Source organism: Sciurus vulgaris (assembly GCF_902686455.1).
Source record: "Sciurus vulgaris genome assembly, chromosome: 11".
Lineage (NCBI taxonomy): Eukaryota > Metazoa > Chordata > Mammalia > Rodentia > Sciuridae > Sciurus > Sciurus vulgaris.
Window position 1 is genome coordinate 12,040 of NC_136472.1, and position 135,235 is coordinate 147,274.

General features: G+C 46.9%; 7 protein-coding genes and 1 pseudogene across 21 annotated transcripts; 5 read left to right on the forward strand and 3 right to left on the reverse strand.

Moving 5' to 3' along the window:
- Nucleotides 1–1,720: 1,720 nt before the first annotated feature.
- On the reverse strand, nt 1,721–50,043 carry BET1L (Bet1 golgi vesicular membrane trafficking protein like). 9 transcript variants are annotated; one of them, XM_079102887.1, is made up of 8 exons: nt 49,518–50,043; nt 48,238–48,329; nt 47,879–47,935; nt 47,640–47,739; nt 35,825–35,916; nt 32,687–32,797; nt 28,057–28,221; nt 26,164–27,787 (listed from the first exon to the last, which is right to left on the reverse strand). In XM_079102887.1, the coding sequence occupies exons 1-8, from the start codon at nt 49,534–49,536 to the stop codon at nt 27,743–27,745; spliced, it is 681 nt and encodes a 226-aa protein (XP_078959013.1). In that variant the 5' UTR covers nt 49,537–50,043; the 3' UTR covers nt 26,164–27,742. The 9 variants fall into 9 exon arrangements, 7 of the variants coding, with proteins under 7 accessions (XP_078959016.1, XP_078959017.1, XP_078959013.1 ...); XR_013757638.1 differs by lacking the exons at nt 26,164–27,787; nt 28,057–28,221 and adding exons at nt 30,986–32,058; nt 32,236–32,360 and having other exon boundaries at nt 49,518–49,658; XM_079102889.1 differs by lacking the exons at nt 26,164–27,787; nt 28,057–28,221 and adding an exon at nt 30,985–32,360 and having other exon boundaries at nt 49,518–49,658.
- SCGB1C1 (secretoglobin family 1C member 1) lies at nt 38,116–39,906 on the forward strand. Its single transcript, XM_079102894.1, has 3 exons — nt 38,116–38,453; nt 38,905–39,104; nt 39,576–39,906. The coding sequence occupies exons 1-3, from the start codon at nt 38,399–38,401 to the stop codon at nt 39,606–39,608; spliced, it is 288 nt and encodes a 95-aa protein (XP_078959020.1). The 5' UTR covers nt 38,116–38,398; the 3' UTR covers nt 39,609–39,906.
- On the forward strand, nt 41,396–45,525 carry CIMAP1A (ciliary microtubule associated protein 1A). The gene is made up of 6 exons (XM_079102895.1): nt 41,396–41,620; nt 41,797–41,997; nt 42,409–42,510; nt 42,663–42,784; nt 43,409–43,549; nt 43,887–45,525. Exons 1-6 carry the CDS (start codon nt 41,455–41,457, stop codon nt 43,974–43,976), a joined length of 822 nt encoding a protein of 273 aa, XP_078959021.1. The 5' UTR covers nt 41,396–41,454; the 3' UTR covers nt 43,977–45,525.
- An 873-nt stretch (nt 50,044–50,916) lies between the features above and the next one.
- On the forward strand, nt 50,917–56,644 carry RIC8A (RIC8 guanine nucleotide exchange factor A). The gene is made up of 11 exons (XM_079102879.1): nt 50,917–51,051; nt 51,343–51,390; nt 51,476–52,066; nt 52,496–52,587; nt 53,108–53,258; nt 54,243–54,338; nt 54,444–54,588; nt 54,667–54,811; nt 55,182–55,301; nt 55,626–56,408; nt 56,517–56,644. Exons 1-10 carry the CDS (start codon nt 50,968–50,970, stop codon nt 55,744–55,746), a joined length of 1,593 nt encoding a protein of 530 aa, XP_078959005.1. The 5' UTR covers nt 50,917–50,967; the 3' UTR covers nt 55,747–56,408; nt 56,517–56,644.
- Nucleotides 56,645–57,307: 663 nt separating this feature from the next.
- Nucleotides 57,308–70,790, reverse strand: SIRT3 (sirtuin 3). Of its 6 annotated transcripts, none has more exons than XM_079102882.1 (7): nt 70,683–70,790; nt 68,197–68,388; nt 67,888–68,120; nt 64,939–65,039; nt 62,060–62,221; nt 58,681–58,890; nt 57,308–57,464 (listed from the first exon to the last, which is right to left on the reverse strand). In XM_079102882.1, exons 1-7 carry the CDS (start codon nt 70,784–70,786, stop codon nt 57,444–57,446), a joined length of 1,023 nt encoding a protein of 340 aa, XP_078959008.1. In that variant the 5' UTR covers nt 70,787–70,790; the 3' UTR covers nt 57,308–57,443. The 6 variants fall into 6 exon arrangements, with proteins under 6 accessions (XP_078959008.1, XP_078959012.1, XP_078959011.1 ...); XM_079102886.1 differs by lacking the exon at nt 70,683–70,790 and adding an exon at nt 70,375–70,393; XM_079102885.1 differs by lacking the exon at nt 70,683–70,790 and adding an exon at nt 70,127–70,232.
- Nucleotides 70,449–82,545, forward strand: PSMD13 (proteasome 26S subunit, non-ATPase 13). Its single transcript, XM_079102880.1, has 13 exons — nt 70,449–70,918; nt 72,293–72,371; nt 75,379–75,413; nt 75,732–75,787; nt 75,984–76,027; nt 76,193–76,279; nt 78,134–78,305; nt 79,261–79,340; nt 79,438–79,563; nt 80,634–80,696; nt 81,254–81,334; nt 81,425–81,541; nt 82,088–82,545. Exons 1-13 carry the CDS (start codon nt 70,824–70,826, stop codon nt 82,181–82,183), a joined length of 1,131 nt encoding a protein of 376 aa, XP_078959006.1. The 5' UTR covers nt 70,449–70,823; the 3' UTR covers nt 82,184–82,545.
- Nucleotides 82,546–82,940: 395 nt separating this feature from the next.
- Nucleotides 82,941–84,301, reverse strand: LOC306639286 (cytochrome c oxidase subunit 8B, mitochondrial-like). Its single transcript, XM_079102729.1, has 2 exons — nt 84,098–84,301; nt 82,941–83,097 (listed from the first exon to the last, which is right to left on the reverse strand). Exons 1-2 carry the CDS (start codon nt 84,206–84,208, stop codon nt 82,996–82,998), a joined length of 213 nt encoding a protein of 70 aa, XP_078958855.1. The 5' UTR covers nt 84,209–84,301; the 3' UTR covers nt 82,941–82,995.
- Nucleotides 84,302–115,044: 30,743 nt separating this feature from the next.
- Nucleotides 115,045–116,463, forward strand: LOC306639585 (max-interacting protein 1-like; annotated as a pseudogene). The gene is made up of 2 exons: nt 115,045–115,293; nt 115,329–116,463. The product of its transcript is annotated as a max-interacting protein 1-like (transcript).
- Nucleotides 116,464–135,235: the final 18,772 nt, after the last annotated feature.

The following is a 135,235-nucleotide window of genomic DNA, read 5'->3' on the forward strand; positions in this document are numbered from 1 at the left end:
AAATCTAAGGACTACATTACCCACAATTCTGAGGGTTAAGATCCTTCGTGTGGCCATCAGTGAGCAGTCAAATTTTACTACAGTTCCAATAATCCTTTATGAACAAGTTTCCCAGCAATCCCTACAGTCAGCTGGCAAATCGTGAGAAAACATTCACCACAATACTTAGTGAGGTAGTTCACAGGATCCTTGACACTGAAAGGGTAATTTCAAGGACTACATTGCCCACAATACTATAGTGCTGGAAGTTCTCAAGTTTTTCTGCAACGCAGGGACAAATTGCAAATATTCATTACCCAAATCCTACATGGAAAAATTTCCCTGCAGTAAGCAGGCAAAATTTGGGATTACATCACCAATTTTTAGGGAGGAAGTCCCCAGGATCCTCAACAGGAAGAGGGCAATTCTAAGGACTACATTGGCCACAATCCTAAGGGGTATTAAGCACTAAAGTTGTCCAATGAGTAGTCAAATTGTACTACACTGCCAACAATAATTTTTGAACAAGTTTCTCAGGAATCCCTGAAGTGTGTAAGTAACTTTTGGAACTGCATTACCCCAAATTCTAAGGAAGTATGAAGGTCCCAGAATCCCCCACAATGAGTTGTTAAGCACAGGACTACATTATCCATAATTCTAAAGAAAGGAAGCTCCCAAAATTTCTTATGGCAAGACCAGTTTACCCACAACCCTAATAAGTGCAGGAACTCCCAACATTCCCTGAAGCGATCAAGTAAAACTTGGGGCCACATTACCCACAACCTTAAGGAGAGCTAGATCCCAAGATACCCAGTGCCAAGAAAATTGTGGGACCACATTATCCAAGGATGTAAGGGGAGGAAGTTCCCAAATTCCTCTGCCATGAGTGGTGAGCCCAGGAATACATCACCTACAGACTAAGGGGGAGGAACTCCTAATTCCCTGCAGTGAGCAGGCAAAACCAGGACTACATTACCCACAATTCCAAGAGAGAAGATAGCTCCCAGGATAGTCAATGGTGATCAAGAGAATGAGGGGTGTATGTTACACTTAACCCTAAGGTGAGGATGTCCTAGGAACCCCTGTTACCCGTGGTAAACCTGAGACTACACTTTTAAAACCTCTGTGGGTGAGGAATCTCCCAGAATCCCATAATGGGTAATAAGCCCAAGACTACATTTCCACAATCCTGATGACAGTAACTCCCATGAGTCCCTGAAGCTATCAGGAAAAACATGGGATAACATTGCCCTTGATCCTAAAAGGAAGGAACTTCCAAGGATCCTCCACCATAAGTGGTTATATCTAGAACTACATTACCCAAAATTAGGCAAGTTAAAAGTTCCCAGGATTCCCCAAAGTGAGTTGTAAACCTTAGATTACATTACCCACAATCCTGAGGAGAGTAACTCTCATGAGTCCCTGCAGCTATCCAAGAAATCCTGGGATATTACCCATGATCCTAAGAGGGGGGGAAGTTCTCAGTATCACCCCCACCAGAAGTGGTTACATCTAGAACTACATTACCCACAATTTTATAGACTGGATATTCTCAGGATTCCCTAAAATGAGTTGTAAACCTTAGACCACTTTACCCATAATCCTTGGGGGAAGAGTCTCCCACGACAGCCAGCAGTGAGCAAGCAAATCATGGAAATTTATTTCTCACAATTCTAACATGGGTCATTTCCCAGGATCTCTTGCAATAAGAGGCAAAACCTGGGATTACATAGCCCACAATGCCAAGGGATAAGGGGGCTCCCAGAATACCCAGAGGTGAGTGAGCAAATGTTGGAACTACAGTTAGGATTCCATAATCCTAAGGAAAGGAAGTTCCCAGGATCCTTTGGAGAAGACAAATCATGAGACTATATCACCCACAATTCCAACATTGAGGAATCTCCCACAATTCCCCACAGATAGTGTAAAATGTAGGACTAAATGACCCACAATTCTATGGGGGAGGAAGTCCCCAGAATTCCCCAAAGTGAGCAGTAAGCCTGACTAGTTCACACTCAATACTTAAGGGAGGAGGATCCAAAAATACCAAGCAGTGAGCGGGCAAATATTGGGACTATGTTACCCATAATCCTAAGGGGACAAGTTCCCAGGATCCTTTGGAGAGGACAAATCATGGGACTACATTATCCACAATTCTATGGGGAGGGATGTTTCCAGAAGTCCCCAAAGTGAATGGTATGCACGTGACTACTTCACCCACCATCCTTAGGGGAGGAGGCCTAAATAATACCCAGTGCTGAGCAGACAAATGTTGGAACTATGTGAGTCATAACCTGAAGGAGAGGAAGTTACCAGGATTCTTTGCACAGAGGAGATAAAACATGGAACTACATGACCACAAGTCTACCGGGGAGGAAGTTCCCAGAACCCTTCGCATAGAGAGGACAAATCATGAAACTACATTACCCACAATTCTAACAAGGGAGGAAGCTCCCATAAGTCCTCCCAGTGGAAAAAACATGGGACTACATGGCCCACAATTCTATGGGGAGGAGGAAGTTCCCAGAGTTCACCAAGGCGAGCTGTAAGCCCATGAGTATTTCACCCACAATCCTTAAGGAAGAGGCTCCCAGAATACCAAGTAGTGAGCGGGTGAATGTTTGGACTACATTGCCCATAATCCTAGTGGGGAGGAGGTTCCCAGGATCCTTTGAATGGAAAGGACACTTCATTTACATAATCCACAATTCTAACAGGGTAAGATGCTCCCACAATTCCCCAGTTGGGACTGCATTACCCACAGTTCCATGTGGGGAGGAAGTTTCCAGAACTCCCCATTGTAAGTCCATGACTATTTCACCCACAATTCTCAGAGGAGGGGCTCCCAGAATACCAAGCGGTCAGCGGTAAATGTTGGGACTATATTACTCATAATCCTAAGAAGAGGAAGTTTCCAGGATGTTCGGGGTGTGTGGTAAACCTGGGACTACACTACCCATGCTCCTTAGTGGCAGAAATGAAGGGAAATTCCTTGGTTTCATCAATGACACTAACCCTAACCCTGCAGCTAATCTTTGCCTGACCCTACCCCTAGCCCTAACCTTAGATTCCTCAGGGTATGAGGGCAAGCATGTAGCATTTAGCTTCTGTATGTCTCCTGGCAGAGGTGTGTGGATAAAATCCACCCATAATCCTCAGGAAGCTCCCAGAATCCCCCATGGAGAGTGAGCCAAACATGAACCCTAACTCTAATCCTGACAGTTTTAATGTAATTCAGCATTTTGTTGGCTCTTCGTGGGGGATCCTGGGAGTTTCAGTCCCCTTGGGATTGTAAATTATTTAGTCCAGGGGTTTGCCCACTCATCGGAAGTGGTGGAAGGAATTCTCCCATAAGCTTCTGCCCCTGAGGACTCTGGGTAATGTAGTTCAACGTTTTGCCAGTTTTTGGTGGTGGAAGGCTCCTGTGAGTTGCCCCCCCCCACTCCAACCCCTGTGGATTGTGGGTAATGTGCAGTATTTTGCTGGTTCTCTGTGCAGAACCCAGGGAACTTCTATCCCATTAGGACTGTGGATAATTAAGTCCCATGTATTTTATGGCTCAGCAGCATTTTGCCTGCTCATAGGGTGAGCGTGTGGGGAGCAAGGGGGCTCCTGACAGCTTCTGCCCCAAGGACTGAGGGTAATGTAGTCCACCATTTTTCTGGCTCCCTTTAGGGGAACCTGGGCGCTTCTACCACCTCAGAATTGTGAATAATTTAGTCCCACATTTTAACAGCTCACAGGTGTGGGGAACTCCTATGATTTCCACTCCCCAAGGATTGTGGGTAATGTAGTTCTGATATCGAAAAGAACCAAAATAACACCAGTTTGTTCTGACCTGACTCTATTGTATTCTTGCTTGTAGTGTTTTCCTTTCAGCCTCCTGAAGCTGTAGCTATGTTGGAAGTACAATAGGACTTTCCCGTGTCCCTATGGCCCTGATGTATAACAAAAATGCCTCTGAAATGTGCAATCAAAACTATTCTCTCATGTAATCAAAATATCTGTCTCAACAAGGTCTTTTGTGACCTACATGTGCCTCAATTATTCTTGTGGTTTTGCCTTTATAAACTCCTGCACTCCCGTGCTTGGTGCTGCTCTCCCAATAGCCATTTTGGGCTTTTTGTGAGACAGTCAGCTGGCTGGCTAATACTCAAATTTGGACTTCTCAGTGCTGATTGGTCTGTTCTTAAATTGTGCCCCGCAACAGTCCCACATTAATACAGCTATGGTTGGGAAACATTCCTATGAGCCTCCCATCCCCACCCCCCTGAGGATTGTGGATAATGTAGTCCAATGTTTTGCTAGTTCTCTGTGGGAAAACCTGGGAGCCTCTACCCCCCCCCCTCGCTTAGGATTATGGGTGATGTAGTTCCACATTTTGCCAGCTCAGAGTTTGGATCACTCATATGAGCTTCTGCTGCCCATAAGTATTGTGGGTAATGTAGTCCAGTGTTTTGCTCATATACATCTCTGCCAGATGTCCCTGTAAGCTGCAGGCTGAATGTTTGCCCAGGCATCCTGAAGATTCTTAGTACTATGATCCAGTGACCTACCAAGAAAGCTCTCACCACAGAGGTACAATCTGTACATTTTCCCCCAGGATCCCCAGGTATTCTGAGAAATTTATTGCAGTATTCTGCCTGTACAGCCTTCACCATGGAGGGCCATGGGAGTTCCAGGCTACACATTCACATGGGTAAGCTCAGGCACTTTAGGCAGTGAAGTCCAGTCCTCATTGCAGAGACCTTTTGGACCTGTGAGCACCAAAGGTTCATGGTTAGTGTAGTATATTGTTTTGCCCATGCATTCCCTCACCCCAGAGGCTGGCAGTTGCATGCCACATGGTTACCCAGAGAACCCTGAGGATTGTACCAGTGAAGTCTGGTGTTGTACCAGGGAAGTCTGGTCTTCTGCTACTCAGCCCTTACCACATGGAGGCCATGGAGGTTCAGGTCATGTCATTTTCCTGGAATCCTAAGGATTGTAGGTAGTGTAGCTCAGTGACTGCCTGCCAACCCTCTCCACAAGGACTGTGAGAGCTATAGCAGTATGTTTTTCCAGGCACTCCAGGGATTCTGGGCAGTGTGGTCTGGCACAGTGATCACGACAGTGGCTTCTAGGAATTTGCAGACTTACCCATAAATCCCTGGTATTGTCTATAAAACTCAGTCATTTAGTAGAAAGATCTCTTCAATGCAGCCACGATATTATTATCACATTGATACATCAACTTCTCCATATTTTTCAAGTCACTTTAACACTGAAAAAAGTGTACCATAAAAATAAATAAAAACAATGAGGTAACATTAGCCCATCCCCTCAGGCACTAGTGAAGTTCCAGGTGCTGGGAGCCCCATGCCTCCCTACACTATCTTTTTAAAATCTTTTTTGAAAAAATTTTTTAGATGTTGATGGATATTTAATTTATTCATTTATTTATACGTGGTGCCGATCATTGAACCCAGTGCCTCACATATGCTAGACAATTTCCCCTCCACTATCTTGAGTTTCTGTCTTAGTGTTTCTCCTTTCAGTCTCCTGGGATTTCTCCCCATAAAATATACTTTAGGATACTCTGGCAATGAACAGCCAAAGTCTCAATGAGGCTTAGTTTTATAAAATTAAGTTCAACTAAAATATTACCTACAAAAGTAAAAACAAACAAAACAAACAAAAAAACACAGCAGAGCTTCTTCCTCAGTGCGTGGGATAGTAGATGATAGAATTCTCCTCGTTCTTCACCACCTTTTCCTCAGATTGACTAGTTATCCAACTGCGAGCCATCCCACGTGTAGATGCCAAGAAGAAATCTCACAGTGCACATGGTCCCCAGCCAAGGCATCTCCCTGTGAGGGTTCCAAGGGGTCTCTGCCACAACGGTCATGCTCCAGGGTGTCTGCAGTCATCCTAGGTGGGTCCCAAGGTTAGGGTTAGGATTACTTCACTGTGGACATGGCCCCCAGGTGTCCCCAATCACAGCTTCTCCCCGTGTGGTTCCCAAGGTGAAGGAAACTTTTCTCACCACAGACATAGCCCAAGATGTCCACAGCCATGGTCTCTCCTCTGGTGGATCACAAAGGTGAGGGTTAGGACAGGTCTTGAAGGTTTGGGGTTACCTCACTGTGCACGTAGACCCCATGTGACCCAGCCATGGCATTTCCCTAGGTGAGTCCTGAGAAGGAAGCTTGCTGTGGGCACAGGACACCCATTTCTGGCAAGCAGATGATTCCAGGGTATCAGAAAAAGTTACTCTGAGCACCCCCTGCTGCCCCCTGTGGGCAGCTGAAGATGCTCAGTGCTCACTGTTCAGCAGGGCCCCTGCGCCCCCTTGTGGCAGTCCTAGTGAAGTTCTGAAATACAAGGTTCTGATTTTTCTAAGCCATAATTTTGGAAATCAAACAGCAATATAATCCACCATTTCATGTTTGAGCATAATGAAGATAGCAAAAAATAAAATACATGGTTGATAGGCAAAAGTCAGTTGATTTCTTACTATCAGCAATGATGTATAGGAAAAATTGGACTTTAAAAACAAGAATAAGAAAAAAATGTAAACAATTTCATTTATAATAGCATCCCCAAATTGAACACTTAACATGTACGTTTTAAATTGCTATTGCAATTTCAGAAAACCTTGAAACACAATTGAAATAAATCAAACAAAATATAAGTAAATGCTGAGATATTACTTTTTCAAGTCTCTACCTAGTTAAGATAAAATTTTCTCAAACTTGATCTGTAGATTCAAGGCAATAATATTCAATTTTTCAGCAAACTCTTTCTGAACCTAGAATAGGTGACACAGACTACAGGACAAACGAAGAACTCATATCTGTATCCCAACACTTGTCAGAAAGCTAAAGTAGTGAAGAAAATGTGATTCTGTGGAGGAATAATAGATAAGGGGAGATGAGTGGGGAGTCCAAAACACACCCACTACATACAGACAGATGATTTTGTCAAAGGGACAAAGGGACAAAGACCTTCAATAAATAAAGGAGTGTCTGCTACACAGATGGTGATGGAGCATTTGGAAAACATAAGGGAGAAATGGACATGGAAAACCTTTATAAGATTCTCAAAACCATCCATAGACCTACACTGAAAATGTGAAACTGTGAAATTGTAGAACAAAGTACTCATGACTATGTTTCATAATGTGTTTTTAATACTGCTCTAAAATAAATCGATGAAAGAAAAAAAAATGATAATGTAGAAATTGAAGTTAAAGTTGAAATTGTCAGTGGGCATGGTAGTTCATGCCTGTAGTTCTAGCTACTGGGGAAACTCAGTAAGACCCTTAGCAAGTCTCTGTTGCCAGGAAGTTTCCCGGAGTGGTGCCAGTTCACCACTTGGGCCTGGACCTTCCTCCAGGCACACTTGGTGATTGCTGATGCATGATAAGTTCTGCAAGCAGACACTCCACAACCCACTGGAGGGAGGAGAGAGAACAGTCCACATGTGGTGCAACACAGCCTCAAGAAGGGAGGCAGGCACAGCATCCAGACAGCCAACACAGGCCACCTGAGCCATGTGCATCACCCCATACCTCAGCCTCCCTCTCTACACCTTGGTCTCTAACTGAGGAAGGAGGGGAAATGAGCAGGAGAGATGGCCCCACTGCCTGAGGGGTTGACAGCACCTGGCCTTGAGCTTGTGTCTTCTGCAGGAAATCTGTGTTATAAATGCTATAGGTCTATGGATTGTGGCTTTGTAGAGCATGATTTGGGGGTCATCTAGCATTAGTAATTGTGATTGAGTGGGACTAACAGGTCAGCAATGGGTGGGTTTGGGATAATGACCAAACCTGAGGGTAACAGAAGACATCCTTGTGCCTGATCCTGCAGGGAAGAGGCTTCATCTCATTCACCCAAATCCCCTTTAGTGCTAAAGGGAGTCCTTGGCCAATAGTTCCCTGTACAGAGCTTAGCTGAAGTGCAGCTGGCCCCATCGCCCCTCACTCACTACATGGTAAGAGCCTCCTGGACCCTGCTTCTCTTCACTTTAGTGGCCTTCCTTCCCTAGCCATACCTCAGCTCCTCTGTTTTCTCCACCAGTGAACTTAACTTGCCCCAAAGCAACACGTCCTGTGATCCAACCTGACCCTGATTATCACCCCTTCACTCTCCACGCACCTCAATCTCTCCCAGCAGCACAGTGAGCACCTGTCCCAGCTTCCCTCAGTCCCTCTTCATCCCTCACTCTCCTTGCACTCCAATGCTAGGGAGCACCCAAAACTCCTAGGATCCCCCACAATAAGCAGGCACAACACAGACTACATTATCCACAATCTGAAGTAGCAGAGGCTGCTAGGATCCCATGTAGACAGTCAGCAAAGGGAAAGTATTAGCCCAAACCCTAGCCCTTGCACTAATCCTAGCTCTAACCCTAACACTGGTCAAAATCTTCAGTGTACCAGGACAAGCATGTGGCTTTCAGCTTCATGTGACTAATAGCAGAGATGTATGGGCAAAGCTCAGAACCATGATGTGAAGGTATACAAGTTACCTGGGTCCTCCCCTCACAGTGAGTGGGCAAAATGCAGGACTACATTACCCACATTCCCAATGGGGAAGAATCTCCTAGGATTACCTGCAGAGAGTGGACTTATCATAGGACTACATTACCCACAATTCTAAGTGGCAGAAACCACCAGAATCCCCAGCAGACAATCGGCAAAACACTAAACCTTGTTGCACACCTGAGGCTGGAGGATCACAAGTTCAAAGCTGGCCTCAGCAACTTAGTGAGTTCCTAAGCAACTTAACAAGACCCTGACTCAAAATTAAAAGAAAGGGTGTTGGGGATGTGGCTCAGCGGTTAAGTGCCCTTGGGTTCAATCCCTAGTACTGAAACAAACAAACCAACAAACATTAAATCTACTATAGACTTAATCCTCAAGGCACCAGGGTGTGTGACTTTCAGCTTCCATGGGACCCTTGGCAGAGGTAAGGGGGCAAAACTCAGAACTACATTACCCATGATGCCAACTGATAGAAATCACCAGAGTTTCCTCCTCCTAGAGCAGTGAGCAGACAAAACACAGACAACATTACCCACATTCCCAAGGAATCTCCCGGGATCACTCACAGTGAGTGGGTTAATCACAATACATTACCCACAATCCTAAGTGATGGAGGCAGCTAGGATCCCAGCAGACAACCTGCCAAATGCTAAACCTACCATAACTTTGACCTGATCCTAAAACTACTCAGAATCCTCAGGATATCAGGGTAAGCATGTGGCCTTCAGCTTCCATGGGACTCCTAGGAGAGGTCAGTGAGCAAAACTCAGAATTAAATTACTCAGAACCCTAATGGGCAGACACTCCAAGGATCCCCAACAGAGAGCTGGCAAAATGTGAACCCTACCTGAGCCTCTGTCCTAATATTAACCCTAATATTACGCCACCTGCAATTCCCCTCAGTGCTTGACAAAGATTCTCCTGAGTAATAAAGGTGTTTGCAAAGTCTCATTTCATTGGGAATTCGGGTTGCAGGCTTTCCTTCCTTCCTTGCTTGCTTAATATGTGTAGGTTTACTATTAATATTTTATGTGTTTTCCCTGAAAACAGGGTCTTAACAGAACCAGGGTTAAAACATAAAAACCAGACTTCTAATGGAACAGTGATTTCAGATTTAGCCATTTGCAATGAAACTCTGAGTAACCAAGAATGCAATGAGAAAATACAAAAACAGATTCTAGCTGCCAATCCCCTGTTGGCTACTCTCAGATGACCTGAAGTACGTAGGCAAATAACTACAACCTTATCAGGAATGATTAACAGGAACAAAAGATATAAAGAAAATAGAGTTCCTACAGTTAAAACACCTTATGGCAATGCTTATTTAATTAGTGGAAAGCCATGACATCCTCCCAGAGGGATGCCTCTTAAGCCCCTGGATTTAGACCCTCCTTTATCTCCCACAGGATATTTAGATATAAAATCAGGACATATTATAATCTGGTTTGAAGGTAAACATACAAGAGTGCAAGATATTCCATTTCTTAAAGATTAGGATTTACTAAATGCTATAAATATTAGCCACCTATTCCCCAGAGAGAAGTTCCTCAACATTAAGTTCACACAGTATAAGATATCATATTATTGTTAGCTTAACCTGTCTAGTACTTATTAACCACAGCAGTAGCCATGCAACTGAAGTTTACTCAACCCTGCTGAGCTTGCTTTAACCTTTATGATTAGTTAAACAATATTAATATGTCTTATTGTTTAGTTATAGGTTAATCATAGGTACAATTTGTATTCTTCCTATGTCTACTTAGAATTTTAGTCTGTCATTGAGTACATAAAATAGAATAACTATTAACTGTAAGCTGATTCCTCTATTCTCTGTTAGCAATAACAAAAAACATTCCACTCTTAATAACTAACATTAGAAGGGGTAATTTGTACAGAAACTTAATGACATATTCTTTCAGGGAAATCAAAACTAAACAGAGCCTGGAGCCTTCTACCTTGCTGGGAACTGTTTTTCTTTTTACTTAAGCTATCATACAGTAAAAACATGTTTCTTGAATAAGATCATTAATTATACTCTTGAAGATTTTTTACTTAACATTTCCTTGTATTAACCATGAAATGATGTAATCAATACCAAAGAAAAAACATATAAAAAGACTCTGTGAACAATAAAGATTCAAACTCAGCCTCAGAACATGTGGTGTCTCTGTGTGCTGTTTCTCCACTGCACCGATGCCTCCCATCCACCTTGGACCCCGGCTGCTGCTAGGGCTGGACCCCAGCACCCTAACCCTAACACTGCTGAGAATCCTCACATTACCAGAGTAATCTGCCCTTCAGCTTCCGTGGGACTCTCAGAAAATGTTAGCAGGCAAAACTCAGAACTGTTGCCCACAATGCCAAGGAGTGGAAGTCCCCAGGGTCTCCACTTGGTAGGCAGAAAAAACACAGGACTATATCACCTGTTAGTGTGGTTTGGGGTGGCTGGATGGGGCAGGGCATCAAGCAACTTGCGCATGCACAGAGAAACAATGTAGCCTATGCAGGCCCAAAGGAGCAGTCAATCAGGCACTGACAAACGACCCCAGCAAATCCCAGGAGGACATGGAGTCCTCAATCTTTCCCTCTTCCACCTCAGGTTGTAAAACACCACTCCATCAGGGCCACATGCACCCTAGTGGACCAGCAAACTTTGCCCAAGAGCCATCCCAATAAAGTTTTTCTCTTTGATTCTCTTCTAGCCTGTCTGTTCTCTGGTTACCACTGTCTGACCAGGTTACCCCAGTCTGATCTTACATTTGGTGCCAAAACCCGTAAGGGTCCTCAAGCCTCCCCCATCAGGGTTGAAGTCCACCCTCTCCCTCAGATGGACCAGGAGATTCCTCACCACTCTGTTTCTCTTCTGGGCCTACAGAAGTGGGGCAAGTTCCCTTGCATTTCCCTTGGCCTTCTGGTTGCACTCTCCATTACCAGGGTCTGTCCATAAGTCGCGCATGCACCACAGACCCACACCCATTCCATTTGGGACCTAGTAGACTGTGGAGACGTCCCAGCCTCTGGCTATCCCCCTTTTTTCCATTCTGGGCCCCTATAGGCTAAGGAGACATCCTGGCCTCTGGCTCACCCACTTTGCGTTCCTCGGGTGAACACCATCAGAATTTGGGACGCCTCTTTCTGCCCCTGTTCATCCCCTGGGTAATACTGAAAGGCCATGGGAAACACCGGGTCCTCCCTAGACCCCAAGATTCTTTTGGGCTGTCTGTACCTTAATTTCACTAAATTAGGACTCGCCCAAGACATATGCCATAAGTGGCTGGTCCTTTACTTGACTGTGGCCTGGCCCCAGTACGTGTGAGACAATGACTCAAAATGGCCTCCAGAGGGGACCTTTGATTTTCAAATCTTTGCTGATTTGGACAATAACTGCCACTGGACAGAGAAATGATCACGTGTGCCCTATGTTCAGAATTTTGGGATCTGCACTCTTGCCCCTCCCTTTGGTCTACCTGCTCCACTGCCCAAATTCTCCTAGTTTTGAGAACAGGGTGACATCTGTAAAACCCTCCACAGGAAAGGGTGCACAAACACTAAGGAATGAGAAACTATCTTAATCACCAGGATGCAAAGAGTTGCTACAGTGCCCTCAAGAGCCAATACAGGACAAATAGGATGTGCTGAGCCCCCAGGCTTATCAAGGCTGTTAAGAGATATCTGTCCAAGGAATGTGCAACTGCCAGGGAACCTTATCTATCAAGGACAGGGGGCCTAGCCCTGACTCATCTCCTACATAGTTCACCCCTTCCCTCCTCCCTTCTTCCTCCAAGACTGTTCAGTTCTGGTGGGACCCAATGAGAATCAAGTAGTTTGGTGGGACCCAACCAAAAGAGGACAAATGTTTAGCTGATCAAATGTTAACCAATAATGTACAGGTCTTTGTGTGTGAATGCTTGAAAATCTCTTAAATAGAGTGCTTTCTCACCCCTTGGGGCCACTCCCCACTCAGCCATTGTAGTGGTCTGAGGGACTAGTTGCAGTCCAGGCTCAAGCTTGCTTTAAATAAAACCTCGTCGTTTGACTTGCATTACCGTGTGTGCACTTTGACTCTCTGGGGATCGGTGGATATCATATCCTAACACTAGCCAGAGATGGTCCCCAACCCCTCCCCCACTGTTCTTCTGTGTCCTCTTCCTCATTCACAGATTCACTGGAGCTGCTCTCAGTTCCACCCACCCATCCTCCCCCTCCTTACTCAGGGCAAACTTCCTCCTCTGTTCCTCCTACAGCTACAGCTCCTCCCGCTTCTCCTCCTCCGGCTCCTCCTCCACCACCCATGCTGCTCCTGGGCCCACCCACTTCTGCTCCTCCCCCTCTTCTCCCTGGACGATCCCTCCCCCTCCCTTTCTCTCTCCTCTCCTGTTAGTGCTCACCCGATCTCATCGCCCCCCCCCCCAACTCAGAACTCCTTGGTGCGGAAGGCATTGTGAGAGTCCCTGTTGGGTTCTCACTTCAGGATCTTTCCCAGATCAAAAAGCGCCTAGGTGCTTTCTGTGCTGACTCCTCTACTTTTATTAAGGAATTTAGATATCTTTCTCAGATTTCACCTGGCCTGATGTTTATATCATTCTTTCCTCCACTCTCACCCCAGACGAATGGGCCCTCATTCAGCAGGCAGCACAAGATCATGCCGACCAAGTCTGCCTAATGGACATAGCCCTACCCGCAGGGGCAGCAGCAGTCCCAACAACCAAACCAGGTTGGGGATACCGAGATGGTCAGCAGGGTCACTGCCATTGTGCCCGTATGATCCAATACCTCATAGCAGGCATGCAGGCAGTGTCCAACAAAGTGATCATCTTTCATAAGTTGAGGGAAATTACCCAGGATCCAGGTGAAAATCCAATCTTATTCCTTAGTCGTCTCACAGAGGCCCTTACCAAGTATACTAAACGGAACCTTAAGCCTCTCTCTGGGGCAACAGTTCTAGCAACCCACTTTATTTCTCAATTGGCTCCTGACATCAGGAAAAAGTTCAAAGGAGCTGAGGAGGACCCTCAAACTCCTATCTGATTCCTGGTAAAAATGGCCTTTAAGGTCTATAATGCCCAAGAAGAATTGGCCAAATTGGCCAGGCAGTCTCATTTACAGAAAAAGATGACACTCCAATCCCAAGCCTTGGTAGCTGCCCTGCAGCCTGCGGCTCCAGCGAGAATTTCAAATGGGGACAGGCAATCCTTTCCACCAGGGACTTGCTTCAAGTGTGATCACGAAGGTCACTGGGCCCATCAGTGCCCAAACCCACGGCCCTCCTCCAGACCATGTCCCATCTGCAAACAAGTAGGACACTGGAAGAGTGACTGCCTGATGGTTGGCCCCTCCCCAGTGCCTCCACGTGGGGGTGTGGCCAGTCATCTGTTGGGATCCACAAGAAGACTGAAGGTGCCCGGACTCAAGGACCCCCATCTGCGGGGGCATCCGGAATGCCATCCAGTGCTTGACAAAGATCCTCTGAAGGATGTTTGCAAAGGCTCATCCTAAAGGGAATTGCCGGATGTTTTGCTCCAGAGCATGGTGTTTTTTCTGCTGTGTTTTTCTGATAATGTATTACTCATTTCAGTCTGAACAGATTGCTTAAGGGGATGAGGGGAATACAACAAAAATTCCAGAAAATATTACCTACAATCTGAAAGACAATAGGTCTTTACCACTAACAAAGTTAAAAACAATTTTGCAACCATGCAATGAGTCCCTGAAAGCCTCTGGAGAAAATAGATATAAATCTGCCTTTGTCTCCAACAGGCTGGTTAAATTCTAACGATGGTTTCGTTTACGTGTGGTGGTGAGGTAAAAGAATGAGGTTTCACAACATTCCTTCCTTCCTACAAAGAATAGGTCACCCTTATAATAAAGGTTGGTACACAATAACCATTGCGACCACTGCCCTCCTGTAGCCCTTAACTCAGAAATTTAGATATTAACCAGATGGACCTAGTAGAGATGGTCACATGAGATTACTTGTCTATCGCTTTAACTGCGAGAGTAATAAGAATAGTCTTAGGTCACATAGAGTTTAGATATTAAGGAAATAAACATTGTATTAGCTCATTGACGTAGTTACATATTCTTATTAGGTAAGGATAATCTGTAAGGTTACTGTTTTCTCATAATCTTTTGGTTCCTTGTTAAGAACAATTCCTGCCTATGCTTTGAAAAACTTCTTTAATTTCATTAAGCACAAGACTGCCATTATAGCCTGAAGAAAAATGTATATAAACCCAGTCTTCCCCAGAATAAAGTGGGAGTGATTGCACCAGAACTACAGTCTGTTTCTTTCATTCTCCATCCATCGCCAACGCTGTCTCCCCATGCCCCATTTACCCGTGTGGAACCCATGGACTCCTGCTAGGGCTGGACCCCGGCACCCATCACCCTCACTGAGTCCAGAGTAATGCTCCAGGTGGCAGGTAAGTCTGTAACTTTTCTTGTGGACATGGGGGCTACCTATTCTGCCTTCCCTGCCCACTCAGGACAAATGACCCCAGCCAATCCCAGGAGGACACAGAATCCTCAAGCTTCTCCTCCCCACCCCAGGTTGTAAAAACACCACCCCATCAGGGCCACGTGTGACTTCTCCAGCCCAGCACCTTGGTGGACCGGTGAACCTCGCCTGAGAGCCATTCCAATAAATTTTTTTCTTTTTGATTCACATATGGCCTGTCTGTTCTCTGGTTACCATCATCTGATCAGGTTACTCCAGTCTGATCTTACATTACCCACAATCCTATGTGACAGAAGCCATAAGGATTCCCAGCGGACAGCAAGCACATTGCTAACCTGAACCCTAGCCTTTGTACTAACCCTGTCCCTAACACTGCTCAGAATCCTCAGGGTACTGGGACAAGCAGCTTCCATGTGACTCCAGGCAAAAGTGTGTGGGCAGATCCTAAGGGGGTGGACGCTCCTGAGTCCCCTACAATGAGCAGGCAAACCAAGGTGCTGGTGCCCACAATCCTAATCCTGGGACTACATCATCCATAATCCAGGCAAGAGGGAGCTTCAAGGGGGTCAGGAAAAGTGACTCCAGTTGCTGCCTGCTGACCTGTGGGAACTGCAGGACCCTCCCCACTCACTGTTCAGTGGTGACCCTGCGCCCCCTTGTGGCAGTCCCAGTGAAGCTCTGGAATCATTATTCTGATTATTCTATGTCTCGTCCAGCGAGTACAATGAAGACTCGGCTCTCAAATGAAGTTTTAAGGTCTTTATTTTTATGGGAGAGCTTCTGAGCCGAGTGCCTGGTTCTTCCTCCTCCTCCGCCTTCTTCTTCTTCTTCTTCTTCCTTCTTCTTCTTCTTCTTCTTCTTCTTCTTCTTCTTCTCTCTTGTCGCGCAGCTCTCTCTCTCTCCTTCTCTCGTGCAGTGGCTGCTACTCTTCTTCCTCTCTCGTCACGCTGCGGCCGCCTCTCCTCTTCTCTCGTCCCGCAGCTGCTGCCTGCCCTCCTTGCCTTGCCTTTCCGTCACGCAAAATACGCAGCTTTATGGGATATAACAGCCAATCACCTTAACAGGTCAGGCGTTTGGCTTGTGGAGACTTAATGGTGGGTAATGAGGACATGTACTGATCACGAGCTAAGCACAGATGTGGAGGAGATCAGTCAGCCAATAGAAAGCACTTCCTTAAAGTTGTTTTTCTTTGCAGTTGGGCTTCTCAGCGCCATCTTAGGGCGAGGCCAGCCACCACTGCGGGTCCTACAGGGCAGTGGCCCCCAACATCTTCCCCTTTCTGTTTTATTAATAGGCTTAGGATCAGGTCATCATGATAGCTCATGTGGTGAGCACCATCCTTACCCGTCATTGGAATTTGACCTCCAGGCGTCAGAACCCTGTCTTAGGTTGGTATGAGCTCCCCATGAATCTTTCCCGTCTTTGACTACCGATCCAGCACACCAAGCCATATACTGGGAGATTGTTCTGCTTCAAGGGCAGCCATGGCCTGTTTTATGATGACATAAGCCTGTTGACTGGCTTTGAGATGTAAGATAGAATTAACACAAGCACACCCAAGCCCACCAGTGCAAAACCCAAAATTCCCAAAATCTGGTGCCAAACTGTGCTGAAAAAACAATTGTTTCACCCTCTCTACATTTTTCAATATTAACTCCATTAACCTTCTAGTCAGTGCACTTCCCTTTACTTATAAACCCTTCTTAAAGGTGAGGTATCAACATGAGGAATTAGAAGTGAGTTACACAGGATGAAAATAAGCAGCTTGCTTTACTGAGAAAAAGATGAAAATCATCTGTGTGGCTAAATCAGCTTATGAGGGGCTATGGGTCCAACCAATTCCAATTTAGGAATTGCCCGAGTGATGCAATCACTATCAGCAAAAAGATCTGTTACTCCCCAAACTCTACAAGGGCTATGACAACTGCTTCCATTTTGTGAGCCTTGAGTTGAAGAGTTCTGCGCCTTGTTTCTTAAATGATTTGGTAACATCTTGCCCTCAACATCAGTAACTAATTTGCACTCATTAACCCAATGTTTTCCCTTTCTGCACTTTGGGCAGAGGCCTGGGGCACAAGGTGTAACAGATTTTACTATAGTTATCTCTTGGCTTTTCTTTTGTTTGGGCATTGTCTCTCTGCTGCTGTATATATGTGCATACACTCCAGGATCAAATTTTGAGTATCTATTGAAGCATGTTAGCCTTCTCCTACTACTAGCATTCCAACATTTCCACCAGGAAACCTTGCTACTACATTTCTGCAAGCAGTTTCAACAGCTATTTCTTGCCACTGAGCTCTCCAACCAGACATGGTCCTCCAGATAACACTGCTCTGCATAGCTTTTTCCCATCAGTTGTAACTGCCTCTTTAAGTTCTTTGTATTAGATTCAGCTCTCTCCTTTTTCCCTTGTTCTTAAGTTTTCACTACCACTTAGTTATTCCTTTTTGGGGTTCTTTGTATTAGGTTTAGCTTTCTCCTACATTTTTCCCTTGTTCTTAAACTTTGAGTAATTGTCTTCTAAGTCATTACCACACAATTATCCCTCACTTTGTTTTCTTTAACAGTTCTTTTCTGTTGCTATTAGATCCTGTTTATGAAGATCCCCTTGTGGCACATTGAGCAACTTTTCCTCTATAAACCCTGGGCTTATTTCTGCTAGAGTTTGAACATATGATCATACACTGGTTTCCTTATTTTCTAATTCTTCCCCAGTGTTTCCTTTCTCCCCAGAACTTTCCTGTTTTTGGTTACCCCAGCTAACTTCCTTTTTAATCTCTCCCAACACTTCTCCTTCTTGTAATATATTTTTCACGCCTCCTTTTGAATTATCCCTTCAGACTGACTTCATGATATTTCTAAATTTATCCTTCACTGTACAAAGGCCACACTAACAGTAGTACAAACACAAACAATACAAAATACACACATTCCGGAGCTCCTTCATCCATTCTGATCAAAGACATGAACTCTTGACAAACAACAAACACACAAAATCTTATTTTAATAATACCTGGCCAGTCCACTGCGGATTACTTTACCCAGCTCCCTGTATTTGGGCCCTCTCCACTGGGGGTTGCTTTACCCAGTTCCCTGTACCTGGGCCCTCTTCGACCCAGCTCCCTGTACCTGAGCCCTCTTCGACCCAGCTTTCTGTATACTACTTTAACTTTTCTTGACTTATTTTACTTGACTTATTTTATTTTTAAACACAAACAACACAAATACATGCATTTTTGCACTTCACTGTTGTGTCCTTTGTGACCTTTAGTTTTTGACCAACACTATTTCTTTTTACTATCCCTCGCCCTTAAACTGCTCTGGCCAGAGACTTCTGCGAGGTTCCTACTTTCCCTGCTGTATCTATTCCCGGAGGCGGATCTTGAATTTTCCCTTACCCTTTTCCTGTGAGGTTCCTCAGTTTCCCCACCGTGCAGATTTCCCTTTTTTCCTGTAAGGTTGTTGCTAATTTTCCTTCCCTGCATGCTCCCCATTCCCTGGATGGGCCACCATTCCCCGGACTGGCCACCATTTGTTGCTGGCTCTTTGCAGTTCCAAAATCCGTGGATATTTGTCACCGCCTGCAGCAACAACTTGCACGGGTCTTATGGGTGGTGGTGGAGTGGAAACTGAGGCACTTCTTTCTCTTTAGTGCACTGCTTTCTTGCTTGTTTGTTTATAGAGGATAGAGGAAATGAGGTTTACCTGCTTTGAGAGGAGAGAGAGAGAGAGAGAGCCCGCTTATCAGAGAGAAAGAGACTTTGCTTAAGAGAGAAACTTTGAGAGAAAGACAGGCTTTGCTTAGAGCTTAGAGGAAGAGGCTTGCTACACCTTAAAGTCCTGCATCCTGTGAACTAAGGGTACGTCCACCCAAGGTGCCCTAGTGATGCGTCTCAGTTCTCCGTTCCATGATCTGCCTTCCGCCGCTGCCCCTACTCACTGCTGCCGCGTGTTTCCTAGCTGCTTTCGTGTTTGAGTCTTCTTCTACTGCTTTTCTGCTAATGGATGCTGTGGTGTGTTTTTCCCTCTGGCTGCTGCCCCGCGTGTGTCTTCTTCTACTGCTTTTCTGCTAATGGCTGCTGTGTCTCTGTCTCGCTCCACCTACGCTTATATCACTTCCAGGAGGCCGAGAGCAGGGCCACGCCTCTTACGCAAAGATTAGGAGAGACACTCCGAGCAGGCAATTAGTGCTCGAGAACACATGCACATACATTGTGTGCATGGACGAGAAAATCACCTGAGTGTGCTTATGTCAATTAACCTCTTCGCTGCCGATGTGATCAGGTGCCATCCCGGCGCCGCCAACATGGCACAGCCCCCAACAATTCTAGGTCATGATTTTAGAAATGAAGCAGAAATAGAGCCCACCATCTCATGCCTTGATCAGAATGGATGGAAATAGCAAGAAGCAAAGTACAATGCCAATAGACAAAGGTCCTTTGGTTTCCTGTGTATCAGCAATAATGCATAGGAAAAATTGGACTTCAAAAACTAGAATAAGAAAATTTTAAAGCATTTTCATTTATAATAGCATCCTCCCAAACTGAAGTCCTTAAATATGTCTTAAAGTACAATTGTACTTTCAGAAAAACTTGAAACAAAGTAGAAAGAAAGAAAATTAAACATTAATACATGCACAGATACTCCTTGATCAGGATGGTTAGACTCAATGTAGTTAAGATGGAATTCTCTCAAGCTTGATCTGCACATTCAGCACAACACTCACTTCTCTAAGCCCAGAATAGACGACACTGACGGCAAGAGGACAAGCCTGAGACTCAACACCTGGATCCCAGAACCAGTCAGACAGCTGAAGCACTGGAGAAAATGTTCTGCTGTGAAGAGACAGACAGAGATGAGTGAGCACAAACACACCAGTGTACACACACTTCAATACACTCATTTTCCTCACAGAGTTAAAGTACTTGAAAAAGGTTGAAAGTTGATGTATCAAAATTCAAATGTCAGGTGTAAATATATTTGTTGTATTTTGTTAAAGGGACAAAGGCTTTTGATGCAGAAAGAAATTTCTGCTCCACAGATAGCAACTGGAAACAATATGAGGAAATGGACAAGGGTGAGCTACAAATTACACAAAATGTCAACCAAACATCCATAGACCTATATTTAGATTGTGAGATGGTAAAAATTTTAGAAGAAAACATGCTTGATTACATGTTTCATGATGATTTTTAAATGCAATTTCAAAACAAATCCAGAAAGAAAATTGATAATGTGAAACTTACAAAAACGTTTACTCTGTGAAAGTCATACTTAGCAAAGAAAAAGACAAGCCACAGGTTGGGAGAGATATTTGAAAGTTACATATCTAAAAAAGACTTGTATCTGAAATAGAATAAGAAACTTAATAATAAGAAAACAGACACCCATTTAAAAAATAGATGAAGATCTGAAGGGACATCTCACCAGAGGATAAATGCAGATGGCAAAGCAGCACAGGAAATGATGTGAGCACCACTTGTCCTGAGGATGAGGTGACTAAGACACTTTAGGACATTTCATGTTCCTAAAGACCTGGAGTCCAGAAATCCCATGGCACCAAGCACCTGTCAATGGATAAGACCTTCATGATGCAATATCAATTTTGTGAAAAATAGGAGTTCACATGTATTGCTGCTGGAGGGCACAGTAGTTCATCACTTTAAGAAAGAGCTTGGCAGTTTTCCAGAGTTAAATGTGGTCTCACCATAGGACTCAACATTCTTGATCCTAACAATTGACACGACTGCCTCAAAAACAGATCTGAAAATATGGGTCTACATTCAGCATGCAATTACACACAGCAGTTCTGCTCACAATGGCCAACTACTTAATAAACCAGGAATTACTTCAGTAAGTGAGTGAATAATAGAATTGCAGAACATTTTTGCCATGGAGGTCCTGGGGTCTCTGATCTCCCCCAGGCCTCTGCTCTAGTCCACACTCAGACCACCTGGCTTACACTTACTCTGTGCCCCACTGTGGGGCAAATTGGGTCCTGTATCAAAAAGCCTATAGAAACAGGTGATAAACTCAGGAGAACACAGGGAGAAAGACCCAGGCAGGCATCTTGGCCCATAGGAAACTCCTGGGCAAGGACAGCCAGATGGGAGGCAACTGCAGGAGCCCCACAGGGCAACACTTGCCAGAGAGAACCTGGAGGGGAGAGAGGAAGGGAAGGGCTGGTTGTCAGGATGCTGAGTGTGGATCTCTCTCCCACAGGGGTTGAGTTCAGGAGCTGAGGAGGGACCTCCTGCTTTCATGCAGGGCCTCTGATAATTGCATAGGCACTTCTTCTTAGGAGGCCCAGCCCCAGTCAAAGGTCAGCTCCAGTGACTTCAGTCCATTTCCCCAAAATGGGCATGATGCAGCTGGCTGAGTCAGGATTCTGACTTTCAGCACTAGCACACTGCCTGTTCAGAATAGGAGGAAGCAAAATGCCCTCCCCTAGCCCATGCCTCCAACTGTGCCTCCCTTATAGGCATCTCCTTGCTAGGACTCCAGGTCCCCTGGCTACAGAAAAGGCCACAGGCCAAGACAGGGATGGTCCAGGACTATGCATGTTTCCTGGGAGGGTTGAGAACTGGCATTCCCCATAGCATTCCAAGACTCAGCAGTCACTGCCGCTGTCCCCTTGAGTCTGGGGGACCTTCCTGGTGGAGAATGTTCGTGCCCAGTCTTCCTGAGGCATGGAGGCAGATGGTTGTTCCCCCAAGTCCACACACCCTGCTGGAAGAAAATCCCCGGAGCTCAGGGACTCAGCATAGTCTGTGCCTATGTGCAACACCCTCACCTCCACCACCTCCATTAAAACAACTGCCTGAGGAAAGCTCAAGGCTGCCAGGAAGACTTATGGTCTCCTAACCAACTCCCTTTGTCCAATTATTTGATAGAAAGGGCTTTCAATTGGAAACATGCCTCTCTTGCAACTCAGAAGGGCCTCTCTCAGAGCCTGAGAGCCATTCTCTTGAAATATAATCATCAAGCAGGAGAGGGTCTCTCTCTCAGTCTCTGTGGGAAGACAGAATTCTTAGACAACTGCCACAAACAGCTGGCCTAATTGCATTTACAGTGACCAACTCTATTTTTTACTTCACTGACTTCCAAGATCATACTCTTCCCTAACCCTCTTTTCCCCTTTATAATACCCAAATTAGCTCTGCACAGATCATAATGGAGCTCAGGTATTTCCTCTATCATGACTAGTTACCTAATAAATTCTGTTCCCACTGCTTTACCTGATGTCTTGTATTTGTCTGTTACATCACTGCAAGTGTACATTCAAGGAGACCACATCCCTAAGCTCCATCCTCTGCACCCAGTGCCTCCAAGGACAGCTAAAGCCAGGGAGGAAGTAGGTAGAGGAATAACATTCAGCAGGTGCACATGGGTAAGCACCTGCCCACAGGGTGCAACGGACTCATGTTCTGTGCACCCAAGTGTTGGACCACAGGCTGGAAACAGAAGCCTCTGGGAAGCGTAGTCTTTGAGACAGTTACTTTGCCAAGGATTTTCTCCATTTTAGGATCATGACCAGTCAACAGTATCAAGGTGAGGAGAATCTGCACTCAGGCTTCTGGGAGCTGCAGGCTGAACATCTGCCTTCCCTGTACTCCATGTTCCTGCCTGTGACCTCCTCCCACCTCTCTGCAAAAACTCCTGTGTGCTGTGGGCCCCTTAAGTTTCTAGGTATGCAGTTCTCCTGTCACCACCCACCTCACTGCAGAGGCTCCAGGGAGCTGTGTATCCCTGGGGATTCTGGGTAGTGTAGTCTGGTGCTCTACCAATGCAGCCCTCATATTCACCTGGGCCCTGCCCCCCACCCAGGGAATCTGGGGAGTATAGTCTGTTTTGCCCACCAGTACCTCTTCCCACCCTTCCCCAAAAGCTCCTAGGAGCCGCGCACTCCTAAGGATGCTGGGTAGTATGTTTCAGTGCTCTGCCCATGTACCCCTGACCACAGAGGTCTCTAGGAGCCACAGGGGCACATTCATCCAGGCATGCCCATAGATTCTGGACAGTAGTAGTGGTAGTCCAGTGTTCTGCCCATGCAGTCCTCACTGATGGCCTCTGGAAGTTACTGGCCTCTGGGTAGTGTCATCTGTTATTCTACCAATGCAGCCCTCACATTCACCTGGACCCTGCCCCCACAGGGATTCTGGGGATTGTATTCTGTCATTCTGCCCAAAAGCCTCCTGGGTAGTACATTTCAGTGTTCTGCCAACGTAAACCTCACCACAGAGGTCCCTAGGAACCACAGGAAGCACATTCACCTGGGCATCCCCAGGGATTCTGGAAACTGTACTCCCTTGTTCCACCCAGGTAGCCCTCACCATGATGGCTTCTGGAAGATTCAGGCCCCTAGAACACTCAGGCCCCCAAAGATTCTGTGTAGTATAGTCTAATATTCTGCTTATTCAGTCCTCAGAGCAGAGGATCTGCAGCCGTGGAAGCTCTGTGTGCCTTGGGGAGGGTGAGGGGTTTGGTCAGATATTGGGGTAATTAGACATTACCTGGGGAGGGTGGAGGGTGAGGAACCTGATCGGATATTATGATGGGTCATCGAGGGTGGGCCCTTGCTACATTTCAGTTCACAGGGACCTGTTCAGATAGCTCCAGAGCTTGCTGGGTCTGAGTGAAGCTGTCAAGCAGAGTGCACTCCTCAGAGATGCACAGCCACAGAAATGACAGCTGCATGGTCAGTGGAGACTCCTCCAGAAGGTAGGATTCAGCCAAGGCCTGGAATAAAATGAGCAGTGAGAAGTAGTGGATCCTAGGGTTTGAAATGTATACCAGGTTCACAGAGGATGGACAGAAAGAACAAAAATCAAGAATAGCGTTCAAAAACAGGACAGGAAGGACCTAGGAGGTCTTGGAAGACTTGAGTATGTAGGAAGAGGGCTGAGAATACACAGGAATAGCCCAGGGCAGCTGAGCCTGAATGCTGGTGCATAGAGAGCTGAGTAGCCTCACCAGTGTCTAAGGAGAGGGTTGAAGATAGGCAAAAGGGGCAGAAAGAGCTGATGTTGAGCAGGAAGGTTGATGGAAAGAACCAGGGGCCAAAGAAAGGGTAGAAGGCAGGGAGCAACCAGAGGCCCCAGCTGATTGGAGGACCACAGGTGGGAGGTGGGAGGTGGGAGGTGGGGCTGGGGCAACGGGCAGGCTGCGGGAGCAGGGTGGGACTGGAGAGCCTGTGGGTAGGGAGGGCCAGGAACAGGGCAGGGCAGGGGATGGAGTGGAGTAGGGGGTGGCCAGGAGAGCCTGGGACAGAGGAGGGGTGACAAGAAGAGCCTGGAGTGGGTGGGGAGCTGGGGGCCATGGGGAAAGACCAGGGAGGAACTGGAGGGCATGGGCCAGGGGAGGGGCCCTGGAGCAGAATGGCACAGTCCAAGGTCCTCAGGGGCTGACACACAGAGAGACCAGGTGCACTGACTGCCAAGGTCTCTGTTGACAGTGCCTAACCCCATGCTGGCAGAATCCCTGAGGAGCCCAGGTGTGATCAGAGCCCTCAGGACTCCAGAGGCTTGGCGGGCGCACGAGGAATTTCCACCTGGGCAGGGAGAGGAGCAAGTGGAGACTCTGGGACATTACTGAAGAGACCCTCCAAGACCCAGGCTGCACCAGTCACTGGTCACCTGTATGCAGGTCAAGAGGTCAAGACTCTGGTCTCCTCCCCAAGAGGTAAGTGTGGACAAGAGCTAGCAGAGAGATCTACAAGACTTGACTGACTTGCTTCTTTACTCAAGTATCTGTGAGGATCATCAGAGAAATGATGTTTGCTCTGGGACTTTTTAAATAGTTTTTCCTGAGTTTTCTGCTAGCCATTTAAACACTTCAGCAAATTTCAAAGTGCTTTCCCATAGAGAGAGTCTCCAGCTGCCTGTGTGAAAGCGGCAAAGGTATTTGCAGCTCCTTTATGCATGAGGAGACCCAGAGTTCTGTACTTAATGATGTTGAGTAGTTCTTAAGAGTGCCTCATTAGGGTCATTCCAGTTCAGATGTAGTATAGAAACCATCACAGGAAAGTGCTGTTCACTGCTGTGGTCACTATGTAGAGCAGGAAGAGGACAGATCTGAGAGCTCTGTGATTCCACAGGAAGCCTCCCTGCAGAAGTACCCAGCCCAACACCCCTCACAGGAGGTCTGATGGAGCTCAGGGGCACAGAGCATAAAGAGTTCTGGCAGGGCCAGAGTGCTGTGTGTACCCAGGACTGTGTCCCATGCCTGTCTTCACCCAGAAGACTGAGGACAGTTTCCTTCTAACTACTCTAAGTTGAATCAGCACATGGCCTGCTCCTGTCTACAGTCAGTAGACTCAGGACACAGTGCCCTCCTGCCTATACTCAGAACATTCTGGGCACAGAGCCCTCCTCCTGACTACACTCAGCAGACTCAGGATATACTGTCCTACTGTCTATACTCACAAGACAGGCCTTTCTCCTCCTATCTATACTCAGCTAAGCATGCAGTTTCCTCCTTTCTACACTCAGCAGACTGAAAACATGATTCCCTCCTGTCTACACTCAGAACATTCTGGACATAGAGCCCTCCTCCTGACTAGACTCAGCAGACTCAGGATATACTGTCCTACTGTCTACACTCACATACTGCATGACAGACCTTTTTCCTTCTATCTATACTCAGCTAAGCATGCAGTTTCCTCCTTTCTACACTCAGTAGACTCAAAACATGGTTCCTTCCTGTCTACACTTGGTTGACTCTAAACAGTTTCTACCATCTGCACTCACCACAATCAGGACAGTTTCCTACTGTCTACACTGAGCTGACCCAGGACATGGATTCCTCTTGTCTATACTCATCTGACACAGGACACTCATAGTAGTCAAGTTTAGGGTTAGGTAAGGGTTGGGGCTAGGGTCAGGACAGTGTCCAACTCCAGTACACACTCAGCTGACTCAGAACACATTTTCCTCCTCTCTACTCTTAACCTGGCAGGATTTGTTTCCCTACTATCTATACTCATTGGACTATGTTTTATATCTACACTCAGCTGACTCAGGACACAGCTTCCTACTCTACCTTCTGCTGACTGAGAACACGGTTTTCTATTTATCACTTGACCCAGGACTCACTGTGCTCCCTCATGTCTACACTGGAAGCAGCAGGACTCTGGTGCCGAATAGGAGGTGTGGATTCAGGCTGGATTGCAGCCATTTTGTCAAAGAGGGAAAGTGGAGGCCTCATTCTTGCTGGGTAAGCTCTAAACACTAACTTTATCCTAAACCAAGTCTCCATCCAAACTCAACCCTAACCCAATGTGACTCTCTTCTCTCCTGGCTTCCCTGCTGCCCTGCCTGTGTCTGTCTGCTGCCCTGCCACCTCCCTGATTCCAGGCAGTTGAGCTGCCATGAAGGAGAATGTGGACAATGCCCTCACTTCCAGCCCTGGATTCTAGGCAGCCACATCTGTCCCCATATTAGGCCACTCAACAGTTCTCCCAGAGGAAAAGGGCTTTGCTGTCCACCCCCATGGGGACATCCTGTGGGTATGATGAGGGAAAAACAGTGCCAGGAGAATACATCTGGAACTGCAGGGCCAGAAGGACACTGTCACTATGACTGAGAGTACTGGAAACACAGGACCATGTCCACTGTGAGAATCCTGGACTTAGGATCAAATGCACACTGTCCACTGAGAACCCTGGACACAAGACTGGGAGAATGTTGTCTATTACAGTTCAGTCTTGGATACAGGTGTGGGTGCACACAGTCCAATGTGAGTAAGATTTCTTAACACAGGACCAGGAGCACACTGTCCAGTGTGACAGAATCCTGGACACACAGGGCTGGGTATACCTACTGCAACTGAGAGTCCTCGCCATATAGGAATGGATGCACACTGACTACTGCAGAGAGAGTCCTGGACACAAAACCAGGTAGAGTCTGTCCACTTTGAGAATCCTGAACATATTTAGCTGAGTACACACTGTCTACTGTGACTGAGAGTCCTGGACACAGGATTGGGATAATGTTGTCCACTGCAGCAGAATCCTGGACACAGGGCTAGGTGGAGACTTCCTGTGACTAAGAGTCCAGGATGCACGGGACTGGGTACATACTGTCCACTATGACTGAAAAGCCTGGACACAAAGGACAGAGTGCACACAGTCCATTGTGTCTAAGATTCCTGGACACAGGGCAGGGTGCACACTGTTTGACTGAGAGTCCTGGACTCACAGGTCTGGATGCACACTATCCTGTGACTTATAGTCCTGAACACATAAGACTAGGCACACACTGTTCACTGTGACTGAGAATCCTGGACATACAGGGCAGAGTGCACACTGTCCACTATGAGTGAGAATCCTGAACACCTGATCAGGAACACACAGTCCACTATGAGTGAGAGTCCTGGATACACAGGGCTGGGTGTACACAGTCCACTCTGACTGAGAAACCTGGACACACAGGGCTGGGTACACATGTCCAACATGACTGAGATTTCTGAACACAAAGAGACTGTGACTGAGAGTCCTGGACAGGGCTGGGTGCATACAGTGCACTGTGACTAAGAATTCTGAGCATGGGACCAGGTACACACAGTCCACTATGACTGAGAATTCTGTACACATAGGGCTGGGTGTACAACGTTCACTGTGATTGAGTCCTGGCTACAGAATCAAGAGGACACTGTTCGTTGTCACAGACTCGGGACTCAGGACTGGGTGGAGATCATCCATTCTGACAGTCCTAGACACAGGAACCTCACTGGATCCACAGGCCTGAAGTGGTCGCTGTTTGATGTAAGTTGATCCATTCTCACAGCAGCACTGCCCTCCAATTCAGTGAGCTGAAGGAGGCTTCCTGAAGGTAAACAGAGTGAAGGGGTGCCTCAGAGATCTCTGGAAGCAGCATCCTGTGTAGTCTGTGCAGTGACAGTCATCGCCCGCACCCCACCATGGTCTCTTATTCTTCTGAACCTGAATTTCAGACCTCAGGCCACTGTCTCCATATGCCTGCAGTTTCCATGCTGTTGGCCAGGCTTAGGACTCGGCAGTGGTTCTGTGGAGCCCCAGCCTGGACAGCACAATTGTCCTGTGTAGGGACACACCCTCTGCAAGGACAGGCAGTACTTGCTTTCTGCAGGTGTGATGTGCACCTCCTCGTGCTCCAGCAGCTGACTGATAGATCTGGGGGAAGCTGCAGGTGACCAGATTGAGGTGAGAGAGGCAAAGGAGGAGGACTGGAGGCCAGGTTCTCATTTTTCTCTTGAATTCACAAAAGTTTGCAGGAAGGACCTTTGAGAGAGAGAGAGAGAGAGAGAGAGAGAGAGAGAGAGAGAGAGAGAGAGAGAGAGAGAGAGAGAGAGAGAAGGAGAAGTCAGAGACTCTCGGGACATTTGGAGATTTACCTGAGCAGCTTGAAGTCAGTTTCCACTCCTTTCTTTCTTTATCTCATAGTACTGCTTCTAATCATGGCATCAAGGAAGAAAGAAACAGCTTTTCCTTCTTCGTTTCTTCCGGGACTTTCCATTCCTTTCAGTCTTCTTTTTCTCTTCAGGATCTCAACTGTATTCAATCATACTCAGCCAGAACGTGCTCACATGACCCAACAGTCTCAGCATCTGGAATCACTGCTTCCATAGGCCTCCACACCCGCCCACTTCTAATTTTGGAAGGTCTGAATTATCTTCTAATTTGTTCCCCCTGATCCCACATGGAATCCCTCTTCACAGGTCTGACTTATAGCCTCTTGAGCACAATTCGATGTGTCTTCTGCCAACAACAGTGGTTAACTTCTCAGCCTGAAGACACATTTTATGTTATTCACATCCCATAAATGTCTGCTTTCTCTAATGTTGTTTCTTTGGTTATCATCACTCACTTCTCCTGTCTTCTCTCTTTCACTCTTTCCTTATCTCTCATGATGAAGCAAGGCAGAGTGAGAGAAACTTGACTTTTTCTTTTTGCTTCTTCCATGATTTCCATTTCCCACAAACCCTCTTTGTCTCCCTGGTGTCCCAGCTGTGCTCCCAGAGGCTGGGCTCAAACACCTGCACTAAGGTCAAACCCCAGCCTCAGCCTCTGAAACCATGGGTACCTCGGGCTTCCTAACCTACTGTTCCTGACTTGAAAGGTCTGAATTATCTTCTACCTTGTTCTGCCTGATCCCTCATGAAAATTCTCTTTGAAGATTTGACTTCTGACCCTTGAACACATTTCTGAGGTTTCTTCTGACAATAACTGTAGTTAACTTCTCAGCTAGAAAAACAATTGTGTAGGCTACTAGCATCACATAACCATTTAATTTAGCCTGATTTTGTTTCTCGCTTGTCATCCACTCATGTATATCACAGAACTGGGAATCCAACCCCACGCATCACACTTGCAGGGAAAGGCTCCACCACTGAGCTCCATTCACAATCTGGGAGGTGAGCAGTTCAAGGATCAAAAGATTCCCTTTTCCCTGATACCACTAAGACCAGGAAAGACAGCATGAGGCATACAGAGTTTATTTAGATAGCCTTAAGAGGAAGCCAAGACCTCCTGGGGTGGCTGTGCATATTTTCTTTTTGTGGTTAACTTAAAGGATACCCTGGCCAGTGACCAGGGAAGCTGAGAATGGAGGATTGGAGGACGGCAGGTTGCAAGTTATTCTGGGAAGACACATGAGACTATCTTGTAAAGGACTCACTATGGCTGGGACAGCTAGCGTCCAAGGGGCAGTGTGGTGACCCTCAGTCATCTTGTGGACACAGTGCTGTGAGTGGCACAGAGCATGGGGGCCTCGGCCCTGATGGCTGTGCACAAATTCACAGAGAAACATGAGTGGATAACAACAGAAAAAATGACATTAGAAGAGTGGGAATCAGCAATTGTGCACAAGAAACTCTGGGAGATGTTTACTATAGTCCACCTGAAGTTGGGACAAAATCGAAAAAACAGCATGAGTTTGGAAAGTGTGAAAACTGCCAGTGAACTCTGTTCTCTTCTATCAAGAGAAGTAACTGAAATTAGTTAAGTTAGAAAGAGGCATTTGCTAAAACCAGGGTTGTGTACAAATCTTTTTATGAAGATGGTTAATGAATATGACACTAAGTGACTCTTCACAACTAGATGACTTAATGAGTGAAGAAGCATTTGAGAAATATGCAAAATTTATTGAGGAGTGAAAGTGGCACCCTAAGTAAACTCATGTGGAATAGCTTCAGCATAGTTGCCTTAAGTCAGTGGGCAGAGAAGACATAAAGAAAAAAAACTCAACACTGCTACTAGAGGAAGGTAACCCTTAACTTCCCAACAATTGCAGATTAAAAAAAATGCACCTTTTACAATTCCTTATGATTTTTAGAGCAGACTTTAGGCTCTGGTATTCAGAGTTCATTACATCATCTTTGGTAAAAACGACATATAAAATTATGTAATTCAAGGACAATCTTGTTATGATCCTTATATTGTATTATAACTTGCTTACACCTATCCCCAGGTTTGGGCCTATATACTTAATGATGTTCCCATTGGGAAAAAAAAAAAAAACTGGGAATGGAGGAAAGTGTTTTTTGTACAGTGTCAGAACAACAATACCATTTTAGTTTTATAATATACTGTATCTGCTGGTGTTATTTTTATACACTAAAGTGACACGTTTGCAGCAAAATTAGAAACAAAACATTCAATTAAAAAAAATCAAAAAGATGCTGGGGCTGAGAGGTACCATGCCCCATCCTCATGTCAACAAAAAAATTATCTTATGCTCTTTGTCCCTCTCTCTTCCACTCTTTCCTTATTTAGCTTTCTTGAAAGACAGCATGAAAGAAGGTTGACTCTCTCCCCTTTCTTTTTATCCCCAGTGTCTCCATGGGTTTGGCTGATCATAGGCCTGTACTCCTGCCTCACAAGACCCCGCCTCAGCTGCTGGCAAAGCGGGACCACAGGCCACCCCTTCTTCTGCTGGTGCCTCAGGCCACCACTCCTGCTGCTGGTGCCACAGACTGCCACGTCTGTTGGTGGACATTTCTTCCAGTACCAACTCCAGCTCAATTCTCCACTAGCAAAAGAATCTGTGGATTACTAGCATCCCATACTGGGTTTTATTTTTTTCAGGTCATCATTCATCCATTCACTAGTTTATACTGCAGTCCTGAGAATCATTCCCAGCATTACACATCCCAGGGAATGGCTCTACCACTGAGCTCCATCCCCAGCCAGGGGAGTTTACCACCTCCAGGTAGAGGAGACTCCATATTCCTCAACAACATGACGCTTCCGGGAAGAAAAGTAGCATTAGCATGAAAGAGAGACACTCAACTTTTCCTTCATGGTTTCTTCTATGACTTTCCATTCTTCTCATCCTTTCTTTTTCTCCTCAGACTCCTTGGGCTGTGTTGCCCAAGCTAGGCTTCTATACCTGCACTAATGCACTCCCTAGTCCCACCTTCTGGAATTGCTAGTACCACAGGCTACCACCCATACCTGATTCTGATTATGGAAGGTCAAAGTTATCTTGTCATTTATTCACCCTGATGATGTACAAAAATTCTCTACACATATTTGACTTGTGTCCTCTTGAACACACCTTGATACTTCTGACACCAATCATAGTTAACCTCTCTGCTAGAAAAACAATTCCACAGGTTATGAGCATCACATGAACATTTTTTGTGCCTTTTTTTGTTTTGTTTTCCTGCATTCACTCATTTCTATATTGTATCCTGGGAATATAATCCCAGGCATCACACATTCCAAAGACAGGCTCTAGCCCTGAGTCCTCACCAATCCCCAGGAGGTTAGCATGTCAATGTACACAGGACCCAGTGTTACCCAACAATGCTAAGCTCATGATAGACAACCAGAGACATGCTGAATGTATTTATTTCACTTAAGGATAAAGCCCAGATTTCTTTGATATCCATGTTTGCATTTAAAGAAATAGCCCAGTGGGGCTGGGGAGATAGCTCAGTCAGTAGAGTGCTTGCCTTGTAAGCACAAGGCCCTGGGTTCGATCCCCAGCACCCCCCCCCCAAAAAAAAAAAGAAAGAAAGAAAAGAAAAGAAATAGTCCAGTGACTAGGGAGGCTAAGGCTGGAGAATATGAAGTTGACAGATTCAAAGTGATCCTGGGCACCAACACCAGAATCTGTTTAAAATAAAACATAAAAGAGGCTGGTGCTACAAAGTATCATGCACTTATGTTCAATTCTCAGATATGTAAAAATCATTTTGTTCTCTCTAATTCCTCTTCCACCCTCTCTTTCCTTATTTCTCTATTTTGTGCTGCTTTTATTTAAGGCGGCAACAAAGAGAGAAACTCAACTTTTCTTCTGTGTCTTCAGTGGCTTTCCATTCCTCTTGGCCCTTCTTTTTTCCTCATGGTCCTGACTTTGTTCACTCAGGGCTGGCTGGTACACTTTCAATCATGTGTTTCCACAGCTTCTGCTTCTAGAATTCATGCTTCAATTTTGTAAGGTCATTTTCAATTTTGTAAGGTCAGAATTATCTTCTAATTAGTTCATCCTGCAAAAAAAATATCTTCAAAGATTTAACTTGTGTCTGTGATATTTTTTTCTAAATCTCTAAACCTAATGCTAACTCATTCCATAAATCCTAACCAAGCACTATTGCTAACCACTAAGCCTAACCCTAAACCCAACTGTAAACTCTGACCCTAACCCTCTAACCCTTCCCCTAACCCAGCCCCAGCCCCTTTCCCAACTGCAACCCCTAACCCCAATTCTAATATCAATTCTAACTCTAAAACTACCTACCTGCTGATGCCAAAAGCTCCCACAGTCTAAGGATTCAGGCCCACAGACAGATTCCTCTTCAGATGCCAGTTGAAACAGCAGGTTCCTAGGTGACCTACAACTCCTGTTCAACTTGGACATAAATGAGAGGTTCCATGACCCCCTTTTCTGTTTGAGTCATTTGCCGAAGTGCCTCACAGAAGCCAGAAAAGCAGGGTATTTAATATTTCCAATTCACCATAAAGCATATCTTAAATAATATACTTGAATAGGCAGATAACAACACAGGGAAAGGTAAGTGGTAAAGAACACAAAATATGCAACTTGTGTGTGGAATGGTTTGCTATTTCCTCAAAGAGTTAAAAATAGAATTATCTTACTACTCAACAATTCAGTTCCTAGGTATTTGCCCCCGAATAACTGAAAGGAGGTGTTAAAAAAAGTATGCATGTGCTCTTTCCATTTGTTGAAGTCATGAAAGTGAGGGACAGGCTTAGAGAGTTCCAGGGAAGGAATCCTGGACCTCAGTGGAAAGGGTGTGTTTCTCTCAGTTGGGGCCTGTGGTGAGAAGGAGGACTGATTTCCGTGGAGAAATTCGCTGGTGTCCTGTTCTGCAGGTTATGTGACAGTCACCTGGGAGTGGCCCTGCATTGAGTAAAATACACTGTGCTGTTTCAGGTAGAGGTGCAAATCTGGTCAAGAAGTGACCACCAGGGAAGGTGAGTGAAAGGACACAGAGCACTTTGCACCACCATGGCAGGGTTCCTGTAAGCCTAGCACTGTCGGGAAGTCAATTGCTTTTAAAACAGCCCTGTCTGGGCCTGATCAGGAAACAGATACATCTGATGTCATAGAGAGGCTGACCCTCACAAACTCAGTTCAGGCAAAGCTGTGAAGCCATTACACTCGTAAGAAAATCTGTCGGGAGAAGCCATTGTGTGAACACCACCGTAGTAGCAGAGGTCACTTTTTAGATGGTATATTAGAAGTAGGAGGACACTGAGTGAATATTAATATGAGAGAACAGTACACGGACACAGAAAAGCTCCCTGTGGTACTTCTCAGGCTGAAGTACCACAGATAGGAAGCCTCAAGCCCCGGCCCCACATCTGCCTCTGAGGCAAGCCCAGCGTCAGCAGCAGAGACAGGCACCCCTACACTGGAAGGATCTTCCCCTGGATCAGCTGGCCTCCCAGCTTTTCCTATCTCAGGAGCAGTGGTCATGTCTGGGAGGCAGACAAGGGCCCCAGGGCAGCCACACCTGGGGTGCTGGGGGCTAGCCATGGGCCTAGGAGTCACCAGTCACCTTGGCTGGACAGGATTCCAGTGTCAGTCAAACACCCCTTGTCCTGCATCAGCTGTTCCTTCCATGATCCTCCCAGCCAGGTGGAGGGAGCAGAGGGACCTGTCCAGTTCCAGAAGCCTGACAGGCAGGTGACAGAGGAGCTAGGAGGTTCTGTTGGAGGCTCCAGCCTCCTGATTCTTCAGCTGACTCAGGGTCTTCTGCCTCCCCAGCTAGGACATGGGCACTGAGGTCTCATCTACTTTATTTACTGCTGTCCTCACCCATGCTGGGGACTGTCCCAGCAGAGCAGTGCCATGAGAATGATTGGAAGTTTCAAGCTCTGTTCAGATCTCACTCTTCTGACACCCACAAAGGCCAGGTATGTCCCTGGCACCCACGGTCCTACATATTCCCCACTGTTGACTGTCCAGCCCTAAGCCACGAATTCCAGGGGACCTCTGAGTGTGCAGCATCCCCAGGCCTGGGTCTGGGTCTATCATCAAGTGACAGAGACAGGTCTACAGGTGCCAAGGGCAGCTTTTCCACTCCCTATCAAGCCTGCTCCCAATGAAGCCCTGGGCCTCCTAGACAAAGCACCACAGGTTTCTCCTCAAAATCTACATGGGCTGAGGAACAGGAGGACCTCAGATTCCAAACCCAGAGGCCAGCCAGGGCCTCATGCCTCACTCACCTTGATGAACCACTGTCCCAGCACCTCACACTCCCACTGCAGGCCTCGCAGCACTCTCTGGTGACCTTCAAACGTGCTGTTGGGCACTGGAGACAGCACAGGGAGTGGGGGACAGAACACACTCAGGAGTCACAGGCATCTATGTACCACAGGCTCCCTGGCCAGGAACAACTGGTTTGAAGACTCCAGCAGCTGGGTCCCACCCAGTTGATGGGACACATGAAAGACAAGGGCCTCATCTCCCTCAACACCCACCCACTGTACAGCATCAGAATAATCAGAGGAAGGAGACTCCAGCCTCCACACACCTCCCTGCCTGCCCTAAGGGCTGAGCCCTACTTGGGAGGCTGTGTAACAGAAAACTCACAACAGGACCCGCTTGTCCCTTTTGCAGTTCCCAAACTTCCTCTGCATCTTATTCATCTCCCACACCTTCAGTAAAGGGTCTGCCAGGGGCCTGTTCTATACAGACACTGCTGCCCTCTCCAGGCCAGTGCTCTTCCTTCTTCCTCATGTCCTCAACTGCTCCTGTGGGCACAGGCTCAGAGTGCAGCAGAGCTCTAGGCCTGTGTTGCACAGGCTGGGTGTTCTCCTGACCACAAACAGGTCTTGCAGGCCTCACACATGCTGAGGACTTAGGCTCATTTTATGTATTAACAACAAATCTTCAGTCTTAACTTATTCTGGACTCTCTAGGAATGCAGCTTCTGTGCAAAGTGAGAGGTGGTACTTTGTTCAGGATTCCACCAGGGCTGCTCTCCACCATGGAAACCCTGCCAGTGCCAGCATCTGAGAGACAATGACAACTGCCCACTGTGGCCACATGTGGCCATGCTGCAGGGCCAACTGCAGCTCTGCCTGGGTATTTGCATGTCAGAACACTCTGTGTTTTTACTTCCCAGTTTGGGAAGTGTCCTATTGGTTTCAATTATGGATTCAGATAGATTATATTACTTGTAGATTTCAGCTGAAAGTAGCAAAGCGACATTGTTAAATATTTTCATAGAAAGAGGTGTTGGGTCCAGGGGGATGATGAGAGCTGGGGTCTGCAGCCCCACACTGAGGACAGGCAGTGTCTCTCCGACCTCCAGGTCAGCACCTTGAGGGAGCCAGTGAGGGCCAGTTGCAGCATGATGTTGCTGTAGTCACTCCTGATGACAGTGATGCTGCACCACGTACCAACCTGGTTGCTCTTCCTGTCCTCCACCTCGTGGATCTGAGTTTCTCTGCGGGTTAAGTCTGTCTTCAGCTGCTTGTCATTCTTGGCCTCAATTTCTGAAAGGCAGCAGCACACACAACATCTGAGCAGAGGAAGAACATGTGCCCTGTGGCTATGAGAATCCATGAACATGTAAACGGGCCATGAACTCCCATCCTGGAGAACAAGGCTGTGCACACTAGCTCCAAAAACCAGAATAGGCTTAGATGGAGCTTTCCCTGATGATGCTCATGGGTGATTCATTCACCCTTTTTTAAATTTTTGGAATGAAGATTGAACCCAGGGGTGCCTACCAGTGAGCTACATCCCCAGTCCTTTTTTTTTATTTTGAGAGAATCTTGCTAGGTTGCTGAGAGTCTCACTAAGTTGCTGAGGCTGGCCTTGAATTTGTGGTCCTCCTGCTTCAGCCTCCCTAGTCACTGGAATTACAGGTGTGCACCACCGTACCCAGCTATGGATGACATATTCACTCCATGGGCCACTGCTGGCCTTCCTTTGCCAATGACAGGTATGGCTAATTGATTCCAAGGCTTACTGTCAGCAGATTCAGTGGGTGCTAAACACGGCCTCCATCCTTAGACTACAGGGCTTGATTAGAAAATCCACACAAACTCCTGCAGCTGAAGCTTTCTCAGGCCAGGAGACTGAACAACTCCTGCCTGCTATTAACTACCAATTTTATACAGGAGTGGGAAAGTGTATGGTAATCACAGCCCGCAAACTCACACAAGAATATGTTGTACTGGGATTCTGAGTGGGTCCATTTGGTTTATCAATGTCCCATTCTTTCTCTCTTTCTCTCTGCATGTGGGTTGTTTGTTTAAATCTGGTTTATCTGCTGAGAATTAAGAGTTCCAGAGGCAAATTACTTTGTGATGTAGAGGGGTCTGATACATCCTACAACACATGCAAGTCTTCAAAATTGTGCTACATCTTGGTGATCTCCTCATGTGTTTCTACACATTTTAGAGTAGAAGTTCCAGAATCAGTCAGATGTAGTGGTGCATACCTGTAATCCCAGTGGCTTGGGAGGCTGAGACAGGAGGATCAAGATTTTAAAGCCAGCCTCAGCAACAGCAAGGCACTAAGCAACTCAGTGAGACCCTATCTCTAAATAAATTACAAAAAATGGCTCGGGATGTGGCTCAGTGGTTGAGTACCCCTGAGTTCAATCCCTGGTACCCCCCACAAATGTTCCAGAATCAGGCAGAAAAACATCGACTCCCTTGAGGCCAATCCCATTCCACATCTCTGGGAAATGTCCAGCTCAATAAACCCTGTGCTGCTACTGCTGATTCCCTTCCCCTTCAAATTCTGAAGTACACTCAGAATAACACAGTTCTGGGAACCTTCACATGTCATAACTCACTGCCTTTGTGAAGTTGCCTCTGGGCCTGGGAGGTGGTGACAGACTTGAGCACAGCTCAGCTTCCTCATGCCACCTTCCCACAGGCTGGAGGGCAGCAGCCACGTCCACAGAGCTGCAGGCTCTCCAGGAGCCACAGGTAGTGATTGCCTCTACTTGGCTCGGAGTATCTCCTGCCAGATGAAGACTCCAGAATCCTGCTTATTGTCCCTGGAGCACCATCTTGATGCCAAGGTTCTCACTCACTTTGAATGTTTATAATGAAGGGCAGGGTGACCAGGGATAACATGGTGATGGACCTAAACAAGGACATGGGCATGATGGGCTTTGCTGACAATACAGTGTCGGGGTGGAATTAGGTCCTGAAAGAGGGGTCTGCAGGGGCTGGGCAGGCTCTGGAACCAGCACTTCTGCAGGGGAGTGTGCGGGGTTCCAGAAGGAACCACCAGGTGGCAGCAGGGGACAGGAGGAGAGGAGCCAGGCCGCAGTGGGAGTGTCTGGACTCCCATTTGGAGAATGACCGCCCTGGGACAGTTCCGCTGGTGGCCCAGGTAGCCTGGCCCATTTCCACAGTGGAGGTGCTGGGACTATCTGCCCTGGCTGGCCTGGCCATGGAGGGAAGATATGTCACCAGACTACAGCTCTTCATTTCCTGCTCTGACCTGGACTCTGCGGCCAGGTCTCCTCACTGCAGGAAGTGCCCACCCCTGTGTCCACACATGTCAGGCCTTTCTCCTGCCTTCCACTTTATCTGAATAGTGGAGAGGTCCCGGCCCCTGCCCCTCCCCAAGTATGGAAGGGCCACACAGCGCATTGAATGGAGGGGTGAAGGGAATTCTCACTCCCACAGAATAGTCTGGGACCCACCACCAGAAGCCTCAGGGCCAAGGGTAGCTGGAGGCCCTGGGCACCTGGCTCCACTGCCCCTCCTCACTGACTCACACACAGGGTCTCCCTCCCCTAGGCTCACTCCCTCACCACAACTGTTTGCCAACAGCCCCTCACCAGCCACCCCAGCCTGGTGCTGCTTGGCACCTGGTGGATGAGAACATGCCTGGCCCAAGCTTGCCTGCCAGGTCCTGATGGACAGGTCTGGCCCGCCTGTGGGCAAGGTGCCAACCACTAAGGCATAAAAGCCTGGATCTACCAGGGCAGTTCCAGAGACTGTCGCCATGAAGGGGAGCAGCACCATTCTGCTGGTGGTCCTCTCCTTGTCCTTCATCTGCGGTGAGTGTGGCCACACTTCTAGCACATTTGGGAGGTGGGGGGGACTAGGAAACTCAAATCCCAACATCAGGTCCCTCACTGTGGATACTGCCTGCCTCCAGCACACACCACCCACTGATCCCAGTCCCCACTCAACCCCACCCCAACCACAGACCACCCCAGCTTCAGTGTCACCATCATGCCCAATGTCTCCCACTTCGGTCCAATCCAACCTGACCCTGACCCTCTAAACACCGTTTCAGACCAGCTAAACATCAGGCAAGGAAATGATCCCTGTGTCAGGTCTTCACTTTCCTTTTGGGGAGTGGAAATTGGAGAAACTGAGATCGGGGGGAGGGGGAGGCGTCTGGGGCAGGTGGGGCTGGGGGCGTCATGGAGGAAGATCTAGGGAAGGGCAGACAACATAGAACTAGTAGGCCCTGTCCTGGCATCATCTCCCTTCACAATGCAGGGCTGACTACAGGGGAGGATGACAGTGAGTTTTTCATGGACTTCCTGCAAACACTGCTGGTGGGAACCCCAGAGGAACTCTACGAGGGGCCCCTGGGCAAGTACAACATCAACGAGGATGCCAAGGAAGCACTGGCAGAGCTCAAGTCCTGCATCGACGGCCTGCAGCCCATGCACAAGGCAGAATTGGTCAAGCTGCTGGTACTGGAGCCGGGGGGATCCCATTCCCTAAACACCTGCAGTTCTGCAGCACATACCTGTGATTGCCAGCCCCACAAATACTCTGCAGCCCACCCCTCACAGATACCCCAGACTGCCTCAGTTAACTGAGGTGGATATCCCATACCTTCCAGCCCACAGAGAAACCCCCAGGCCCCTTAGACCTGCTCCCCCATAGCCTGTGGGATAAGTCCCACACTGGCTTGTGTACTGTGGGATAAGCCCCACAGCCTGTGGGATAAGCCCCACACTGGCTTGTGTACATAGACATGCACAGACACAGGTGCACTCATACAACCTGCATGCACACAACACCTCCTAGGTTCAGGGAGGGGTGGGCTACAATGTGCCAGAGCCTGTTTCCCCAAGAGGTGGGTCTGTCTGCTGCAGAGAGCTCTGGCTCTGCAGTCACTGGTCAACGGCTCTCCTGGTCCATATTCGTCTGCCTTTCAGGTGCAAGTGCTGGGCAGCCAGGATGACGCCTAGGTGGACCTCAGACAGGGCTCCTGACAGCCACAGGACCAGCCACACAAGCAGTCAAGAGCATACTGCCTCAATGCTGCTTTACTATGATTAAATTTACCCTTGAACCACTAAATCAATAAAGCCTCCTGCAGCCCAGGTACTGGCTCCTCGTCTCTCCCCCCACACAGGAACACACAAAAGGGCACATCAAGAGTATACTCAGGCTGGGCACAGAGGCACATGCCTATAATCCCTGAGACTTGGGAGGCTGAGGTAGGAGAATCCCAAGTTCTAGGCCCTAAGCAACTTAGCAAGATCCTATCTCAAAACAAAATAAAATATAAAAAAGGGCTGGGGATGTAGCCCAGTGGTAAAGTGCCCCTGTGTTCAATCTCCAGTAACAAAATAAAAGAGTACACTTGGGGACCTGACCACACATAGACACAAGGGGTCACCCACAGGAGCATACACATGAAAGAAATCCTACCCAGAGGGAAGCACAAGAATATGCACACAGGACTGACTGAGACAGGACCCAGACAGACACCACCTAGCAGGGAACAGAGCACAGAACACAGGCAGGCAGCCATGCGGACATGAATGGCCTCCAGAAAGGAGAAGCTCTGCAGTGGAGGGACCAGGGCAGGAGCAAAGGAAGCACCCAGGGCTACTCTAAGTTTGAGACACAGGACAGCAGCCACATGCACACCAGTGGAATGCAACCAGGGCTGCAGGACAGCAGTGTCTGAAGGTCAGCCAGGAACAGCACTGCGCTAGTTCTTGCTCACCACGATAAACACAAACCCTAAGCCTGGACCCAGGACCTCTGATGGCCAGAAGTTTCCTCCACCTCAGTTTCCACAGCTCAGTAGATTCTAGTGGGGGCAGGGCTGAGTGGGATCATCAAGCTGGCTCCTTGGTCACCCAGGCTCTGGGCCTTGTGACCTCACTTGCTCTGTTCCTCCCCTGTGTACCTGTCCCAGACACCAGAGGTCAGGCCTGGCCAGGGTGCAGTCCCTAGCAAGGGTGGAGCCTGGCAAAGGTGGGATCTTGTGAGGGTGCTGGGATCCCTAGGGAGAGAAAGGTGGGTCCTGGCAAGGGTGGGACCATGGGGTTCCAGGTGAGGGTAGGGCCTGGTTGGGGGACCCAGGGTGGGGATGGGGCCTTTTAAAGGTTGAGAGTCCCTGGCAAGGATGGAATCCCTGGTAAGGGTGGGGCCTGGGGAGGGTGGAGTTCTTGGGGAAGGTAGGGGCCTAGCAAGGGTCCTGAGCAAAGGCCATTGTCTCCATCACATACATTGTGATCTAGAACACCCCATCCCACAGAGTCACATTCCAGAGCTCAGGAGCTCGGACCCTTCCCCAATTCTTGAAGCCCTGTGGGAGAGAAGGAGGTCTTTCTCTCCATGCTCCTTTTTTGGGAACTGCCTGGCACTGAGGCCAGGGGGACAGGACCACCTGTGAGGAGATTGGGTCACAGGTTGCTCTGAGCCTGCTCCTGCAGAGAAAAGGTGAGGTATCCCAAGGGGGCCCCTCTCTACCCACTGCACAGTATCAGTCAGGAAGCTGCCCATCCATGTCCACAGCTCACTGCTGCATCCCACCCAGGCTCCTTCAAGCAGGAGGAACTGTCCAGGCCCCCTTAAGAGTCCATCATGGGACAGAACAGAGAGTTCCTCTGGGCCTGCACCTGTCCCTGGGTCTAAAACCCCTCACCTTGGAGGGGTGAGCTCACTACACTACATGAAGCAGAAAGCTCCCACTGCCCATAACTGATAAAGACCCCACAGAGGAGGCTGCAGCCTGTGGTTCTGTCCCATCAGTGACAATGAGACCAGGGGTGGGGACATGGGGGGGGCTACGATGAGATGGGCCAGGACCTCCTCAGCACCTGGTCACCCTCTTATCCAAGGACAGAGTCAGCCATGGCAGAGGAGGTATGGGTAGGCACCTGGAGGCCCCATCGCCCCAGGGGGCCCATCATGGCCCTCTACAGCAGCCCTGGACCCAAGTACCTGATCCCACCTACCACGGGTAAGAACCTGAGAGCTTGGGGGGTATGGCAGGGGGAGGGGGAAGAGCCAGGAACCAGGCCTGGGATGGCCTGGAGTGGGTCTAGGTGACCTCAGTGGTCCAGGGCTTAGCCCCTGACTCCAAGTGGGGAGAAGGGATCTGTGGCTCCAGGCTGCTCATAGCCACTGTGCCCACAGGCTTCATGAAGCACACGCCCACCAAGCAGCGTGCTCCGGCCTATAGCTTCCGTGGGGCCCCCATGCTCCTGGCAGAGAACTGTTCCCCAGGGCCCCGCTACAGTGTGAACCCTAAGATACTGAGGACTGGCAAGGACCTTGGCCCTGCCTACTCCATCCTGGGGCGCTACCACACCAAAACCATGCTGACACCCGGCCCGGGTGAGTGACCCCATCTTAGACTCCTAACCTGGGCAGAGGGGCTGTCCCTGCCTTAGCCCTGCCCTTCCCTGCTGGTGGCCAATGTTGGTGGCCTAGTGTTGAAGACAAGGTGTGCACTAGCTCAGGGGCCTCACCCTTCCTGTCCCCTTTCTGCTGTGCAGAAACAAAAACCTGCTTTGCTCTGACCTGCAGTGTTGGGGCCAGGTGCACACCAGACTCTATTCCCCCTACCCAAACACAGTCCAGAAGTCAGTACTCCATCCTGGACACCCCTGACCAAGCTCATCCACCACCCACACTGGGGCCCAAAGACCTCAGGCCTGGCATGTTGGAACACCCTCCTTGAGAGCTACAGCTGGTGGGGGTACCCACATCCTTTTTGTTCGTGTACCTCCTTCCACTGCCCCCCAGGTGACTACTTTCCAGAGAAATCTACCAAGCATGTGTTCGACTCAGCACCCAGCCACTCCATCTCTGCCCGAACCAAGACCTTCCGAGTGGACAGCACCCCAGGTCTGTAGCAGCCCCCATAATCACCTGACTGGAGTCAGGGTCCCATCAGGGGGCAGATGAGCAGTCTAAGGGCTGCTCACCCAGGGTGGAGAAGGCCTGAGAAGGAACTAGTGGGCCACATTCTGGTCTCAGGCTCCTTGTCCACCCCACAGGCCCTGCCGCATACATGCTTCCTGTGGTGATGGGGCCACACACTGTCGGCAAGGTCTCCCAGCCCTCCTTCTCCATCAAGGGCCGAAGCAAACTGGGCAGCTTCAGTGATGATCTGCACAAGGCAAGGGTCACCCCAGACAAGGACAGAACACAGACCCCATGAACGGCCTGGCCCTTCCCCTCCACACCCAGGGTCCACCAGCCCAGCTCTGCTGAGGTCCCATGCCCCTTCTGCCCTTGTCACATGCTGGGGCTACATTTAGTGGTGAGAAGGGACAGGGACCCAACATGGGAGACAGTGGCAGCACTGAGCACAGAAGGGGTTTATGGAATGTTACCTGGAGGAAGAAAGGGGAAAAACAAGCCTGAGCTATTTCGGGGGAAGAGGTTCAGCTGTGGAAACAGGTGGCAGGGCGGGCAGGTGAAGCAGCATCGACAGCACCCACCGGCCCAAGGCCACTGCCCTCAAGCCCAAGAGGACAGCGTCCCACATGAGAAGGTGCCTCACACACACTCATGGAAGAGGTATGCCCAGGGTTGGCACACACTGGAACATTACCGTAGTGAGGTTAAAGCTGAGGGGGGTGACATCCCACAGTCGTGTCCCATGAGCAGTGGGGTGTTGTAATATTGACAGACAACTAGGAGCTGTCACTGGTTATTCAGGGTCTGAAACCTGTCCCTGCCCTCTGGGGCCAGGGGCCCAGGGCAGGCCAAGCCTGTCTAAGCCCCCTTCATCTTCCAGACCCCAGGTCCTGCAGCATACCGCCAGACTGACGTGCAGGTGACCAAGTTCAAGGCTCCACAGTACACCATGGCTGCCCGGGTGGAACCTCCAGGGGACAAGACCCTCAAGCCAGGACCTGGAGCCCACAGCCCTGAGAAGGTCCAGGACAAGCAGACCAGAGGGGTTGGGTGAGGGTCAGGGGACACAGCCCAGAGTGGTGGGGAGGGGAAGGGCCTGTACCCTCAGGACCCTGTAAATTTCTAGCACTCACCCAAAGACAACCCTCCAGGTACACGGACCCAGTGCCCCAGTCCTTTCCCCCAGCTGGCTGGCTCTGCATCCTGATACTATGCCAGTTGATGCTGAGTGTTGTGTTCAGACTAGACAGTGTGGCCTTCATTCCTGGCCATCTTGTCCCCATGTTCCCACATTCAGGAAGAACAGCAGCCCAGCCCATGAGGGTTGAGGATTCTCCTCACAATCTTTCCTCTCCTAGGTGATCCTGACCAAGCCTTGTGCCCCCATTGTCACCTTTGGCATCAAACACTCTGACTACATGACACCCTTGGTCATTGATGTGGAATAGCCCCAGCCATTCCTATCAGCCTGTGCATATCAGGTCCCACGAGAGATGTGCAGGGCCAACAGTGAGCTGAAAGTCCCATCCACTGGGCCATGGCTGCCCTGCACCTGTAGGGCAGAGCACGCTTGTTTGGACAGTTGTGACAAGTGATATTTTTCTATGCTACCTTCCCATTTGCTAATCTTGTTTCCTGCTGTGCCTGAATTATTTAATAAATCACGGATTCCACTTGAAAGGGGCTGCTTGGGGGAAGAATCAAGCTCATCCAGAAAGGAGTGTCCACGGGCTGTCATTGCGGGCCCACACAGGTCCCATCCTGGCTTCCTGAGCAACAGTCTTCCCAGGAAGACAGGAAGGCTCAGGAGCCTGAGCCCTGCACCTTACCTGTGCTACCCTCCCATGAATTTTTCTCCCTCAGTACAGCCCTCCCTCTGAGAAACGGGTCTACTCCCATCCCCTTGAATCTGGACCACCCTGATTAATGGGGTACAGCAGAAGTGGTATTACCTGACCACCCCCATGGGTCCTGAGAGGAAGCTTAATGCATATGAGGCCACACGCAGCATCTAGGGCAAGCACACTAACCGGGTCCTCAGCTCACATCAGCACTGACTTCCTAGCATGTGAGAGAGCCTTCAGGGGATGTAGCCCCAGCCACGTATCTACCAGCTGAGGCCTCGACGTGGCAGAGTGGAGGGAGCCATGCCACGATGCCTCAAATTCTGACCATAGTGGCAAGGAGAAATGAAGACTATTAGTGCAATTTTAACGTGCTAAGTCTCAGGGCATCTGTTACGCATTAACGTCTAACATGAGGAAAATGTGGACAGTGTCACTGGCATCTCAGCTGGGTTCCAGGAGGGGAATCTGCAGAGGCTTCCAGCAGCCTGAGGCCAGGCCTTGGGAAGCAAGATCTGGATCTCACTTCAGTTTTGGGGGAGGTCATTGCAGGGCAAGTGGCCCTATCCAATGCATTTGTGATACCATCACCTGCCCCAACACAAAGCACAGTACAGCTGCTGATCCTCACTTAGCTCCATGCCAGGCTGCACGGTTCAGGCACTTCATGCTTACCCCCTTATCCCTTAGGAGGTAACACTATCGTCTTCCCTACTGGAAAGGCAGGAACTTGGGCAGAGAAGGGACACACTGTCGAAGTGGTGGTCTATGTTTGTATTGCCTCAGGGGGTCCTGAAGGGGCAAGTGAGGAGGACAATGGGTTCCCAGAAGAAGCCAGGGAAGGGAGAACCTGTGGACCAGGGTAAACCTGAAGACATCCTTGGATCCGCAGGAAATAAGAACAACAATATGTGCTTCCTTCTTCACAAAGCTATTTATTCCATATTTTTATTGTTGAGATGTGCCTAAATGGTGGCATAGCCTGGCCCCTCATACTGGGCCCCCAAGGTTGTTTCTGGTTTACTGGTGTTGGACACCAAGTCTACAAAACTCACTTACCCATAGGGTCAAGTGCCAGGTACACAGGACTGAGCTGGAGAACCAGGGTTAGAGCCCCTCAGGAAACTGGTCGGACCCAGAGGCAGTTGGGCTACCATTCCATTTCACAAAATGCATAGAATGCAAGGAGGAGAATGAGGAGCAAACACTTCAACTGGAAAGGTAATATAAACCAGACCTGAAAACAAGTGGGAGAACTGGAAGAGCTGTAGAGTCAGAGAGGTGGGGACCAGGATGGAGAACTGAGCCTCCCAACTTGGGGGGGGGGGGGTCTCAGAGACAGCAAAAGTACTTCTCCAGGGGAAGGTCACCATGAAATGCAGGTCTAAATTCTTAGTATAACCAGTAAGATGAGTGGGCCCTGGTCATGGCAAGTGTATTCTGGAGTCTGGTGGTTCCCACAGCTCAGCTATGTTCTCAAAGTAGAAGTCAGCAGTGCATGACCCAGGATGATGGGGACACAGAGTTGGAACATGGATGTGCCCTCTACAGAAGTGCCTGAAGTGATCAGGTGGGGAAACAACACAGGTAGCTGCTACCATGTTTGGTGATGAACCAAGGGTTAAGTCAAAGTTGTGGAGGCTGACAATAGTGAAAGGGTCTGTGAAGGGATGTCCAAGAAGGAAGCAGAAGCCAGACCAGCCCAGCTGGGAAGGCATCAGGGAATTAACAAAGCCACAGAGAAGGGAAGACAGTGAGAAGTGACTTTTTACTGGAGAAAAAAAAAAGAAGGCGGCAGACCCTCCTCCTCCAGAGGCTTAGGAATTCAGAAGGTGCAATGGAAGGGCCAGGAGATGAGAAAAGGGGATTGTGGTGAGGATGTATAGAGAAAAGAGGACTTGCTAAATAGAGAAGGAAGTGGATGATGCCCGGGGCTGTGGTCAGAGTACAGCAGGGCCGGGAGACTCAGAGGACAGGCTATGGCTATTCTGTATCAACCTGGGACTGGGAAACTGGGAATGACTGATCCTTAATTCTAGGGAGACTAGAATTAAGACAAAAAAGGGCACTGAGCTGCAGGGCTCAGTCCTTTAAGATACTTTTTATGTGAAGAAAAAGGTGCTGGACCCTCAGTAGCTACTGGCCTGGTCAGTCCCAAAGTTCAGTTTATATGAGCCTGGGGCTGGCCAAGTGGGCAATGAGGGTCAGGGAAAGACAGGTGGCAAGGGCAATCTGCAGAGGCAGAGACAAGGAAGGTAGCTCAGAGCACACCCATAGTGAGAGGGAGGCAGACTCGCTGTGGGAAGCAAGGCAGGGCAGAGCACAGTGGAGGGGTAAAGGTCCCACCACAAACAGCACAGAGTCTCTCAACAGGTGGACTGCACTCCTACAAGGAGGGTGCTTGCAGGGAAGACCTCCCCAAGGAACAGCCTGACTGAAAATCCACACTGGCCTGTTTCCGGGCTATTCTCCAGGGTATACATCTTTTGCACTGGGGAGCTCCTGAATCCTGAAGACATGCATTTCTGCTCCTGGACATATAACTGTGTGACCCAGAAGGCTCCCAGCCCAGTGCCTTCAGTCAAGGTTATAGTACACTCCTGCATCCATAGCCCCTGATCTTCCTGGGGAACTGACGTAATTCAGGAACTAGAGGCACAGTCCTTAGAACAGGGCTCTTGGCCCATACTGCTCCTCTCAAATAACTGCCATATCCAGGTTGAGGACACTTCATTGGAGTAGACAGCTCAAATGGCGTTCTCAGTCACAGCCCCTTCCTGTCTCAGCCTCAGACTCCTCAGATCATAGGAACAGCCTCACCCAGGCACAGACAAAACAGGACAGAAGAGCCTTAAGATATCATATCCCTGAGGACTGGGAGGCTCAGAGAAGAGCTTCTGGCATGGGGAGGTTCATTCAGGACTCAGAGTTGCTCTGCTCAGAACGGGTGTCTCTGGCATCCAGGAGTGGGGATGGGGGCTGGGCCTTGGTTTCCCCTAGGCAAAAAAAGAGTCCCCTTCACATTTGGGACCAGGCAACACAAGTTCATCAGGTCAGAGGCAGTCACAGTTCCCACCACACAGGAAAAAGGTTCCTGATTCATGATGATAATTTCAAAGGAATATTTTGTAGATTTAAGTCCTGAAGAGTCCAGGGTACCAGTTGAAGAGAACCCTGGCTGCCCTTGACTCCTACTGGCTCACGTCCTTGCCCTCGACAAGAAGTAGGAGAGGATGAAGAAGGCCACGATCAGGCCCAGAGCCATACCACACAGAAGCTTCCGGTTGTCTCGCCCAGACCGTGCCATCGTGGAAAAGCGCTTCATGCTTCCAGTGAGCAGGCCAGTCATGCTTGTGAAATCCGAGTCCTGAGGAAGGGACCCAGCAGGATCACACAGATGTGATACCTTGACCACCCACCCACACCAGCACTGGAGGAGAGAGATTGTGGAGATCACGATGTAGAGACAGAGCTGGCTGTGACTCGTGCATACTGTAGACCCTTACCATGCCATCCAGGTACCGGTTCTGATCTTCTGCATCCCTATCGATGTCTAGGGCCAGCTAGTCAAAGAACACAAAGGGAAGGATCAGGCCAAAGCAAACACAGAATGTAGCACTCACCCTCTCCTCGAGACCAGCCAGAACCCTGCCCACACTCTGCTAGATAAGGTGTCACCAACAGAGGTTGTAAAAGCCCAGGTATCACGTTGAGCCTCAGTCAGGTGAGCAAAGCCAGGGACAGAAGGAACTAAGAGGATGGATGACTACCTGAAACCCCTCTGGGCCCCTCTATCCACCCTCTGAGGCCTGCTCTTCAAGGGCACCAGGTAGAAGGAAAAGGAGGGAAAAGGGCCACCACTGACCGATTTGAGTCTGGTAACCTTGGAGGCCAGGCTGTCGGCCATCCGCTTGTTCTCCCGGTCTAGAATCTCCTCCACAGCACCAGGGTTCTGAGCTAGAAGAAGAGAGAGGCTGGGGAGTTTGAGTGCAGCCCCTGATCCCTCTACTCTAATTGATGCTGGCCTAATCAGACATCTGTCGGACTGAAACAACTTAGTGTGCTGAGAAAGTCCAACCCTAACCCAGGTGCAGAAGTTGAACCATGTATGTGCGAGACTATCTGTGTAGCACATGCCACAAGAGCACACATCCTGCATACATACCCAGGTGAGGGTGGGCAGGCACCCCCAACATACTCAGTCCAACCAGCCTTTTCTGATATTGAGTAGGAACCTGAGCTAATCCCAGAAATGCTAGGAAGTCACAACACTTGCCTCGGTGGATATCACCATCTTTGGATGCCAAACCCATTCTCAAAAGAAAACAATAAACTTAATAAACTCTGGTAGGATCACAGGAAAGATGGAAAGAGCACCCAGGAAGGTGGCAGGAAGGCCCTGCAGGGATGAGCTCCAAACTGCACTCAGAGGAAATGACAAGTAGCCACACCAGGACTTCAGAAAGTCCTGTCACCCCAGAGGAAATGACCGAAGCCCCCTCCCCCAAAATGGGAGCTGATATGAGCCCATCTTGCATCCCACAGAGGGCCTCCTGAACACCCAAGGCACAGTGGGTGCAGGAACCTGTCTGTGACGGTTGAACCAGATGATGCAGAATTCCCATCAGATTAAGTGGGTGAGCACCGCTTTCCTCCAAAAAGAGTACAAATTCCCGCTGGTCCCACGGACAGGCAGAACCGACATGGATCGCTGCCCCAGAAATCACTGGGGTGTACAAGCTCCAAATAAAGGGGTGCCAGCAAGCACTTCACGTTCATTATTCCCTTTAGTTGACACAACAGCCCAGGCACCACCATCCCCTTTTGGAGATGAGAACACGAGCTCTGAAAGGGACCGGAGGTGCCCAAGGCCCCAAGTCCATGGAAGCCTTCTTGGATCTCCTCTGCCACAGCTTCGACTCTAGGGACGGGCCCGGTCAGGCCCCTCCAGACTCCAGCTCACCCACCTCACACAAAGCACCTTCTGCACCTCTGATTGCCGCAGGAGGGGCCGCAATCTGGCCGCGCGCCTCCCGAAAGGCCCCGGCCGCCAAGTCCTCGCGCAAAGTCCTTCCGCCGAGGGAGGCGGGCGGCGACTCGGCCCTGGGCCTGCCTTGAGCCCCCGGCCCGCTCTATTGTGCTCACCTCGAGTCCAGTCCGCCATCGCGCCCCGCTCCAGCCTCACAGTTTGTGCCCAGCTCGGCCAACGGCGCCGAAGACGTGGCTCCTACACCTCAAGAGGCATCCGGCTCCGCCTCCCACAGGCCACGCCCCTTTTACCTCAAGCTCTTCCGACTTCCGGCCTATGGGCAGTGTCGCGTGGGAACGGAAATGACGAAAGGGGAGGGCCGTCTGCTCTCACGACCTTCTGTTGGTTGGTGCTCTTATTGCCCGGATGTGATCTGTCAGCTGCGCTCTTCCGGCCAGAAGCTCACAGGTAGGAGCTGGACCCAGGAGTGATCCGGGCTGGGCGTTCTAGCAGGTTGGGGAGGTTAGAGTGGAATTGGGTGCGAGCCTGGCACTACCAGAGCAAGGTAACCGTCTCTGTAAAGTGGAGATGGGTGCCGAAGACACTGCATAATACGCAGGTGTGAAGAACTACCGAAAGAAATGAAGTAAGGATGGATGCGGGGCCGAAGGAGCCTTGGACCGGCACTCGCGGGAGCCTGGCACAGAGCAGGTGCTCGCTGACCGCTCGTTAAGAGTGAGCGCGCTGGGCCACCAAATGGAGCATTGCCCGTGTGTCCTTTAATCCTCAGGACAGCCCATCGACGTGGCACTTTTATTTTTTTAAATATCTGTTTTCAGAAGGGAACTAAGTCCAGGCCAGTGCGTCTGGGTGTCGCCCACGGTCAGGCTTGGCTTTCACCTTGCTCTCTTTTCCCGCTCCCCACCTTCTCTCGGCCTGCCCAGTCCGCCCCACCGTTGCACCTGCTGCTCCTTCTGCTTGGCCGTGCCTTCCTCCAGATCTTTCCTTGCCTACTTCCTACTGTCCTGTCTCCTCAAAAATGGCACTTCCTCAGGCCCGCTGCAGGCCACCGGACACCTTTTAAAAAATAATCTTGGTACTATGAGCGCCTCAAGCCGCCTTGTTTGTTTTCCCCTCTCTTCCCCTCTGGAACGCGAGCTCCACGAAGACAGAGACCGCCAAGTCTCGTCCACCCGCATCCCCCGCGTCTCGTACGCGGGAGGCGCTCCAGAGACTGCAGTCTGAGCGAGCAAGCGGCTCCGGACGGCCAAGTCCCCGCCGCGGCCTCGCAGGTCAGCCTGTTGCGTTCGCTCCTGTCGGACACTCGCACCCAAGACGCCGGGGCACAGAGGAGGGGTCGCTGTTCGATCCCTGGACCACGCGGACCGAGGTCGGCAGGTCGCCGAGTCGGGCTGCTTTGGAGGCCAAGCCTTGCGGTCGCCGTGCCTCGGGCCACACCTGCTCGGCCCAGCCACCTTAAGCCGCGCAGCCTGAGGCCCCGCCCCACGCAGCGGGTCCCGGCGTCCGTCGCGCGCCGACGCTGAGCTCCCTGGCCAGGGTGGGGCCGGCGGGCTCCGCGGCTGGCGTCTTCCGGGCCCGGGTTTTGCCGGGCAGGTTCCGGAGACCATGGAGCCCCGGGCGGTTGCGGATGCCCTGGAGACTGGCGAGGAAGACATGATTACGGAAGCTCTACGAACGTACAACCGGGAGGTGAGCGGCAGCGGGTGGCCGAGGGACGTCCGGGGAGGGGACCTCGTTGGGTTTGCGCGGTGGGCAGGGAGTGTGTTGATGCTGCAGGGAATCTTTGGAAGTGCGGCGGCGGGGTGGGAGCCAGGTCTGGGTTGCTCTGGTTGGGCGGCCTGTGTGTGAACACCGAGTGTAGACCCTGCCATCTGTTCAGAGCGGTGCTTGCTGCCTTAGAATTAGAAGCAGGCAGACCGCCCCACCAGGAGCACAGGGCCTACCTGCATGTGGCCCTAACCTCACTGGGTCTCTTTATAGCACTGCCAGAGCTTCACCTTTGATGATGCCCAGCAGGAGGACAGGAAGGTGGGTACCATCCCAAGGGGAAACGGTGCAGGGATGGGCTGCCCAGGAAGAGGCCTGGTGGAATCACTTTTCTTCCTGCCCACAGAGACTTGCAGAGCTGTTGGTCACTGTGCTGGAGCGGGGATTGCCACCCTCACATCGTGTCACCTGGCTACAGACTGTCCGTATACTGTCCCGGGACCGTTGCTGCCTGGACCCATTCACCAGTCGCCAGAGCCTACATGCACTAGCTTGCTATGCTGGCATCTGTGCCTCCGAGGCATCTGTTCCAGAGCCCCCAGATATGGATGTCATACTAGAGTCCCTGAAGTGCCTCTGCAACCTCGTGCTCAGCAGCCCTGTGGCACAGACACTGGCAGCAGAGGCCCACCTGGTGGTGAGACTGGCCGAGCGTGTGGGGCTGTACAGCAAGAGGAGCTTCCCACATGATGTCCAGTTCTTTGATTTAAGGCTCCTCTTCCTGCTAACAGCACTCCGCACTGATGTGCGCCAGCAGCTGTTTCAGGAGCTGCATGGCGTGCACCTGCTGACCCACACATTAGAGCTGACGCTGGGGGTGACCCCAGAAGAGAGCCCTCCTGATCTCCTTCCCCCACAAGAGACCGAGCGGGCTATGGAGATCCTTAAGGTGCTATTCAACATCACCTTTGACTCCGTCAAGAGGGAAGTGGAGGAGGTGAGTGATGGCCTGAACCATGGGCAGTTGCTATCTTGGCTGGGACATCTGGTGGAGCTCCCTCCCACAGTTCCTGGGTATCAGGAGAAGTCAGGAAGACATCTCAGGAGATGTTTGTTCCAGGCAGGGACCTCAAGGAAGGATTCTGAGAGAGGTAGGGTCCTGACAGGAGGATTGTGCAGTGTACAAAGAGGCTACAGTTCATTCTCCACCATGAAGGTTTGGTGTGACATCCCTAGTGGATGAAGTCAGTTTGGGAAGTGCACTAAAAGTGCATTTATGGGTTGATTGAGAAAATAGTAGCAGTTGACAAACACTGGTCAAGGTGTGCAGTTGAGAAGGTGCAATGGTCAGTGCCACAGCCCTGGAGTGCAGGAGTTGGGACAAGTAAGGCTCCCTCCCACAGAAACTCCTTTCTGTCTTTGTCAGGAAGACGCTGCCCTTTACCGGTACCTGGGGACCCTTCTGCGGCACTGTGTGATGATTACTGCTGCTGGAGACTGCACGGAGGAGTTCCATGGGTGAGGGCAGGGCCTGTCCTGGTAGGAGACCCATGCTCTGATACCTGGATGGCAGTCCCCAACCGTGGCTGTAGACGAGAACCCTCTGGGAGCCCAGGCTCTACCGTAGAGTCTGACATTAGGGTGGGACTGGACATCTGTGTGTTTGCAGAGAACCTCAGGTGCTTCTGGTGACTAGGATAAGAGCTATGAAGTTAGGGCCAGGGCCTTGGGCAGTGGCAGTGGTTGGCATGGTATTAGGGCAGCATAGTCCCTTGCTCCTGTTCTTGGTGAACTGTGCCTGAATTGGCCTGTTTTGAGAGATTATTTGGTACTTCAGCACACAAAGGTTGGGACGTGGGGTGTCTGCAGAGGGTATGCACATTTGGGCATACCCTGAGATCAGTCCCTACCCTTGGCTTTGATCGCTAGAACTGTTCTTCAGGCCCCCCAGACTGTGGCTCACATCTGTGGCCCCTCTAGGGATTGCACCTTCCCTGGGGGATTAGCCCTGTCAAGGCCTCTCTCCATCTGTCCCTAGCCACACAGTGAATCTCCTGGGGAACTTGCCTCTCAAGTGTTTGGACGTCCTCCTCGCCCTAGAGCTGCATGAAGGCTCCTTGGAGTTCATGGGAGTGAATATGGATGTGATTGGTGTCCTCCTCACCTTCCTAGAAAAGCGTTTGCACCAGGTAGGCAGGGGACCTGCTAGGCAATCCTCTGCAGTGGCTCTGGCTGTCCTGCACAGCTGTGGTCATTGCTTCTGCATATGGCCAACCTTCCTCATTCAAGGATTCATTTCCTCTGATTGCTACAAGGAGACAAAGTTTTTCAGAGTCTAGCAAGGTGCTTGTTATCTTTCAGGTCCCTTTGTGCTTCCCTCTTCAGTGACCTTGAAAAGCCCCTGATCCCTGCTTGTGACCCTTAGCCTCCTAGTATGCCTATGCATGGGCAGCGCCCCCTTGGTTGTAAGCACAGCTGTCCCTCAGCATCCTAAGGAGACTCGAGGAGCCTCTAAACAGAGGTTCCCTGTTTTCCTGGTGAACCCACCGGACATCCAGACAGCTGGAGCTCTAGTCCCACCAGAGTTTACAGATATTAAACTAACAAAAGAGCCACAGACCAAGATTGCCAGATCTCTGGAAGCTGTGATGCTGAGGCAGTGCTCACTTGCATGTGAACTGAGTGAGGAGGGGGGCTGACCTTGGGCACCCTGTATGTGCCCACTTGTCCTTACTGCTGCAGCTGCTGGTGGTGGGCTCTGGGGAGATAACAAGGGAGGCCAGGCAGGGACAGGAGCTCCCTGCTGTCTGTCCAGGAGGCACAGAGTAAGGGTTTTGTTGTTTCTTTTTGCTGCTGTTTCCTGAGAGCAGGATGCCAGTGATGTGCAGACAAATTTGAGTACTTTGTGTTTTGCTTACAACCCTGGTTTATAGCTGATAAAGTTAGACCTAAAGCACTTGTTTGCTTCAGCTCACAAGACTTTCAGGTAACTTCCTGAGTTAGAGCCTGTTCCATTCCTTTCGAAGCTGACAGATGCCCACCACCCTTAGGGACTCACTGCAATGGGACCTCTTCGCAAGCCTCTGTTGCCAGGTGTAACCAGGGCATGCACAGCTGCCACCCTCCCACCCCAGGTCAGATGGGGTGCTGCCCAGTGACAGGCTTTTCTACAGACCCACAGGCTAAAGGAGAGTGTGGCTCCTGTGCTGAGTGTGCTGACAGAGTGTGCCCGCATGCACCGTCCGGTCAGGAAATTCCTGAAGGCCCAGGTACTTGGCAGAGGAGCCAGAGCTCAGGGTGGGGGGTGTGGCTGGACCCTGGTCACAGACCTCAAGTTGCTCCAAGCCTAGGCTGAAGGCCAGCTGCTTCCCCAGGTGTTGCCGCCTCTGCGGGATGTGAAGACTCGGCCTGAAGTGGGAGAGCTACTACGTAACAAGCTTGTCCGCCTCATGACACACCTGGACACGGATGTGAAGAGGGTAGCTGCTGAATTCCTCTTTGTGCTGTGTTCTGAGAGTGGTGAGTGGGGGGAGCCCGAGCCCCAGGCCTGCCCTACCCCAGCCATAATTGCACACTGACCTGTACCCTGGCCCCCAGTACCCCGATTTATCAAGTACACAGGCTACGGGAACGCCGCAGGCCTCTTGGCTGCCAGGGGCCTCATGGCAGGTGGGCGACCTGAGGGCCAGTATTCAGAGGATGAGGACACGGACACTGACGAGTACAAGGAAGCCAAGGCCAGGTGTGTACCCCAACACACTCAAGGTTTCCCCACCCATCCAGAGGCCTGTGGTGGGTGGGGCAGGATGAGGAGTGGGAAAGGCCCTCTGAAACTGGTACCTGTGCCCAAGGGACATGCATCCTGCATCAGGATACGTCATCCTGAGCAAGCTGAGACAGGAACCAGGCTTGTGGGGTACCAGGAGTGGGCCAGGCAGGAGCTTCTCCTGGAGGGAGGTTTCCTCTGCAGTTGCATGCTCCTCTCCCTCCACTGGGTAAACGGGTATCTTGCCAGTCTAGCCCTGAGCAGGAAGGTGGGGCATCTACCCACCCCTGTAGTCCTCTTGTCCTAGAGTCACTAACATATTGTCCATTCCCCCTCGGGGACGCAGCATCAACCCAGTGACTGGGAGGGTGGAGGAGAAGCCGCCCAACCCTATGGAGGGCATGACAGAGGAGCAGAAGGAGCATGAGGCCATGAAGCTGGTGAACATGTTTGACAAGCTCTCCAGGTATGTTGTGAGGAAGGGCCTACAGCTGGGAGGAGGGAGAATGGACCCACATCCTAACATGAGATTGGAGGAGGGCTTAGGGTCCTGAATGGCTACATGACTGATGCTGGAAATCCTTGAGCAAAGTTAAGGTCAGGTCGATATTGTGCCTGCCTAAGGGTGATGAAAATGATGCCAAGGAAGTAAGAGACTGCCCAGTGTCTGGAAGTCAGTGGGCAGCAGTTAGGATTTGAACCCATTAACACAGGGTCCTACCCAGGTGTCCCCAGTACCAGTCCAGCACACCAGGCTTCTTCCCCAGCCCTACTTACCTTTCCCCCACAGGCACAGAGTCATACAACCCATGGGGATGAGTCCCCGGGGTCACCTCACATCCCTGCAAGATGCCATGTGTGAGACCATGGAGGGGCAGCTCTCCTCAGACCCTGACTCAGATCCTGACTGAGGACGACAGCTCTTCTGCTCCCCTCCAGAACTGGTGCTGCTTCCAGAGGCATCCTTGGGGCCTCAGCCTGGGGAAGCCACACCCACCTCTCCAGCATGGAGTCACTTTCTCTACCCAAGTTCTGTTAGTGCTTTGCCTGTGGTCTGATTTCTTGTACTTAGGACCTCAGTGGTCTTATCCTGCTGTAACCCTGGGAACTCAGCCTTGACTTCCACAGATGAAACCATGTCTTTGATAAGTGCTGAGGGTGCAGGGGTGGTGGCTGAGGGTAGGCCCATCCTGGCACACAGGCCAGCATGCCTTGGGAGGCTGGGCTCAGCAGGGAGCACACAAGGCAACTGTCTGGGCTTGGCATTCTGACCAAGCTAACATGTGGGGCACACAATGCCTTTCACAAGGGAAGGAGTCTGCTAGAATATGTGAATATGTCAGGAACACTGAGCACCCAGGTAAGCTCTGTTGTCTGTCCCACTGAGCACAGGGCTGGCAGCCTCTTCTTTTTTCTTGGCCCTGGCTCAGTCATGCTCTATAGTATCCACACATCTGAGCTCTCACTGGTTAACAACCGACTCAGTCCTACCCACTGGCTTAGACTATAAATACTTATATCAAGGTAGATGCCCCTCATGAGACTGTAAGTTGAAATCTCAAGATTTCTAGGGGTCTGGGGAGATAGCTCAGTCGGTAGAGTGCTTGCCTTGCAAGCACAAGGCCCTGGGTTCGATCCCCAGCACCCCAAAAAAAAAAAAAAAAAAAAAGATTTCTAAAAGTCACAAAAACATCACAGAATAAAGAGGAGTTTCAGGTGACACTGTGTGTGTGAGAAAGAGAGAGACAGACAGACAGAGACAAAATATGTGTAAAATATCAAAGAGCCATCAAATAGAAACAAACTGCCTTTGTCCTTTTCAGAAATAGTTTTCCTAGATCACCATGCATGTTTTGTCACCACTGAGGAGCAAAGTCATGGGTCCCCTTACATGGAATCTGTCAGTTAAATCTGTCCCTGTCAGCTCCAGGCCAGGACAGATACAGCTCAGGGACAGGAAGTACTGCCTCCAGAAGAGATGGGGGCTGAGCTGCCCTCAGGGTGAGTCTGGGAATAGGTGGGAACAGTTCTGTCCCGTCAAGGGGAGATGCCCATACCCTGAGGTTTACTTTCCATGGTCCTCTCAAAGTTTGCTGTTCCTTGGAGGGAAACAAAAACAAAAGGCTGCCTTCTTAAAATTTCTGAAAACAGACATGCTTTAATTTAAAATAACCCTACTGCAGATACCGACATGCTACAAGACCCTAGTGCACCCCCAGGGCCCCAGGAGGGCTGCTAAGCTCTGGGCACAGTAAAAGCAAACCAGGTCTGGGATTCCAGTTGTCTTTCAGTTTAAGAGAGTCCTCATCAGAAGAAAGCTTCTTGTATTAAGAACTTCTTTTTTCTTGGCCCTGGTGAAGAACTGGACACAGGAAACAGGCCAGGCAGTTCTTTGCCATCTGTGACTGGATATTCCCGAGTATATAAGCACCACCCTACCTGTTATCCAGTGGCAGCCTCAGATGTCCACTGTTTCTGCAGGTCACATGTCCTGATTTGGCCAAATTCTATAAACCTACCAAGCTGTCTGCAAATATGCGGTCTCACTAGAAATGAGGTGTGGATCTCTCCTGTTGCCATTTCTTGTGCATGAGGCAATCATACCCTCCTATCTGTCCTGTCTATCCAGCTAGAAGAGAAGAGAGGAGATCGGTTAAGTGTATACACCGAGGCAGACCAGCACATCTCGGGCCTGGGTCAAACATCTTGTAAAATATTTCATGAAATGAGCTTTTTCTCTTTGCAAAAAGCAACAGGTTCTAGCAAGCTTGGCAGAACAAGGCAGCTAAAAGGAAACTCATTCCAAGGGATATTTAAGTCCCCAGTTGAGATGTACTGATGTTCATGTGCTCAAAATATTATTATCACTCCTTGGATAGCAATTAATAAAAAACAAATCCCTGAAATCAACCCATTTTACAGAAATTTCTGTGAAAACAGGAACTCACAGGTTAAATCCTGTAGGACCATTTCTGAAAATTACTAAGCGCTATTCTTTTGAATGCGAAGGGAACAACCAGGAAGAGGCTCCAGGCAAGTCTGTCAGGCTGACCAGACCAGCTCTCTACTGCCCTGCAAGCTGGCCAGGAGGCACCTGCCTCAATGTGCCACATCATATTGGCTGAGTTCTCTGCTGCTTTAATGCAGTGCCCAATGTGATTATAACATTGGGTTGTCGTCATTCCTCTACAATGAGATGAGAAGTAGCACCAGCTTACATCAGCCCTAAAAGCCAAACTGGAACAAAAGGCCATAAGTAATAGTGGTAAATGACGTCCAGTGTATGGAAACAGCTAAGTCTCATCCTCCACTAGTCTCTCCAGTTCAGTCTTAGTAAGAAATCAGACTGCAACCAGAGGCTGGGGCTTTTGCCAGTGGAGGCAAGAGGAGGGTGCCTGCCCTTGGGCAATGTCAGACCTGTCTGTACCCTTACAGCTGAACCTTAAATGCTAACAACTCCTCTAGAAGTTACATGGTTCTCCTAGGAACATTTAGAAAGCATCAAGACTGGCTATCCTTGGTGGATTGTACAGATAACAATTCACACTGACCACTTCCTAAAGGCATCCCAGGTTTGAGCACCAACCCATAGAAGAGGCAGAGAACTTCAATTTCTCTTACACAAGGGTCATCTTGGTCACCCCAAGCCTCAGAGGGGAATGTGGCTGCTTTGTTACAGGAAGAAAAGACAACAGACTAGAATGACAGGAACTGCCATCCCTCCTCAGCCACCATTAGCTGTGAGGCCTCAGGAGCACATAGCTGGCATCCTGTTCCTCTCAGTGGAGGTGGTGGACCCAGGTTAGTGTCCAGTATAGGGCCAACAGCAGCATCATGGTCCGTACCTTCCCAGTTTCCCGCTGGACAAGGTCCTGCATTTCTTCTGTCCAGCCCAGAAGTTCCACCAGTCTTTCTATGCTGTGAATCACATCCCCCAGCTGGGTCACATCCCTACTGCGAGGACGCCAAGTAAAGGGCCCCACCAAGTCCCGGTTGATGAGCAGTCGGGGCACTGTGCTCCGTACGGCCTCAGACAAGCTGGCAAAAGGCTCCACCTGAAAAATAGCCCAAATGTAAGGAGCAGTGTCCACTCCACAAGCCCATCAAGACACCACACCAGGGCCACAAGGCCTCAAGGGCCAGGAGAGACCACCACACATTTCATGCTCAAGCAGCTTCCTGCACTTGATCTGGATGACCCTGTCTTCCTCCCAGGTCTCCCTCTTCAGTTCCTCCCCACCTTCCTCTTTCCTGTGGACTCTGTGGTGGACAAATTCTTCCATCTGTGCACCACTCCACTTGCCCTGCTTCAACCCTGTCCTGCAAGTCTTCTGCTTTGGCAGGTCTTCACCGTCTGACTACAGAGAAGTGTAAAAATGATATCCAGCTCAAGTGGAATTCTCTCTCGAGTAACAATGTAGGACTGGGGTTGGGATTCAGTGGCAAGAGTGCTTGTCTAAAATGTGACACACTGGGTTCGATCCTCAACACCACATAAAAATAAATACAGGCTTTTTTTTTTTTTTTTTTGTGGTGCTGGGAATCGAACCCAGCGCCCTGTGTTTGCAAGGCAAGCACTTTACCAACTGAGCTATCTCCCCAGCCCAAATACAGGCATTCTATCTACAACTACATACACTTTTTTTTTTTTAAAAAGTAACAACATAAAAAATAGATATAAATAAATGGTACAAAGACTGGTTTCGTATCTAGGAGGAAAATGCTCAAGTCCTGACTTTCACTGGGAAAGTTTCAAATGAATTGAAGACTTCAATGTAAACAAAAGCAGTTCTTGAAGAAAATTTAGGGTGTATAGGTAAGGCTGGGGAAGGATGTTTTAGACACGATAACTGAAGTAAAAGAAGACAAAGGAAAACGACAGATTGGACTGTGTAAACACTATCACATTGGATCTACATAAAACCACTATGTAGAAAAAAAAATTTAAATTCATCATCATAAACCAACTGCAATATTTACCACGTGACAATTTACATTATTGCTAATTTACAAACATGTAATTTATGAATTAATTTATTTTGCTAATTTATAACCCAATGAAGGATGGGCAAGAGATACAAATATGCAAGTGGTCAACAAACATGAGAAGAGGAACTGCACTATTACAAAAGTGCAAACCTCTTAACTGATCAGAGTGGCAAAAAATTAAAGACAGGCACTTTTAGTATTGGTGAGGCTATGCGAACATGGCCCCTTGCGCCCTGTCAAGGTACTGTATTGGTACTTCCTGGATACTAAGTCTTAATGTGTATCAACATTTACCCTGTTTGTATAAGTGTAAAAGTGTATATGTGTGGATATTCACTGCAGGCACTTTCACTATAAAATTTCATACTATCTGCCTTTATTGTCCATAAATAAGAATTGCTTAAATAAACTTTGCTGCAGATCTACAATTCATTATCTTGAAACTCTTATGACTGGGTGTGTTTCAGAATTCAGAATATGTAGGATTTTGGAAAAGATATGGTTCACGTACCATATGTTGTGTCACCTCTCAAGATCCAAAGTAGTGCTCTGTAAGCCAACACATGGATATTTCTTCACAAAGCAGACAGGGCGAAGCCTGTGCCTGGTGCCAGAGGATCCAGCTCACAGTGGCACACACTGACAGGCTGCCCTCCACTGGAACCACGCCCTCCCAGGGAAACTGCCAGCACCTACCACACAGCTCCACATGCTCACACCAACATGGACACAGCTAGGCGAAGAGTAGGATACATGGCGTTGTACAGAAGAGCAACATAAGAAGACAGACCCGAAGGCTAACAGTTGTTGATGGGATTAAAGCTGACTCTGACTTTGCATTTTATACCTTTATATAACATATGAATGGTGCTTTTATAACCAGAAAAAAAGAAAACCCAACTATTTTCATTTTTCTTCAAATAGAAATATATCTAGTGGCTCCAGTGTCTGCATCTTGTGCCTGGCTCAGCCCATACACCCCGACTGCCATGGCTCCCTTAGCCCAGCCTTTGGCATCTCTGAATGTCCCTCCTATGTCCATCCTCCATCCCAGCCCACATCTGTCTGCACTTTGGGCTCTCCTGTCCACTGACCCTAAACCCCAGCTCCTACCTCAGTCTCTGCTGGACTCCACCCCCACGCATCCATCTCCAACTCACCAGCTCAACAGCCTTAAACCCATGGCAGAGGCTGAATTCCTGAGGATCCCAGAACCTGCCCACCAGGAAATACAGACCACAACCCTGAAGTCCCATGGGAGTCCAGGCCCTTCCACAACCCCACCCTGGTCTGCCCTCTGCCTTCACATCCAGAGTCCAAGGGCCCCTGCTGGCTTTAACTGGCCACCTGCCAATGCCAGCCAATCACCACCTGCAAGAGCCTCTGCTGGGTCTGTTCCCTGTGCCAATTCACAGCACAGCAGCCATGTGACACCGCTGCGAGCTCTCTCTCAATTGACACCATCACAAGCAACCAGCCCCACCCCTCCAACCTTCTTGTCTCACCTGGTATTTTTCCCATTGCACACATCATCTTGTAACAAGCTATAGAATTTTCTCAATTTATGCTGTGACTGTCCACAGCGCTGGGACAGGGCCTGGGTCAGCAGGCAGCAACAGTGACACCCGCAAAACACACATGGGGTCTCTAGCCGCTGGGGAGTCCCTAGTGACCCAGGCAGGCACCAGCTTGGTTCATAGCCTCATTTCTTGCTCCACATCTTTTAGAAATTTCCTAGCATTCAAACTGAGAGACAGGACAGCTTCTTGAATGTGTCCAGAAGGCATCTCCTAGGCACCTCAACACAGGTATACAGAACCCAACACCGGATCCTCACTCCCAACCACCCTAACCAGCAGAACCCTGCCTGCAGACTAAGCCAAGGGCCTTCCCTCCCCAGCCACTGTCCTCCCACGCTGCAGTTGCCCACCTCTCTGCCTTCTTCAGGACCAGCATCCTCCCCCACTGTACCCTGCTCCCAGAGCCACACTCCAGGCCAGTCCCTTCAGGGTCACAGCTGCCTGAAGTACAGCATTGGTCTTCCTGATCTGGCCTGGGGCCTGCCACACTGCACCTGCCCTGCCCCTCCCTCCCTTGGAGCCCCCACACCACATGCCCTCCCATCCCCCATGCCTACCACACCAGCTGGATCCCACTGTCTTTAGCACCCGGGCTGACTGCTCTACACCCACCTCCTCTGTCCTCCAGCCCATGCCCCAAAAGCCCTCCACAAACCTCTAGGGAGGTCCCTAGGATGAGCAGCAGATCTGCCATGGGAAAATCAACCACGTGTAGCAAGAACCTCTGAGGTAGCGGCTCCCCAAAGAACACAATGTCGGGCTTCACAATGCCAGTGCAGACTGGGCAGCAAGGCACCCTGTCTGCCATCACGTCAGCCTGGGGACACAGAAAGAAGGTAGGACCAAGGAAGATGCCCTTTAGGAGGAAAATACAACTCCTCAAGGAAATTTCAAACAAGCACAAAAGTTGAGAATAGTGCAACAGACGCCACAGGCCCAGTTTCAGCAATTACCAACAATTTTTATAGAATCCTCCAAAATGTTGGAGGGGTCGGGTATTTAAAAACAAATCCTGGACCTCACATGGTTTCACCCACAAATCCCTTCACAGGCTGAATGTCTAATCCTGCTCTACACCTGGGCTGGTGCCAAGAAAACACCTGGTGGACCCCAGGCCTTGGACGGTGCAGCAGGAAGCCTATCCCTGGTCAGAGCTGTGCAAGAGCCACTTCCAGTGCCTGGCACTCAATTTGTTTTAATATCCATTGCACCCACCCAGGGGTCTGGCACTTAGTAGTCTAAACTGATAAAGGCACTGGTCATTCAACAGATGAGCTGATGAAAAGACTAAACATGCACCTACAGAGTGTGATTTTAAAACTTACCACAAAGTTACAGTAACTAAAACAGTGTGGTACTGGTGTAAGGATGTACATATACACCAATGGAATAGAACTGGGAATTCAAAAATAACCCACCCAACTATAGGCAACTTGTTTTCAACAAGAGTGAAAACCATTCAATGGGGAAAAAGTCTCTTTAACAAATGGTACCAAACAACCTCACACTATCTACAAAAATTAACTCAAAATGGATCAAAGACCTAAACATAAGAGCTAAAAACTATAAAACTCTTAAAAGAAAACAGGTAAAACTTCATGAACTTGGAACTGGCAATGTTTGTATAGACACGACATCAAAAGCATGAACAAAAAAAAAAGAGAGAGATAAACTGAAATTCACTAAAATTAAAAACATTTGTATAGCTGGGTATGGTGGCACATGCTTGTAATCCTAGCAGCTTGGGAGGCTGAGGCAGGAGGATGACAAGCTCAAAACCAGCCTCATCAATTTAGTGAGGCCCTTAGCAATTGAGCAAGACCCTGTCTCAAAATAAAAAATAAAAAGGCTGGGGGATGTGGCTCAGTAAGCGCCCCTGGATTCAATCCCAAGAACCAAGAAAAAGAAAAAAAAAAAAAAACATTAGCATATCATAAGATATTACCAAGAAAGGGAAAAAAGGAACCCACCCACATACTTGCAAATCACGTGTCTAATAAGGATCTAGTTTCCAGACATAAAGAACTCTTACAGCCCCAAATAAAACAACAGACAATGCCACAAGGGCACAGGTGCCGTGGAGAAGAGTATGACAGTTCCTCCAACAGCTACCGAGTTCCCATGGGACTCAGCAGGTGCACTCCTGGATGTGCACCACAGAGGTGAGAACCAGGACCCTGAGCACAACACACACAGAAGTGTCCACATGGCATGGGGCTTGTCTTCTACTTGCTTCCTGCTGCTGAAGTGAGATCCAGTAACGGGCAGCTGCCTCTTCAAGAGCACAGGTCACATGCCCTTGGTGCTTTCACAGAGCTGCCATGTTCACAGTTCAGGGTGCTCTCTGTGCTCAGATTCCTTACTCTACCTTATTCTTTATGAAACCCATCCTAAGTATCATGGATCTCACAGAGATACCTCTTCTGCTCTATGCTTAACAGTGAAAATTACAAACAAAAAATATCCTATAATAGTTGAGTGTCTAAACCTACCACTCTACAGTTAATAAAAAGATCAGAAAGAGTAGGCAGAACTGCAGATGCTGACACAAGACATGTATGCACATCTCTCTAAAGGCCTAGAACAGTTAGGAGCAGTGGTGGCACATGCCTGTAGTCCCAGCAGCTCAGGAGGCTGACGCAGGAGGGCAAGTTCAAGACTGACCTCAGCAACTTAGTGAGATCCTAATAAGCAACTTAGTGAGACCCTGTCTCCAAATTTAAAAATAAAATAAAGGTCTAGAACATTATACACTGTTATGATTTGGACCTGAGGTATCCCCCAAAAGCTCAAGTGTGAGACAATGCAAGAATGTTTCAGGGGTGAAATGATTAGTTTATGAGAGGTGTGACCTAATCTGCAATTGAATCACTAATATGGATTAACCAGGAGGTAAACTAGGCAGGTAGGGTGTGGCTAGACAAGGTAGGTCACTTCAGGCATACCTTTGGGGTTTATATTTTGTCCTTGATGAGCAGAGCTCTTTCTGCTTCCTGGCTGTCATGTCCTCCACCATACCCTTCTGCCTCACCTCGGCCCAGAGCTATGGAGTGGGCTAACCACGGACTGACCCTCTAAAATCATGAGCCAAAATAAACTTTTCCTCCTGGGTTCTTCCTGTCAAGTCTTTTGGTTACAGCAATGAGAAAGTTGACTAAAACATACACCAAATTGTTAAACACGGGCAGTAGGAACTGGTTGAAAGGAGACTCATTCCATACTGTCTTAATTTTTTTTATAAGCATGTATTACTTTTCTAAATTAAAAATAAAGGAAAAGGTCAGGTGAGGTGGTGCACACCTGTAATCCGTGATTCGGGAGGCTAAGGCAGGAAAATCACAAGTACAAAGCCAGCCTGAGCAAATTAGCAAGGCCCTAAGCATCTTAGGGAGACATCTCAGCACCCTTGGGTTAAATCCCTGATACAAAAAAAAAAAAAGGAAAAATATTTTCACGCTATTATACCACTTTACCAGATCACCTCCACCCCGCTGAATTGCAGAAGAGTGAGACTACCCTAGTAGGACCACTCACCCAGAAGTCCTCCCCGGGGCAGGATCTTCGGCAGACTGTGCAGGTGGCTGAAGCAAAGGTTCCATGAGCTTCAACCAGCTTTGAGGTGGGGATGCCAGACACTGAAATCCAAGCAAAGCAAACGCTGCAGCCTTGGGGGTGACATGAGTCCCAAGTCAGACGCATGACTTTTGGATATGGTGGCCTCCTGGAAGGGATCTCAGCCCTCTAGAAGGCCCAGTGTCCTTGCCTATATTGCCAATAGATGATTCTCCACCAACCAGAATAAGGCACAGGGGATCCCAGCTGGAGCCAAACCACATTAAAACAAAGCCTTCAAAACTCAGCACAAGCCAGGCACAGTGGCACATGCCTGTGATCCCAGTGGCTAGAGAGGCTGAGACAGGAGGATTGCAAATTCAAAGCCAGCCTCAGCAATTTAGAGAGTTCCTAAGCAACTCAGTGAGATCCTGTCTCTAAATAAATAAATAAGTAAAAAAAAAAAAGGATTGGGGATGTGGTTCAGTGGTTAAATACCCCTGAATTCAATCCCTGGTACAAAAAAAAAAAAAAAAAAAAAAAACAGTACAAAGATCTGGAGTGTGGCTCGGTGGAAGAGCACCAGGCTAGTATGTACAAGGTCCTGGGTTCCAACCCCAGTAACTAAACAAACTCAATACAAAAAATCCATTTGATATAAATTCAGATAAAATTATGTCTGATATTGCTAGGCATGGTGTCATGTACATTCCTATGAACCCAGTTACTTGCGACAGTGAGGCAGGAGGATCACAAGTTCAAGACCAGCTTCAGCAACTAAGCAAGACCCTCAGCAATTTAGCAAGACCTTGTCTCAAGATAGAAAATAAGGGCTGGGGTTATGACTCAATGGTGGAGTGCTCACCTAGCATGCGTGAGGCCCAGGTTAAATCCTCAGCACCATATACAAATAAAAATAAAAAAATAAAGGTATTGTGTCCACCTACAACTAAAATACATATTATATATATATATGTATAATAAAAAATAATAAAATACATATTATATATATATATATAATAAAAAGTAAAAGGACTGAGGATGTAGCTCAGTGGTAGAGCAGTCTTGAATTCTACAAAACAAACTAATACATATGTATGTGTGTGTTCATTTCTAATATCTACCAATACATGTCCTATTCTACAGATACCAAGTAAAAATGAGGATATAAATACTTTTCCAAAAATTTGCTTGGTGGAAAAATAGACAAAAAGTAATACCCCAGGAAAGCTCTCTGTTCATGCTATTGAGGCCTGGGGCAAAAGAACAGTCAGTGTAGATAATGAATGACTGGGTCAGGAAAATGGGGGCTGATTCAAAAGGAAATAAAATGCTATTACCTCCAGAGCATTTTCCCTCCTCCAACCTGTTGCCAAGGTTACCTGCCTCCAGGGAATGGTTCCTCCCAGCAAGAATGTTAATGTTAATGAATGTCCCCTGGGTGGCTCCTCTCCTGCCCAGGGAGCAGGGGGTTTGTGTCCCTGCCCTAAGATCACCCTACCTTTTGGTCAGGTAGGCAAGATGAGAGGAAGGGGCATGAGAACAAAGGAAATCTAAAATCTATAAAAGGGGCAGACAGCCCCACAAGCTCCAGCACCAGTTTTGGACCCCTTCCTCTATGCAGTCTCTCTCTCTTTCTCCCACACCACCCCTGCTTTCTCCTAGCCTTTAAATAAAACTTTTTTTTCCTGCCTGTGCTTCTCTGGTGTTCAATCTTCAACCCTGGGGAACGGGACTCAGAGCACCAATATCATCCCTGGTCTTACTACCTGGTTCTAAAAGGCCATAGGGGCTGACAGCCCCACCTGCAGGGGCTGCCCACATCCCCATCACTGTTCTAACTGCAGTGCTAAAACCCATGGCCAGGCAGCTCCCACTTCCCCCAAGGCCTGCTCTGCTGCCCCTCAGAAGCAGACAGCTCCACAGAATAGCCACTGCTGCCTCTGTGAGTTCAAGCCAGAGACTCCATCTCACAGGAAACAGTTCCTGAGCAAGGTGAGGCCTCTTTTTGGCATCAGGCACCTTGCGGCTGGCTTACTGACTGCCCTGCAGCTGCCCCCACCCAGATGCCTCCCTGAGAAGCACTGCCTGACCTATCCCCTGTGAATTGCTACTGTCCTGAACCAGACAACACTGAGGAGCCATTAGTGGTTCTTTAGTGCAAGAGAGTACCAGTTGTTTTTAAAAGCCTGTATTTTCCAGAGATACCCATTGATTCATTCATAAATTATTTCTGAATTAAATTTACAATGTGAAGGATTTACTTGAAAACAACCTGGAGGTGAGAAGGTGGGCAAACAGACAAATAAGGACTCCATGTGTCAGATATAGAAAGTGAATGGGAGGACAGAGGGTTTCTTAGATGTTTTATTTCTCTATGGGTCATATCCTTTTTTTTTTTTTTTTTTTTTTTTTTGGTACTGGGGATTGAACCAAGGTGTACTTAACCACTGAACCATATCCCCAGCCCTTTTCATTTTTATTTTAAGACAGGGTCTCACTGAGTTGCTTAGAGCCTCACTAAGTTGCTGAGGCTGGTTTTGAATTTTCAATCCTCCTGTCTCAGCTTCCTGAACTGCTGGGATTATAGGCCTAACCACTGTGCCCAGCTCCATTTCTTTCTTTCTTTCTGGGGATTGAACCCAGAGCCTTGTGTTTGCAAGGCAAGCACTCTATAGCTCTACTGAGCTATATCCCCAGCCCTCCATTTATTTCTTAAAATAAAAGAAAGAAATCATCATATCAGATTAGCAAAATAACATGGACTTTAGCTCTGTCCAACACTCACAGCTCAGCAGGAAGACATGCCCATAGGGAGGTCCCAATAGAGGTCTAGCTGGCTCAAAACAGCACCAAAAATGAGGTATAAGCACCAGCCAAGCACCACCTGGAAACAGGCAGAGACGTGACCCGGAGAGGAAACAGGCTCACCTCTCTCAAGCCCATCGATGTTCTGAGTGTAGAGCCGCAGAAGCAGTCCCTTGTCGTGGAGCAATCGGAGAAAGTAGTGAGTGGCATTGGGCCTGTAGTTTCCAGGGTACAGCTCCTTGGCCAAAGTGAAAAAGGGCTTGGGGTTGTGGGAAAAAAAATCCAGTTCAAAAATAGCCTCGGGGTAAGGGATGTTGTACTGCTGGAGGTTGCTGTAGAGGCCACTCCCTGGAGATCTGCAGAGTGAGAAGGAAGAGGTCCTGAGCCCACCAGGAGAGAGTGGGGAAGCCTCGGCAGGGGCCACAGTGGTACCTGAAGTCTGGAATGCCGCTGGGTGTGCTGATACCGGCCCCCACCATGACCACCACCTTCTGGCAGGCTCGCACCCGGATCAGCTCAGCAATGTCCTGCAGGGACAGCTTCTCCTTCTCGCTGTTACCTCCACTTCCAAAGATGCCTGAAGCACCCACAGAGAGAGAGATGGCCCTTCGTCCACCTATAACACTGACAACAAAAGCAGAACAGAAAGGCAGCAGGTGACAAACAGTTTCATGCTAGCAAGAACAAGTCTCTACCCTTCCCACCATCAAAAAGGTCATGCATTTCACCCCAATCTCCCCAAAATAACCAACTTTCTCACCGTGGATGACCACTGGCTAAAACAGAAAGCAGTCACAAATCAGAAATCAAGCCAATTTGGGAGTAAAACTTTCAGTTAATGGGTGCTGTGTAATCAGGAAAGCATCACTTGTCAGTCCGGTCATCAAAGCAGTGCTAAGAACAGGGGTCCTCAAAGAAACCCAAGCCAGGGCCAAGAACATCCCTTTGTGAAGGCTTTGGGCACATGTTCAGCAGATCTACACACCTTAACATACCTGGGATGTAACGAATATAGTGATGTTCAAAGAAAATTAATATTCTCAGGCTTTGCATCAAAATATTATTGAGATAAAAGCGGGTCTCTAAAGACCATTCCAGAAAGAAACATTCATGCCCTGACAAGGTTTCAAATTGCTGCACAGAGTTCATCTTTAATGTCTGCAGCAGACAGGGGAAGCTCATATTAACAGCCAAAAGCACACAATCAGGCAAGGCAGAAGGTATACTGCAGTTCTGGGGTCTCCCTGCAAAGTTCTGGAAGGTTCTTAGGTCACCTCCAGAAGCCAAGCGCCAAGATGGGGAGTCACAAAACAAGTCACAGGCTTCAATGAGGCCTCAAGAGTTTGTAAACGACTCCACATCTGGGCGGACAAGAAGAAAACAAAGCAATGCAAATGACACACAGCTGATAGCAACACCTGAAGGTCAGGGCAGGAGGCATGGCAGCTGCAGAAGCCCTGGGAGGCGCAACAGTCTTGGCTCCTAGAGTCCTCTGGACATCTAACAAAGAATCTTAAAATCTAGGGGCAAAAGAAATTCCCAGCTGCAAGTCTGGGCAAATGAACTGCTTCTCACAGACTGACCTACAGTTTCTGTGTTAAAACCAATGGTGGCAACGGGTTGGTTTAATGACAGTCAATTTTGCAGAACTGGCTGTGTAGACGCAAGTGTCTGTCCTGCTTGCTCTATCCCCAGCACCGAGAACACAGCCTCTACGGAATAAGAGCTCGATAACGGTATCTTTGATGAAAATCTCTTTATTAAACTTTCAATAGGTATCACGTCAATTTACCATTATTTACTTGAATATTCCCCCATTACAGGGCATCTACGTTCTTGTCCTAACGAATAAGGACCTTAAGATTTTTCCGTTTGTGTGTTCAGTTGCTAGGCAAGGATCTGCGTGCCTACCTAGCACGCGTAAGGCCCCGGGATGGATTGTGGTGGGATTCCGAAAGGCGCAGTTATTGGGTGTAGTCACCTACCCACGGCGGTTTTAACTGCACGACCTTTATAAAAGGCCATTAAAACGTTAAATGGAACAGCGTTACGTGTAACAGCTACAGACAGGACACTATTTCAATGCAAGAACGGTGGAACAAGTTACGAAACATCCACATAATGGACATCCATAGACCAGTACAAGGGCCGTACTGCCTACGACGCAGGCCCTGGGCACCGGGTCAAGAACAGAGGCGAGCCCTGCGCGCTACCCCGGGGCCTCTGGAGGCGCACCTGCCGGGCTCCCGCCAGCGCGGCTCCGTAGCCGCGCGCGCACGGACGCCGTCCGCCCCTGCACACACCGGCCGCCAGACGCGGGACTGCGGGGACTGCGGGGCCCGCACCGGGCCGGGCCGCTCACCTCCCGGGCCCCACAACCTGAGCGCGCCTAGCGATCGCCGGCCCCACAGCGCCATGATGTTCCTTCCCGAGCGTCCGCAGGTCACGTGCCCGCGCCTCGGCCTGTCCGCTCGTGCCCCGCCCCCTACACCGCCCGCGCAGCTCCCGCCCCCCCCCGCCGCGCCCCGCGCGCCATCCCTGAGCTTCCGCCCAGCTCCCCCCGAGCGACATCCTTGCGAGCTCCAGCTCCACCCCAGGGTCCCTGCGCACTCGGGTGGAGGTTGACGGCGGGTGGGGGCGGTTCCTCGGTTTGCTGGGCTCTGGCCTCTTGCCCCGGGAGCGCTTGCTACGGCCAGGCTTTACATTACACCCCGTCCTCGCCAGACACTCCCAGGCAGGAGCTAGTGCGTCCCCGTGGAGAGGATCTGCGGTCTCAAGGCCGAGGCCGCACGGCCAGTCGGGACCGCTCGTCCGCCGGCGCCCGTTCTCCTTAATGTCTCAAGAGCACCGCCAGGTGCGGGAAGCTGCGTACAAACCCAGGAGAGAATTTTGCCTAAAAGGCAGCGGAGCGCGGTTACCCTGACAACTGCGCGCAGCTGCTGCGGCGCTCCCGGCGTGCCCCGCGCCACGCGGGCCGGAAGTGCTCACTCACTTCCGGCCGCCATCCCCGCGGCGCTGACATCTCTGCTCAGTCCCTGTCCCGGGTTCTTCCTGCCGTCATGAAGGATGTACCGGGCTTCTTACAGCAGAGCCAGAGCTCCGGCCCCGGGCAGGCAGCCGTGTGGCACCGTCTGGAGGAGCTCTACACGAAGAAGTGAGCCCCGATCCGAGGGGCGGGCCCGGGCGGGACCTCGACCTCGCCCGGCTGCGGGCGCTCGCAGTGCGAGCGGGGAGGCCCGCGGGAGGGAGGGTCTGAGCAGTCCTGAGGGCAGAGCTGTAGCCGGGCCTGGGGATGGAGGGCCCACTGCTTTCCCACCTGGGCGCTGTGACTGAGGCTTCCGAACGCCCTTTATTCTGGTCTTACTACAGAGCTCAGTGTTGGCCTGTGCTTTACCTCTTGATTCGGTCAAACAAGCACACCGCGAGTGTCAGAGTGCCACCCCTTTGGGGAAACAGGTCTCGGGGGCTTATACTTAGCCATGCCGTAGTGTGACTGCATCCACGGTTGTTTTTCTCACGGTTTGGATCCAATAAGCCGAGGTCAGTGCAGTATTCCTGTTGATTCTGCAACTGGTTACGGCAGGGTGCAGCCACACCGCTCTCCCATTGCTTTTGCTTTCTGTAGTACTACATGTTGGGCTTTGTGCCCCTAGAGATCTTAATTTTAATTCCTTCAGAAACGTTGAACTTCAGAACAATTTTCTTTTGCTAAGCACCAACCTCTATTTAAATGAACAGAGTAGATCGTTAGTGTCCTACTAGAGCTCTCTCATGGGGAAACACACCTGCTGTAGTAACCTTCCTGATGGGATAGTTAGCATAGAATCTTTCACAGCGTGTTTTGTTTGCTTGTTATTTGTGGTGCTGGCGATGGAACCCAGGGTTTCACACATGCCAGGCAGGGCTCTGCCACTGAGCCACATCCCCAGCCCAGGTACAGCATGTTTCATGCTGTACACTAGTCTGCTAGTAGAAGTTTTTTTAGAGAAAATTCTTAGTATTTGGCAAGTAGTTGCTTTGTTGGGCAGTACTTTGTATTTTTTTAAAGCATTTTATTTGCACTGTTAAATATAGGTTTTTTGTTGTTTGGAAGAAGTGTGCTTTGTCACTGTCCTGGAATAATATTATTAGCTTACTTCTTCCTTCATCCCATTCATGAATGAGGAAATTGAGACTTGGTTTCTCACCTTCCTTAAGATACTCAGCTAATAAATAGGAGAGACTGGATTTCAACTTAGCTGTTTGATTCCAAAACTCTTGTTTCCATTTTAACTTCATGATAACCCTTTGAAGTGGTCTAGACAAAAGTTCTCCATTTCATACATGGGGAACTGAGACTTAAGAAACGCCAACTCAGTGTGACAGAAACATTGTGTGACAGCCATGCAAAGAATTCAGGTCTATTAGTATCTGTACTAGCCTTCAGTACAGTCAAGACTGGTCAGCTTGGTTGTCTGCTGGAACACCGATGCTTAAGGGATCTCAACTACCTCTTGATTGATAATCTGAAGGGCCTTGTGTTTTCCAGGTTATGGCATCAGCTGACACTTCAGGTGCTTGATTTTGTGCAGGATCCATGCTTTGCTCAAGGAGATGGTCTCATTAAAGTAAGTGACTTTTAAGAATATGCTCAAGGACTTTTCATAATAATAGATGATAATGATAATGACCTACACCTATTCAGAAATCACTTTGTCTCCAAGAATATTTTGAGCACTTTGTATGTTTAGTCCTACTATTCACATCAATGTCAAAAGATAAGTACTACTCTTCTCTTACTCTTTTTCCTTTTAATGTAGAAACAGGCATAAGGGGTTCCCATAGGTCACAGTTAATAAGTGACAGAGAATATTCAGTTTCTAAAATCCTAGACCAGGGTTAGGGGCATAGCCCAGCATGTGGAGTATGTGCTTTTCATCACCAGCACCACAAAAAAAAAAAAAAAAAAAAAAAAGGCACAGTGCCCAGCCTGGGCAACCTAGTAAAACCCTGTCTCAAAAAGTAAATAAATTTCAAAAAAATTAAAAGAATTATAGCCTAAAATACTGTCTTTATAGCATGACCTGGCATGTTATTGTTTATAGAAATTTTTTTTGTATTCCATTTTTGGAAAACTTACTCAAAAATGGAAAATTCAAAACCAGTTAGGGGACAGAGTAGGATATAGAGGAGGGATCTTCTAGGTAATTCCCCTCACTCTGTTCCTGACCTTTGGTGACTCTGCTTACACAGACATCTCTGTCCAGAGTAATGTAGAAGGCAGAGTACGGTCGAGGATGGGTGGTTGGAGGGGAACTGCACAATATCATGCTGCCTCTCTAATAGAGCTTTTAGGATTTTCTCAACAGGAGTGAAAAAGAGGATGCACACTCTTTCCAGCCTTCCCCAGATCCCTAACAAGCCCCCATGAGTGTGCTCACACATGAAGCCTCCTGTTTGAGGTCTTTCCTGACATCTTACTCTTTGGTGCTTTTCTCTGATTTTGAATTAAAGATTGATAGCTAGCTTATAATTTTAGCTCATTTCTCCTGAATATGTTACTTTATAGTGCACATAGTAAGGCTTACCACCTACCATAACACCTAACTTTCCTTGTGCTTTATACCCATCCATTCAACATTTTTCTACCCAAGGAATTTGCAGTCATCTGTAAGCCTGAAGATTTTGCTGAGCATTTCATCTTCTGAATCATGGAAAGTGATAAATGAGCTGGGTGTACTTGTATACTCCTGTAATCCCAGCAACTTAGGAGGATCATAAGTTTGAGGCCTGCCTTAGCAATTTAACTAAGACCCTGTCTCAAAAATAAAAAGGACTAGGGATATAGCTGAGTGGTGAAGTGTACCTGCATTAAATCAGTCCCCAAAAAAAAAAAAAAAAAAAAAAAAAATGATGAATAAGACAGGTCTCAATACTTGCTCACCATGATTTCACACTATAAAGATATATAATTCCTAAATATTGCTATGCTTATCTTTTTTTGTTGTTCTTTTTTAGTTATATATAATAGAATATATTTCGCCATATGCATACATGGAGTGTAACTTCCCATTTTTGTGGTTATACATGATGTGGAGTTACACTGGTCATGTGTATTCATATATGAACATAGGAAAGTTATGTCCAGTTCATTCTACTGTCTTTCCCATTCCCATCCCCCTTTACCTTCTTTTCTTTAAATCTCTTCTACACAGATGACAAAGAATGTCTTCAGCCTCAAAAATTCAGGTCAACAGATTTGTTTACTTTTTTCATGGATAAAATAAGAACTTAAAAATTGTTGAGACCCAGCCCACATAAGTGTAAGCTGAGTAGTATTCATAAAGTTATAGTTACCAGAAGTAATTTTTGAGTTTCTGAACTTGATAGACTTATTTTTTTAGATAATTCCATAAATTACAAGAGGTGTCAGAAAAGTTAAAACAGTCCCTCTAAATGAGGACGATGTCTTTGAAATAGTTTCTTGTCATGTACAGATCATTTTATTTAGCTGGATGTATGCCAGATTTAAATATCTTAACTGCCACAGGGACATTTCCATCCTTCTCCGTGCATATCCTACAGGAAGTTCAGGCTCTTCTTATCCAAACTTATCCCTACTTGGCCCACACTGGGCACTCCCTTTTCCTACTTACCTGGTCATTAGCCCAGGGGACACTCAGCTCCCCTTCTCTGTGACTAGCCGACATTGATCAAGTCTGACTCAACTTAGTGACACGTCTCTCAGACCTGCTGTCCATCATTACCACCCCCTCTACTGTCTTGGCTCCTCCTAACCCCTGGCTGGTGCTACTTGTTGTCTTGCTTACAGTCCTCTCTGCCCTCAGTCCTGCTTCCCTCCTTGGTTCAGCCTTGCCTTTAGAACAGAGACCAATTCTCAGTGCCTCCCACTCTGTCCTTCAAAAGTATTCCTGAAACGTGTAATTTATTCCTATCTGGAATGTTCTCTCCCACACCAAATATACACCTCTCTAACTGCTCTTCATTACTTGAAACCCAGTTGTCACCAGAGCCTTTGAACAGCCTTTGAAGCCTCTCACTTGGCTGACCTTCTTACATGTCTTTTTCCATTGCTCCTAAACTGAGAGTATTGACATTCATCATTTGCAGACTCTTCTCCACTATCCCAGGAGACCCCTGAAAGCTCAGGATTTGCCTCATTCTGTGTCTGCTGGCCTACCCAGGGTCTAAGGAAGTACCCCAGTGTGTGTTAGTGGCTAAGAAATTTAGTAACAAGACATAACTAGCCTGTAGCCTTTTAAAATCCGAAGGAACTCTGTTCTGTTTGGTTAGTGGACTTTCCAGATGTTGTACTTGGAGTATCTTATACAAAGAATATAGGAATTAGTCTTTAGAAGAGTCACACAGGTCAGTGTTCTCATTTCCAAGCTAGAAGGAAACCCTGGTGGTTTTTTTTTTTAATACTCCATTGGTGATCATGTACATGAACTTAAACCCTAAGATGGTGTCCTGTCATTCAGCAGACATATGTAGCACTTTCTGTGGTAAGCATTGTGGTTCGCAAACTCAGAACTTGGTAAGAATGGTGTTTAGAGTCTAATTTTGAAGAATGAAAGACATTCTCTACTTACTGTCCATGTTTTGGTTCCACAGCTTTATGAAAACTTCATCAGTGAATTCGAACACAGGTAAACCCTTTTTTTTTTTTTTTTTTTTAATTTGTTATAATTGGTTATACATGACAGTAGAATATATACATTGTACACAAATGGAGCATAACTTCTCATTCCTCTGGCTGTACATGGTGCTGAGTCACACCAGAAGTGTGATCACATACATGTATAGGGTAATGTCTGTCTCATTCTACCTCCTCCCCATCCCTCCCCACCCTCCCCTCTTCAAAATCCAAAGTTCTTCATTCTTCCTTACACACCCCAGTTTTTTATTTTGCAAATGAGTCCATCAATACTCCTCGACACTCAGAAATGGGGTGCTTTTTATTTCAGGGTGAACCCTTTGTCTCTGGTAGAAATAATTCTTCATGTGGTGAGACAAATGACTGGTAAGCCTCACTTTATTTCATAATGGAATAGATCCAAATGGTAAAGCGCTCTTCATATATAATTGAATGAACTGAAGAATAATTGGATAGACATTATCAACCCCGCCACCCTAAAGAGACTTTTGTGCCTAAAGGTGTCTCAGCTGTTAGAAACATGCTGTTCGTGGTTTCTCTGACTTCGTTCTTTCTCTTTTAGATCCTAACGTGGCTCTTACATTTCTGGAAAAGACTCGTGAGAAGGTGAATGTGGGATCTGAACAATACTTTCTGGACTGTGTATGACTCTCCACACTCTTAGAAACTGTGTGTCTCCCACCTTGGGGATTGGGTCACTGACAGGTAGAGGCCCACTTTGCAGTTGACTGTCCAGATTTCTGAGACTCAACTGTGCTTCAATGTCTTCAGGTGAAGAGCAGCGACGAGGCCGTGATCCTCTGTAAAACAGCGATCGGAGCTCTGAAGTTAAACATCGGGGACCTTCAGGTCACCAAGGTGAGATCACATTAGACAGATTTATCTCTGGCTTAAAATAATAACCCAGTCTTCCTTTTTACCTGTCTGTTTAAAAATATTTTGAGGTTACAGAAAAGTCAGGAAAGTAGCACAGACAGTTCTCATGCCTCTGGCCCAATTCCTCATTGCTTTACTGCCTTGCCTCATCTTTCTGTGCAGGCGTACATAGTTTTTCCTAGATCGTTTACAAGTAAGTTGCTGACATGATGCCCCTCCTATTAGCAGCAGACCTGCGCCCCCACTTGTCCCTCCTCTGAGGACTTCCCAGGGCCTCAGCCAGGTTCACAATGACCAAGGGCAGCCTCCTGGGCACCAGCAGGTCATGTCCTGCTTCCCCATTTTCTCTCTACCCCTTAGATTGTCGTTGAAGTCTCCTGTCTGAATTTATTTCTTATTTTCACTTTTATGCAACTTGGTCAGTAAGTGACAGCAGAAACAGCACATGTGGTTGGTCTACCTTGTTTAACCAGAGCCTGTGTGTGTTTTTTGTTTGTTTTATTAACCATAACATTGAAGAAAATGTAGCAACAAGAATTAAAGTGTTCCTGTTCATTGGGCTAAGAAGTAATTCTTCCATATTGCTTCCCATTCCTAGCACATATGCATATTTGTTACATTTTGTTTTAAAGTACTGAAGACACTGAGAGCTGTAGGGAATATTGTGATGAGCACTCTCCTGCCCCAGCCTGCTCAGGGCTGAAGCAGCACACACAGGCAGACCACTGCCCCTCAGCTCATGCTCCTCCCCAGCAAGACACTCAGCCCTGCTTCCTCATCCTTTCTTAGTGGGTACATGAGTGTAACTGGAGTCATTCTCCACTTGCCAGAGTTGAGAGTCACTGTGTTGATACGTGTAACTGGTTCATTTTCATTCCTATATGGTGTTTCATTGTCTTAAGAGTTTTAAAACCTACATATCTGGTCTCCTGTGAAGGGATTGGATAATTTTTTTAAATGCTTGTAATAGCGTCCCTGTGCCTGGTCCCCTGTGCACATGGACATAGTCTCACCGGGAGTATGTGGTGGCAACAGGTGTGAGGCCTGTGCATCTTCACATACCACACAAGCACTCCCGAAGCCCCGGGTCTTCAACACTTGATACTTTGACACTCTTTAACTCTTGGCTGACCTAATGGAGGTGAAATGGTAGCCTGTTGGTTTGATTCGTGTTTCTCAATTCCTGGTGGCTTATTGGCCATTCCATTCCTGTCTTCACTTCTGTAAAATTGTCTCGTACTGTTCTTTGCCCATTGTTCTCTCCTATTCTGCCAACCAATTTGTAAAAGTTCTTTACGTTTCCCTGGTTATGATCCTTTGTGGGATTGCACATGCTATAAATGTCTTTCCCTAGTAATATAACTTGTCCTGTGGGTGTGGTGGTGACTGAGGCAGGAGAGAAGGCAAATTCGAGGCCAGCCTGGGCAATTTAGTGAGACCCTACCTCAAAACATATAGTGCTAGGGCTATAACTCAGTGGCAGAGCACTTACCTAGGCCCAGGTTCAATCCCTAGTGCTACCAAAAAAAAAAAAAAGATACACACACACACACACACACACACACACACACACACTATAAATATGTTTGTTTATATATTATCTATGTACTTTTTGCTGGGTTTTGGATGAACTGAAGTTTTACATTTATCTGTCTTTGCCTTTGTGGCTTGTACTTTTCATTTTTATATGACATCGAAAATCTTTTGGGGCCAGGGCGATAGCTCAGTCAGTAGAGTGCTTACCTTGCAAGCACAGGGTCCTGGGTTCAATCCCCAGCACCACCAAAAAAAAAAAAGACTTTTAAGTTGGAAGACAACTTTACTACTTGTGTATAGGAAACAATTGAAGATGTTGAAGAAATGCTCAACAACCTGCCTGGTGTGACATCAGTTCACAGTCGTTTCTACGATCTCTCCAGTAAATACTATCAAACAATTGGAAACCATGCATCCTACTACAAAGATGCCCTGCGTTTTCTTGGCTGTGTCGACATCAAGGATCTGCCAGGTAATGTGACCTTACAGTTCATGTCACTCAGGAGCATGTTCTCAAGTGTGGCAGCTGTAGGGTGCCAGGGGAGGTGAGTCTCAGAGCTTGCCCACATGGGTTCATCCCTTCATGAAGAATAGGTAGAAAGATTTGTTTATGCTTTAGATTCTACATCATACTTTCTTGCAGCATTTAATTCAGATGACAAAATTGATTCCTCCCAGCCCCTGTGCTCCTCCTCCTCCAAGTCTATTGTCTAAGTCAGAGATCTTGTAGAAAGTACAGCAATGTAAGTACTTCCTCATCCCCTGCAGGATGAATCCCTGTAGCTGAGACTCTTGTTCTGAAATGACATTCCAAATCCATGGGAATTAATTATAGTCATTGAAGGGCCTGAGTGTGGAACAAAGTAATTTTGGGGAAAGTGCAAAGAGTATGCATTTAGAAAGACATCTTCAACCTAATTTAGATGTTTCTCAAAATATGCCACAGACCCTAAGGAGACCACAAAGTCTTAAATATGTTGAAGTTTTGATTGTTGTATCTCAAAGTGTACTGAAGAAGCAACTAATGCAATCAAGAGGTACAGGACTGGGCTGCATGGGAATAGCAAGCAAATGAATCTTCGTTTGCAGAGGGGCTGACTGAGGTGTGAGACAGCTGAGTGGCAGTGTGGCTTTCCACAGCAGGCAAAGCGTTGGAAGAACTCATTGCTTCAGGAAGTCGTACACACTGAACAGCAAAGAGATTCATATGTTTAGGGAAAAAGTAATAAATGAATGTTCTTTCCACAGAACTTGTATGTGTGGTCCCTGGTGTAATCCAAGTCAATCCAGCACTTTAGAAAAATTAAAATCGTGCTAAGGCGTTTGAGGGTTACCATTACTAAGAATGGCTTCTTTACTTGTGTTATGTGAGCTTTTTAAAGCCAGACTGGACTAGTTTTGGTTACTTGGGTGTGTCATTGCCATAGTGTCTGAGCAGCAGGAGAGAGCCTTCACACTGGGACTCGCAGGACTTCTTGGAGAGGGAGTTTTTAACTTTGGAGAACTCGTAAGTTGGCTCAGGCACCAATTCCTTCACCAGGGTTGGTGGAGGGGCACAGGGGGGAGCTGGCTTTTCTGCCAGCTGACCCACTCCATCCCCACAGCTCATGCACCCTGTGTTGGAGTCCCTGAGGAGCACTGACCGGCAGTGGCTGATCGACACACTCTATGCCTTCAACAGTGGTGATGTAGACAGGTTCCAGACTCTGAAGACTGCCTGGGGCCAGCAGGTAGGTCCCACATGCTTCTGGCCCTTGCTTGTCCTCTCACATGCCCACTGTCCAGGGGTGTTGGGTGAGCATCTTTCCCACACACTGCAGGTACCTAGGAGACCTTGGGCATGGAGGGACAGTGGTAGTCCAGGCCTCTTGTTCACAGAACAAGGCATCTCACAGGCAGAAACTGCACTAAAGGAAGGTAGAGGGTGTGTGGGAACAGAACACAGCATGTACCCTTCATCTCTGCTGGGTAGAGTGGGTGTCAGAACCCTTCCAGCAGAAGCCCTGTGCTCTGTGTTACTGTGGGGTGGGTAGAAAGACACAGGAAGAACTCAGCACATTTGCTGAACAGAATGAGCTTGAGCAGACAGGTAATGAGAAGGAGGGCATATGGTAGGGAGAAGAGCTTCCAGGAGAGGGGGCAGCAGAGGGGGGTAGGCGCTGGGTGGGAGGGGTTGTAATGGAATTGTTAGAAGCAGATATTACTAAAATGTTGACTATTGTGGGAATCATGGTTGTCTTGTGTTTGTACTTCTCTGAAACTAAAGTTTCCCAAAGTTCACAACAACTCATAGGAGTCATGTAGTGCAATAGGGCAGGTGTGTGTGAGGGCAAGCAAAGAGGCAGAATGTGTCAGGCCTGATGCACCTGGTGAAGCATCCCTTCTTTGCAAAAAATGTACCACTCAGAAAGGGAGCTGGAGCCAGACACAGTGATGCGTGTTTGGGGACTGAGGCAGGGGGGTCGCTTGAGCCCAGGTCTTTGAGAACAGCCTGACAGCACCTTGTGCCAGTCTTGAAAGGCCTTCTGGTGTTTGACATCAGTACATATCCTTGTAGATCCCTTTTCTGGAGAAACAGCCTGTCAATCAGTCATTTCTATAGATTTCATAAGAAAAGGAAACTTCAGATGGCTTAGCTGTTAATGAGCCTCAGCAGTCTGAAGCACATGTTTGCATCTGCCCTATTGCATTTTGTTCTATTCACCATGTGGGGAAAATAAAACAAACAAACTTGAGAACCCAGGTAAGGTCACTGATGAGCACAGACATGAGAGTCAGTTCCTTTTTCTGTGCTTCACAGCCTGACTTAGCAGCCAACGAGGCACAGCTTCTGAGGAAGATCCAGCTCTTGTGCCTGATGGAGGTAAGTGACCCCAGAGCCACTGCTGTGCTTCAGGACCTCGGTTGGTGAGCAGTGAGCTCACCCTTTCTTGCCTGGTGTTTCTTCCTCGTTGTCCCACTCCTCACCTTCACTTAACTTAGACAGCCCCCTCAGACAGGTTCATTGCTGCACAGTCTGAGCTGAGATGGCAGCTCCTTCCTGTCACTGATGTGGCACATCCTCTGGTCTCGTGTTTGTCCTTCCCCACCAGAACATGAACTTCCTCAGGAGCTGGAGGTTCTATTTTTGGTTCCCCACGGTGTTCCCTGGTCTCAGGAAACTTGGTGGCTGCAAGTACCTGTTCAAGAAATGAGTAGTGGCTACCGTTGAAAATTCCAGCAAAGCTTATTTTCACCTTTAACCTTATCTAAGCCTTGCAGGCTTGTTCCTAGTAAGATATGTGACACATTAAGAAAATTTTATTGTATGGGTACTAAGAAGATGAACTGTGTTTTTAAAATATCTGCACCAATCAGTTCTTGGCCCATTTTTATTTGAAAAACAATTTTAAATAGTTAATCGGTATTTTTTTTCTCCAGATGACTTTCACACGGCCAGCCAACCACAGACAGCTCACTTTTGAAGAAATTGCCAAAAATGCTAAAATCACAGTGAACGAGGTACAGTTCTTGGGCTTGGGGTGTCAAGCTGCAGAGCTGCCACCTGGTAATGTGGGGTACTGGGTGTCTGACAGGAGCCCTCCCACACAGGTGGAGCTGCTGGTGATGAAGGCGCTTTCAGTGGGGCTGGTGAGGGGCAGCATAGACGAGGTGGACAAGCGAGTGCACATGACCTGGGTGCAGCCCCGTGTGCTGGATTTGCAGCAGGTGAAGCCACCAAGCCCCTGGTTTGCCTTTGCTGTGTTGGGTTATGTCTATACTGTCTCAATTTCCTGTGGGCGGAAGCCACTTGGGAAGAAGGGTCATTGGACATGTGGTTTGGCGAGTGGATTATTACTGTGGAGACTGAAGCCTTTTCTTAGAACCCAGCTTAATGCAAGCCTGGGGTCTGAGCCCTGCACTTAGAAGCTTATTGCAACAACAGTGCTGGTTGTCTTGATAAAACCTTTTAATCTTAAAATTGGTGTTCTGATCAAACATGTTCCTGGTTTCATGATCTGAGCTCAAATCCATCTCATTCATATTTGCTAGAAATTTAATCCTGTGGATTTCCTCTATTCTTGCCTGTTTTCTTTAATGCAAATTTTTAAAATATTCTTGTGATAAGAGTTGACCAGGGTGATCCCATTGCACACCCCACCCTAGCTCTAATAGTTCAGTGCTGCCCCAAGAATGAGCTGGAGTTTAGACCTGCCCCACTTGGCCTGTGGCTCCTGCATGCCTGATGCCCATGTGACCCTGCTTTGCCCTCAGATCAAGGGAATGAAGGACCGCCTGGAGTTCTGGTGCACCGATGTGAAGAGCATGGAGATGCTGGTGGAGCACCAGGCCCATGACATCCTCACCTAGCACCCTGCCTCACCTGGGAGGCACTTCTGTGGCCCTGAAGCTGACAACAAAGAAGATCTGCATTGGATTGGGGTGTGGATTTGGATCATGATGGGAGTAGGGACTACTCACTATAAAAATGGAGGACTGTCACTTATGGGGGCCCAGCCAGAGGTGAAGGCTCTTAGGTGGGGGTGTCTTATAACCTGCAGTGGGATAGGGGGTCTCCAGGCCTCAGGTCATAAGAGAGGGCAAGAGTGAGTGGGAAAGCCCTCAAGTCTGCCCACGCCCCAAGGTGTGTCTCTGTCCCCATCCACCCTGTGCACAGATCCTCCAGTGTGTTCAGAATGTTTCTCTAATAAACGCCTTCACTTTGTACTGCTTATGCTTCTCTTCTGGGGTTTAGCTTCCAGGACTAGCCTGTGCCTAAAGAGATGAGAGGGCCTGAGCAGAACCTAGGCAGGGCTTGGTGGGGATGTGGTCTTGTCTCCCCTTCCTACCACATCCTGGGTACTAGGGCAGAGGCTGCTGCCCTTGGTCATCAGGGAGACACAAGGGTGGCCATTCCCTCCTCCAGCCCACTCAGGATCCCTCTCAGACATCAGTGTCCCCACCAGTGCCACCTTGCCTAACTGGTGGCCCACTGCTTCTGTACCCCAGGATCCCCAGTGTTGACATGAGCCAGGCCCCAGACAACCCAGTTCTGGGTGTCCACAGGAGACTCCCTGCAGTGCTGAGCTGGGAGTGGGAACATAGAAGAGTCAGTGTGAACAGCAGGTAGAAGAAGGGGTTTAATTTGCTTTTCCAGGACTGCCGGGGTGGCCACAGGGCCTTCATGCTACGGAGCTCTTCTTGTAGCTCTCCAGGTGGACTAAAACCCAGCCTGCTGGGACCAGGAAGCTGACGAACATGGTGAAGATCCCCACAGCCTGCTCCTGGTGGAGGAAAGCACATGGGGCCATTAGAGGCATCAGGCCTGATCACTAAAGGACACTGCCTGCCTGCCCCCCTCCCCACTCCCTCTGACTTGGGCCAGCCGAGTTCTCTCCCACATGCCTTCAGACTGTTCATGCAGCCTTCGATGACATCCACTGTTGTCCCTGAGGGCAGCCTTGAAGACCCGGAGGAAAAGCTTGGGCTCTGAGCCCAAGACCCTGGCTGCCTGGCTGTGCCTCACAGCAGGATGACAGTACACACTCCCCTCCAGCATGGAATGGCAGAGACAACTGCCATCTAAACTACTTGTAAATAAGTACAGAGCCTTTCTCTGAACAGTGGTCCCGTTCAGAAGCCTGGGTGGGGAGGTCAGCTTCTACTGGCTACACATGTGTGCAGTTCCTGCAGAGGGGCCCCACCTGGAGCTGCACATTCTCACTGTCCAAATTCCACTCTCAGTTCCCTCCCAAAAAGGCCAGGGTCAGGCCTCCCACCCTCCAAGTTTCTAAAGCTGGATTCGGTGGCGGGTTGGAGACCCAGAGGCTTAAGAGCAAATGCAGCCTGGACTCAAGTCTTAGCTGCATGACCTTGAGTAAGTGACCTACTAGACCTCGGTTGTTTATGCTTGAAACAGCACTATCCAGAGTCAACAGCATTAACTTCCACCTGTGCCCTTGACCCTCAGCAGCCCTGCTCTTCCTCTTTCACAGACAGCAAGGCTGTCCCAGCCTAAAGTGTCCTCTGACCACTGAGGTGAGAAGCCTGAGAAGCGAGAGCCTGGCCCACCACTGAACTCAGCAACTACTTTGGTAGCCTGGTCTGCAGGCAATAGCAGAAGGATCCCTTTTCTGACATTTAGATATTGTCTTAACTGTAAGGCTGATACCCAACACCATGGTCTCCTCCCCATTACCAACCTGGACTTGTGTTTCTGCCCCCAAACTCAGGAAATGGGCCAAGTCCAAAGAATGGCCCACTGCTGCCTTAGAGGTCACTTACCATAGGGGAGGTGGGTGTTCTGGCCGGCTTGGCAGAGACATGGGCCTTGGGAACTGCCCAGCATCTGAGGGGGGCTTGGAGCAGCTGTGTGACGGGGGTCAACCTCTGCATGGTTCTGGGGCCAAGTTCCTTCCCAAGTCAGCTAGGTGCCCTAACTGCTGCACGTCCTCTGCTTGCTTGGGTGTCAGGTCTTTTTATAGCTGGAGGGGAACTGCAGCTGTCCTCTGCTGTCACAGGGCTTGGCAGAGAATAGATCTGGGAGAGGCCTGGCCTGACGTGCTGTCCCTGCTGTGACATGGAAGTGGGCCTTTCTGGAGAGGGCTTTCACTTATGGAAAAGGACCCCAGTGACAGAGCAGGTTCAGAGGAGTCAGGCTTGAGAATGCAAGGAGTAAGTGACAGTTAAAGGTGAATCTTAGATCTTGGGGGGCCAGCTGCTCAGTACTGTACAGAGTTACTGTAAAATCCTCTAACCTGAGGATCCCCCATGCGACCCAGCCTCCCCATCTCAAGTGACACATGGCCACTTGCATAGCCTGGGACAGCAGGCACCTGTGTTTCTGAATGGTGGGTGCCTTGTAACTGCACAGGAGAATGAGGGTGAGGAGTAGATGCTCTCTGAGTACCAACTATGGGCCAGGACCACCTGACCCCAGACACCTGGCCCCAGTTAAGTCACCCAGGGTTGAACATGCTGGGCCATCCAGTCCCAGTGCACAGGCCACTAAGCAGGCTCCACAGCTCCCCAGGCTTGCTTCTTGCTTCTGCAGACAGTGGGTTGTCTGTTCCTTTGCACCACAAACACTATCAGCATACTGTCTTCCTGCTCTCTGGGCAGCTATCTCCTCTCTCTCAATGCTAACCCCACTGCTGCCCTGGGGGCCTACCTATATCACCTCCCCACAATCACCACCAAATGTGAGGTCACTTCCCCAGCCTGGTTCTCTCTGGCTGCTGGCTTCCCTCCCTCCTCCAGCCCCTGCCTGACCTCTGGTAGCACCAGGCTTCTCTCAGTCTCTCCATCCACCTCTCCAGACCTCATTTGGCCCTATATCTGACAGACTCAACACCCCCAGCTGCTCCTCGTCAATCATTATGTCTGGAGTCTGTTAGCCATAGACCTTGAACCCCACTTAATGGTCCCATTCCTGAGGCCCTGCAGGGCACCCTCTCCTCCCTCGCCCACTTCAACTGTGCAGACAAAATGTCTGAGCAGCAACCTCAGTTCCCCCTGGAGCTTACACTCCAGATCTCACCCACCAACAGCACCACACCCCAGAGTATTGGCTCCTCACCCTCCCCAAGTCCCGCTTCAAACATTTCTTCCACCACAGCCCTCTACTGAGCACCAGGTCTTGTCACTGCCTGTGTTCCACATCCCGGAACAGGCTCCACACATCTTGTCCACACCACCCTGAGTCTTCTGGCCACTGCCATTTCCCACATAGCACACTTCCACCTCCTCGCTGGTGCCTTTGTGTTCTCATGCATCTCAATAGATTCTGAGACTTTATTCAGATGACATCTCCTCAGATACACCTTGCCCCACTTGCTGGAATAGAAGCCCCGTGAGGCTGTTTGTCCACCACTGACTCTTTGGGGCTCAGAGCAGCAAAATATGCCTAAGTTTTCAGTGTGGGACAGTTGGGAGATAGGAATAAATGGATAAGTGGATTAATGGATGAGTGAATAGGTGGATGGATGGAGGTGGGTAAGTGGGTAGATGGGTTGATGAGCAGACAGGACGGACGGATGGATGGATGGATGGATGGATGGATGGATGGATGGATGGATGAGTTGGTGTGTGGATAGATAGATAAGTCAATGTGTGGATAGATGGATGGGTGAGTGAAATGTGTGAACTGTGGATGGATGAGTGGATTTGTAGATGGATGGATGAGTGGATGTGCAGATGGATGGATGGATGGATGAGTGGATGTGCGGATGGATAGATGGAAGGATGGTCGGTTGGACAATTGGAAAGGTTGATGTAAGGATGTGTAATGTTTCCATCATGTGCCAGGCACTCTGCTATATTTGGGGGATATGAAGCTGAGTCAGGCATGAGAGAACCTGAAGGGAAGATACTCCACCATCAAATGACCCAGGATATTGTCATGATGATGATAAAGGCCACAACCCAGAGGATACTCTGGTTGTTTCTAGATCAGATTAGGGAACATTTTACCATACCAAGCATATGGCTCTGGACCTCATCACCTGCTCCCCCAGACTTGGGCATGGTAACCACCCTTCCTGGAGACAATCATGCCCTTGTCAGTTTATTTAGAATGATGGTGATGGGGAACGTTATTTTTGCTCTTCTCCAGAGTACATCTGCTCTAAATGTGGGCTCCTTCCTAGGTTCTCTTCCTGCCTCCCAGGGTCCAAGCCAGACAGTCTTCCTGGGACTTGGTTTCTCTGGAAGGGCCAGATCTCTGGAGGCACAGAAAGGAGAGTGTCCTGAATGTTATCTCCAGCAGCACTGGGCTCCTGATGCCAGCCTCAGGTCATGGGGGCTCTGCCCCTCCTCTGTGGTAATCCCTTCCTCCTGAACCTTTAATTACAGCCTTGGGGTCCAATTAGGGATAAGGCTGGGTACCTGAGCGTTTGCTCAGAGGATCACTCTCCCAGCAGAGGTGTTTCTTCTTTCACAGATAAGGCCAGCCTCTGGGGGAAGGGAGTTCATTTCTGCCCTCCAGGACCTCAGCAGGGTGGGGTGTGGGCAGTGGAGAGGCTCACGACACCCAGGGGCTTCGGGCTTCCAGACAAGACCCCGTCAGCCCAGCCTTGTGTGAGTGAGATCCCAGTGAAGGCCAGGCCAAGGGGCAGTGCGAGGAGAAGACGCTGCCGAGAGGGCTTCACCAGCTCCAACCCCTCATCAGGGACCTCCTGATTGAGCTTCCAGAACTTTCCAGGCACTACCTGGCAGGCCTTCCTCATTCCCCTAGCCACTCAGCTCCTGGACCTTGGACCTGCAGCCATGAGTGCTGGGCCTCAACCTAACCTGGCTTTTAGTCCCCAGGTTGAACCACTTGTTCTTACCAAACCTGCACAGACCCCTGTTGCCTTCTGCCCAGGGCTGCCCCAGGTGGGGAGCGTGTCGCAGCTTCACCCTCCTTCACCCCAAGGCCTGGACCTCCTCCTTTCCCAGGCCTACCTTTTACTGGAAGGAAAACAATGTGCCCAAGAGAAGGGGAAGGCAGCCAAGTAGGCTACAGGGTGAGGATGAAGGGCCCATGTAGCAGACAGAGAAAACGAGGTGGGGAGAAGGCTCATAGCTGACCAGGCCCATCCGGGTAGGCTCATCCTGGGGTTCTCAAGGTGTCTGCTGGGCAGAGTGCCCCTGATGCTGGGATCTCCCTCCCCTCCTTCATCCAAGCGCACTTGGCATGTACCTGTGGAGCCTGCCTGGATATGCCCCTGGTGCCCCTGGTGCACAGGGGACAGCCACCTTGCACATGCTCCCTGGCAAAGCTGCCAGGCCACCTTAACCTGCAGAAAACCTTGGGAGAGCTAAGTGGACACCATGGGCACAGGGCACCACCCAGTGTCCAGACTTGGAACCACAGAGCTGCTGGAGAAAGGGCCGCAGAGGATAGGGGTGGGCCCTCAGTGGGGGCAGGGCCCCTAGGTGGTGCTGGCAGCCACAGGGCCCAGAAAGGGTGCACATGTTCTGAGCACTTGCAGGGTCTCCTTCATGGCGCTGGATGTCCTCTTCAACAGAAGGCCGGTTCTCAGTGTGGTCCCTGGAACAGTGCATGGGAACTGGCTAGAGACAGAGAGCTGGGGTGGCCTGCTGTGATTCTGAGACTGTCAACTTTGAGATCACTTTGTCATATAAAAACCGAATGCAGGGGCTGGGCTGGGGCTCAGCGGTGGAGCACTTGCCTGGCATGTGTGAGACTCTGGGTTTGATCCTCATAACCATGTATAAATTAATTAATTAAGTAAGTAAGTAAAGGCATTGTGTCCATCTACAACTAAAAAATATATTTAAAAAACAGAATGGATCACATTTTCATTCAAAACTAGACAGCCGCTTCCAGAAAATTAAAGGCTCACCAAGCTGCAAGGCCCAGCCCCTTCCCTTTATTTACAAAACCACACTCCCACCCAGTATTTCTTATTTAGTAGAATTGACTGGAATTTGGGGCTATGGGTAAAGGATGTGGCCTTCCAGCTTGTCCTTGCCCTGTCCTGCTGCATTGCCCTGTGGAAACTGAAAGGCGACCCAATCCCTTGGCATAAGAGACTGACTGCATTTCACAGTGCTGTGGTGCACTGTGATTTTGTTTGTTGACATGGCTGGATGTTTCAGCAAAGATGTTTTTGGATGAGATTAACAAGTAAATCAGTGGACTTTGGTCAAGTAGATGAACCCCTGTAATGTGAGTGGGCCTCGTTCAGTCCCACTGAATTGAAGGACTAAGTAGAACAAAGACTGATCCCTCTGAGCAAGAAGGAATTCTGCCTCACCAGCCTCCCATCTGAGCATCTGTTCTGCCTGGTGTCCAGCCTGCCTGTCTCCCTGTCAGGCTCCACAGTCTTGGGGTTCTTACACACACACACTGACACATTCCCATACACACACAGTCACACTCACAGACATACCCACAGTCACACACATGCACACATAATCACACACATTTAATCTCACACCCACACAAACATGCATACACACATTCACTTCACACACAATGAACACACGTGTGCTCAAATCACACACATTTTCACACATATTCACTCATTCTCATGCACACACATGCTCTCATACTCAAATGCATGCACAACTCTCTCTCTCTCTCTCTCTCTCTCTCTCTCTCTCTCTCGCTCTCTCTCTTCTGCTTTCCTTCTCTGCAGACTCCTGACACACAGTTGGCAAAACCCAGCCATAAAAGAAGACAAGCTCTCCTGACCTTTCACCTTTGCAGTGGAAATAACACTTATCAAACTTCCTTTCCTCTGATGTTTGCTATGTCAGATGATGTGACCCTGGCACATCGTTGACTGTGATTAAGGCATGTTCCCTGGTGTTCCTACAGCTCCCCATGTGCTGTTTCCAGTGCTGTATGGCAAGGCACCACAGACTCAGCCACTGGGAGCAGCACATTCATTATCTCGGTGTTTCTGCTGGTCAGAGTCTTGAGTGCCCATCAGCAGGGTCCTCTGCTCAGATCCCACCAGCTGATTTCAAGGCACTGGGTGGGCCATACTTCCTTCAAGCTCAGGTCCTCTTCCAAGCTCTGCCTGTTGGCAGAATCTCTAGGGTGGAAGGTCTGAAGTGCCTGTTTTCTGACTGCTATTGGTGGGCTAGACCTGCTCCTGGGGGCCACCCAGAAATTTGCACCATTGTCCCTGTCAGAGTGACTCCCACATGCTATTGTCTACCTCAAGACAAGCGAGAGAGCCCATCCTGCCTCAAACTCTCTGAGCTTGTCACGAAGATATTCTTTTCCTTTAGAAAAGCTGTGCAGACAGGACAGCCCACACTGGGCCCTTGGGGACAGTGCTCTTGGGAGGGATCCGCTGCACAGCCCCACTGAGGGGCAGAGCTGTGTGGTGCCTCCTTGCAGGGGTGTCTGTGTGATTCCTATGGGTTCCTGTGCAGGGAGACTATGTCTCCCTCATTATTGTTATTTTTTCACTCGTTTAGGTCAGCATGGAGTCCTGGTACTTATTTCATACTTTGGGTTATAATCAACTCGGCTCTTTTTTGTTGCTCAAATTGTCCTGGCTCTGTGTATTGGAAGTTCTTCCTTTCAGACCTGCACCCATTGGTGTATCCTTATAACTGCAGTGTTTTTTAACATGTTTATTTTGAGCACTTCCTTACTTTCTGGCATATAAAATGCTCCAGACTTGCCTTATTTGTTTCCTGCCCCAGACCTAGAGAAGCCAAAGGGCCCTGATTCCTCTTCTTGGCGAAGGTGCAAGAAACCTAGATCTGGGCACTAGGTGGGTCCAAGACACCATGCACCTGTCAGATTCACAAAGTGAGCACTAAGGATGCAGTTTTTAAACTGCTGTTGAGGATCAGGGAATCCCAGGATGGAAGGCAACACACAACGAAAGGACCTCACAGAGTCATAAATGTATGAAACAATCTCACAGAAGGGGCAGCAGTAACCTAGGACAGCTCAGCCTCTGCAGCTATCTGACTGTGGACGTGGTGGAGACGAGAAGACCACAGGCAAAGGAACTGCACAGACTCCCTTGGTAAGTGTTTTTCTGGAGCAGTGTGTATGTCTATGTACCCACCTACTTACCTGCCTATCAGACAATCATTTGTCTTCTATCTATGGCATCTTTCTGTGGTCTCTCTATCCATTTATCTGTCATCTGTTCATCACCTATTCTCATCTGTTTTATGTATTTTTCCACATCTATCTACCTTCAATCTGCCATCTATCTTCCTATCATCTGTTCTGTCACATTTACCTGTCTTATCCATAATCTATCATCTATCTACCATGCAAATTAGTAACAGAAAGATAACTCAGTGGGAAATGTAAATGAGTGGCAGACTGTAGCTGTCTTCCTGGGCATATAGGGTGGGTGCTCTGCCTCTGAGCTATGTCCCCAGCCCAGCTGAGAGGAACCATGCCCAGATCCAGCCAGTGCCCAGTCCCACTTGAACCATGGCAGACACCAGGGGGACAACCAGCCATCAACCTGGGCCCTAGGTGGGCACAGTTGGGGGCAGAGGCTGAGGTCCCATGGTAGCAGCAAAGAGGAATAAGACGACTTTTGCTAACATCACACCTAAACGAGTATGCCGCATTGGTCAGCCACGCCTGTCAGATCATTCATTTCTGACAAGACTGGATATGAGGGTCACAGAGGAGGCTGTGATCCCAGCCCCCACTTCTTCCCAGAAATCCGCATCAGTATCTAATCAAAGCACAAGAACTTACGGCCCTTTGCCACAACTAGACAATCAGCATCAGAATTGCTTTCAAGTAACAGACCCTATGGCGACATGGCCCCTGGGACCCCCATTACCTGGTAAAGAACACCACTCACATTGTAGGAGCAACCCAGAGGGTGAACCCTTCACTTTATGCCATCTACCTTACACCTGCCTGAATTAAAAGTGACCTCGCTCATGACACCTGTAGACACAGTGGGTCTCTCAAAATCCAGTAGGGTATACAGGCATCCAAATCCAAAATCATGGTCAAAGAAGCCACCAGAAGATACACTGCAGTGTCTAACTGGAAATAAGTCCAACGTTACACCACAAACATATAACCCAGGACACATAGTCAGGAGAAAGTCACTTATTAAGAAGTCGGGGTCATATAAAGGCAGAAAAGACAATCCATCCCAACAGATGCACAAACACCAACAAAGGAACCCAAGAAACACAAAAAACAAGGTCATACCACACCATCTAATGATCATGACTTGCCAGCAACAGATTCTAAAAGCATCAGAGTGGATGGAAAACCTGATAAAGAACTCAAAACAATGATTTTTTTTTTTAAAGTTCAATGAAATCCAAGAGAATACAGATAAAGAGTTGAATGAAATAAGAAAGACAATGCAAGATGTGAATAAGATATTCAGCAGACAGAGGTATTGAAAAAATAATCAAACAGAAATCTTGGAAGTGAAGAGTTTAATGTCAGATTTAAAAATTCAGTTGAAATCCTCAACAACATTCTAGAACAAGTGGAAGAAAGAACAAGTGAGACTCAGATAAGTCTTTTGAGAGAATACATTAAGAAAGAAATAAAGGGGAAAATCAGAAAGAATGAAAGAAACTTTCAAACTGTGCCAGCATTAAAATATCAAATGTCTGGGGCTGGGCTGTGGCTCAGTGGCAGAGTGCATGCCTGGCACATGTGAGGCACTGGGTTCAGTCCTCAGCACCACATAAAAATAAATAAATAAAAATAAAGGCATTATACCCATCTACAACTAAAAACAATTTTTAAAAAAGAGATTAAATGTCTGTAAAACCAGCATATCTGAAGAAGGATAATTAAAAGTCAAAGCATAGAATTCAATTATAACATAATTATTATAAATTGTTATAATTTATTCAATTATATATTATAACAGAAAATTTCCCAAAATTTGGGGAAATACATGGATAGTCAGATGTAGGAGGCCTTTAAAACCCCAAATAGACATGACCAGAAAAGAACATTTCTATAACATAGTCAATGTGTCAAACATATTGGACAAGGAAAGAATATTAAAATCTGCAAGAGAGAAGTGCCACGTTACATTTAAAGCAAACCCATTGTTTTAAACTAAGATTTCTCTGAAGAAACCCTAAAGGCCAGGGGCACATGGAATGATATTTTTCATATCCTGAAAGAAAACAACTGCCAACTAAGAGTGCTAAACTCAGCAAGCCTACTCTGCAGAATTGGGGAAAAAAAGAAATAAAGACTTTCCTAGATTAGCATAAATTAGGGAATTTATTCCCTTATTGCCACAAAACTGCCATTACAAAAGATGCTTAAGGAAATCCTACACCTAGAAGAGGAAGAAAGTAATCACAAGAGCTCATGAGAAACTAACTTTTACTAGAAGAGTGGATTGAGATACAGGAAATAATCAAAGATTATCATATAGTAAACCATCAAACCTACAAAGATGAATAAGAGAGAAACAGAATAGTCAAAACAAGTAGAAAAAAATCAACAAAATGGCAGAAACAAGTCTACACCTTTCCATAACTCTGAATATCAATGGTCTCAATTCTGCAAATAAAAACACAAACTGGCTGAATGGATTAAAAACAAACCCAAATAATTTACTGTGTATAAGAAACTCACCTCTTCTGTAAAGACACACAAAGATTGGCAGCAAAAGGATGGAAAATGATGTTCCAAGCAAATGGAATCCAGAAAGCAAAGAGAAGTAGCTACACTTCCATCCTACAAAATAGACTTGAAGGCAAAAATAGAAGAGACAAAGAAGGCCACTATATAATAATGCAGGGATCAATTCACCCAGAAGTTGCAACAATTACACACCTGTATGCATTGAATGCTGACAAACCCAATTTCATAAAACAAATACCACTAGATCGAAAGAGAGAGAGAGGCCCCAGTACACAGGGGACTTCAATATCCCAGTGTCTCCAAGATAGATCATCCAGATAAAAACATCAACAAGGATGATTAAATTCACTATAGATCAAATAGACTTCACAGACATCTACAGAATATTCCCAACATCTGCAGAATACACAGTTTCATCAGCACAAGGAACTTTTTCTAGAATAGAGTATATATCAGGTCACAAAAGAAGTGTCCACAAATTTTTAAAAACTAAAATAATATCCTGTATCTTCTCTGATAACTCTAGAAATCAACAAGAGAAACTGTAGAAATTAGTCAAATACACAAAGACTGAAAAATGGATATTGGAATGAGCAGTGGGTCAGAGAGGAAATTTAAAAATTCCTTGAAGGCTGGGGTTTAGCTCAGTGATAGAGCACATGGCCTGCATGATTTGATCCCTAGCACTGCCAAAAAATAAGAATAATAATCCTTGAATTGAACTGAAATGGAAGCACAGCATACCAAAATCTGTGGGACACAGCAAAAGCAGCACTAAGCAGGAAGTTTATTGCAATAGACACCTGTATTAAAAATAGAAATATCTTGCCAGGCAGCTCTGGAGGCTGAGGCAGGAGGACAGCAAGTTCAAAGCCAGCCTCAGCAAAAGTGAGGCACTAAGCAACTCAGTGAGACCCTGTTTCTAAATAAAATGCAAAATAGGGCTGGGGATGTGGCTCAGTGGTTGAGTGCCCCTGAGTTCAATCTCCAGTACCTGTACCCGGCAAAAAAAATGGAAAGAACTATCGCAAATAGATAGCCTAATAATGCATCTCAAGGTCTTAGGAAAGCAAGGCAAACCAAACCCAAAATCAGTAGAAGGAAAGAGATAATAGAGAAGAAAAATGAAATAGAGACCGTTCTGGCTACCCTGAGGTTGCCCCCAAACCAGCAATTCTCCTGAATGATTTTCTAGACAGGACTCCAAAAGCACAGGCAACAAGTAAACATTGACAAACAGGATCACATCATACCAAAGAGCTTCTGCACAGCCAAAGAACCAACTAGTGGAGTGAAGAGACAGCCACAGAATGGGAGAGAATATTTTCCGGCTCTTCATCCAACAGGTTAATATCCAGAATATATGAAGAGCTCCAAAACTTAATAAAAACCAAGTGATCAAAATTTTAAAACGGGGAAATGACCTGAATAGACATTTCTCAAAAGAAGAAATGTAAATAAGGTAATGCATATTTGGAACAAAGGCATCATTAGTCATCAAGGAAATGCAAATCAAAATTGCAGCGAGATAGTATCCCACCCCAGTTGGAGTGGCCACTACCTCAAAAACAAAAACAACTGTAGCTGGTGAGGATGTGGGAGAGGGGGCCCTTCCGTCGTGGAAATGTGAATTAGCCTGCTACCGTGAAAACCAGCACCCGACCCTCGGGAAAGGGAAAGTCGGGCGACCGCGTGACCCACCATCTCTCTGCCCGGGCCTAGGCGGGCAGTGGGCACGCGGCCGGCAGCGCAGGGCGCTGAGGACTTCGCGCCAAGTGGAGCGAGCCCTGCACAGCGACAGGCGAGGCGTGTTTCCTCTCGCATGTGGAAACTGAAAACAAAGCAAGGCAAACGGAGAGCAGCAAGCAGAAGAACAAAGACCTGCAAGTGGAGCAGGGCGGGCGCGGAGGTCAGGTGCGGCCCGTCAGGGCATCCCGCCCAGCGGTGACTATGGCTGGTAAGCACGGGTTCTAAAAAGGAACTGTTTCTCACAGCTGTGAGAGGACAGAGCTGTGAAGCAGGCCTCGCCTGGGCGCCGGGCCCCAGGAGTCAGAGCCAGCCCACATCTTGCGTCTGGGGCCGGTGTATGCACAAAATGGCTTTTACAGTTCTAAAGGGTTTTGTTTTTAAAAATATAAGAATATGTGCAAAGGTTAAAAATGAGAATAAAAATATGGCATACACACACTTGTGGGAAACAGCAAACCTCATGCCTTGAGGGAAAGTTATAGTTTTGAAGCCAGAATTGGGAACAGGTAGTTAGTGTACAAATAGGGGATGGGGTCAAATCGAGGAAATTGAGGCCATAAAGCCATCTGCCTCTGCAAGTTGGAGACTGCCCTGGGAGAATGGAATGTCAAGGATCTCCGGAGCCCATTGATCACCAAATTTACCTGCCTTTATCAAGGACTGCAAGCAAGGAGCTGCTAATTAATGCCCCCTGGGCCCTTATCTGCCTGAATCACCCTGGCCCTCCCCCTGCCCATGGTTTCTCACTTAATGCAAAACCAGGCCTGTAGGCAGGAAGGAGAGAGAAGGGGAGAGAACTGGAGAACAAAAGAGAATTTAACCTATAAAAGATGGAGGGTGCGCTCACTTCTTGGGACTTTCAGAACATCAGCCATGGCCCCCTTCTTCCTGCGGGGAGAAGTCTGAATTATTACCTTTAAATAAAATCTGTTTAATATGCTTGCCTTGGCGTGCTTCTCTAGTGTTCGATCTTCAACATTAGAAGGAGCAGAACTCGTCACCGGTAAACGGCGGTTATCAGTTTTAAGTATGTATTTCAAAAAGAAAAGCTGAGAATCAATGAGCTAAGCATCACCCTCAAGAGTTCAGAAGGAGGGCTGGGCTGTGGCTCAGTGGTGGAGCACTTGCCTAGCATGTATAAGGCTCAATTCTTAGTACTGCATATGAATGAAATAAAAAGGTCCATCAACAACTAAAAATATATTTTTTAAAAAAGTTCCGGGAGAGGGGAGAACATTAAACTCCTTAAGGCAAAGAGGAGCTAAATACAAGAACATAGAGAAAGTTAACAAAAAATTGAAAAAAAAATCTTCGAAAAAATCCAGCTGTTCCAGGTGTGGCTATTCAAGAAAAGTAAGGGTAGGAATAGACAAGATGGGGAATGAATAGTGTAGCCACAGATCCCCAAAGAAAGCAGTCAGCAAAGAATACCACCAGCAGCCTGATTTGCCAAATAAAGTGATCTAAGGTACATTTCTATCAACAGCTAAAGACCTACAGAAGACTGATTTAAAAAAAAAAAAAAAAAAACTGTCATGAAAATTAGCAGAAAATATAGATAGTTCCAAGTATGTCTGGACAGTACTAGTAAAGAAATTGAACCCACCAATGCTCACAGACATTTAGGTAAGAAGCATCGTTTTACAGGGTCTTCCGAGAACCAGGAAACAGAGTCGAACACAGACATGTAGAGAAAACTGTAGTGGGTAACTGACCCAGGCCTGGATGTGAGCACAGACCTGAAGAGCAGACACACTGCAGTGTGTAACTCACCCAGGCCTGGATGTGAGCACAGACCTGAAGAGCAGACACACTGCAGTGTGTAACTGACCCAGGCCTGGGTGTGAGCACAGACCTGAAGAGCAGACAAACTGCAGTGTGTAACTGACCCAGGCCTGGATGTGAGCACAGACCTGAAGAGCAGACACACTGCAGTGTGTAACTGACCCAGGCCTGGATGTGAGCACAGACCTGAAGAGCAGACACACTGCAGTGTGTAACTGACCCAGGCCTGGATGTGAGCACAGACCTGAAGAGCAGACACACTGCAGTGTGTAACTGACCCAGGCCTGGATGTGAGCACAGACCTGAAGAGCAGACACACTGCAGTGTGTAACTGACCCAGGCCTGGATGTGAGCACAGACCTGAAGAGCAGACACACTGCAGTGTGTAACTGACCCAGGCCTGGATGTGAGCACAGACCTGAAGAGCAGACACACTGCAGTGTGTAACTGACCCAGGCCTGGATGTGAGCACAGACCTGAAGAGCAGACACACTGCAGTGTGTAACTGACCCAGGCCTGGGTGTGAGCACAGACCTGAAGAGCAGACACACTGCAGTGTGTAACTGACCCAGGCCTGGGTGTGAGCACAGACCTGAAGAGCAGACACACTGCAGTGTGTAACTGACCCAGGCCTGGGTGTGAGCACAGACCTGAAGAGCAGACACACTGCAGTGTGTAACTGACCCAGGCCTGGGTGTGAGCACAGACCTGAAGAGCAGACACACTGCAGTGTGTAACTGACCCAGGCCTGGGTGTGAGCACAGACCTGAAGAGCAGACACACTGCAGTGTGTAACTGACCCAGGCCTGGGTGTGAGCACAGACCTGAAGAGCAGACACACTGCAGTGTGTAACTGACCCAGGCCTGGGTGTGAGCACAGACCTGAAGAGCAGACACACTGCAGTGTGTAACTGACCCAGGCCTGGATGTGAGCACAGACCTGAAGAGCAGACACACTGCAGTGTGTAACTGACCCAGGCCTGGATGTGAGCACAGACCTGAAGAGCAGACACACTGCAGTGTGTAACTGACCCAGGCCTGGATGTGAGCACAGACCTGAAGAGCAGACACACTGCAGTGTGTAACTGACCCAGGCCTGGATGTGAGCACAGACCTGAAGAGCAGACACACTGCAGTGTGTAACTGACCCAGGCCTGGATGTGAGCACAGACCTGAGAGGAGACAAACTGCAGTGTGTAACTCACCCAGGCCTGGATGTGAGCACAGACCTGAAGAGAGACAAACTGCAGTGTGTAACTGACCCAGGCCTGGACACTGCCCAGGAGAGTGAGGTTTCCCCACCCACTGTTCCTACCAACTGTACTTCAGGAAAGCTAATTAGCACAATTTACTCCTTCCTTTAGAATGTAAAGGACTTTCTCTTGGACGTAACCACATCTCTTTGACTTGTAATGACCCCTGAAGGCTCAAGTCTGGAGATACAGAGGACCTTGTGAGCCAGCTTTACCACAGTCTCTTTTGTGAACAGTTCCCACCTAAAACACATAACAATCATATGTTGCTTTTTGAAAACTTGTGTTCAATTATGTACTGTTTTAGACCAGAAAAATTATGACATTAGATGGCCTATAAATGTCAGGAAAGTTGGTCAGGGGTGCTCAGGGTTTTGGAGTGCTGATATCTGCCCACTGTGGAAAACAAGGCTTGATTTCCCCACACTTCAAGTGCGGCTTTGGTTTCCCGCAACATTTCTGGTGCATTTACCAGGAAGCGACAATCGTGCTGGTTTGGGGCCACCAGTATAACCAGTGTCCACACCAATGCCCCTCAGACAGAATAGGACGGTGCTACCTTGGAATTCTGGGGTATCCTCCACCTTCCAGGCTTGCACCTCCAGAGGGTCTGCCAGTGCCCAGACTCCCTGGAGAGTGGCACAACCCCCGTGCAGTCTACTGGAGAAGGTGAGGTCCCAGGACACAGGACCACAGACAGGCCTGTCTGTAAGGACAGAAGGGGGCTGGGGAGGAAATGCTTTAACTCCTGAGCGTCTGCGTTGGTGCGAGTGGATGTGAGGTTGTTTGTCGCTCCAGGCTTGGTGCTAAGGAGTCTGAGTGAGTCCTAACCTGCGGCTCCGTGGTGGCTTCATACAGCATAACGGCATTTCAAGCCCTGTAGTGAGGCCTCTGACCCAGCCCAGGGTTTATACGGCTATGCCTTCAGCCAAGAAGCACACGGCCAGGTGGGTGCCCTGTGTGACCCCCCGCCAACCCTGTCTGTCTTGTGACACCAATTCAGGGTGGAACATGGGAGGAACACAGCCTGAGCCTACAGTCCTGGACTGCATGATTACCAATTCTGAGGATTTTAAGAAGGGCTTCTCTGAGGCTTACAGTATTAAGCTCACAAAGGGCCAACTCCACACTCTCTGTGAGGTTGAATGGCCTGCTTTTGGTGTTGATTGGCCTCCAGAAAGCACTCTCCATGTCCCCACTGCCAACACAGTGTACCATGTTGTCACTGAGACCACAGGTTATCCAGATCAATTTCCCTAGAGAGACTCCTGGCTCCAGAAATCCAAGGCTTTGCCCCCATGGGTGCGGTTTGGTGTTAACTCCAAGGGTCAGTGTAGGTTTATGTTAGCCCAAAACCCAGTGACTCCAAGCACATCCATCAAGGGGATTCTGAAGAGGGGCATGCCCCCTCCACCCTACTTACCCTCTGCTCCACAACCGGCCCCCAAACAACCAGCCTCACTGCCTGATAGCCTGCCACTATCTGTCTTGCAGGCTGTTGTGCCCCCTCTGCCAGAAGACCCTAGCAGAACTTGTGGGGAGTCAACTCAGGTCTGCTCAGCAGCCACAAGCCCTGCAGTTGCCCTGCGTGAGACTTGAGGCCCCTACAGGTCAAGGCAGATGGCACCATACACAAAGGGCACTCCATCTTTCCTATTAGCCTTTTAGCACTGCTGACCTCCTGAATTGGAAGTGCCATACCCCTTCATACTCAGAAAAGCCACAAGCACATATAGATCTCCTGGAGTCAAACTTCCAGACCCAGCAACCAACCAGATCCTCCTCATGAAGAGAGAAGATGCATTTTGAGGAAGGCCCAGAAATGGCTCCAAAAACAGACTCCTGAGCAAGAGATAGATGCTGAAGTCTGGGCACGAAGAGCAGCCCCAGAGGAGGACCCAGCCTGGGATCACAACACTGCAGAGAGATGCAACCAGCTAAAGCAGTACCGGAATGCCCTCCCCCGTGGGGTCCGGGCAGGTTCAAGGAAGCCCACTAACATGTGTAAAATAGCCACAGTGCTCCAGAAGCCTGAAGAGCCTCTTCGGAGTTTTATGAGAGGCTTCCTGAAGTTTTTGAATCTTCACACCTTTGACCCAGAAGTCCAGGAGAAGCAACTCATTCTCAGCGTTGTGGCCCAGTCAGTCCAGGTATCAGAAAGGAACTCCAGAAGCTGGAGGGGTTCGCGGGTGTGAATCCCACCCAGTCTTAGAGATAGCCAACAAACTCTTTGTAAACAGGGATCAGACTACACAGAGAGAGGCAGACAAATGCCTGGAACAGAAGCTGTCCCTCCCGGCAGCAGGACCCAGAGGGCCAGAGCCAGGCAACCACAACTGCCAGGACCTGATAGATGAAGTCTACTCTAGTGGACCTGATGGCGCTGACTGGCCACTGCACAACCTGGATCGCACCCTGTTCACAGATGGGAACAGTTTCACAGAGTGGACACAGGAGGGCGGGATTCGTAGTGACTACAGAGAAACATGGTGGAAGCAGGATCACTGCCTCAGGGTGGTCAGCCCAACGGGCTGAGTTATGGGCACTGACCAGCGAGTCGACATTTACACAGATTCAAAATATGCTTTTGCCACTTTACGTGTACATGGGACCATCTATAAGGAAAGAGGACTTCTATCTGCAGGGGGTAAAGAAATAAGAAACAAGGAAGAAATACTCAGACTCCTGGAAGCAGTCTGGAAACCTGCCCACGTGGCCAGGTTGCACTGTTATGGACATCAGAAAGTAACAGATCTGGTAAGCCAAGGAAACAGAATGGCTGATCGGCAGCCAAGGAGGCAGCTCTGCGTCAGGACCCCACCCCTAAAGTGGCCCAGGCAGCTCAAATACTGCGGCCCCTAGGCTCCTGGACCAACCTGAGTACACCAGAGAAGAATGTGAATGTGAATGAAGACAGAAAACACCAGAAGGATGGTGGGTACTGCCAGACCACTGGGTTTCCATCCCAGAGTGTGGGGTATCAGGTGGTGCTTCAACACCGTGAAATGGGTCACCTAGGAAAAACTAAACTGGACTCTTTGCTTAGCAGGTACTATTACATAGCTAAACTTCCCAGACCATGCAACCAGATCAACTGGAGAGGCACAACTTGTGTTCAAAATAATGCTAGACAGCAGCCAGCCCAGCCTCCAGGGGTCCAGACCCTTAGGACTTCACCTTTTGAAGATGTAGAGGTGGACTTCACAGAAGTCAAACCAAGCAAGGGATATCAATACCTGCTGGTAATGTGTGCACTTACTCAGGGTGGGTGGAGACCATACCCATGAGGACAGAGTGGCCTGAGAAGTGACTAAAGCCCTGTTAAGAGAGATCATTGCCAGGTATGGCTTGCCCTTATCCATCGGGTCAGATAATGGGCCTGCCTTCATTGCAGAAATTGCAAAAAAAAAAAAAAAAAAAAAAAAAAAGTGATGACATTTACAAACATCAGAAATATCAAAATGTTAATGGCATAAACTCATCAATCAAAAGACATAGACTGGACTGGGCACAGTGGTGCACACCTGTAATCCTCAGGGCTTGGGAGGCTGAGGCAGGAGGATTGTGAGTTCAGAGCCAGCTTTGGCAAAAGTGAGGCCCTAAGCAACTCAGTGAGACCCTGTCTCTAAATAAAATACTAAATAATGACTGGGGATGTGGCTCAGTGGTTGAGTGCCCCAGGTTCCATCCCCAGTACCAAAAAAAAAAAAAAAAAAAAAGACACAAACTGGCAGATTAGATTGAAAAACAAGACCCAATAATATACTGTCTCCAAGGGACTCACCTCATAGGTAAAGACATCCACAGACTGAAAGTGAAAGGTCGGGAAAAACACCTCACTCCCATGGACTGTGCAAACAAGCAGGGGTTTCCATCCTCACATCAGACAAAGTGGACTTCCAGCCAACGTTAGTCAGAAGGGATAAAGAGGGACATTTCTTACTGCTTAAGGGAATCAAACACCAACAAGACATAACAATTGTAAATAAATATGCCCCAAACAATGGAGCATCTACATACATCAAACAAAACCTTCTCAATTTCAAGAATCAAATAGACCACAACAGAATAATACTGGGTGACATTAACACAACTCTCTCACCACTGGTTAGATCTTCCAAACAAAAAAACTATAGAACTCAAGAATACAATCAATAATTTGGACTTAACAGACATATATAGAATATTTCTGTGATGTGCTGACAGATCTGTCTCCGTGGGAATGTTATAGGCTGGACTATGGGAGATATGACTGGACAGACTCCACTTTGCTCTGAGACTCCATGTTATGTAGGAAATAAGCTTCTCCCATGGGAACGACCCGCCTCTGTACCCATCATCAGTTACTTAGCGTGACATGGTTAGCAATACAAAATGACAATTCTTATGTAATGAAAAATTGCTCTCTTTTGATTCCTATTGCTCCTAAACAATGTACCATGTTGAACAGTGATTGTATAGATGTTAGTAGCCATTCTTTAGTTTGTACCTAGGTAAGGATCATTTTGACTCCTTTCCCCTCTGCTGATGATCTCATGATGTTAGTTTGTAATTTCAAATCATAGCAACAGAAACTTATGATTGATGTGATTTTTGGTATAAGAACCCCTACAACCCTGTGGCCGGGGCTGTTCTCCCAATAGCCATTTTTTGGGGGCATTGTGTGTGAGATAGTCAGCTAGCCAGCTTAATAAAAACTCTCAAATTGGACTTTTCAGTGGTGATCATCTGTTCTTAAGTTGCGCCCCATAACATTTCATCCATCAATGAGCAAATACACTTTCTTTTCAGCAGCACATGGATCCTTCTCTAAAATAAACTGTATTGTATGCTGCAAAGTAACTCTTAGCAAATACAAAAAAATAGAAATACTACCCTGTATTCTATCAGATCATAACAGGATGAAACTAGAAATCAACAATAAAATAAAAAATAGAAGCTACTGTGACACTTGGCGACTAACTAGCATGCTATTGAATGATGAATGGACAGCAGAAGAAATTAAGGATGAAATAAAAAAAATACTTAGAGGTAAATAGGTATGAGAACACTGATAGAACATATCGAAATCTCTAGGACACTATGAAGGCAGTGCTAAGAGGAAAGTTCATTGCACTGAGCTCATTCTTTAAAAGAATAGGAAGTCAACAAATAAATGACCTAAAATAACATCTCACAACCCTAGAAAAAGAAGAACAAATCCACACCAAAAGCAGCAGAAGACAGGAAATAATTAAAACCAGAGCTGAAATCAGTGAAATTGAAAAAAAAAAAGAAACAATTCAAAAATGACAAAACAGAAAGTTGGTTCTTTGAAAAAATAAATAAAATTGATAAACCCTTAGCCACACTAATGAAGAGAAAGCTAGAGAAAACTCAAAGTATTAGAATGTATAATGAAAAAGGAAATATCACAAGGGATGCTACTGAAATACAGAAGATAATTAGAAACTGTTTTGAAAATTTATACTCAAATAAAATAAAAAATCTTGAAGATATCTACAAATGTCTAGAGTTGTATGACCTCCCCAACTGAATCAGGAGGACATAGAAAATGTAAACAGATCCATTTCAAGCAATGAAATAGAAGACGCCATCAAAATCCTACCAACCAAGAAAGCCCAGGACCAGATGGATTCTCAGCTGAGATCTAAAAGACTTTCAAAGAAGAATTAACACCAATACTCCTCAAATTATTCCATGAAATAGAAAAGGAGGGAACCCTTCCAAACTCATTCTACGAGGCTAATATCACCCTGATACTAAAACCTGACAAAGATGCATCAGGGAAAGAAAACTTCAGAACAATATCACTGATGAACATAGACACAAAAATTCTCAATAACACGTTAAAAAGTTAATGCACCATGATCAAGTGTTGTTCATCCCAGGGATGCAAAGTTGGTTCAACATTATGAAAATCAATAAGCATAATTCACCACATCAATAGACTCAAAGAGAATCATATGATCATCTTAATAGATGCAGAAAAGCATTTGACAAAATAGAGCACCTCTTCGTGTTCAAAACAGTAGAAAAACCAGGGATAGCAGGAACATACCTCCACACTGTAAAAGCTATCTGTGCCAAACCCAAGGCCAACACCATCCTAAATGGAGAAAAACTGAAAGCACTCCCTCTAAACACTGGACAGACAGGGATGCCCTATTTCAGCATTTCTATTCAATGTTGTCTTTGAAATTCTAGCCAGAGCAATTAGACAAAAGAAAGAGATTAAAGGGATACAGATAGGAAAAGAAGAACGCAATGTCACTATTTGCTGATGACATGATTCTATATTTAGATGATCCAAAAACTTCCACCAGAAATCTCCTAGAACTGATAAATGAATTCGGCAAAGTAGCAGGATATAAAATTAACACCCATAAATCAAATGTGTTCCTATACATCAGTGATGAATCCACGAGAAATTAGGCTTGATGGACACTTCCTCCCCAGGTTTTATTTTATTGGAAAGGATCAATGCTTTAGTATATTGCTTTCTTTCTTACTCCCCTTTCCCCAGGTCTCACTCTTTTTGGGTTTCTGTAATTTTCCATATCTAGTTTTTTTGTTTGTTTGTTTGTTTTTTGTACCAGGGATTGAACCCAGGGGCCTTAACCACTGAACCACATCCCCAGCCCTTTTGTTTTATTTTGAGACAGGGTCTCACTGAGTTGATTAGCTCCTCCCTACATTGCCGAGGCTGGCTTTGAACTCACAATCCTCCTGCCTCAGCCACCTGAGCTGCTGGGATTACACGAGTGTGCCACAGTGCCAGGCACTACAATTTTTTCCCCCCTGGTGCTGGGGATCGAACCCAGGGCCCTGTGCTTGCAAGACAAGCACTTTACCAACTGAGCTATCTCCCCAGCCCCACATTTATTCTTAAAAGGACACATGTCTTTCTTTTCCTCTCTCCCTGCTCCTCCCTAATCTCTCCCCTCCCTAGTCTCAGGGGAAACAGGATTGCTTTCCTCCCCATCCTAGGCAGAGCCATCTGTCCTGAGCACACACCCACCACAGGAAAGAAGTATTCAGACTTGGGGATGGCACCAGAAGATCTGGGCAGTGACCATCTCCCAAATGAACAAGTGCATGGCAACTCCAGCAGAGAACACGAAGAATGCAGCCTTTGAGTCACCCCTTTAAAACGTCCCTGTTCCTGCTGATGGGCAGAATCACAGCCTCTGGGACGGGAGTCCCTGTGCTTCTCCTTTGCTAGCAAAGCAAGAAAACTTTTTCCCTCTTCTCAAAACTGTCCTCATTACTGAATTGGCATCAGACAAGGACCGAGCTTTCTGTGACAATAGAACCTTGTCTTCGTGGCCTTGGGATAGAGAAAGATTTCTTAAATAGGGCACCAGAGGCAAAGATTGATATATTGTATTTCATTCAACTAGAAGCATCTACTTACTAAAAGCCTCCAGCAAGAGAGTGCCAAGAAGAACCCAGGTAAGAGAAAACATTTGCTATCTTTACTAATGACAAGGAAATCATTCCAATAAACAGATCAAGAAAATGAGTGGATGGCACACTAGGTAGTGGGTGAGTTTCAGACAACCCAGCAGCAAAGGTGCAGGTGGCCAGAAACTATCAATTCAGCCTCAAAACCAGAGCAAACCCTGAGACGTCAAGCCTCTCGCACCCAGAGGGTCAAGCTGGAGAACCCAGCTGCCGAGAAGACCCTGTGTGGCAAGGCAAGGAGCACTTTGTGGGGTGGCCGTGCCGTGCCTGGACAGCCACACTCAGTCCAGGACCAGCTCAAATGACAGAGTCAGGACCAGCCCAAGCAGCAAGGTTGCCACAACTGGGAAAACGGCCACTGTCCATCCAAGCAGAGTGGGTGAATGACACGTTTACACAACAGAGCACAGGGCAGCCCCGCTCTCTGCCACGGTGCTAAGAGGAAGAGCCCATGGGTGGGTCCACAAGGTGGAGTCCAGATGACAGAGTCAGGCCATGAGTGTTGGAGGTCAGGCAGTGGGCAGCGCACAGAGGACCTCAGTTGCACTGAGGGGCCCCTCGACTCCATGGTGGTGGACAGGAGTGTCCACTTTGTGTGTCCATTGATCTGTCTGCTGACAGCGCATGTGTCATGCTCAACAAAACCGTTAGACTGCTTGTGTGGCACGGCTCCTATATCCGTAAGCCTTCCAGTCCCACGTAAGTGTGCACCACCAGCAGCAGACAGCCTGCACGCGCAACCCGTCCTCACACCAGCACTGCGAGGGACCACGAGGGACCAAGGCAAGAGGCAGCACGCAGCCAACGAGAAGACGCAACTGCTCAGTGCCATAGCCCCTGGCCACAGAGAGTGACACAAAGGGGGATGGATGCCCAGGGTGAACCTGGACAGAGAGGTGTCTCAGAGAAGTGTGCTCTGCGCCAGGCTGAGGCTCGGCCATCCTGTGCCTGGCAGCCCCCTTCAGAGCCTTGCCCAGCTGTTTTGCCAGGATTTGACACTGGCGACTCCATTTTGAATCTAGCGGTCCCCACAATAGCCATTTATCTCTATAATTGTGTCAAGTTGGACTACAGTGTCACAGCACATTATTGTTTTTGTTGTGTTTTTGTGGTGCTGGGGATGGAACCTAGGGCCCTGCTCATGCCAGGCAAGTGCTAACCACTGAGCCACACCCTAGCCCCAGAGCAAATAACGATGGTAATTTGTGGAAAGAACAACAGTGGCACAGAGGGACAGGCCTCTTTTGTAAGCGCAAAAGAATAGATGGAGAGCTCAACGGATTCACAGAAGCCTTCTCTTCATTCGCGGACTCGGGCACTGTTGGGGCTCATTTTCCGGATGTGAAAATGGCCCTCAGTTACAGAGGGGATTTTGGTTTCATAGGGTACAGTGAGGATGGTTTAATCATTGGAAGCTGTGCACATGCAGTTTGGGCAATTAAGGGCTAGTTGTACAGATGATGAGGGTGAAGGTCAAAACTCCCTATTGTCTGGGGGCGTAGGAATCCAGATCCCAGGAGATGAGTACTCAAATCTTGCCCATTGTTTTACTTTCTCTGGGATCCGTTGTTTCCCAGAGTTCCAATATTTGCTGTACCTCCATTTAGGACTAATTTGCATGGGAGGAGGTCAAAAGTTCAGGACCCACATTCGGTACCCGCCCCTTCCCCCCAGGGCCCATTGCTCTTAGGAAAGGATTTACTGGGAGGTGTCCCCTCCCTCCTCCCAAGCTCCATTGTCCCTCTGTTTTTCTTTGGGGGCTATCTTGCAGGAATATTACTTCCATAACCCTTCAACTTTCATGCTTTATTTATACATACTGGTATTACTGGAAATTTTTTAAATCAACACATTCAGCCATTGCTTATAAGATTCAAAACAACACTTCCGGGGCAAAGCCTCAGGCCAACCCTTCCTGTATGAGGACACCTGGGCTCACACAGAAGCAGCTGACCTGCGCCCACCAAGTGCCAGTTCCTATGCTAGAGGCAGGACGTGTCTGTGGGCACAGTCTCAGCCCCCCGGAGTTGCACAGAGGGCCACAGGCAGGATGGACGGAGGACGGCGCCCTCTGTGGGGCTGCGGCAGTGGCAGGTTTGCCTTGCAGGCTCCAAGGTGTTCATCCTCTTCAATGCACAGGTGACACTGAGCAAAGCTTTGAAGAAAGAGGAGCAAGAGTCTCCTGGCACCTGGCAGGAGAGTCAGGTGGGAGTCAAGAGCAGAAGAGGAACAGAAGGGGCCATGGCTTTTCCAGGTCACAACTCAGCTGGTCCAGGAGAGGCAGTGCCTGCTCTGGCCCTGTGAGTTAGTCTGCTCACCCACAGGCTCTGGGGCTGGGCTGAACTGGTCTGCACACCTGCAGGCTCTAGTGCCATGAGGTACCTGCAGAGACTACCGGAAGGATCCGGTGAGGCAGGTGTGATTTGGGACTTGAGTCAGAGCCTACCTGGAGGTGGTGGGATTTCAGATCTGTTTGGAGATAGAACCAATAGAACGTTATGCAGAGTGGATTTGGGGGTGAGAAGAAATTCAAACCAACTCGGAGGTTCTGGGCCTAAGCAACTGAAAGGCCTGAGCTGCCAGCCTCTGAGGGGAGGCCTGCTGGTGAAGCTCACCTGGGGAGAAAGACCGGGACTTTGCCTCTGCATCAGCAGGTGGAGCTGTGGGGCAGGTGGCTGCCTACAGGAAAGTGGAAGTCAGCAATGCAGAGGTGGCATTCAGAGCCAGAGTCTGAGTGAGATGGTGGAGGGTGTGCAGGGAGAGGCTGGGCCTAGAAGAATGAGACGGGAAGATCCTGCTAGTCAGGCAGACGTGGGAGACCGGAGAGGTGGGTCCTGGAGGCCTGGGAGCACGTGCCACTGCCAGGAGCCATGCAGGTCATGGTGCCCTTGGTAAGAAGGCAGGTGGTGGGGAGGACAGGAAGTAGGAGAGACCAGGGAGTGGAGTGGGAGCGGGTGGGGCATCTGCAGGGGCAGGCCGTGTGGGCAGGGCAGCAGCACCATCACTGGGCTGCCCAGGCACTGGTCTGGCATGGGCTGGTGAGGACTTTCCCACAAAGGAGGGTGTTCTGACCTGGCCTGAGGTGATGCTGCTGGAGTTGGCATGGCAAGCCACTCCCCTGTGAGTGGCACATGAAAGGTCAAGCTGATGTGGTCCTTCTGCATCCCCTCACCTGAGATTCTGTGAGGACATTGGAGGTGTGACCCTCTAAAGCTCTCACCTGTCCCCCTCCTGGCTGAGGTGGTCCCAGGCAAAGGGGGCAGTATGTGCCTACCCCATCTTACTGGTGAATAGGCTGTGCAGGCTCAGGCACCCCAGCCTGGGTAGAGAGGTTCCCTGCAAGCCAGCTCCCCACCTGCCCCTCCCCCAGCCTCAACCCACTCACGTCCAACCCACTGCCCACTTGTGGGCTGTGTCTCCTCCTGACTCATTCCAGACCCCCGGGGCCCAGGCTGCTGTCAGTTCCCTCTCCAGGTCCTGCACCCCCATCCACCCTGGCCCATCAAGAGGCAGGCCCCTTGCTGGGCTGTCCCCAGAGAGCCTGCCTGGGGGACTGCTGTCCCCACCTGCCCCCTCTCTGTTCTGATTTGTTCTGGACACTGTGCATTCCAGGTGTCACATCACCATCTGCCTCCCCAGCTCAGATGCTCAGGGGCTGTGCTGCCCTGGAGGCTGAAACAGTGCCAATGCCAGCTGTGGGATCGTCCCTGCAGCTGACCAAGCCTCGCTGTGAGCAGGTCCTATCTGCATGTGAAGTATGTGTGACATGGCGTTTCTATTTTAATAATTTGAACCACTTTAAATGTGTAATTCAGTAGCACTGATTACATTCAAAATATGGCACACCGTCACCACTACTTTCAAACTCCTGGGTCACCCCAGAGACCCTGCCCTGCCCGGTCAGCAATAGCTTCCTGCTCTCCTGATGCCTGTGAGACTGAGTTCACTTGGTGGGGTCTCCATGCTCCCTCTGGGCCACGGCACGTGCTGGACTCCTCCTCCTCTTCTGGCTGAGCCATGTTCCTAACACGTGGCGCCCACACGTGCTGCTCAGTGCTTCCTGACTCCCCACTGTGTGAGGCACTGTGGTGGTGCGCAGGGCCCTCCGGGCCCCAGTCCAGTTCTACTTCCCGCATGGCACGTTGTTCTCACCAGCAGAGCAGGCGCGTCCATCATTGCTGCTTTCCCACTTTTGCTGTGGGTTTATTATTTACCTATTTTTCTACTTTTTGTGGTGCTGGGATGGAACCCAGGGCCTCACACATGCTAGAGGATCATCTACCACCAAGCCACAGCCCAGCCCTTTTTACTGTTCCCTTTGAGACAGTGTCTCACTAGGTTGCCCAGACTGGCCTTGAACGTGCGATCCTCCTGCCTGGGCCTCCCGCGTGGCAAGTCACAGGTGGCCATGCACTAGCCATCCTCGTGGGGTGGCATCTCATCTACATTCTCTCATGGCCCAGGACGGCTGCACTTCTCGTGCACTCCCAGATGGTTCATGCATTTTCTTTGAAGAAGTGTCCATTCAAATCCTTTGCCCGGTTTTAAACTCAGTTGTTTACTTTGGCTTGTAGCAGTTCTTTACTTAGGTTAGATATCCATCACTCATCCGATGTGTAACCTACAAATGGTTTCTCCATTCTGTGGTCGCCTTTCAGAACTCTTGACAGTGTTCTTGATGCACAAAGGGTCTTGACTCTCATGAAATTGCAGCTCATCTTTGCTTTTGTTGGCACGCTGTTGAGACCTGGAAAGATCAAGCAGTCAGTGTAGGTGAGAACGATGAGGCTTGGGATGAGGAAATCACTGGCTGTGAGCAGGAATGACCTGAGTCAGAGGCACTGAGAAGAAGTCAGCCAACAACTGCGTTTGTAATGTAAAGATGCAGGTGTGCGGCAGGGAGGGAGGAGGTGGAGAAACGGTGGAGAAGGGGAAACTGACTCCCGTACCAAAGCAATTTGTAACTGAAAACTCAGGTCTCATCCTTGACATAAATCCAATAATAAACACAAGGTTTTGAGAAAAAGGAAAAGGTTTTATGGCTTTGCTAGCAAAGGAAAAACAGGGGACTTCTGTCCCACAGGCTGTGATTCTGCCCATCAAGGGAAATGGGATTTTTATAGAGAAATGAGATTAGGGAGGAGAGAACAGGAAGGAGAAGATCAGGGAAAAGATGGTCAAGGAGGAGAACAGCAGGGAATTGAAGTTCAGGGAGGAGGAGAAGATCAGGGAGGAGAAGATCAGGGAAAAGAAGGTTGGTAAAAAGAAAAAAAACATGTAAGTTTTAAAGCAAAAAGGGATATAGTTAAAGCATCAAGGGAACCCATTACATTTGTATCAAACTTAGAAAGAGAACTGCTGGCAGTTATTTTATCCAAAAGGAAAAACAATATGTTGTGGTGTTTTTGCTTCTAGGTGTGGAGGAGTGAGACCATGATCGATGGCAGAGGAGAGTGCTGAGGGCCATAGAAAGGCCAGTCATGCCTCTTCCCCGGTTTGGGGAGTCTGTCCTCCATTGCTTTCCTAAATGGATCTTGCTTGCTAGGCTTGCTTACCTTTGGCTGTTCCTGGTTTTGTTACCAAAAGCTTGGTCCTTGTCCCTGACGCCAATCCACTAACAAGGACACGGTTTTGAGAAAAAGGAAAAAGAAGTTTTCTTGCTTTGCTAGCAAAGGAGAAGCACAGGGGACTCCTGTCCCAGAGGCTGTGATTCTGCCCATCAGCAGGAGCAGGGGGCTTTTAAAGGGGTGACTCAAAGGCTGCATTCCACTTGTTCTCTGTTGGAGTTGCAATGCATGTGTTCATTTGGGTGATGGTCATTGCTGAGATCTTCTGGTGCCATCCTCATAAGACAGGTTGACATATTTGACTCCATGGAAATGTTACAGGCCAGGCTATATGGGCAACAACTAAACAGACTCCATTTTACCCTGAGACTCCATGTTATTTAGGAAATGCTTCCCCATGGGAACCCCGCCTCTGTGCCCATCATCAGTGGCTTAGCATGGCATGTTTGGCAGCACAAATGACAAAATGGCAATTCTTTTTTTATTATAATATTTTTTATTTTTACAGACACATTTTGATTCATTGTACACAAATGGGGTACAGCTTTTCATTTCTATTGTACACAATGTATATTCACACCATTCATCTAATCATACATATATATATATAGGGTAATACTGTCTGCTTCATTCTACTGTTTTTTCCATTCCTACCCCCTCCCACCCCTTTTTCCTGTACACCATCCAAAGTTCCTTCATTCTTCTCTTTCCCCTGTGACCCCCCCCCCCCATCATTATATATTGCCATGCACTTATCAGAGAAAACCTTCAACCTTTGGTTTTGGGGGTTTGCCTATTTCACTCAGTATGATATTTTCCAACTTCATCCATTTACCAGAAAATGCCATAATTTTACTATTCTTTATAGCTGAGTAATATTCCATTGTATATATATATACCACAGTTTCTTTATCCATTCATCAGTTGAAGGCTATCTAGGTTGCTTCCACAATCTAGTTATTGTGATTTGAACATTGATGTGGCTGCATCACTGTAGTATGCTGATTTTAAGTCCCTTCGGTATATACTGAGGAGTAGAATACCTGGGTCAAATGGTGGGTCCTGTCCAAGCTTTCTGAGGAATCTCCATACTGCTTTCCAGAGTGGATGCACCAATTTGCAACTCCACCAGCAATGTATGAGTGTGACTTTTCCCCACATCCACACCAACACTTATTATTGCTTGTGTTCTTGATAATAGCCATTCTAATTGGAGTTAGATGAAATCTTAGGGTGGTTTTAATTTGCATTTCTCTAATTACCAGGGATGATGAGCACTTTTTCATATATTTGTTGATCACCTGCATACTTCTTCTGTGAAGCATCTGCCCAGTTCCTTGGCCCATTTATTGATTGGGTTTTCTGTATTTTGGGTGTAAAATTTTTTAAGTTCTTTATAAACTTTGGAGATGAGTGCTCTGTCTAAAGTGTGTGTGGAAAAGATTTTCTCCCACTCTATAGGCTCTCTTTTCACATTATTAATTGTTTCCTGTGCTGAGAAAAAACTTTTTAGTTTGAATCTATCTCATTTATTGATTCTTGCTTTTATTTCTTGCGCTATGGGGGTCTTGTTAAGGAAGTCTGGTCCTAAGCCAATGTGATGGAGATGCAGGCCTACTTTTTCTTCTATTTGATGAAGGGTCTTAAGCCTAATTCCTAGATCCTTGATCCATTTTGAGTTAGGTTTTGTACAGGGTGAGAGATAGAGATTTAGTTTCATTTTACTGCATATGGATTTCCAGTTTTGCCAGCACCATTTGTTGAACAGGCTATCTTTTCTCCATAAGAAGAAGTTTTTGGCACCCTTATCTAATATGAGGTTACTGTACTTATATGGGTTTGTCTCTGTGTCTTCTACCCTGTACCATTGACCTACCTGTCTATTTTGGTGCCAGTATCAAGCTCTTTTTGTTGCTATTGCCCTATAGTAGAGTTTAAGGTCTGGTATTGTGATACCTCCTGCATCACTCTTCCTGCCCAGGATTTCTTTGGCTAGTCTGGGTCTTTTGTTCTTTCAGATGAATTTCCTGATGGCTTTTTCTGTTTCTATGAGACATGTCATAGTAATTTTAATTGAAATTGTGTTAGTCTATATAGCGCCTTTGGAAGTATGGCCATTTTGATAATATTGATTCTGCCTATCCAAGAACATGGGAGATCTTTCCATCTTTTAAGATCTTCTGTTCCATCCAGTGGAACCAGCGCGGAGAAAGGAGATACCACTAATCTTTAGTTTGACGAGATTTATTGCGTCCTCCCTGTTTCTCTGTCTCCTTTGTTCTCCTCTATCTTCCTACTTCTCTCTCCCTCTCTCCTCCCCCAGGCTCCTAGCTTATCAGCCAATTACAGCAAAGCTTTCTCTCACTCAGGAGAGCATGCAGAGGAATGCCAGCATAGCACTATATAAATCAGGAGCCGTCCACGCATGGCATGATATTAGAAAGCCAATCCTTGAGCCTGGCGTTAACATGTCATAAGTCTCCAAGGAACTAGTAAGCAAGCAGCCTTTTTGGGTACTTCCTTATTTTGGTAGCCAGTGCCCTTTGGCTCACTGCCAGGCACCATCTTGTCCAAGATGGCCCTCAACAGCCTCCCCCTTTTTATTGTTAAAAGAAAAGGACAGTGACTGTGTCTGTCTTAGGTGCCAGAGTCAGACTTTATCCCTTCCCATCATTGGGAGTCAAAGAGCTGTTGGCATGCTTTGATCCCTGCCTTAGGTTGGTATAAAGTCCACCCTGTGCTTCCCCGCCTTTGACCACCAGTCCTGTAATTGGGAGAGCCAAATCTGAGGATCAGAGCCTTGGTCCATGGCCATAAGGGCTTGCCATACCACTAAGGCTTGCCGTCTTTGATGACTCCTTAGAGACAACAGATATCTGAGCAGTAATAATAACAGCAAGAACAACAATCCCATCACAGCAAAACTTCCCATCCATTGTTTACCAAATTGTAAGGCTGACTGTAAGAAACTAATGGCTTCTGGCATACCTGGGACCTTGACCTGAGTACTATTTACCACAAATATAGAATTTCTTAATAGCTTAGTCAAATTAGTAAACTCTTACTCCATGTCCCATTAAGCATGCTTCCAAGCTGTTTGGACAGATTTGCAGCAGCAGTAATATTAGAATAGGGTATAGGGGTAACACATAGTGCTTGGGCATGCACTAGCCAGCCCGTCTGTGAGGCGACAGTCAACATGTCCACTTGTTCTTGTAGTAAGTCCACTCTTTGGTTTAGAATCAGGATTCCCGTGGTGAGATGTGCATTGATGTTTTCCTGGGCTGTCAGTGCTTCGGCAGTGGCTTGTGACAGGTTGTTGAGCGTGTGAGCAGTAGGAAGAGCAGTTCCTAGGGCAAGTCCAGCAGCAGTGGCAGCAGCCGCAGCAGCCGCCGTGGCAACAGCGATGGCTATAATAGCTGAGATACCAAAATCTCTTTTTGCTCTCACGGGTAGGAAATTCCACTCACTATGATTTAAGGTCACTGGGACTGGAATAAATTTAGGAATCCTGGCAATCAGAGCCAGAGGAAATAATGAAGCATCCCAACAACTAGACACATAACACTCTTAACACATAACACAGTTAAGGACCTCAGTATCATATCATTGTTATTAGTAATGTTAATATTTTGAGGGAAAACTTGTGCGTCATGAGTAATAGGCAAGGGAATAGGCCATATGGTTAAAGGTCCCCAGAATATATCCCCAAAAGTTTTAGGAAGAGCCAACAACAGCAGGCTTACCACCATCACCATCATTTTGTGTTTCGGTGCCATTTTCTTTCTTATGGCTAGTTCTTACCAAGCGCTCAGGGACCCAGATAGGTGGTTGTTGGTCCTGAGGAAAAACACAAACAGATCCTCTCCCCAAAATTAATACTGGGTCAGGTTCTTTCCAGGACCCAGTCAGGATGTCTTCCCACATTGCTTGTGGATGGCCACCAGACTTTCCACTAAAATGTCATCAGCCACAGTACAGCCCACAGCATCCAAAGTTAAAAAATTGAGGGTGAACGAAGCAAGGTTAAGTCTGTTCTTGGGAGGGGCTAATGCCCCTATTCCCCCTTTTTGTTTAGTTAAGTAGACTGGTTTTTTTGTTTTTTTTGTTTGTTTGTTTGTTGATTAAAACAAATTGTACTTAAATTAGTTTTGGGGCGCGGCGGGCTCGGCGGAGGCGGCGGGGGCGAAGAGCGGGCTGAGCTGCAGCCGCACATGTCCCGTTTGGCCCGGGGCTGTAGCTGCCTGCGGCGCCTCCTGTCGGCCAGGGACGGGAGCGTGGAGGAGCCGGGTTGCCACGCATGGTGCCCATGGAGCGGTGCGAATGATCAATGTGCAGCGCCTGCTGGAGGCCCCCGAGTTTTTGGAGCGCCGGGAGCGAGAGTGTGAACATGGCTACACCTCATCATTCCCTTCCATGCCGAACCCTGCTACAGCATTCAAAGCCCCCACGGAGGTTGAGCCGGGCAGAGAAACACAGCAGCGGGAGCAGCACCACCAGCACTGCCAACAGGTCTACACACAATGAGCTGCAAAAGAACCGTTGTCAACTGATCAGCAGTCCAGAGATCTTGTAAGCCTCTGCATATACTAGTTTCTCATTTAAAGACGAGCTCATCTGCGCCTGTGTTTAGAACGCTTAAAAGTTCTGATTCCACTAGGACCAGACTGCACCAGGCACACAACACTTCGTTTGCTCAATAAAGCCAAAGCACACATCAAGAAACTTGAAGAAGCTGAAAGGAAAAGCCAGCACCAGCTTGAGAACTTGGAACGAGAACAGAGATTTTTAAAGTGGCGACTGGAACAGCTGCAGGGTCCTCAAGAGATGGAACGAATACGAATGGACAGCATTGGATCAACTATTTCTTCAGATCGTTCTGATTCAGAGCGAGAGGAGATTGAAGTGGATGTTGAAAGCACAGAGTTCTCCCATGAGAAGTGGACAGTGTAAGTACCACCAGCCTCAGTGACATTGATGACCACAGCAGCCTGCAGAGTATTGGGAGAGATGAGGGTCACTCCAGTGCAGTGTCAGACTTTCCTTCACTTCCTGGAACCCAGCATGACATAACAGTGCAGGGCAAAGTATTCACGGGGCCAATTCAGTACAAGCTCTTAAGTTGGGTTCATGATGCGGTCTCCTCTTTAAAGCTAAACAAAACTATACTTGAACAAAAGGGTCATAAGACCTGTATTTAAGCAAATACTTTGCAAAAAGTGGGGTAGAGCCTCCCCAGCAGAACAAATACACTCAGAATATTCATATTGGAAAAAAAAATCACAATTTCTAATGACAACGGAAAACTTGTGTGAAATTATCTTGATTTGATTCAGTTGATTTCAAAGAGGACACTGGAGATTCCATCCTCTTTTTCTAGTTTGCTCATACATCGAGTAGACACATTGAAAGATGGGGTTATGAACCCTTCCTGAGCTTTGTGGCCCTAGAAACAAAATCAAACCTATAGTAAAGAAAAGATTATCAGGCATTAATCTTGGATAGCTAAGGAGCTATTAAAACTCAGCCTGGGACAGCTTATCATGAAGCCTGTGGATGATCAATTCTTTAAAACAAAAACGAAACAAACCCAAACTCATTTCACGCTCTACAAAAGGAGAGACTCCCATGAAGCCTTTTGAAAGGGATCATCATGCAGCTCAGCTTTCTGTTGGATTCCATGCTAAACAAGCTAACCTTACCCTGCATTGTTAGCACTAGGGCACCCAGCCGCCATCTCGCCATCCCCTGGCCTCGCGGCTGCATGGGGCAGTCCATGCATGACAGCCGCCATCACACAAGGCCTATGAGTATGGATTGGGGAGCCAGAAGGAAAAAGCTCCACGTGCCTGTGTCTGCATGGGTCAGAAGAGTTGTGCACTCAGATTAGCAGGCCAAGGTCGGAGCCACAGCAGCATTTTTATTTGAGATTTTGATAACTGTTTATATGTGTCGAAAACCAAAATGACATCTTTTTAAAGCTTGTCCATAAGTAAACATAGATGTCTTTTATAGTGGAAAAACACATGGGAAAAATCATCTATTTTGATGCAGCATTTGATAATGATAAAACACCTCACACCTCACTCTTTATAGTGCACAAAATGAATGAGGTCTGGGCTAGGTAGAAAAAAGGTCAATGCTGTTTTTGTTTTCTTTTAGGATCATTACCTGTTACCAGCTTTTAACCATTTATATCCATAGTAGACACACTATCATAGTTAACATAGTTAAGGTCAGCACTTGTCTCGTTTTAATGTAAAGACTTGCTTCCATTTTCTACAGGCAGTCTTCTTCACAATCCCACTGCGCAGGTGCTATTGTTGCTCTTATAAATGTTTTCAGAAATGTTATTTTCTTCGAAGTGAAATTTCTAGCCTGCATTTTGATGTCATGTGTTCCCTTTGTCTTTCAAACTCCAAGGTTTTCCTTTGGTCCTCTCTCTCTTACCCTGGGAAGCCTTCCTGGAGACCTTACCCCAGCTGTTTGGACTTTGTATACTTTAAATAATTTAACTACCCTTAATTACTTAAAAAAAAAAAAAAGCTTTATGATTTTCATAACTTATTGCTGATTTTAATGGGTTGTTAATTTCAGTCCTGTAGTTTTATTTTATGTTTAGATAGGGCTGGGCAAGGAAAAAGAAAATAAAGACAACCATATTTAGCAGTGCAAAAAAAATTAGTTTTGGGATCACAAGGTAGATACAAAATATCTTAAAATTTCAAACATTAGTAACAGATGCTATTTAAAATCTTTTAAATTTTCTTAACAATGATAATAGCTTATATTTACAAAGTTTTTTTTCTTTTTACTTTTTTTTGTAAACAAATGGGATACATGTTGTTTCTCTGTACATGGACTCAAGGCATACCATTTGTGTAATCATAAATTTACACAGGGTAATGTTGTTTGATTCATTCTGCTATTTTTTCCCTTCCCCCCAACACTCCCACCCCTCATTTCCCTCTATACAGTCCCTCCTTCCTCCATTCTTGCCCCCCCAACCCTAAATCTAACCCTAACACTAACCCCTCCCACCCCCCAATTATGGGTCATCATCCACTTATCAGCGAGATCATTCGTCCTTTGGTTTTTTGAGATTGGCTTATCTCACTTAGCATGATATTCTCCAATTTCATCCATTTGCCTGCAAATGCCATAATTTTATCATTCTTTATGGCTGAGTAATATTCCATTGTATATATATACCACAGTTTCTTTATCCAATCATCACCTGAAGGGCATCTAGGTTGGTTCCACAGTCTGGCTATTGTGAATTGAGCAGCTATGAACATTGATGTGGCTGTATCTCTGTAGTGTGCTGATTTTAAGTCCTTTGGGTATAGGCCGAGAAGTGGGATAGATGGGTCAAATGGTGTTTCCACTCCAAGTTTTCTAAGGAATCTCCACACTGCTTTCCAGAGTGGCTGCACTAATTTGCATCCCCACCAGCAATGTATGAGTGTACCTTTCTCCCCACATCCTCGTCAACACCTGTTGCTTATATTCTTGATAATCGCCATTCTAATTGGAGTGAGATGGAATTTTAGGGTGGTTTTGATTTGCATTTCTCTTATTACTAGAGATGTTGAACATTTTTCCATATGTTTGTTGATTGCTTGTAGCTCTTCTCCTGTGAAGTGTCTGTTCATTTCCTTAGCCCATTTGTTGATTGGGTTATTTGCATTCTTGGGGTGTAGAGTTTTTTGAGTTCTTTATAGGTTCTGGAGATTAGTGCTCTATCTGAAGTATGATTGGCAAAGATTTTCTTCCACTCTGTAGACTCTTTCTTCGCATTGCTGATAGTTTCCTTTGCTGAGAGAAAGCTATTTAGTTTGAATCTATCCCAGTTATTGAATCTTGCTTTTATTTCTTGTGCTATGGGAGTCCTGTTAAGGAAGTCTGAACCTAAGCCAACAAGGTGAAGATTTGGACCTACTTTTTCTTCTATAAGATGCAGGATCTCTGGTCTGATTTCAAGGTCCTTGATCCATTGTGAGTTGAGTTTTGTGCAGGGTGAGAGATATGGGTTTAGTTTCATTCTGTTGCATATGGATTTTCAGTTTTCCCAGCACCATTTGTTGAAGAGGCTATCTTTTCTCCATTGCATATTTTTGGCACCTTTGTCTAGTATGAGAAAATCATATTTATTTGGGTTTGTGTCCATGTCTTCTATTCTGTACCATTGATCTACCTGTCTATTTTGGTACCAATACCATGCCGTTTTTGTTACTATTGCTTTGTAGTATAGTTGAAGTTCTGGTATTGTGATACCCCCTGTTTCACTCTTCCTGCTAAGGATTGCTTTAGCTATTCTGGGTTTCTTATTCTTCCAGATGAATTTCATGATTGCTTGCTCTATTTCTGTAAGGTACGTCATTGGGAATTTAATTGGAATTGCATTGAATCTGTATAGCACTTTAGGTAGTATGACCATTTTGACAATATTAATTCTTCCTATCCAAGAACATGGGAGATTTTTCCATCTTCTAAGGTTTTCTTTAATTTCTTTCTTTAGTGTTCTGTAGTTCTCATTGTAGAGGTCTTTCACCACTTTTGAGAGATTGATTCCCAAGTATTGTTTTTTTCCGAGGCTATTGTGAATGGGGTAGTTTTCCTAATTATTCTTTCCAAAGATTCATCACTTATGTATAAAAATGCATTAGATTTATGTGCATTGATCTTATATCCTGCTACTTTACTGAATTCACTTATGAGTTCTAAAAGTTTTCTGGTGGAATTTCCTGGTTCCCCTAAGTATATAATCATATCATCAGCAAATAGGGATAGTTTGACTTCTTCTTTTTCTATTCGTATCCCTTTAATTTCTTTGGTCTGTCTAATTGCTCTGGCTAGAGTTTCAAGGACGATATTGAATAGAAGTGGTGAAAGAGGGCATCCCTGCCTTGTTCCAGTTTTTAGGGGGAATGCTTTCAGTTTTTCACTATTTAGAATGATATTGGCCAGGGCTTAGCATAGATGGCCTTTACAATGTTAAGCAATGTTCCCACTACCCCGATTCTTTCTAGTGTTTTGAGCATGAAGGGGTGCTATATTTTATCAAATGCTTTTTCTGCATCTATCAAAATTATCATGTGATTCTTGACTTTAAGTCTATTGATATGGTGAATTACATTTATTGATTTCCTAATGTTGAACCAACTTTGCATCCTGGGATGAAACCCACTTGATCATGGTGCACTATCTTTTTAATATGTTTTTGTATGCAATTTGCTAAAATTTTGTTGAGAATTTTTGCGCCAATGTTCATTAAGGATATTGGTCTGAAATTTTCTTTCCTCGATGTGTCTCTGTCTGGTTTAGGTATCAGGGTGATATTGGCTTCATAGAATGAGTTTGGGAGGGTTCCCTCCTCTTCTATTTCATGGAATACTTTGAGAAGTATTGGAATGAGCTCTTCTTTAAAGGTTTTGTAGAACTTGGCTGAGAACCCATCTGGTCCTGGACTTTTCTTTCTTGGTAGGCTTTTGATGACTTCTTCTATTTCATTACTTGAAATTGGTCTATTTAAATTGTGTATGTCCTCCTCGTTCAGTTTAGGCAATTCATATGTTTCTAGAAACCGGTTGATGTCTTTGAAATTTTCTATTTTGTTGGAGTATAGATTTTCAAAATAGCTTCTAATTATGTTTTGTATTTCACTCGTGTCTGTTGTGATATTTCCTTGTTCATTCCAAATTTTAGTGATTTGGGTTTTCTCTCATCTTCTCTTTGTTAGTGTGGCTAAGGGTTTATCAATTTTGTTTATTTTTTCAAAGAACCAACTATTTATTTTGTCAATTTTTTGTATTGTTTCTTTTGTTTCAATTTCGTTGATTTCAGCTCTGAGTTTAACTATTTCCTGTCTTCTACTACTTTTGGTGTTGGTCTGTTCTTCTTTTTCTAGGGTTTTGAGCTGTAGTGTTAGGTCGTTTATTTGTTGAGTTTTACTTCTTTTATTGAATGTGCTCCATGAAATAAATTTTCCTCTAAGTACTGCTTTCATAGTGTCCCAGAGATTTTGATATGATGTTTCTTTGTTCTTATTTACCTCTAAGAATTTTTTAATTTCCTTCCTAATATCTTCTGTTATCCATTCATCATATAATAGCATATTGTTTAATCTCCAGGTGTTGGAGTAGTTTCTGTTTCTTACTCTTTCATTTATTTCTAATTTCAATCCATTATGATCTGATAGAATACAAGATAGTGTCTCTATCCTCTTGTATTTGCTAACATTAGCTTTGTGGCATAGTATATGGTCTATTTTAGAGAAGGATCCATGTGCTGCTGAGAAGAAAGTGTATTCACTCTTGGTTGGATGGTATAGTCTATAAATGTCCATTAAGTCTAAAGTATTGATTGTGTTATTGAGATCTATGGTTTCCCTGTTCAATTTTTGTTTGGAAGATCTGTCCAGTGGTGAGAGAGGTGTGTTAAAGTCACCTAGTATTACTGTGTTATGATCTATTTGGTTTCTGAAATTGAGAAGTATTTGTTGGATATACTTGGATGAGCCAATGTTCGGGGCATAGATATTTATGATTGTTATGTCTTGCTGATTTACGGTTCCCTTAAGCAGTATGAAATGTCCTTCTTTATCCCTTCTGACTAACTTTGGCTTGAAGTCCACATTATCTGAAATGAGGATGGATACCCCCGCTTTTTTGCTGAGTCCATGTGCATGGTATGTTTCTCCCCATCCTTTCACCTTTAGTCTATCCGTGTCCCTTTCTATGAGGTGAGTCTCTTGCAGGCAACATATTGTTGGATCTTTCTTTTTAATCCAATCTGCCAGTCTATGTCTTTTGATTGATGAGTTCATGCCATTAACATTCAGGGTTATTATTGAGATATGATTTGTATTCCCGGTCATTTGGTTCATTTTTTAAATTTTATTTATTTATTTTTTTTGACACGACTTGGTTCCTCCTTTATTTGACAATTCCTTTAGGATAGTTCCTCCCTTTGCTGATTTGCTTCTTTGTTTTTCATCTCTTCCTCATGGAATATTTTGCTGAGAATGTTCTGTAATGCTGGCTTTCTTTTTGTAAATTCTTTTAGCTTTTGTTTATCATGGAAGGATTTTATTTCATCGTCAAATTTGAAGGTAAGTTTTGCTGGGTATAAGATTCTTTTCTTTCAGGGCTTGAAAAATGTTGTTCCAGGCCCTTCTAGCTTTTAGGGTCTGAATTGAAAAATCTGCTGATATCTGTATTGGTTTCCCCCTGAATGTAATTTGGTTCTTTTCTCTCACAGCCTTTAAAATTCTGTCTTTATTTTGTATGTTAGGTATTTTCATTATAATGTGTCTTGGTGTGGGTCTGTTGTAATTTTGTGTATTTGGAGTCCTATAAGCCTCTTGAACTTGATTTTCCATTTCATTCTTCAGATTTGGGAAATTTTCTGATATTATTTCATTGAATAGATTGTTCATTCCTTTGGTTTGTTTCTCTAGGCCTTCCTCAATCCCAATAATTCTTAAATTTGGCCTTTTCATGATATCCCATAGTTCTTGTAGATTCTGTTCATGATTTCTTACCATCTTCTCTGTTTGTTCAACTTTGTTTTCAAGGTTAAATAGTTGTCTTCAATATCTGAGGTTCTGTCTTCCAGGTGTTCTATCCTATTGATTGTGCTTTCTATGGAGTTTTTAACTTGGTTTATTGTTTCCTTCATTTCAAGGATTTCTGTTTGGTTTTTTTTTTCAATATCTCTAACTTTTTATTGAAATGATCTTTTGCTTCCTGATTTGCTCTTTTAATTGTCGATTGCTGCGATCATTCAATGCCTGCATTTGCTCTTTCATCTCATCATTCAGTGCGTGCATTTGCTCTTTCATCTCATCGTTTGCTTCCCTGATCATTTTAATTATGTACATTCTGAACTCCCTTTCTGTCATTTCTTCTGCCATGCTGTCACTGGGTTTTATTGATGTAGCATCTAGATTTGTTTGGGGCATTTTCTTCCCTTGTTTTCTCATATTGTTCAGGTATCAGTGGACCGCTGAGATATTGCAGATTTCCTCTATTGACTTACAATGTCCCTGGAGATTTCTAATATATCCCCTCTTAGCCTTCAGTAGCCTGAAGTCTTGGAGGAAGTTGATAGCATGGTGCTCCACAAGGAAGCTGCCTCTCTAGGGGTGGTGGCCTTCAGGTGGGTATATTCCCTGCTAGTGGGCAGAGGTGCCTCCACTTGTTGACCAATGGTCATCCAAAGGGGAACTAGGCTGTGGGCTGAGGCAAGGCCTGTTTGGGCCTGTGTCTCTGATTTTACCATCCTTGTGGGAAAACCTCACCCAGTGGGAAAGACTCACCTGGTGGGGAGGTCTCACTAGTCAATTTCCATCCTAGAGGTTCCCCTCAATCCACAACTACCACCTGGGCTGGGCTGCCTTCCTCTGCAATGTTCCCAGGGGCCCGGACCTACCTCCTGGGTCTGGGAGCCTCACCCTTCGCAGACGAGTCTCCTTAGGCTGCCCCTCCTCAGAGAAGCTGCCTGCAGTCCTGGAACCTGCATTCCACCCCTCGGCTTGTCTCTGTGAGGCTCTTCCACCAAGAAGCCACCTAGGTCCTGGGACCCTGCTCTGCACCTAATCACCTGGCTATGTGGCCCCTCCTCTGAGCCGCCACCTGGAGCCCATACAGTTGCTCCCAGTCCCAGCAACCCACCACATGCCTCTTCCTCTGGGCAGCCACCAGGTGTTCTGGTGCAGTTGCTGGGAGTCCAAGCAACTCACTGCGCATCTTCTCCTCCCAACAACTGCCCGTAGCCCTGGTGTAGTCACTCCGAGTCTAAGTGACCTGCCGTGCTTCTCCTCCTCCTCCGGGCAACCCCCCTCCCTGGTGTTCAGGAGCAGTCGCTCTGAGTCCAAACAGCTCACTGCCTAGCTCCTCCTCTGGGCAGCTGCCCGGAGCCCTGGTGGGTTGCTCCGAGTCCAAGCGTCGTGCTGAGCAACCTCCTCTATGATGCTCCCAGTTGTCCGAGTTCACTGCTCCAGCAGGGGGAGGGGTGTCTTGTTGGGCAGCTCTACTTCACAAAGTTCCCTGCATTCTGGGACTACTGCCCCATCTGGGACACCTCCCCAATGGGAGAGACTCACCCGTGGCTTTGAGTTGGTCCCAAGTGTCTCAATATCTCCTCTTCTTGAATCCTGAGTCCTGGAGCAACATGAAATGCAGCCATCCTCTAGTCTGCCATCTTGAAACCCCCTGTTAAGTAGACTTTTAATGTTTGATTAGCCCTTTCCATGATAGCTTGTCCTTGTGGATTGTAGGGCAATCCTGTAGAATGATAGATATTAAACTCTGAGCAAAACTGTTGAAATGAAGAAGTATATGCAGGCCCATTATCTGTTTTAAATGATTTTGGCCTTCTCATAGTAGCAAAGGCTTGAAGGCAATGACTGATTACATCTTTTGTCTTTTCCCCTGGATGGGCAGTAGCAAATATATATCCTGAGTAGGTATCTACAGTTACATGTACAAATCTTAAAGTACCAAATTCAGGGATATAGGTGACATCCATCTGCCATAGATGATTTGGAAGGAGTCCTCTAGGATTGACTCCAAAATGAGGAACAGATAAATGAGGCACACAGGCAGGACACTGTTTTAGTATATTTTTGGCTTGTTCTTTTGTAATGTTATATTTTATTTTGAGAGTAGTAGCATTGATATGAAAATCTTTATGGAAATTAATTGCTTCTTGTACAATATTAAGCACATGAGGATCTCGAGTAGTTGAGTCTGCAGTAGAATTTCCTTAAGCTAAAGGCCCAGGTAAGCCTGAATGTGCTCTGATATGGTCTATATATAAAGGTTCTTTGTGAGCCCACAGAAGAGTTTGTACTTGATAAAAGCAATGTTGTGAGGTAGATTGAGGACTAATGGGTCCAGCTGTCTCAAGCCAGGGCACAAGCTGGGCAATACAGAGACTGTCAGTATAAATATTTAAATGTTTGTAAGGCAATTATTATTGCTTCTAGTTTAGTTTTTTGAGCAGACTTATGAGAAGTAATAATAGTCTGTACTTTACCAGAAACTACTGTAGCTGTGCTGGAGGAGGAGCCATCTGTAAAGATTGTATTTGCTGCTGGAATAGGTTGAGCCTTAACAACCTGAGGGAAAATAACAGGATGTCTTTTGAAGAAGCTGACAATAGGTGAACTTGGCAAGTGATTATCAAATGTGGCCCTGGTGGAACAATAGGCAATTGTCCAATCTTCATTATTTTTAACTAGTATTTCATTCTGTTTTGCCGTGTATGGGACAATAACTGTCTGAGGATGAACTCCAAAAACGCGAAGGGTTGTCTTAAGTCCTAATGCAACTAGATTTGCCACCATCACAGGACAGTGGGGGACACTGGAAAATGGATCCATATCAGGGGTCCAGTTTGCCACAAAAGACCTGTAGGAGTACATTCAGAATCTAATACTATGAGATTAAAAGGCAAGGATAGAGCAACTCTATCACTATGAGCATTTTCTAAAACTTGTTCTACTAACCTCAAGGCTTTTCTACCTTCAGGAGTTAAATTTCTGGGGAATGTAGGGTCTGAATCTCCTTGGAGAATATCAAACAGAGGCTTAAGTTGACCAGTGGTGATTCCCAAATTTGGCCTTATCCAATTTATATCACCTAATAATTTTTGGAAATTATTTAGAGTCTTAAGCTTTTCTGTGGCTAATTGAATTTTTTGTGGCCTAACACAGGTATCTAATATTTGATGTCCTAGAAAGGTAATAGGGCTGTAGGTTTGTACCTTTTCTGGGGCCACATGTAACCCCCATTTTCCTAGGGTTTCAATAATATTGTCAAATACCCTTAATAAATTCTCCTGTTCCCTGAGCCAAAAGAATATCATCCATATAATGGAGATAATAAAGTTCTTTATAATTCTGTCTAATCTGTGATATAGCCTTGCCAACATATATTTGACACATAGTGGGACTATTTGCCATTCCCTGGGGAAGGACCACCCATTGGTATCTAGTATTAGGCCATTCATTATTTAAAGAAGGAACGGAAAAGGCATATTGAGGGCTACCCTCGGGATGAACAGGAATGGAAAAGAAACAATCTTTTATGTCTAGAGATGATATGATAATGTTTTGGAATAGTGGCTAATGAGGGGAGACCAAGTTGCACTGGGCCCATAATCTGCATACTGGAATTTATGGCTCTCGGATCTTGTAAGAGTCGCCATTTCCCAGACTTCTTTTTTATGACAAAAATGGGTGTATTCCAAGGGGAAGTTGAAGGAATGATATGGTTTCCTTTAATTGTTGACTAACTATTTCCTAGGCCGCCTCTATTTTTTCTTTAGAAAGGGGCCACTGGGGGACCCAGATAGGATTATAGGATTTTCATGTTATCTGTAATGGTTCAGTGACCCCTGATTTGGCCCATGAAGAGCAGCGGCTATTACTTGTCCTGTTATGACTGCATCATTGATATCCCTGCAGACCTTTATATAGGTACTTAAATCTTTATTTTCTCATGGTCCTATAGCTTCTTTACACCATTTATTTGCTTGCTCATAAGCTAATTGTTTTATTAAGGGCATTGCTTGTTCTGAATCCCCCAAATACTCTAGCAGCAGTTTGGATTAATCTATCAAAAAAATCTGCAAATGGTTTGTTACTTGCCTGAATCACCTTGGACAACTGTCCCTGCAAGTCTCCTGTCCCTTGAATTAATTTCTAGGCTTTAGTGGCAGCAGCAGCAATTTGTATGTACACCCCAGGATTGTAAATAATCTGCTGTTGAATACCTTCATAGTTTCCTTCTCCTGTTAGCATTTCTACATTTCTTTGGGGAAAACCTGCGGCAGCGTTACAGCATGCCGTTTCTAATGAGGCTTCCTGCCATGCAGTTTTCCACACTAGGTACTGCCCCCCTGATAGTACAGCTTTACATAGCCTTTTCCAATCTTCTGGCACTAGATTTAGCCCTGCTACTGATTCCAACATACTAATTGTAAATGGGGCCTGAGGACCATACATAGCTACTGCCTCCTTAAATTTTTTTACTGTTTTGAAATCCAGAGGTTGGTGGAGTCTCTGTCTATTTTGGTCCTCTAGTACAGGGAAGAATTGTGGGACCACTGAGGTTTCTTTAAGGGGGGTTTCTTCTCCCGGTGGTTAAAAACCCATCTGATTTATAGCATGAGCTAACTCCTCCCAAGGGTACTTTGGGGGATATAGGGGGCAGGCTGCTGCCTTTAGGAAGGGATTGGTGTTCCTTCCTGACATAACTGGTGGAGGCAACCGTGTCCCTGATGCTCTTTCTAATTCCTCCCTGGTAAGCCCCTCCTCCTCTTCTTCCTCTTTTTGAGAAGTTACGCTTAGTTGTTCCTTTATCTCTTCCAGACATATATTTCCTTCTTCTACTAAAGTTTTTATTCTGCCTTTCTCAGATGTTAAACATTCCTTAATGAGCTGCCACATGGGAAATGTACCTCTAGGTACCAGGGATTGCTTTTCTGCTTTGATAAGATCCTCTTTATGAAGTTCCCATTGTGAAATATATAGGACTCCCTCTTCCAAAAACCAAGGACTCACCTTGGCCAGTGTGGTTACATATGCTGCCACAGTAGATTGTTTTACAGCAGTCCCATTAGCCTTAAGCACATCTTATATGATTCTTATCATTTGATTCTTTGACACTTGTAACCCCATTCTGGAGTTATGTGACCCCCTCTGCCAGGGTAATGTGACCCCTTCCACTGGGATTATGTGACCTCCACCTTATACACTCTGGCCAGAGATTCCCAGGAGGTTATCCTACAGTTTTCCTATAGCTTACCTTAAGTTACTTAGTTTCCCTATAGCTTACCTTAAGTTACTTAGTTTTCCTATAGCTCACCTTAAGTTACTTACCTGGGAGAACGCAGAAGGAGAAAGAAGTTCCCCGTACAGGGCACCACTTGTTCTGTCCAGTGGAACCAGCGCAGAGAAAGGAGACACCACTAATCTTTAGTTTGATGAGATTTATTGTGTCCTTCCTGTTTCTCTGTCTCCTTTGTTCTCCTCTATCTTCCTTCTTCTTCCCTCTCCCTCTCTCCTCCCCCAGGCTCCTAGCTTACCAGCCAATTATAGCAAAACTTTCTCTCACACAAGAGAGCATGCAGAGGAATGCCAGCATAACACTGTATGAATCGTGAGCTGTCCATGCGCGGCATGATATTAGATAGCCAATCCTTGAGCTTGGCGTTAACACATCATAAGTCTCCAAGGAACTAGTAAGCAAGCAGCCTTTTTGGGTACTTCCTTATTTTGGTAGCCAGTGCCTTTTGGCTCACTGCCAGGCGCCATCTTGTCCAAGATGGCCCTCAACAATCTTCCTCAATTTCTTCAATGTTTTGTAATTTTTATTGTACAGATCTTTTTCCTCTTTGGTTAGATTGATTCCCAAGTTTTTTTTTTTTTTTTTGTTTTTTTTTTTTTTTTTTGAGGCTATTGAGAATGGAGTTGTTTTCCTCATTTCCCTTTCAGATGTTTCATCACTTATGTATAAAAATGCTTTAGATTTATGTGTGTTGATTTTATAACCTGCTATTTTGCTGAATTCATTGATGAGGTCTAGAAGTGTTCTGGAGGAGGTTTTTGGATCCTCTAAATATAGAATCACATCATCAGCAAATAGTGACAGCTTAAGTTCCTCTTTTCCTATTGGTATCCCTTTAATTTCTTTAGTCTGCCTAATTGCTCTAGCTAGAGTTTTGAGGACAATGTTGAATAGAAGTGGTGAAAAAGGACATCCCTGTCTTGTTCCTGTTTTTAAAGGGAATGCTTTCAGTTTTTCTCCATTAAGAATGATATTGGCCATGGGCTTAGCATAAATAGCCTTTACAATGTTCAGGTATGTTCTACTATCCCTATTTTTTTTAGTGTTTTTGAGCATGAAGGGGTGTTGTAGTTTTGTTGAACGCTTTTTCTGCGTCAATTGAAATAACTATATGATTCTTATCCTTAAGTCTATTGACATGATGGGTTACGTTTATTGATTTACGAATGTTGAACCATCCTTGCATTCCAGGGATGAACCCCCACTTGATCGTGGTGCCAATTTTCTTAATATGTTTTTGGGATATGGTTTGCCAGTATTTTGTTAAGGATCTTTGCATCTATATTCATCAAGGATATTGATCTAAAAATTTCTTTCCTTGATGTGTCTTTTTGCCTGGTTTGGCTATGAGGGTGATATTAGCTTCATAGAATGAGTTTGGTAGGGTTCCCTCCTTTTCTATTTCCTGGAATACTTTGAGAAGTATTGGAATAAGTTCTTCTTCGAACGTCTTGTAGAACTCAGCTGAGAATCCATCTGGTCCTGGGCTTTTCTTGGATGGTAGATTTTTAATGGCTTCTTCTATTTCATTGCTTGAAATTGATGTGTTTAAATTGTGTATGTCCTCCTGGTTCAGTTTGGGAGGAGCATATGTCTCTAGAAATTTGTCAATGTCTTTGATATTTTCTATTTTGTTGGAGGATAGATTTTCAAAGTAGCTTCTCATTATTATTTCAGTGGTGTCTGTCATGATATTCCCTTTTTTATCATGAATTTTAGCAATTTGAGTTTTCTCTCTCCTTCTCTTTGTTAGTGTGGCTAAGGGTTTGTCTACTTTGTTTACTTTTTCAAGGAACCAACTTTTTGTTCTGTCAATTTTTTGAATTGTTTCTTTTGTTTCAATTTCATTGATTTCAGCTCTGATTTGAATTATTTCTTGTCTTCTACTACTTTTGGTGTTGTTCTGTTCTTCTTTTTCTAGAGCTTTGAGGTATGTTAAGTCATTTAATTGTTGACTTTTTATTCTTTTCTTGAATGTGCTCCATGCAATGAATTTTCCTCTTAGTACCGCATTCATAGTGTCCCAGAGATTTTGATATGTTGTATTGTCATTCTCATTTACCTCTAAGAATTTTTTCTATCTCCTCCCTGATGTTTTCTGTTATCCATCCTTCATTTAATAGCATATTACTTAGTCTCCAGGTGTCAAAGTAATTTCTGTTTTTTATTTTGTCATCGATTTCTAATTTCATTCCATTATGATCTGATAGAACACCAAGGCAGTATCTCTATTTTTTTGCATTTACTAAGGGCTGCTTTGTGGCATAACATATGGTCTATTTTCAAGAAGGTTCCATGTGCTGCTGAGAAGTGTATTTGCTCGTTGATGGATGGAATATTCTATATATGTCTGTTAAGTCTATGTTATTGGTTGTGTTATTGAGTTCTATGGTTTCTTTGTTTAGTTTTTGTTTGGAAGATCTATCCAGTGGTGACAGTGGTGCATTAAAGTCGCCCAGAATTATTGTGTTGTGGTCTATGTGATTCTTGAAATTGAGAAGGTTTTGTTTGATGTACAGGGATGCACCATTGTTTGGGGCATAAATATTTACGATTGTTATGTCTTCCTGATTTATGGTTCCCTTAAGCAGTATGAAATGTCCTTCTTTATCCCTTCTACTAACTTTGGCTTGAAGTCCATTTTATCTGAAATAAGGATGGAAACCTCCACTTTTTTACCGAGTCCAAGTGTGTGGTATTTTTTTTTTTCCATCCTGTCACCTTTAGTCTGTGGATGTCTTTTTCTATGAGATGGGTTTCTTGCAGGCAGCATATTGTTGGGTCTTTCTTTTTATCTGTTCTGCCAGTTTATGTCTTTTGACTGATGAGTTTAGGCCATTAATGTTCAGGGTTATTATTGAGATATGATTTGTATTCCTAGTCATTTGAGCTTATTTTTTGTTTTTAACTTGGCTTGATTTCTCCTTTGAATGGATTTTTCTTTAAGGTAGTTCCTCCCTTTGCTGACCTACGTTGTTGTTTTTCATTTCCTCCTCATGGAATATTTTGTTGAGATATTCTGTAGCACAGGCTTTCTATTTGTAAATTCTTTAACTTTGTTGCTCATGGAGGGATTTATTTCATCTTCAAATCTGAAGTTTAGTTTTGCTAGGTATAGGATTCTTGGTTGGCAACCATGTTCTTTCATGAATCATAGCAACAGACACTTATGATTTGTGTATACTGACTTATGGTATAAAAGCCCCTGCAACCCTATGGTTGGGGCTATTCTCCCAATAGTTATTTTGGGGGCATTGTGTGGAGACAGTCACCAGCCAGCTAATAAAGACTCTCAAACTTGAACTTCTCAATGGTGATTGGTCTGTTCTTATAGTTGCACTCCATAACATTTGGAGGCCCCAGTGAGATCCTTGCTACTTGGTGATAACCACTGCTCACCCACTGACCTGGAAACTCCTGTGGAGGGGAGAGGCCACAAGAGCCATTTCTCCCAGGGGAAGGCCTCTGAGAGACATTCCTCAACCCCAGGCTGCAGGGTCTGTGGAGCCCCAGGACTGAACTAAATTCTCTGAGAGTCACTGTTGCTGCACCCGCAGGGGACAGGTAATTCTGTTTTGTGGGACTCTGAGGAAGGCTGGACAGAGCATTACTTTCCGAGTCTGGGACTGGCAAGATGTTGCCCAGGCCCTCAGGTCAGGAATCAGGAGTGGCCACTTGTCCTTGTCTTTGGTGTCTTATCTGTACTGTTTGTTTGTCTTTTTTGGGTTTTTTGCTGCCCTTGAGTGTGAACATGGGTCAATCTCCCTCATGTTTGTCATGTACCCACTTCACAGCATATTGACCAATTTCCAGGAATTCCTGAGAAGGGCCACTGATGACAGGACCCACTGTGACATCTTTTCTCTCTCTAAATGCTGTGAGAGAGAATGGCCAACTTTCACGGTCACCCACCATTGTCTTTGGGCAGCCTGGACATCCTGATCAAATGTCTTACATTCAAATTTTTTAAAAAAATGATTTAAAGAGTTTTTAACCATGTTCACTGAAGCTTACATTAAAATGTAAACTGCTGCCAACAGGAACTTCTAACTATTGGAGTTGGTCCACCAAAATGCCAGGCTAACATTCTGTTTTTTTTTTTTTTTTTTCCAATATCTCTAAGTCTTTATTGAAATGATCTTTTGCTTCCTGTATTTGCTCTTTTAACTGTCGATTGGTGCCATCATTCAATGCCTGCATTTGCTCTTTCATCTCATCATTCAGTGCATGCATTTGCTCTTTCATCTCATCGTTTGCTTCCCTGATCATTTTAATTATGTACATTCTGAACTCCTTTTCTGTCATTTCTTCTGCCATGCTGTCACTGGGTTTTATTGATGTAGCATCTAGATTTGTTTGGGGCATTTTCTTCCCTTGTTTTCTCATATTGTTCAGGTATCAGTGGACCGCTGAGATATTGCAGATTTCCTCTATTGACTTACAATGTCCCTGGAGATTTCTAATATATCCCCTCTTAGCCTTCAGTAGCCTGAAGTCTTGGAGGAAGTTGATAGCATGGTGCTCCACAAGGAAGCTGCCTCTCTAGGGGTGGTGGCCTTCAGGTGGGTATATTCCCTGCTAGTGGGCAGAGGTGCCTCCACTTGTTGACCAATGGTCATCCAAAGGGGAACTAGGCTGTGGGCTGAGGCAAGGCCTGTTTGGGCCTGTGTCTCTGATTTTACCATCCTTGTGGGAAAACCTCACCCAGTGGGAAAGACTCACCTGGTGGGGAGGTCTCACTAGTCAATTTCCATCCTAGAGGTTCCCCTCAATCCACAACTACCACCTGGGCTGGGCTGCCTTCCTCTGCAGTGTTCCCAGGGGCCCGGACCTACTTCCTGGGTCTGGGAGCCTCACCCTTCACAGACGAGTCTCCTTAGGCTGCCTCTCCTCAGAGAATATGCCCACAGTCCTGGAACCTTCGCTCTGCCTCTGTTATTAAAATGGAGTAATTTCTCTAAATTCAGAAATTTACATGGGTTGTTTCAGAATATAAATTTTTAAAAAGGGAATGAACAGATTAAAAATTAAAACATTCTAGATATAAAAATATATTTAGCAAAACAATCTTTCTAGGTAAAAATGTCTTTATGTGATAAAATAAAGCTGTAATGCATCTAAGTAAACAAAAAGAGGGTCTATTTAAGAGATTTTAAAAAGTGTAAATTAAGGTAAATTTTTAAAAGTTTATGTGTATATTTAAATAATACAACAGTTAAAACTGTTCAAGGTTTTTTCCTAAGGTCAAATATTAATGTACTGAAAAAAACCAAAGTTCAGTCTATATGCTAAAATGACCAATAATTCTTAAAACATTAATTTACTCTTAACATTGTGTCTATAAAGTTCTATTCTCTAGACCAACTAGTCTTAAAAATTGGGGGTTTGTACAACTGTGTTTAAACAACTGTTATTTGAGAGTATTGTACTACATTACAAAGTCTACAAATTTCCTTTAAAAGCTAAACTTGGTTAATATAAAAGCACCAATGTAATTATGATTCATATTAAATATGTTCATATCTTTCAGGTATACAAGTCTTTAAAATAAAAGGTTTAAAAGAACATTTTATCAAGCTGGTATTCTCCAACCTAAAGTTGTAATGGTAATTTTAAACTTATTAGAATCACAAATTTTATTGGGGATTTATTTATATCATTTAATATTCTGTCACTGAACCTGAATTTTATGTTACCTTCTACACTGGGATAAAAATGTAAATGATAATGAAAACCTGATCTATTCAAAGGTTAATATCATGAAACAGGAAAACATTTTGCCACTTTACTACACAAAAGGAAATTTAAACACTCTCTCAGCTTTCTTTGATTCATGTTTTAGATGTAATATATTGTGTTAAGTAACATTCACATAGGCTTAGGAAACAATATATGTAAACTTTATAAAATGATATTTTAAAAAGAAGACAAAGATCAGCTTCAAAACTAACTAGACCACTTTACCTAAGATTTATGAAGAGTCTGGCCTTAACTGAGATAAGGGTCTGCCTCCCACTACATGTTACAGTGGCTCCAAAATAAACCAGACCAGTTCATTTAAAGTTATATTGAAAGATTGTGGGGTTTTTTGCTGTAAAATTACTGTGATCTCAAACAGGTGATATGATATATAGCTCAGCCAAAATTTAAGATAGCTATTACACAACTAAATATGTTTTTACTATTGTTAATTCCATTTTGAATTTTCCTTGTAAACTCTATAACTATTGCCTGGTTAATGTTTTGCAGATGTACTGCTTGAAGAACAAACAATCTGAATTCATTTAAGATAATAAGCCATCACCTATAGGACAGATAATATAGATCCTAATTAAATAAAAGTGGATAAATGACTGTAAAGTCATAGACATTAAAGTTAAAGCCCAGTACTCTTACTGTATGGTTGGTGAGACTGACTTGCTGGATGTTTAAGATCAAGACTTAAAGATTGAGATTAAAATAAAGGGACCAAGAGAATCAATATTTGGTTGTTTCCCCCAGTCAGCCTGAACCCAGGGAACAAGAGAACTTCTCTAAGGAGGTTTGCAACTCTGGACCGCACAACCTCCCAATCAGGGAGATTGAAGAGACCACTAGAGGATGAGAAGCCAATCAGTGCACCTGCTGCAGAGGAGGGTCCTTGGGAAAGGGAGACATCCCTGATGCTTCCAAAGAGAGCCACCTCATCAAGGAGACCCTACCAGATGAATGGCACTAAAGGAGCTAAGAAGCTGCTCTCAGGTTCCCCATGAGTGACCCCTGTGGGAACTCATCTGAACCTTAACAACAGATAGGAACAAGGTCTATTTGACCAACTTGATCTTGAACACCTAGCAAAACAGCTAAAACCAAAACACAGTCATTCCTGGGCATTTTAAAAACAAAACAATAGTTATTTTAATTGAGTTGTACACTTATATTAGCCCCCAATATAAGTAAAACTAGAGGTAACAAAAAGATTCTTACACAAAAATGCCTGATAACTATCAAGAGAAACTGCCAGAATTATAAGTTTTTAGACAGTTTGAGGCCTACAGACCTTCCTAACCTCTGATACAGGTAGACTTAATCAATGTTCACTAGTATGATTCTCTAGTCCTAAGTAACAAAAATAAAGGGATCTCTACCAAACAAAGAGATCATACCAATAAAAAGTTATTTTACAAAAAACAGATGACATTAGGTAATTTAACTAAATATTGTGTTTACATTTCTGATAACTCCAACAATGTTAGATATTTACAAATAAATATCTTATCCTCTTCAGCCTTGTTAGCCTTTGTTAGGTCTTTTATGGGAACAATGTCTCAGCTCTTCCACTTCCTAGTAAGAGATTATTGATTTCTATCATCTTCATGATATTCATTGACATGTTCCAGATGCTATTTATTTTGTACTCATGGTTTTTTGTTTCTTTCATTGTTCAGACTTTTTACCCCTAGATAGACCCAAATTCTAAAATTCTCTGAACTGCTTGCTCCACCCCAAGCTGCCCCTTCTCAGCTCGAAGCAGCAAAAGCAGTCATTGCCTTTTTCCCTACATCAGTAAAAAGTCACTAAAATTAAAGGGGTAATAAAAAAATTAAAAAGACGGTCAATATAGATAGGTAATTGGGTTAAATCACAAAAATAAAGGCCAGTTTGGGCTCAGAAAG

Bases quoted from the DNA above. Each gene is read 5' to 3' on its own strand.
- CIMAP1A (XM_079102895.1), top strand. From the start codon at position 41,455: ATGGGCCAGGACCTCCTCAGCACCTGGTCACCCTCTTATCCAAGGACA. The intron at 41,621-41,796 runs GTAAGAACCTGA...CTGTGCCCACAG, and splicing joins CCTGATCCCACCTACCACGG to GCTTCATGAAGCACACGCCC. The intron at 42,511-42,662 runs GTCTGTAGCAGC...TCCACCCCACAG, and splicing joins CCGAGTGGACAGCACCCCAG to GCCCTGCCGCATACATGCTT.
- LOC306639286 (XM_079102729.1), bottom strand. From the start codon at position 84,208: ATGCAGAGGTTGACCCCCGTCACACAGCTGCTCCAAGCCCCCCTCAGA. The intron at 83,098-84,097 runs GTAAGTGACCTC...TTCCTCCACCAG, and splicing joins GAACACCCACCTCCCCTATG to GAGCAGGCTGTGGGGATCTT.
- PSMD13 (XM_079102880.1), top strand. From the start codon at position 70,824: ATGAAGGATGTACCGGGCTTCTTACAGCAGAGCCAGAGCTCCGGCCCC. The intron at 79,341-79,437 runs GTAAGTTGGCTC...CCATCCCCACAG, and splicing joins TTTTTAACTTTGGAGAACTC to CTCATGCACCCTGTGTTGGA. The intron at 79,564-80,633 runs GTAGGTCCCACA...TGTGCTTCACAG, and splicing joins AGACTGCCTGGGGCCAGCAG to CCTGACTTAGCAGCCAACGA.
- SIRT3 (XM_079102881.1), bottom strand. From the start codon at position 70,181: ATGGCGCTGTGGGGCCGGCGATCGCTAGGCGCGCTCAGGTTGTGGGGC. The intron at 68,389-69,999 runs GTGCGCCTCCAG...TTTTGTTGTCAG, and splicing joins CGCTGGCGGGAGCCCGGCAG to TGTTATAGGTGGACGAAGGG. The intron at 57,465-58,680 runs GTACGGACCATG...CTTCTCTTCTAG, and splicing joins TCCAGCGGGAAACTGGGAAG to CTGGATAGACAGGACAGATA.
- RIC8A (XM_079102879.1), top strand. From the start codon at position 50,968: ATGGAGCCCCGGGCGGTTGCGGATGCCCTGGAGACTGGCGAGGAAGAC. The intron at 51,391-51,475 runs GTGGGTACCATC...TCCTGCCCACAG, and splicing joins CCCAGCAGGAGGACAGGAAG to AGACTTGCAGAGCTGTTGGT. The intron at 52,588-53,107 runs GTGAGGGCAGGG...ATCTGTCCCTAG, and splicing joins TGCACGGAGGAGTTCCATGG to CCACACAGTGAATCTCCTGG.
- SCGB1C1 (XM_079102894.1), top strand. From the start codon at position 38,399: ATGAAGGGGAGCAGCACCATTCTGCTGGTGGTCCTCTCCTTGTCCTTC. The intron at 38,454-38,904 runs GTGAGTGTGGCC...TTCACAATGCAG, and splicing joins CTCCTTGTCCTTCATCTGCG to GGCTGACTACAGGGGAGGAT. The intron at 39,105-39,575 runs GTACTGGAGCCG...TCTGCCTTTCAG, and splicing joins CAGAATTGGTCAAGCTGCTG to GTGCAAGTGCTGGGCAGCCA.
- BET1L (XM_079102887.1), bottom strand. The intron at 47,936-48,237 runs GTCAGTGGTGGC...TTCTTTGACTAG, and splicing joins AGGTTACCAGACTCAAATCG to CTGGCCCTAGACATCGATAG. The intron at 32,798-35,824 runs GTTGGTACGTGG...TTTATGTCCAAG, and splicing joins AGGACAGGAAGAGCAACCAG to TTGAACAGGAGTTGTAGGTC.